Genomic DNA, 144,179 nt, shown 5'->3' with positions numbered 1-144,179 from the left:
TTTATTTAATTAATTAAATATAATAAGGATGCCCTCCTTTTCATTTCCATGATGACTAGGAACCCTTGATGTTTTCACCGGACGAAGAGACCGGGGCCTGGTTGGTTGGTTTAAATCTTGACTAACTTGACGACTCTTCCGGCCTCCAAGCTTATCTTGAAGCTTTGTTTTCATATTGTCTGTAGCTACTGTAGGCCTGTTCATGCCAAGCAGGTTTTCCCCAGAAGTATCTTGGTCGATGAGCAGCCAATACCACACTTGCATTAATATTGACAGGATTCGTCTCCAGGTGCAGAGGAATTGTTTTCTTGACATGCTTTCTCCATCGCAACACCACGTAGTTGAATAAACAGAAGACTGGCTGATTCTCTCCTGTCATAGGCAACATGTAATTTTTATTAGTAAATTCATTAAATATTTTATATTAAATTGAACCGAAACTTGATAAAAATTATAAGAAAGTATACTTAAATTCGCTAAAACTGACCAAATAACTCAAGTATGAGCTCAGCTTTACAGGTCCATGTTAGTGTCAAGAAGAAGCACACTTTTTTTACACCCTCGTCAGCTGATTCCACATAGATGTCTACAGAACCTGTTCTATTAAACACTTATACAAGTAGAGCCCCCTGACAGAGTGGAGAGGGTGTCAGCAGTAAGTTTGTGTTGATGTCACTGATTAATATGCTTCCTCTGATCCGTCAGAACAATAGCCCACAAAAAACAGATCCTGTCTGTGGAGCATATTTGCATGTCTACTGTGTTTTCTACCCACTCCTGCTTTTGGCTACCAAATCATAAGCCAATTCTGATGGGACCATACAGGCCTTACAGCTGCAACATGGACAGGATACGTTGTGTGTCTTATTTTTCCTTCCTTCTGTCGGATCAGAAGAAAGGTCAAATAAATGATGATGTCAGCCAGACTGAAAGGCAAAATAGTGGCCCATTCACAAAGTGGGGAGCGTGGGAACAGCATGAGAAGTCCACAGAGTGGCCCTATGACATAGTGGTGAGGTGGAGCAGCATGATGGGACCACAGATTGGCACAATGACAGAGTCTGGAGTTGTCAGCAGTATAAGGAGGCTAGTGAGTGGCACAATAGCAGAGTGTTGAGGTGGGGGGAGCAGCAGCATCAGGCGGAGATCACAGAGTGGCACAATGACAGAGTAATTTATGCTCTCACATGCCTCCATAGTGGTATACCGTTCACCTGATTTGGATGTAAATACCCTCAAATTAAAGCTGACAGTCTGCAGGTAAAGCACATCTTGCTTGTTTCATTTCAAATCCATTGTGGTGGTGTATAGAGCCAAATATGCTAGAATTGTGTTGATGTCCCAATATTTAAGGACCTGACTGTATTGTATTACATGTACTGGCAGATAGAGATCTTTAGACAGAATGGAACTTACCATTCCACCACCCCCCCCCCCCCACCCCTTTTTAGGCAGAACTGTGGTAGTCCTGTTTCCTACCAAGAGACGATAGTTGAGTCAAGAGTGAAATTGAGAGTTGGAAGGAGATGAGAAGCGCCCTGACATCTTACAGTTTAACATAGTAACATAGTATATAAGGCCGAAAAAAACATCTGTCCATCCAGTTCGGCCTGTTATCCTGCAAGTTGACACAGAGGAAGGCAAAAGCACCCTGTGAGGTACAAGTCAATTTTCCCCACTTAAGGAGAAAATAAATCCTTCCCGACTCCAATCAGGCAATCAGAATAACTCCCTGGGTCAACGACCCCTCTCTATTTATAGACAGAGTTAAGTTACTAGAACTGTCATAAAGTCCAGTAACCAGACTGAAGCCTAGCACAGCAGAGAAAGATAAAGCAACGTATCCAAGTTTGCCTGCTAGTTTACCCCTAAACCTGCTGGAGCCAAGAGAAAGACCAAATATTGTCTGGATGCAAGTTTATTCAAGTAAAGATTTTGAACTTTTACCAAGTCTGGACTTTTAATCCATCAACTTTCACTCTACCCTTTAATGATACAGAGCCTAACTCTAGGGAGCGACAGTATCAAGGTAGGAGTACCATGACACACACAAAATAAAGCTGCATCACCACTTGGCATTCTTAAAAACATGGGACACGATTGGCCCTGGGAGGTGGCACATTGCACAGACTGATGAGTGGTTGGTGACTCTGAGCCTCAAGCCCGGCCTGGTGGCAAAATCTTGCAGCATCTCTGGTCCTAGCCGGTTTGACGCACATCCCTTGCCTGGCGCATGTGCTGAATTTGATGGTGCAGAGGTTCCTGGCAAATTACCCTTAGAAGTCAGAACTGCTACAGAAAGTGTGGGCCGTCTATCCGCTCCTTTGGCTTTCTCACCCTACTGCTACTTGCCTGTCTGCACTGCAACGTAACTTCTGCCATCCAGCTTACGGCCTCATATGCGACGTACCCGCAAGGCAGAAGTCCATGCAGCATCCCACTAGCATACGTGGGCACTGCAAATGTATGTTGTATCATGTTGTTTTGCACTTTTGTATAAAGATCCCTGTTACAGGCTGTCAGGTGCACTACACACATTCCACCACTAGATGGGGATAGCACCACAATATATATATATATATATACTACAGTTCAGGCCTAGTTAGAGGAGTTGGAGTTAGAGTGTGGAAGCAGGAGGAGATGGAGTGAAGGGCAAGGGGGAAGGAGAGGTCCTCCCCCTCCGCCGTCTCTTGAGCTCCACAGCCCAGAGGAGCCAATTCATGGTCTCAGTGTCAAGCAAGGAAAATAGCCAGAGGTGAAGTCGTTATTCTACCGTCTACGTTTCTGGAGTGCCAAGTGTATTTTACTAGTTTTATTGAGGAAAGACAAAGGAAGGACAGTAGCCATTATTCTAGGCTCTAGGCACCTTTGTAATAAGGTGAAGGTTTATCAGCTTCCGGCAGTCTCACCATTACTTTAAGGACATACAGTCCATCTGTTGTAGCACTTGTGTGTAGAAGATAAGGACTTGAATCACCCTTACTGAGATTGGAGTAAGGCAAAGAGCTGAAAACCAGTGAGTACACAATCTCCTACTATAGCCTGAGACATAACCACATGTACAGCTTGTTACTGGGATTTTCCACATCCAACCTACATTTTCATAAGAGACTGTTTATAACTGGGTGTAAAATTGCTGTCAATATCCTGGTTACAGTAAAGTTCTTAGTTGGATTTAAACCCTGCTTTATTCTTCTATCTCCATACTACAACCACTGTCATCATTTTACACCACCAAGGTGCTGGCTTCACAACATTACCTAAGTCAGGGGCCAAGCCGCACAAGCACCCAGAAAATCCAATCACCATCAAGGGCACCTTGATCACCACCTGGCCTATGTCCCCTGTAATAGAGTGTGCCCTGAAGAATCCGGTGCTGTTCTTCCCTTGGGATCGGCACGTTGCAAATAAATTGGCATCACGAACAGGATACAAATCCTCTGTGCCTTATGTAAATGAGCCCCATTTGTTTTGTTGTTTTATTGGGCTAAAGAACTGTTCAAACTACTTTAAAAGTGCATAAATGTGCTATACCAATTGTCTACTTTGAAATCGCACTGTTAAAACTGGAAAATCGCTGATTTTTGTGTCACTAAAACTGCTTACTGTGACTTAAGTTTTGTCTTGCACCAAAAATGGCTGCCGAAGGCTTTGTTGTTTAATCTTTGGCGCCATCGCTCTGCAAAACGCCCTGTTTGCCGGGAAAAATGTATTGCCGCCCCTTGAAAAGTGCGGTAAAATAATTTCTGCTGCGCCATCATCACATTACCATGGATTACAATATGAGCATCTCCTATGCTGCAGAACCTAGGGGGCGTGCAAGAAGAAAGGTGGAGACTGTGGGATCACTGGAGCAGTCTGCTGGAGGAGCTGGTGTTTCCAGACATGCAGAGAGACGCTAGGCCTACAGATATGTCATAGCCTGAGCCAGAGTACGAGATGAGGGCACCACCTGCATACACTTCAGGTGAACGACTTTCAGCCTCAAAGATAGAGACATCAGTAAGCTCTGCAATGGCTAATGTAGTACAGGCGGCCGGAACTTTGACCTCGTTGTCCGGGAGAAGGAGCGGAATAATCTTTGACCTGGTAGATCCCCGGCCGACAATACACCCGCGTATGATCAGAGAGTTGCAGCCCATACGGATGCAACCAGACAGCTCGTTCCGTGGGGTTCAAAGACTCGATTCACTCCGCTGAGAATGCCAATCTCTAAAGCCCTGACTGAGGAGCTGGAATTGCGCTAAAGTTAGCGAGAGGGCCCAGTTAGCAGTGCCCAGGTACAATCGGGAAGTTTGGCCCTGCCTGCTCAGAGCTAGTTGGAGGATGACAGGCTAGTTTGGGAGACTTACCAGAAATACACGGCGCACCACTACTCTTATTGGCCCCGTACTACACCCCCAATTCCAGAGGAGCTTCTCGCAAGCCAGAATCGTGGCACAAAAGATCAAGTGGTACCTAGTTCAGTGGACCATCAGGAGGGGATCCAATGAACCCACCTTTGCAAAGGCCTGGTCCAGGACAAGCTCATATTCGTTTATGGGAGCGAACAGCCTTCCGGACCATGAGAAGAAAGAAGTCTCACCAAGTCTCTAAAAACCTGTAAGTAGGCCCTTCCTTACTGACTATGCTAACAAGGAGTCCATTGTTGCCAAGCTAATCATTTGGCACCACTAAGGTGCTGGCGTCTCAACATTACCTAAGTCAGGGGCCCAGCCGCACAAGCACCCATCAAGGGCACCTCGATCACTATCTGTCCGGTGCCCCCTGTAATAGAGTATGCCCCAGAGAATCCAGTGCTGTTCTCCCCTTCACTGCACTGCTGGCCCAGGGAGGCATCTGCTAACCGTGAGTACTCGATGAACTGTTGCACCCACCGGCCCACATTGAAGCTCACGCATTCTCCCCTGGGGACCGACACGTTGCATCCACCTAACACATGCTGGAGAGACTACGCAAGCAGCAGTAGGCGATAGTGGAGTTTCAGCTGCAGCACGCATGGGTGAGCTGCTTTGTGGAACAGCACTACTTCACCACCAATTACTGGGCCTCCATGCTGGACTTGTGTGCCGTGTTGCACTGTTTCGAGTACTCCACCAACATGGCCAGCGCGAATTACGCCATCATGAGCGTTATAATCCCACTTCTATGCCTCCTTGAAGCAGTGCTTCATGTAAAAATGGATGCGAAGGTGGCACAGGAGGAAGAGGCGGAGGAACAAGGATCATTCAAATGGTTATCAGGACAGTCGTCCACATGTGGCTTGGAGGGTGGGTTCCTGCACAAACAGTGGCCAGGTACACAACTGTCTAGCCAAGGCACAGTTTTGAGGATGATGATGAGGACAAGTAGAAACCATGTTCACAGCAAGGTGGCACCCAAAGCAGCTAATGGGCATCTCTGGAGCATGGCTGGGGGGATACATCTTAGTTATCCGATACAAGTGAAGCGGTTGATGATGATGATGATGATGATGATGTGTCCGTGGATGTCACGTGGGTGCCCGCTCGAAGAGAAGAAGAACAGGGGGAAAGTTCAGATGGGAAGACAGAGAGGAGGAGGAGACGAGTTGGAAGCAGGGGGAGGTCATCGCAAGGAGCTAGTGGCACAGTCAGACAGCATGTATCGGCACCCGGGGTCAGCCACACAGCACGCCAATCAACGCATGCTGTTGCCACCACCAGAATGCCCGTCATTGCAAAGCTCAGCAGTGTGGCATTTTTTTTTGTGTGTCTGCCTCTGATAACAGCGATTCCATTTGCAACCTGTGCCAAAAGAAACTGAGTCGTGGGAAATCCAACACCCACCTAGGTACAACTGCTTTGCGAAGGCACATGATCTCACATCACAAACGCCTATGGGATCAACACATGATGACGAGTACAAGCAGCACACAAACTTAAAGCCACCATCCTCCTCCAGGTCCAGCATCTTCAGCCACGTCAACCATTGCTGTCCTCCTTGCCCCCTCTCAACCACCCGCCACTCCGCCTCTCACCTTGAGAAGTTCCTGCTCATCTGCCCACAGTCAGGTGTCTGTCAAGGAAATGTTTGAGCATAAGAAGCCAATGTCACAGAGTCATCCCCTTGCCAGGCGCATGGAATGCATGGCTCTGCAGAGGAGCTGGTGACACCGCCACGACTTGCAGACAGGCCTGCTGCCACCTCCTCTACTCCTCCTACTCCATCCTCTTCACTAACCTCCTCGGCTGAGTCCTCTTCTGCTGCGTCTTGCTCCACATCAACTGCACCCCCCCAGCTCCCCAGGGGCTATTCCACATCCCGGATACAACAGTATCACGCCGTCTTGAGGTTGACTTGCCTGTGTCACGGCTGAGGAGGGGGAAAAACCTCAGCCGTGCGATGCCAGAAGATGTTAGTCGCCACTTGGCCAGGAGCACAGGATCAGGGAGCAAGTCACCTCCTATAACGTCCCTAATCTGACCCTGACTCCTAGTTATATGAGCCGACCCTGATGGTGGGAGGGCTCATACTCCGGAAGTCCCTACTAGCCCTCAGGGTGGCCCTTACTAGGAGCAGGGTAAGACGACCTGTTCCTCCTGGATACGGAGGAACGGGAGTCTCATTGGCCAAGCTGCAAGGAAGGGGAGACATATACAGACATATAGATATGGCAGGTGAACAACACTGGTTCCAAACTAACCTGCCACAGCCTTGCTGACTGGAACCCATGCACCAGGTATTGCTGTCCACACAAACACTAAAGGAGACAGAACACACAAAACACACAGGAAACCAGGACATCTATAGCTGTAATAAACATGAAAAGGAAGGCAACCTCAACTTAACATCACGTATAACATTTATGACCACAAGGGTGGCCCTCACTGGCAGATGGTATAAGGGACCAGGAGGGTGCCTCCAGCTTACAAACAAGGCTGGAGTACCCTCAGACTACTGATCTTAACTGAGGCTTTATAGCCCATGTAGCCAGACCCACACACAGAAACACCCAGTGTTCACACAAAGAAGGGAGTTAACCCTTCCTACACCTGACAAAGGAAAAACAGCAGCTTAAAGGGGAATACACACACAATAAACCCTGTGCACACCAGAACGGAAAGTGCACACACGTTGCAGGTGCAACCGCATGCACTTGACAGCAAGCTACCTAGCCACAGCTCAGGCTGCTATACTGCCAATACATAATGTTGCCAGCGGCAACCACAGGTGAGGCAACATACTTCAGCCCTCACCTGTGATTGACAACAAGAACAAGACCGCAGGCAACTGCATGCGGTTCAAGGAGTCACAACCATAACCATGGTCATGACAACCTGAAAGCAGAGAGTCACACCGGACCAGCACTCCTGTCCGCCCTGAACGCACAGGTGAATCAGTGGCTGACTTCGCACCAACTGGAGATCGGCAAAGTGGTGTGTGCCAACGGAAGCAATTTGTTGGCGGCATTGAATTTGGGCAAGTTGACACATGTGCCGTGCATGGAACATGTGTTGAATCTGATCGTATAACGCTTTGTGCATAAGTACCCAGGCTTACAGGACGTATTCAAGCAGGCCAGGAAGGTATGTGGCCATGGCGCACTTTTCAGATATTCAGCGGCGAAACAACATGCCAGTGAAGCGCTTGATTTGCGACAGCCCGACACATTGGAATTCAACACTCCTAATGTTCGACCGCCTGCTTCAACAAGAAAAAGCAGTCAACGAGTATTTGTATGAACGGGGTGCTAGGACAGCCTCAACAGAGCTGGGTATTTTTTTGCCGCGTTACTGGACACTCATGAGCAATGCCTGTAGGCTCATGAGTCCTTTTGAGGAGGTGACAAACCTAGTCAGCCGCACCGAAGGCACCATCAGCGACATCATCCCATTTGTTTTCTTCCTGGAGCGTGCCCTGCGAAGAGTGCTGGATCAGGCCGTAGATGAGCGTTAAGAGGAAAAGTTGTGGTCACCATCACCACCAGAAACAGCCTTATCATCATCGCTTGCTGGACCTGTGGCAACGCTGGAAGAGGAGTCTGAGGAAGAGGAGTCAGAGGAGGAATGTGGCTTTGAGGAGGAGGAAGACCAACCACAGCAGGCATCCCAGGGTGCTCGTTGTCACCTATCTGGTACCCGTGGTGTTGTACGTGGCTGGGGGGAATAACAGACCTTCAGTGAGATCAGTGAGGACGAGGAACTGGACATGAGTAGCTCGGCATCCAACCTTGTGCAAATGGGGTCTTTCATGCTTTCATGCCTGTTGAGGGACCCTCGTATAAAAAGGCTGAAGGAGAACGACCTGTACTGGGTGGCCACGCTACTAGACCCCCGGTATAAGCAGAAAGTTGCTGAAATGTTACCGAATTACCGGAAGTCGGAAAGGATGCAGCAGTTCCAAAATAAGTTAAAAAGTATGCTTTACACAGCGTATAAGGGTGATGTCACAGCACAACAGGAATCTAACAGGGGAAGAGGTGAAAGTAATCCTCTGCTTTACAGACGTGTTGTTGATGGAGGACATGCAGAGCTTTTTAAGTCCTATGCATCGCCACTGCCCTTCGGGGTCCACCCTCAGAGACCGACAGGTAGCAGACTAGCTCGCCTTAACTGCAGATATCGACACTCTGAGGAGCAATAAACCCCTTGACTACTGGGTGTGCAGGCTTGACCTGTGGCCTGAGCTATCCCAATTTGCCATAGAACTTCTGGCCTGCCCCGCTTCAAGTGTCCTGCCAGAAAGTACCTTCAGCGCAGCAGGAGGTATTGTCACTGAGAAGTCGCCTAGGTCAAAAAAATCTAGATTACCTCACCTTTATTAAGATGAATGAGGCATGGATCCCGAAGGGACTGACAGTGGGCGATACATTTGACTAAAAAAGGCCTGATGAGATGAGATGCCTTGTGCTAAAAATGGTACACACGCTGCTGTATTTTATCTCTGCATGCCTGATGACTTGCGTGACTTCTCTGCCACTAACTAGGGTTCAAGCTGCAATGTTTTAGTGCACTTTCTGCGGCTGCAGCAATACCAAGTTTTTTGGGCATGTGTACATGCCTAATTTTTCTGGCCTCTGGTGCTGCACTATGGCTGCAAAAACAAAACAAAAAAAAGGCACATACATGTGTCAATTCCCCTTCGTGATCGTTACCTTGTTGTGGTGAAGGGACTTGCGTATCACGATGAAGCAATCACCTCTATGAGTGTGGCAATGTTGTCACACCCCAGATGATAAGGTTGTTGCTTCATTTTGAACAGACCAAAAGCGATCGGCTGGATAATTTTGCATAGAAAAAACATAAATTTTCTTTGTGATCATCTAAGGTGATCATTAAAGCCTACTAGGCCAATAATGGGCCCACACTGCAGAATCATTGTTTTCTGGGTCACTTAACTGTCACCTGTAATGACCGACGTCACGCACAGGGAGGAAAACAGGGAAAGCCCTGCCCAAGGGAGAGGGAAAGGTGGTGACCCCTAACTCACCTTGCGGCTGGCACCTGACTGCCCTGACGTCCCTAGACGGGTTCCTCACCCATGCGGCGATCACGTGCCTAAACCCTGGCTTTCCCTGAAATGGGCCCTAGATAGTGAACGGGCCGGTGGGATCGCTAGTCCGCACCACTGCACTAAGAGGGAAACACCAGGGAGAGGACAGACAAATACAGACAAACACATACACCCAGGTGGGCGACCACAGCAGTCCACAAAGGTCCAACAGGGATCCGGAGGGTAGCGTTCTGAATCAACAATCAGAGAACGCAGCAACACAGCTCCAGTGGGTCAGAATAGATGTCCAGGCAGGAAGCTCTATCTCTGGCAACCAGAGAAGTGTGAGAGGAATATAAGGAGGTTTGGGAGTGCTGGACAAGGAACAGCTGAGGAGAAGGAGCTACGGATCCCTGAGTGAGCCAAAGGGTTTGCAAAGCAAACCCAGAAAGCTACCATAAGGAAAACAGCCCTATCTTAAATAGAGCGTGCAGCCAACCGCTGCGACTTCCTGACCCGGGTATAACGGAGTCAGGCGTGGTTCTCGATACCCTCGTGACAGTACCCCCCTCTATACGAGGGGCCTCCGGACACTCAGGACCAGGTCTCTCAGGATGAGAGGTGTGAAAAACCCGAACTAACCTGTCGGTGTTTACCTCAGACGCAGGAACCCACATTCTTTCCTCGGGACCGTAACCTCTCCAATGCACCAGATATTGAAGAGAGCGGTGGACCCGACGAGAATTTTACAATTTTGGATATCTGAAATTCTAGATTACCATCCACGACAACAGGAGGGGGTGGCAGCGGTGATGGTTCTAGAGGTGGAACATATTTTTTGAGTAACGACTTTGAGTGACTGAATTTTAAAAGTCTGAGGTAACTCCAGGCGAAAAGCCACGGGGTTGATGATGGCTACAATTTTGTAAGGGCCAATAAACCTAGGACCCAGTTTCCAAGAGGGAACCTTCAATTTAATATTCCTAGTAGACAACCACACATAGTCATTCACTCCTAGGTCCGGACCTGGCGACCGTCTCTTATCAGCCATGCATTTGTATTTACCTCCCATATTTTTCAAGTTAGCTTGCACCTTCTGCCATACCGATGAAAGAGATGACGAAAAACGTTCCTCTTCGGGAACCCCAGAAGACCCCCCCCTCTTTGAAAGTACAGAATTGGGGATGAAAACCGTATGTACCAAGAAATGGTGACTTGCCAGTGGATTCCTGACAACGATTATTTATGGCAAACTCAGCTAACGGTAAATATGATGACCAAAACTCTTGGTTTTCAGACACAAAACATCTTAGATATGTCTCAAGGTTTTGGTTGGTACGCTCAGTCTGTCCATTCGAAGGAGGATGGAAAGCTGAGGAAAAGAACAAGTGTACCCCCAAACGGGAACAAAAAGCTTTCCAAAATTTAGAAATAAACTGGGTACCCCGATCCGAAACAACATCGGAGGGGACCCCGTGAAGCTTCACGATTTCACTGACGAATACCTGAGCAAGAGTCTTAGCATTAGGTAGTGCGGGTAACGCAATGAAGTGTACCATTTTGCTAAACCTGTCCACTACTACCAAAATAACTGTTTTACCCGCAGACAAAGGTAAGTCAGTGATAAAATCCATTGACAGATGTGTCCACGGTCTATTGGGAATGACGAGTGGTAATAGAGACCCTGCAGGACGTGTATGTGAAACTTTTGCGCGCGCACAGGTAGAACAAGAAGACACAAAATCCAATACATCCTGATGCAACCTTGGCCACCAAAAACGACGAGACAATAGCTCCAAGGTTGCTTTACTACCCGGGTGCCCAGCAAGTGCCGAATTATGATGTTCCTTTAATAATTCGAAACGTAGGTTCAACGGTACAAACAATTTCTCTGAGGGGCAAGAGACCGGGGCGTCCCCCTGGGCCTCTAACACCTTCCCCTCCAAAACAGAGTGTACCGCAGAGACAACCACTCCTCTTTGTAGAATGGGCACCGGATCACTCACATTACCCCCTCCAGGGAAACAACGAGATAGTGCATCAGCCTTGGTGTTCTTTGCCCCAGGACAATAGGTAATCACAAAGTTAAACCTGGTCAAAAATAGCGACCACCTAGCCTGTCTAGGGGTGAGACGCTTAGCTGATTCGAGGTACAGGAGATTTTTGTGGTCCGTAATCACAGTGACGGGGTGGACTGCCCCCTCTAAGAAGTGACGCCACTCCTCAAATGCAAGTTTAATAGCTAATAGTTCCCTATTGCCAATATCGTAGTTCTTTTCTGCTGCAGATAGTTTTTTAGAAAAGAAAGCACAAGGACGCCATTTGCCAGGAGACGGACCCTGAGACAGCACAGCCCCCACTCCCACCTCTGACGCATCGACTTCAACAATAAAAGGCTGAGAGACATCAGGTTGGACTAGTACAGGTGCTGAGGTAAACCTCTCTTTTAGAGAGGAAAAAGCAACTTTAGCAGCGTCAGACCATTTAGAAAAATCAGTCCCCTTCCTAGTCATGTCAGTAAGCGGTTTTACAATAAGTGAATAATTTTTAATGAATTTCCTATAGAAATTCGCGAAGCCCAAGAACCGTTGTAGTGCTTTGAGGTTCTCAGGAAGATCCCAATCTAAAATTGCCTGGACCTTCCTAGGATCCATACGGAAACCTGAAGCAGATTAAAAATAACCCAGGAATTGTATCTCCTGAACGGCGAAAACACATTTTTCAATCATAGCATATAATTCATTCGTCCATAGGACCTGCAGTACTTGTCTGACATGCACCTCATGTGTTTTCAGATCAGACAAATAAATTAAAATATCATCTAGGTATATTACCACAAACCTGCCGATTAGATGACTAAAAATGTCATTAACGAAATGTTGAAAGACGGCAGGAGCATTGGTCAGACCGAAAGGCATAACTAGATTTTCATAATGCCCCTCAGGGGTGTTAAACGCTGTCTTCCACTCATCCCCCTCCTTAATACGAATCAGATTGTAGGCCCCCCAAAGATCAAGTTTGGAGAACCACCTAGCACCCGCAATCTGATTAAACAGGTCAGGAATGAGAGGAAGAGGGTAAGGGTCTCGGATGGTTATCCGATTTAATTCGCGAAAATCTAAGCAAGGACGCAGGCCCCCAACTTTCTTTTTAACGAAGAAAAACCCTGCAGCCACAGGTGAAGAAGAGGGTCTGATGTGTCCCTTAGCCAAGCTCTCGGAGATATAATCTTTCATGGCTTGTCTCTCTGGACCCGAAAGATTATATAACCTGGTCTTGGGTAATTTTGCGCTGGGAATAAGGTTAACCGGGCAATCATAAGGACGATGAGGTGGTAACTTCTGACAACCCTTTTCAGAAAAAACATCCTCAAAATCCGAAATAAATGTAGGTAGGGTAGTTATAGAGGTGACTAAGCAATTGCTATTTAAGCAATTTTCTCTGCACTGCTCACTCCACTCCAATATCTCTCTGGCCTGCCAATCCACTACTGGATTGTGCGCTACCAACCAGGGAAGACCCAGCACCACCGGAGTGGGAAGGCCCTCCAGAACATAACATGAAAGCATCTCGTTATGGTGGTCCCCTACCTGAAGGTGTAAATTATGAACAATGTGGGTGAGGTTTCTCTGAGACAGGGGAGCAGAATCAATAGCGAATATGGGAATGGGTCTCTGTAACGTACAGAGAGACAAACCCAAAGTGCGGGCAAAATGGGCATCTATCAAATTTACCCCTGCTCCACTGTCTAGAAAGAAAGAAATAGTCTCCGTCTTATCACCAAAAATAATAACCGCTGGCAACACAAATTGCGATGTACGTATGGAGGAGACGTATACCCCCAGCTGACATCCTCCACACAGCCTGGGGTTAGTAGTTTTTCCGACGGTCTTTTGTTTCTGAGAAAAGAAGGACAGACATTAATGAAATGACCCCTCTCCCCACAAAAAAAACAAACCCCACGCCTACGGCGAGCCTCAGGAGGACGGACCTGACGAGTAGTTCCTCCTAGCTGCATAGGCTCGTCTAAGTCCGTACAGACTAACTGCTGCTTGGGAGGGGTTACCAATTTCTCCGGTTCTTTCAACCTGTCCCTAAGGCGTCTCTCTATACGGATAGAAACGGACATAACCGCATCAAGGGAAAAGGGGGTCTCATATAATGCAAGCGCATCCTTAACCCTTTCGGATAACCCAGAGCAGAACTGACTCCTGAGAGCCGGGTCGTTCCATTGGGTATCCGTAGCCCACCTACGGAATTCAGAGCAATACTCCTCTACCAGCCGCTCTCCTTGTAAGAGTCTCCGTAATCTTGATTCAGCCAGTGCTACTCGGTCAGGGTCGTCATATATGAGACCCAAGGCCCCGAAAAACTCATCCACTGACCGAAGAGCCTGGGAATCAGTATGTAAAGAGAACGCCCAGGACTGCGGTTCCCCCTGCAGCAGGGAAATAACAACCCCCACCCGCTGATCTTCATTACCAGAGGAGTAAGGGCGCAGTTTAAAATATAACTTACAGGCCTCACGGAATGTCAAAACTTGTCCCTTCCCCCAGAAAATCTGTCAGGGAGAGGGACCTTGGGTTCCGCAACAACCTGGTTACCAGTAGCAACCGCTGGGCTTGCGGTCAGTTGTAATTGCTGCTGTTTCTGGAGGACCGACGCCTTCAATCCTGCCACCTCCAAAGACAGGCCATGAAATTGTTTGGACAGAGCAGCAATTTGATCCATACTGGATTCTAAGTAGGTAAAAAAAAAAATATATTTTTTTTTTTTACCTACACAAAGTAAGGGCCAGAGATAATGTAATGACCGACGTCACGCACAGGGAGGAAAACAGGGAAAGCCCTGCCCAAGGGAGAGGGAAAGGTGGTGACCCCTAACTCACCTTGCGGCTGGCACCTGACTGCCCTGACGTCCCTAGACGGGTTCCTCACCCGTGCGGTGATCACGTGCCTAAACCCTGGCTTTCCCTGAAATGAGCCCTAGATAGTGAATGGGCCGGTGGGATCGCTAGTCCGCACCACTGCACTAAGAGGGAAACACCAGGGAGAGGACAGACAAATACAGACTAACACATACACCCAGTTGGGCGACCACAGCAGTCCACAAAGGTCCAACAGGGATCCGGAGGGTAGCGTTCTGAATCAACAATCAGAGAACGCAGCAACACAGCTCCAGTGGGTCAGAATAGATGTCCAGGCAGGAAGCTCTATCTCTGGCAACCAGAGAAGTGTGGGAGAGGAATATAAGGAGGTTTGGGAGTGCTGGACAAGGAACAGCTGAGGAGAAGGAGCTACGGATCTCTGAGTGAGCCAAAAGGGTTTGCAAAGCAAACCCAGAAAGCTACCATAAGGTAAACAGCCCTATCTTAAATAGAGCGTGCAGCCAACCGCTGCGACTTCCTGACCCCGGGTATAACGGAGTCAGGCGTGGTTCTCGATACCCTCGTGACATCACCAAACTACCTCAGCACGACCATAGGCTTTGAAAAACCGCCATCGCCAGCAATCTCCCAAACGTGCGCATGAGCACAGTCATCACTACACCAAGATTGACGCATAGAGGAATAAAATTTATGTCATGAGTGTCTCAACTATTGACAACTCTTTGCGGTTGTCTAAAATCTATTCAATACACGTCCCCTGATAGGGGACGTATCAGGGATTAAACTGATAAGAATAGTACTACTTAACACACCACTCATATAGGGTGGCACAGTACATTGCACGGCGCACGCGCAGTGCCCCAAATTGGAAGTAAGAGGACCGACCAAGCATCTTTTCCATCTCCTGGTTCCTAAAATCTATTCCATACACCGGCCCCTGATAGGGGACGTAACAAGGATTAAACTGATAGGAATAGTACTACTTAACATACCACTCAGATCGGGTAGCACAGTACAATGCACGGCGCATGCACAGTGCCCCAAATTGGAAGTAAGAGGACCGACCAAGCATATTTTTCAATCTCCCGGTTCCTAAAATCTATTCCATACACTGGCCCCTGATAGGGGACGTAACAGGGATTAAACTGCTAGGAATAGTACTACTTAACATACCACTCAGATCGTGTAGCACAGTACATTGCACGGCACACGCGCAGTGCCCCAAATTGGAAGTAAGAGGACCGACCAAGTTCCTAAAATCTATTCCCTACACTGGCCCCTGATAGGGGACAAAACAGAGATTAAACTGGTAAGAACATATTTTTTTAATTTAAAAAAGAGGACAGCCTCTGCGGAGCTGGGTATTTTTTGGCCGCGTTACTGAACGCTCATGCACAATGGCTGTAGGCTCATGCGTCATTTTGCAGAGGTGACAAACCTGGTCAGTCAAACCCAAGGCAACATCATCGACCTCATCCCATATGCGTTTTTTATTGAGTGTGCCCTGCGAAGAGTGCTGGATCAGGCCGTAAATGAGCATGAAGAGGGAGTTGTGGTCACCATCACTACCAGAAGCAGTCTTGTCGTCGTAGATTGCTGGACCTGCGGCGACGCAGAGAGAGGAGTCTGAAGAAGAGGAGTCAGAGGAGGAAGGTGGCTTTGAGGAGGTGGAAGACCAACCACAGCAGGCCTCCCAGGGGGCTTGTTGTCACCTTTCGGGGACCCTTGGTGTTGTACGTGGCTGGGTGTCATGCCCGGCTCTGACTATGTGCGGAGGTCTGCCAGAATAGCAGCACGTCTTTAGTGTTTGTTTTGGAGTCGTGCTGGATCCACCTCCCATCAGGTGCACTGGGTGGGGTCATTAGTTTAAATGGCTCTCATTTCCAGTGCCCTGAGCGGGTTATAGAAATCAGTCTGGCCTAGGAAGCAAACAAGCAAGGAAGGTTTTCTGTCCAGCTCTGTTAAGATAAGTGTGGTTTCTGTTCTTGTTGTTTGCTGTTTTAGTTGTGTTGATATCTTCTCTCCCATCCAGGTTCTGTGCGAGCAGGCTGCTCCTATTTCCCCTTTTCACCATCTCAGGGAAGTTAGGGTGTATTAGCCTAGGCACGAGGACACAGCATTCCTACCACTAAGGTCTGCCTGTGGGCTGAGCAGTGCAGGGAGAGAGGTCAGGGATCAGCTAGGAGGTGCCCCCTCCCCTGCTTCTCGCTCAGAGCCTGGTTGTTGGTTTTTCTGTGTGTCTGAGTGCTTGTCCGCCGTGACACTGGGTGGAGTAAGAGACCTCAAATGACATCAGTGAGGACAAGGAACGGGACATGGCTAGCTTGGTATCCAACCTTGTGCAAATGGGGAGTTTGCAGTTGTGCAAATGGACTGTTTGCAGTTGTTTGCGGTGCGTTAAACGGGGAGTTTGGTCTGTCATTGTAAAGCAGGCGTAACCCTTACACTACCTGATCGATACAACATCATACCTGATGTTTTAAAGCACGTTATTCCAAACAATTTAGGAATGTTAAGTGATTTATGCCCTTTATGGATTAAAACCCGACTCTGTGTCAACTACGTAATTTTCCATGGGAGTTTTGTCATGGATCCCCCTCTGGCATGCCACAGTTCAGGTGTTAGTCCCCTTGAAACAAGTTTTCCATCACTATTGTGGCCAGAAAGAGTCCCCGTGAGTTTTAAAATTCACCTGCCTATTGAAGTCTATGGCGGTTCACCCAGTTCGCCCGTCCGCGATCATTCGTGGAAATTCGCGTTCGCCGTTTGCGAACGGAAAATGTTATGTTTGCGACATCTCTAACTATTACATGTCAAAAACTGATGAATGTCATATTGGGTCCCAGATTTTAGATGAATAAACTTGTCACCCTTAATCATAAATGGACAATTTAACCAGTTTAAACAATGGAAACATCCCTTTCTGCGTGCCCCAATATAAGTCTGCACCAAACCTTAGTAGGAATATCAGCCCGTACCAATTTATCTCGCAAATTGGCAGGGCGCCTATAAGATAAAAGAGGGGGTACAGAGAAAGCTTCAATCTGTGGCAAATTACTCTTCAGGATTGACCAATGTTTACGAATGATCTTAGTAACTGTTCCACTCTGTTCAGAATAAGGCGATATAAAAAGAATCCAAGCAACTTTATTGGATGTAACATCAGTTTTAGTCTGTTCTGGATACCTAACCTTGTCTAGATGTTTATGAATCACCGAGAGGGATATCCTCTCTGTCGAAATTTACGCACCATCTGAGCATAACGAGTAGGTAATTTATCAGGATCCTACACTATCCTTTTGACCCTAAGTAGCTGGCTACATGGAAATGAATCAATAGTGGATCTAGGGTGGCAACTATTGTAATGCAACAGAGTGTAACAATCCGTTGGTTTAGTAAAAATATCAGTAGATAGTTTGTTGCCCACAACTGAAACCATGGTATCCAAAAATTGTACTTGTGTATCAGAATGTGTCAGAGTAAATGAGATATCATGATCCATTTGGTTCAAAAAAGTATGGAATAATTCCAAAGATGTAGAATCACCCTGCCAAATCAGGAAGATATCGTCTATGTACCGCCACCACCCCAGTACATGACTGAAGTGGTGGGATACATAGACAAGGTCCTCCCCGAGGGCCACCATGAAGACATTTGCGTACATGGGCGCCACATTTGATCCCATGGTGGTCCCTCGTAACTGTAGAAAAAAAACTGTCCATAAACAAAAAATTATTGTTCCTCGGTACCAGATCCAAAAGTTGGATAATAAAATCCTGACACTCCACAAAGTATCGGCTATCCACCAAACTCCTCCAGACCGCCGACATTTCCCTGGAATGATCAATAGAAGAATAAAGACTCGTGACGTCAAAATAAGCCACAAGACAACAATCAGGTAATGTGATACCGGAGATCTTCTCAAGGAAATCCCCTGTATCCTTAATATTGGATCTGGCACTAATGGCATATGTACGAAGTCCTTTTTAGATCATTATCATCAATGTCTTCACAGCGGTTTGTACAGATGGTGTCCTCAGGATCTTTGGTCAATTTACATATGGAAATATTAAGAAGAGGGGGATTCATAGGGCACAATGATATTCATGTTTATCATTTATTTTTTGGGCCGCATGTATATGGATTTTAAGTGGGTGGTGGTTCTAGTTCACCTTTAAATTGGGTTTGGGGGTGACCTTGTGTTGGAGGGTATTTGGCATGGAGGTGCTTTATACCTCTACCCCATTATACGCCCGTGGTGATGATCATGTATAATGATACAACTACAGGGCCCCCTCTGCTTACCCAGAATATGCTTGGTGTTATAGCTATATATATTATAGGGGTTTATTCTGCCTTCTTTTGTTTTTTTTATAAACCATGGAACCATGACCACTCCTATATACATCCTGAGTACAACGACAATATTGATGTCTTTATTTACAAGTTTTAGATATGTAGTATTATCTATATATATTGGTCTTTTGACCATTTTTCTTGTGCCTTCTGTCTCCCCATCTCTCTATAGTTGTGACTGCTGTGTCTGGTTGTCCTATTGGTAAGTGCTTTGCCTGCGGTGGGCGGTCGTATGTTACCATGGCAATGACGCTAGTCTCACTAGTGATGGTGGCCTATGTGCGCTTGCTCCTCCCCGTCGGCTTGGCATGTCCAAGCGCTTCTCTCTGTGTAGTCTCGCGATGATTGTATGAGTCATGAGGTTGGTTATGTGATCGATCATGTGGCTTAGATTACGTCTCCTGACTCCGTTTGTTTGAGGTGTGGTTGCTAGGCTTCTGGACATGCGCAGTCATACTTAGAGTTTTCTCTTATCTATAACAGCTGTTGCTGACACTTAATGATGCGCAGGTGATTTATTGTGTTCAATTTACACATTTTATATTGTATGTATGAATCATTATGTCAATAATTTGCACATTTGCACATAATCAGGGATACTGTAATTTTGCCACACATGTTACTATATAACTAATTTTAACACTCTATTATTGTATTATCAATTATCAGATCTGATTTTTCACCATATTAACTGGAGTGCTGCCTCATGTTTTGCAAATATATATATATACAGGGAGTGCAGAATTATTAGGCAAGTTGTATTTTTGAGGATTAATTTTATTATTGAACAACAACCATGTTCTCAATGAACCCAAAAAACTCATTAATATCAAAGCTGAATATTTTTGGAAGTAGTTTTTACTTTGTTTTTAGTTTTAGCTATTTTAGGGGGATATCTGTGTGTGCAGGTGACTATTACTGTGCATAATTATTAGGCAACTTAACAGAAAACAAATATATACCCATTTCAATTATTTATTTTTACCAGTGAAACCAATATAACATCTCAACATTCACAAATATACATTTCTGACATTCAAAAACAAAACAAAAACAAATCAGTGACCAATATAGCCACCTTTCTTTGCAAGGACACTCAAAAGCCTGCCATCCATGGATTCTGTCAGTGTTTTGATCTGTTCACCATCAACATTGCATGCAGCAGCAACCACAGCCTCCCAGACACTGTTCAGAGAGGTGTACTGTTTTCCCTCCTTGTAAATCTCACATTTGATGATGGACCACAGGTTCTCAATGGGGTTCAGATCAGGTGAACAAGGAGGCCATGTCATTAGATTTTCTTCTTTTATACCCTTTCTTGCCAGCCACGCTGTGGAGTACTTGGACACGTGTGATGGAGCATTGTCCTGCATGAAAATCATGTTTTTCTTGAAGGATGCAGACTTCTTCCTGTACCACTGCTTGAAGAAGGTGTCTTCCAGAAACTGGCAGTAGGACTGGGAGTTGAGCTTGACTCCATCCTCAACCCGAAAAGGCCCCACAAGCTCATCTTTGATGATACCAGCCCAAACCAGTACTCCACCTCGACCTTGCTGGCGTCTGAGTCGGACTGGAGCTCTCTGCCCTTTACCAATCCAGCCACGGGCCCATCCATCTGGCCCATCAAGACTCACTCTCATTTCATCAGTCCATAAAACCTTAGAAAAATCAGTCTTGACATTTCAGCTTGTGTGTCTTGTTCAGTGGTGGTCGTCTTTCAGCCTTTCTTACCTTGGCCATGTCTCTGAGTATTGCACACCTTGTGCTTTTGGGCGCTCCAGTGATGTTGCAGCTCTGAAATATGGCCAAACTGGTGGCAAGTGGCATCTTGGCAGCTGCACGCTTGACTTTTCTCAGTTCATGGGCAGTTATTTTGCGCCTTGGTTTTTCCACACGCTTCTTGCGACCCTGTTGACTATTTTGAATGAAACGCTTGATTGTTCGATGATCCCGCTTCAGAAGCTTTGCAATTTTAAGAGTGCTGCATCCCTCTGCAAGATATCTCACTATTTTTGACTTTTCTGAGCCTGTCAAGTCCTTCTTTTGACCCATTTTGCCAAAGGAAAGGAAGTTGCCTAATAATTATGCACACCTGATATAGGGTGTTGATGTCATTAGACCACACCCCTTCTCATTACAGAGATGCACATCACCTAATATGCTTAATTGGTAGTAGGCTTTCGAGCCTATACAGCTTGGAGTAAGACAACATGCATAAAGAGGATGATGTGGTCAAAATACTAATTTGCCTAATAATTCTGCACTCCCTGTATATATATATATATATATATATATATATATTTATATATATATATATACACAGTGCTGCCCATAATTACTCATACCCCTGGCAAATTTTGACTTAAAATTACTTTTATTCAACCAGCAAGTAATTTTTTGACAGGAAATGATATAGGTGTCTCCCAAAAGATAATAAGACGATGTACAAGAGGCTTTATGGTGGGGGGGGGGGGGGGGAACATTTCTCAGCTTTTATTTACATTTGAGCAAAAAATACAAGATGTTCCGCACCACCAAGGCCATTCTGATGAATCTGGTCTCTGCTGGTGGCAATGTCTCAAGGCAGACAATCTAACGGACACTACACACTGCTGGGTTCCACTTCTCCACATAAGGCACACAAAAGCACGCTTGGCCTTTGCAAAAGCTCATCTGGACAAAGAAGAAGACTTCTGGTCTTCTGTGTTATGGTCAGAAGAAACAAAAATTGAATTGTTTGGTCACAATGATGTTTCCTTCATTTGGCATAAAAAGGAGAAGCCTTCAACCCAAAGTCAAACCATCCCCACTGTCAAACATGGTGGTGGGAACCTAATGCTTTGGGGGTGTTTTTCAGCCAATGAACCAGGGAACCTAATTACAGTAAACGGCACCATGAAAAAGAGCTATACATGAGGATTCTCAATCTCAACGACATCCTTGGGCACCAGTGGACATTTCAGCATGACAATGACCCAAAACACACAGCAAAAGTTGTGAAGAAATGGTTAGCAGACAACATTAACGTTTTGGAGTGGCCCAGCCTGAGTCCAGACTTGAATTCAAATGAGAATGGGTGGAGGGAGCTAAAGATCAGGGTGATGGCAAAAAGACCCTCCAACCTGAAAGATTTGGAGCTCATTGCTAAAGATGAATGGGCAAAAATACCACAAAAATGCGGTCTGCGATTATAGGAAGCGTTTGATTGCTGTAATAGCCAATATAGGCTTTTCTATTGATTATTGAGAAGGGTATGACTAATTATGGACTGGACACTTTTTGCTCAAATGTAAATAAAGCTGAGAAATGTTTTTTTCCCCCACAATAATGCCTCTTGTACTTCGTCTTATTATCTTTTGGGAGACACCTATGTCATTTCCCGTCAAAAAATTACTTGCTGGTTGAATAAAAGCAACTTTAAGTAAAAATTTGCCTGGGGTATGAATAATTATGGGTAGCACTGTATGTTTATACACACAGCAAGTTACAGATTTATGATGTAACCGCCTGATTCCGTGCATTTTACACACACAGAAATATATATGTGTGTATGTACATAAACTGCAATCATCATTCTGTATTCCAGTAATAGGCCATGTACATCATTACATTAGATACATCCCCCATTTAACTTCTTAACGCCCAATGTAAATGTACTGCATGGGTATATAGGTATATAAGACGGGTGCTGCCAGGGTGCAGTAAGCCCAAACAGGCGATTCACGCACCAACCTCCTGTCAGATGGGGTGGTGCTGGCTTGTGTCTATTCGGGCTTGGTGCGCACAGGTGGAGGCGGCACCTGCTGCTGCCACCGCCTCCTGCTGCCATTACCAGTGGAGCCCCTGCCTTGGGTGTTTGCCTTGGGTGCCTACCTTTCTCATCAGTGCTGCTGTCACCTGACAAGGGAGGTGGCATCCATTCTAAGTCACCCTCCTCTTCATCCCCTGTAATGTCAGACCCAAGGTCGACCAATGGTTGACTGAAGGGAACAGCAGATGTAAAGCCACTGACTTGGCTCTGCTGTCTCCTTGCTGACGCCTGGGTCTGACTAGGTGCGGGGGTTCTGTGGCTGAAACCACCCACACCAGTTGGAAGAGATGTCACTGGGGTACTGACGGGCGGTAACCCCCCTCCTCCTCCATCCCTTCCAAAAGGTCCTGACCATCCGGACCAAGCTGTAGCTCACTCTCCTGCATTACCACCCCCAAGATGTTCCTCTCACTGCCGCTGTCAAACAGCATCAGGGTCGATTCTTGGGGGCTGGGGGCTGGTCCTGCAGGATGTGGTGAGCTGCTGCTGCTAAGACCCGGGGCAGAGGACTCCGTGCCATTGACTTGGGTCACGAATGACACCACTGCCTCAGCGTCTTGAGATGAAATAGGGCGGCTGCCACGGCCAAATAAATCACGGATGAGGCAGACGACCCTGCCACCTGTGCCCGCCCCTCCGTGGGTAGAGGAGCAGCCCCATGCTGGCAGCGTTCCAGCACTGGAACCAACTCCCCTACCACGGCCACAGCTGCCGGCATGCCCACGTGCAGTCATGATGTGTTTTATATGCAAAAAAAATAAATCAGGAAATAATGAGTGAATCTGGGCAAACATTATTGGGTTGGGGATAATGGGACAAACATGGTAAAATAAAATATATGCAAAACCTCAAAAAAGATGCTGAAACAAATCACTAGTAACATAGTAACATAGTACATAAGGCCGAAAAAAGACATTCGTCCATCCAGTTCGGCCTGTTATCCTGCAAGTTGATCCAGAGGAAGGCAAAAAAAAAAACAACTGCGAGGTAAAGCCAATTTTCCCCACTTTAGGGGAATAAAAAATTCCTTCCCTACTCCAATAAGGCAATCAGAATAGCTCCCTGGATCAATGACCCCTCTCTAGTAGCTATAGCCTGTAATATTATTACACTCCAGAAATACATCCAGGCCCCTCTTGAATTCCTTTATTGTACTTACCATCACCACCTCCTCAGGCAGAGAGTTCCATAGTCTCACTGCTCTTACCGTAAAGAATCCTCTTCTATGTTTGTGTACAAACCTTCTTTCCTCCAGACGCAGAGGATGTCCCCTCATCACAGTCACAGTCCTGGGGATAAATAGCTGATGGGATAGATCTCTGTACTGACCCCTGATATATTTATACATATTAATTAGATCTCCTCTCAGTCATCTTTTTTCTAAAGTAAATAACCCTAATTTTGATAATCTTTCAGGGTACTGTAGTTGCCCCATTCCACATGAGCGGTGATTTTTACGCATCACTTGTGCGTTGAGTGAAAATCGCAGCATGCTCTATATTGTGCGATTTTCACGCGACGCAGGCCCCATAGAAGTAAATAGGGTGCGTGAAAATCGCATAGCATCCGCAAGCAAGTGCTGATGCAGTGCGATTTTCACGCACGGTTGCTAGTAGACGATCGTGATGGAGACCCGATCATTATTATTTTCCCTTATAACATGGTTATAAGGGAAAATAATAGCATTCTGAATACAGAATGTATAGTAAAATAGCGCTGGAGGGGTTAAAAAAATAAATAAAATTTAACTCACCTTAGTCCACTTGATCGCGAAGCCCGGCATCTCCTTCTGTCTCCTTTGTTGAATAGGACCTGTGGTGAGCAATAAATACAGGTAAAGGACCTTTGATGACGTCACTCCGGTCATCACATGGTACGTCACATGATCTTTTACCATGGTGATTCATGGTATCAGAATTCACAGGAATTCAGCACAGCAAAAAATAACACTCATCTCTCTCACAACTGCATGTAACAGCACAAAATGACTGTGGGGAGATTCTATCATATAGTAAGCCATCAAGCCCACAAGCTAGAAGCAGGGAGGGATCATGTGTACTGTGGAAAAAAAAAAAAGAATATTCGAATTTAAGAATATATGGCTGATATTCGCAATAAAAATTCGCTATTTTTATATTCGTGCTCAACACTAGAGACTATTTGGATGGTGGTATATGAGGCGGTCAGTGGAGTACAGGCCCCATACAAGATGCATTCACTGGACGGAAAAGAACAAGTGATTATCTGGCTGGAAAAATTAGTCATTCACCTGACAGAAAAGGCCTTTCATGACGCTGTATATACATAAGACAAGGACCATTCTTTGTTCTGTGTGGTGGCGGATATGTGTGGGCTGGCATGAGGAAATTCAATTACACGTGGTCATCACAGGTGTTGAATTCCTCCGAGATCCATGTCTCATTCATTTTTAGAAATGTGAGATAGTCCACACTGTTGTGAGCTACACGAGTGCGCTTATCGGTCACAATCCCTCCTGCTGCGCTGAACGTCCTTTCGGACAGGACACTCAACTAGGGGCAAGCCAAGAGTTACATGGCAAATTTTCTCCGCTCTGGCCACAGGTCAAGCCTGCATACCCAATAGTCCAGGGGTTCCTCGCTTCACAGAGCATCCACATCACCCATTAACCCGATTTAGTCAGATACCTGTTGGTCTAGGCGTTCCCTGAGGCTGGATCCGGAGTGCAGCTCTCGATAAGTTGGCTGCAACTGCAAGAATGATCTCATATGATCTCACATCTTAAAACTTCCCTCTTCTTGCAGGCACGGTAGGATTGGTACCCGCACCTGTTTCTCTGTGGGTGGAAATTCCTCTCCCAATGCCCGCAACAGCAGAATGCAGCATTTCTTGCAGCAAGGCCTGGAAATGCTGCATACTGCCAGCCCTCTGTGATGCTGGTAACATGTCCACCATTTTGTGTTTGTACCGGGGGTCTAAGTACGTTGCCACCCAGTATTGTTCCTTGCCCTTTATGCTTTTTATACGGGGGTCCCTCTTCAAACACTGGAGCATGAAGGTCCCCATTTGCACTAAATTGAAAGCAGTGGAGCATCCTTGCTCCTGCTCATCGCCCAGGAAAATGTCATCCTCAGTCTCCTCCCCCCGGCCACGGACAACACCAGGGATACCCGAAAAGTTTAAAGTCCCCTTCAAAGCCTGCTCTTCTTGCTCCTCCTCCTCCCAGCCACCATTCTCCTCTGACTCCTCGTCAGACTCCTGCTGACTTGTCTCAGATGGATCAGCCCCCCTGGGAATTCATTCAGCATTGTGACTTCCTCATCTTCCAGCTCCTGCTCCTCGATGGCTTGATTAATGACACAACACAATGCACTCTCCAGAAAGAAGGCGATGGTACCCTGGCTGCTACTGACCATTTTGTTGATCTCATCAAATGGCCGCAGAAGTCTGTATGCGTCGCGCATGAGCAGCCACTGGCGTAGTGAAAAGAAACCAAGCTCCATAGAGTCAGTTTTTTTTGCAGAGTTCGTACAGGTATACAAGGTGGAGTTCCAATGCATCAGGCTGTCACAAATCAGACCTCTGATGGGCAGGTGGTGTCGCCGCTAAACGTCAGCAAGGCGAGCCATGGCCGTGTAAGATCTTCTAAAATGGCCTGAGCTTTTCCTGGCCTGCCGCAAGATGTCCTGGACCCCGGGGTATTTTGAAACAAATTGCTGCACAACTAAGTTCAGGACGTGTGCCATGCATGGCACGTGTGTAATTTTGTCCTGTTTCAGTGTGCTCAGCAGATTGGTACCGTTGTCACACACCACTTTACTAAATGTCAAATTAAACGGGGTTAGCCACTGATCGGCCTGTGACTGCAGAGCTGAAAGCATTGCCGGACCAGTGTGGCTCTTGGCTTCCAGGCACAAAAGCCACAGCACAGCATGGCAACCTCTCACCTGGCACGTCAAATAGGTTCTGGGGGGGTGCTGCAGAAGAGGCGGTAGCAGTGGAAAAGGAGAAGCCAGCCGAGGAGATGGAGGATGGAGAAGGAGGAGGAGAAGAAGAAGAAGAGGCAGGCCTGCATGCAATCCATGGCGGTAACACCAATTACACATGTTTGCCATGGGTTAAATGCTTGACAGCCATCAGAAGGTTCAACCAGTGGGCAGTAAAAGTTATGTACCTTCCCTGCTCGTATTTGCTAGACCACGTGTGCCAGAGATATATCCAATGGCCGCTGAACAAGGCCATATAGCTCTGGAATGACCTTCTAGGAGAAATATTCCATTGCAGTGTGCCAATGGCCACAAATTTTCTAAAGACCTCTGAGTCCACTAGTTTATATAGCAATAGTTGGAAGGCTAGCAGTTTTGACAAGCCAGCGGTCAGCCATTGGGCAAGAGGGTTATCCGGCGTCATCAACTTTTTACGCTCTAACATTTGGGCCATGGGAGCCTGCATCCTGCCAGAAGAACGTGACTACGGCATAGTGGAAGGTGGAGTGGAGGACAAATGGGATGAGATAAGAGAAGGAGAAGAGCCAGGACGTGGAGTACCGGGAGTGTGGCTTTGTGGGTTCTGATGGCATTGCTCCCACTGGGCTCAGTGATGGGAGGCCAGTTTCCTTCTTAAGGCGGTCATCCCTAGGTGAGTGTTGCACTTTTCGCGACTTATGCGTTGACAGCACAGCTGCAGATGGCATCACTATTGTCATCAGCTGACATGTTAAAACTGCCCACACTGCGGATCTATGTGCTGGCGTCCTGGGAGCGCAAGATATGACCGTGTATAGTAGATGGCTCGCTCCAGATACATTTGCAGTCTTCTTTTTGCCTCCTGTGCACTGCCAGTTCTGCCTGCTTCTCCTCCTTCTCCTGCCTATCTGCTGCTCTGTCTCTCCCTCTGAGCTCCTCTCCTCTTCCTCTCTTGTGGTCACTAATGTGACGTCCGTCGACATGTCGTCATCGACACCTTCACCACCACTGACATTAGAGATCTCAGAGTAGGCAGCAACAGCGGGGACCACCCTCCTTAGGCTGATCTGGGTACTGTCGTCAGACCGCTGGGTGGCGGCCGTTGCAAACTCCTCTTCCTGATCCGTTACCAAGAATGGCTGCGCATCGGTACGGTCTGGGAATGGATGGGAAAATATTTCCTCTGACCCGAGTGGAGGGGCTATGGTGGTGGTGGTGTCTTTGGGGTGCACACAGCAGAGAATGAGGAGGCTGCAGATACAGGATGAGGAGGATGCAGAAGCGGAAGGCTGATTGAGCCACTCAACCAAATCTGGTGCGTCCTTTGACCTAATCACACGCACCTCCTGCAACTTCCCACTTAGGCTCCGGCCTGTTGCACCTGCCCGACCCCTACCACCCTTGAGGAATGGCCTGCCTCTTCCTCTGCCTGTCATTTTCAAAATGACCCTGTGCCAAAGTTTCTAGAGAAGAGCAGTATTTGTGGAAGCTGATATATCACACCCCTCAATCGGTATTTTGTGGAAGCAGGTATATAGAACCCCTTAATTAGTATTTTGTAGAAGCAGGAATATCACACCCCTCAATCTCTTTTTTGTGAAAACAGGTTTATAGAACACCTGAATCAATATTTGGTGGAAGCAGGTATATGGCACCCCTTACTCTATATTTTGTGGAAGCGGGTATATCAAACACCTTATTCAGTATTTTGTGGAAGCAGGTATATCGCACCCCTCAGTCAATATTTTGTGGAAGCAAGTATATAGAATCACTTAATCAGTAATTTGTAGAAGCAGGTATATTGCAACGCTCAATCGGTTTTTTGTGGAAGCTGGTGTATCACAGGCCTCAATCAATATTTGGTGGAAACAGGAATATTGCACCCCTCAATCAGTATTTTGTGGAAGCCGGTGAATCACAGGCCTCAATCAATATTTGGTGGTAGCAGGTATATCGCACCTCTCAATCGGTATTTTGTGAAAGCAGGTATATAGAACCCCTTAATCGTATTTTGTAGAAGCAGGTAAATCCCACCCCTCAATCAGCATTTTGTGGAACCAGGTATATAGAACACCTGAATCAATATTTGGTCAAAGCAGGTAAATTGCACCCCTCAATCAGTATTTTGTGGAAGCAGGTATATTGCACCTCTCAATCTGTATTTTGTGGAAGCAGGAATATCAAACCCCTCAATCAGTATTTTGTGGAACCAGGTATATAGAACATCTGAATCAATATTTGGTGGAAACAGGTACAATATATCAAACCCCTTAATCAGTATTTTGTGGAAGCAGGTATTTTGCACCCCTCAATCAGTATTTTATGGAAGCAGGTATATAGAACCCCTTAATCAGTATTTTGTAGAAGCAGATATATCACACCCCTCAATCAGTATTTTGTGGAAACAGGTATATAGAACCCCTGAATCAATATTTGGTGGAAGCAGGTATATCGCACCCCTTAATCAGTAGTTTGTGGACGCCAATGTATCACAGGCCTGAATCAATATTTGGTGGAAACAGGTATATTTCACCCCTCAATCAGTATTTTGTGGAATCCGGTGTATTGCAGGCCTCAATCAATATTTGGTGGACGCAGGTATATCGCACCCCATAATCATTATTTTGTGGAAGCAGGTGTATAGAACCCCTTAATCAATATTTTGTAGAAGCAGGTATATCGCACCCCATAATTAGTATTTTGTGGAAACAGGTATATAGAACCCCTGAATCAATATTTGGTGGAAGCAGGTATATCGCACCCTCAATCTTTATTTTGTGGAAGCCGGTGTATCGTAGTCCTCAATCAATATTTGGTGGAAGCAGGTATGTTGCACCCCATAATCAGTATTTTGTGGAAGTCAGTGTATCGCAGGCCTCAATCAATATTTGGTTGAAGCAGGTATATCACACCCCTCAATCAGTATTTTGTGGAAGCAGGTATATACGTGTATAACTCCCTAATCAGTATTTTGTAGAAGCAGGTATATCCCACCCCTCAATCAGTATTTTGTGGAAATAAGTATATAGAACACCTAAATCAATATTTGGTGGAAGTAGGCATATTGCACCCATCAATCAGTATTTTGTGGAAGCAGGTATATCAAACCCCTTAATCAGTATTTTTTGGAAGAAGGTATATCGCACCCCTCAATCTGTATTTTGTGGAAGCAGGTATATCAAACCCCTTAATCAGTATTTTGTGGAAGCAGATATATAGGACCTCTGAATCAGTTTTTTTTTGGGGGGGGGGGGCAACGGGTATATCACACCCGTTGCAAATAGTTGTTCTAAAATAAAGAAAAATCACAGAAAAAAAGGATGAACAAAGATAAAAACATTCGGCACGATGTGATAAATATGCGGATGTCACTGGCTACATTCATGAAAAGAAATCACAGATAAAAAGATAATAGTGCACTAACAAAATAAATGCAAGCATTATATATGGACTAAGCCCTCATTCTGATGTAATAAAATCTGAGATTTTTAGCCAATATATTTTGATCAAAACACATCTGTGCCCACCTACCCAGCGCTAAGGTGTTCTCAGGTCAGGCAGGTCCTACGCTAAACCCACCTATGCTATTGGGCATCTATGTTCAGGAGCACAAACTCCGCACATATGGTGTGGTGCTCCTAGTCACCTCTATGTGCATACAGCAGCCAAGGAGAGGAGGAGCAGACACACCTATATGTACCACCCAATCAAGGCAGCTTGTTTGATAGGAAGGGCAAAAGTGCACAAGAATGCTATTCCCAAGATAAAATAGGAGTGCGTTCACACTTGAAGGTGCCACTCCCTCAAGCATATAGCACATAATAAACAATAATCACAGAAAAATGCTAAATAAAGATAAAAACATCCTGCACAATGTGATAAAGAAATAACACAAAAAAACTCAGCAAATATGGTATGCTGCACCTAGTCACCTCTATGTGCATACAGCAGCCAATGAGAGGAGGAGCAGACACACCTATATGTACCACCCAATCAAGGTAGTTGCGTGCGGTTCTGCTGCCATACTGCAGATATATAGAGGAACAAACGCTATTGGAATAACTAATTGCAACTCGTGTGATATACCTGTTGTCCCCCAAAAAAATAATTGAGGGGTGTGATATACCTATACTATACTTTCTAACATAGAAAGTATATTATAGTGAATTTGTATTGTGCAGCAGTTGTGTGCGGTTCTGCTGCGATACCGCAGGTACAGTACAGACCAAAAGTTTGGACACACCTTCTCATTCAAAGAGTTTTCTTTATTTTCATGACTATGAAAATTGTAGATTCACACTGAAGGCATCAAAACTATGAATTAACACATGTGGAATTATATACATAACAAAAAAGTGTGAAACAACTGAAAATATGTCATATTCTTGGTTCTTCAAAGAAGCCACCTTTTGCTTTGATTACTGCTTTGCACACTCTTGGCATTTTCTTGATTAGCTTCAAGAGGTAGTCACCTGAAAAGGTCTTCCAACAGTCTTGAAGGAGTTCCCAGAGATGCTTAGCACTTGTTTGCCCTTTTGCCTTCACTCTGCGGTCCAGCTCACCCTAAACCATCTCGATTGGGTTCAGGTCCGGTGACTGTGGAGGCCAGGTCATCTTGCGCAGCACCCCATCACTCTCCTTCATGGTCAAATAGCCTTTACACAGCCTGGAGGTGTGTTTGGGGTCATTGTCCTGTTGAAAAATAAATGATGGTCCAACTAAACGCAAACCGGATGGAATGGCATGCCTCTCCAAGATGCTGTGGTAGCCATGCTGGTTCAGTATGCCTTCAATTTTGAATAAATCCCCAACAGTGTCACCAGCAAAGCACCCCCACACCATCACACCTCCTCCTCCATGCTTCACGGTGGGAACCAGGCATGTAGAGTCCATCCATTCACCTTTTCTGCGTTGCACAAAGACACGGTGGTTGGAACCAAAGATCTCAAATTTGGACTCATCAGACCAAAGCACAGATTTCCACTGGTCTAATGTCCATTCCTTGTGTTCTTTAGCCCAAACAAATCTCTTCTGCTTTTTGCCTGTCCTTAGCAGTGGTTTCCTAGCAGATATTCTACCATGAAGGCCTGATTCACACAGTCTCCTCTTAACATTGTTCTAGAGATGTGTCTGCTGCTAGAACTCTGTGTGGCATTGACCTGGTCTCTAATCTGAGCTGCTGTTAACCTGCAATTTCTGAGGCTGGTGACTCGGATGAACTTATCCTCCGCAGCAGAGGTGACTCTTGGTCTTCCTTTCCTGGGGTGGTCCGCAAGTGAGCCAGTTTCTTTGTAGCGCTTGATGGTTTTTGTGACTGCACTTGGGGACACTTTCAAAGTTTTCCCAATTTTTCGGACTGACTGACCTTCATTTCTTAAAGGGACACTGACAGGCCGAATAAGCATAATTAGCTGTATATATGCATGCACAGGTCTTCTATTGTGTATTAAAAACATATAAGTCTAACCCCTGTCCACCTAATTAATACTGTAAAATGATGTTTTATAACCTGCTAGAATTGCTCGTCTTTCTGCCCAAGGGGCGGCGTTTCAGCTTTACTTCTGCCCAGGCAGCCTCCCCCCAACCGCCGCTCTGAAGCGCCGCCCAGCTCATCAATATTTACTTCGCTGGGCGGCTTCTGCACTGCTGAGAAAATTGCCCAGCACAGGCACAGAACGCAGAGGCTGGAGCGGCCTCAAAGCAGAGGGGACGCAGACGCGATGTGATCCCGGCCAGTGAGGATGCCGGGCGCATGCGCCGGATCTCGGAACGTCGAGGACAGCAGAAGCCGCCCAGCGAAGTGAATATTGATGAGCTGGGCAGCGCTTCAGAACGGCGGTTGAGGGGAGGTTGCCTAGGCAGAAGTAAAGCTGAAACGCCGCCCCTTGGGCAGAAAGACGAGCAATTCTAGCAGGTTATAAAACATCATTTTACAGTATTAATACACATACACTTTATTGTAATGAACTTGCAGGTAGCTGTTTTTGAAGTTCGCTGCAGCAGCAGTTGTGCTATGAGGCAAACTCAGCCTCAGCTCCTCACTTCTCACTCCCTTGCTGTCAGCTTCCTTTCCTGTTCCTATTCTACACACACAATTCTTCTTCTTTGTAATTTTTAACTTTCACTTTACTGTCCCTGGCAATAGAATACAAGCTTGATTTTATTTTTGACTGTCCCTAAGATAGTTTTTCTGGCACACACCATAAGACCCATCCACCTTCATTAACTGCCCAGTGTTAGCCCAGCGGTCTGTGCCGGCGCTGGTGCCCTAACCATGGGCATCTAGCGCCAGGCTCCCTCTTTCCCTTCTGCTACCATGCGCCGTGCTGACAAGCGTGGGCAACAGGTAGCTTAATTCTTGTATCTGTGCTCCATGCCAGAGCTTACTTCCTGCTTGAGTCCTATACTGGTTTGTTAGGGCTCACATGGGTGTGTCTCTCCTCCCTTGTGAGGCATCACGTACACGCCCTCTGTCTCCCCAGCCTATGGCTGGATTGCAAGAAGTATTTAAAGAAGCTTCTTGGCCCAGAAAGATGCCTGAGCAACTCATGGTCACTAGCTTGTCTAGTTCCTAGTGTGCAGGTGTTTTTGGAGTTCTGCTTTTCTGTGTACCGGACACTGCTTTTGGATTTATCGGATTTTGTTTGTTTGCCACCTCCCTCTGACCTTGGACTTCATTTACAGACTTTGCTTGATCACTGCCTGCCCTGACTTCGGAACTTCACCGGTATCCTTGACCCCCTGGTCAGCTGCAACTGACTCGGGGAAAGCCATGGAGTGGCACCTGGCAACTACTCTAACGGCCCAAGCTTATCCTCACCATTAGAGGCTCTAGTGAAGACTAGGTAGTTGCTTAGTTATGCCCCTCCAGAGTATAGCCAGTCAGTGGTGCAGTGGGTCCACACCCGCTTGCATAACACCCAATACAGAATTATTTTCTTATAGTTCTGCTAGGGCACCTCCTTGCCTGTTGTTGCACTGAATGGCTCATCTAGACTGTCTGTCAGCCTGGGAGCCAGCAATATATGGCTTAAAGAGAAAAAGGCACTCATAGGGTTAATACGTTATTTAATGATCCTTATAGGAGGATGTAATATGCTAATTTTTTTGCGTTATGCTATCCTAGGCACAATGCCAGTGAAGGTAAAAGGAAAAGTTGCTGGTCGGTGCAGCTGAAACTATCGAGAATTCTTTGGGCAGGAGCCAAACCGCCAGTGGGGTCACATATGATATTGGAAGGTAGCTTGACTGGAATTGTTGAGCTGATTGGAGATAGTCAAGGGCGCAATGCACAACCAAATGAGAGTGTCAAATAAAAATCCATTTTTATTTTCTAGTTCAAGACAAACTCATTGTCTCGAATTAAAAGATAAAAATGGATTTTATTTGACACTCTCATTTGGTTGTGTATTGCGCCCCTGACTATCTCTGCTTCCAATATCATAGCCTGGGAGGCAATCAGGACAAGCCACCCCCCCCCCCCCCCACACACACACACACACACATACACAATTTCTCTCAGTGTCATATGAGAACACTTCTTTTTCATCCCTCCCTTTTATCGCCAAGTGTAGTAAAATGGCACTACGTGGCAATTTACTGAATTCGTCTGAAATGAACGTGAAGGGGGTTCTGGATGGTCTGCCAGCCAAAATATTGCAAAGCTTGTAACAAACTTGTTTGCTCATCTTTAATCAGGACTATTGGAAGTGTTATGAGTAAGGACATGGTATGCAACTGACAATACTGGCTAATCCCTCAGGCTGATGTTAAAAACTGAGACTTTAGCCAATGTATCCCAGTCAGGAACACAATGGAGCCCTATTGCAGCACCAAAAGGGCTCTGTTGTGTTCCTGACTGGAATACATTGGCTAAAGTCTCAGTTTTTAACATCAGTCTGAGGGATTAGCCAGTATTTTCAGTTGCATATCATTGTGGTGCACCTTTTTTTTTTTTTTTTTTTTTTTTTTTCTTCAAATTCAGAAAATATACAATGTAAGCATTACACTAATAATGGTGCATAAATACATACATAGTATACATACCACAACAACAATGGTATAACAGTCGGTATCAGACATACGGCCTCTGAAAAAGGCATGGTTAATGAGAATGAATATTGATATTTCAGTGGATACAAGTACTTGAACACAGGATGTAATAGTGTTAATAGAGTGACGCAGCAAGACTTACAGCTCTCATCATACTAATGGTTTCTCAAAAAAGGGAGATAGTCACGCAATCCAGGATGGGGAGCTAACTACAATCAGGAGTTACCTAGAATAAGTTCCCAATACGCCTTTTAGGGGGTATGATGGTTACAGGGTTATAGGTTTAGACAGTTTTACGACTCAATCCTTTAGGTCACACCTGGTGGGTTCCAAATCGTGTTGCCGTGGAGGCACAGAGAGGACAGATGAGAAGAGACTCAAACTCATTGGGCCTGCCGGGATTTAAGTCTTGTTGAACCTGTACTTTGACCAAGGGGCCCATCTTTTGATAAATGTCGGGTGATTTCGAGCTTCCCATGATGCCATTTCTTCGAATCGGTATAGTTGGTCAACTTTTAGTCTCCACTGTTCGACCGTAGGTATAGTAGATTGTAACCAATATTTAGGAATCAAAAGGCGGGCCGCCATTATTAGTTGTTTAAAGAGAGGTGGAGGGGAGGAAGTGGCGTTCCCACTATAATAAGATAGTAGAGCTCCATAAGGAGATGCACTTATAGCCGTAGAGCAAATAAGGTTAGATATCTGGAAGATATCGGACCACCATTTTTTTATTGGGGAACAGAGCCACCAAATGTGAAGGAACGAGCCTTCTTCCTCTTGGCACCGCCAACACAATGTAGAGGAAGATGTGGTGAAGCGTGAGGATTTGATCGGGGTGATGTACCACTGAGACAGAATTTTGTACCCATTCTCCTGAATTCGGGTGCATCTGGAAGATTTATGGGGCGTCTCCAAAAGTGCAGGTAAGTGTGAAAACGGGATATCAATCCCTGTGTCTTTTTCCCACATCCTGATAAATGATGGTTTACTGATCAAGGGGGGAGTTTTAAGTTTGTTATATATTAGTGAAATAAGCTTTCTAGGGGGTTTAGGAGTAGAGATTAAGGCCTCAAACCATGTTAACGGGCGTAATAGTTCACCATTCGTATTGTTTTTTTGGATAAAAGTTTTTATGAGATATATAAGGGTGAAGTCACATGATCTTGGGCTTAGAAGGGTTTTCAAGGCTTCCGTCGATGGAAGTAAACCTTGAGAACCGAGGAGATTTGAGATCTGTATTGTGGATAATCTGGATAGATTAGAGGTACTGTGGCGTAGTCCAGTGGAGGTTGGGCCTAGTAAATCGCTTATTGCGACGAGGGGAGATGGAAAAGGGACTGAGGAGTGAGATTGGTTCAGCCATTTCCAGGCTTCCAGTGTAGCTTTTATTACTGGGAAGTTATGAAGATTGATGTTGGGCGGGATACTGTAACCCAGGCATAGTGCTCTAGCTGGCATTCCTAAAATGCATTGTTCTAGCGCCACCCACGATTTGCTTTTTGAATCCCTGAGCCAGTCCGTAATTCTAGAAAGCAAGACGGACTTACCATATAGTTCTGGGTCTGGGAGACCTATGCCACCTACATGGTGGGATTTGGACAAGAAGGAGTAAGAGAGTCTAGCTTTTTTCCCATTCCATAGGAATGATCTGAATTTTTGTCTAAGAGACTCATAATAGGATTTGGCTATTGGGGGAGGACCTGCTGAAGGTATGTAAGGCGAGGGATAATGAGAGATGTAAGGAGATTTTTCCTACAGAACCATGACAGAGTTGGGACCGCTTTGTTGATTTTATCTATGGCGTTGAACATTGAAGCTCTTAAGGGGATGTAATTTAATGAGAAGAGATCTGAGATGTTGGGGCTAAGTTTTACTCCAAGATACGTTATAGTAGGGGATGACCAATTAAAAGGAGAGTTCACTTTTAGAGAGAGTTTAAGTTGGGGAGAAATACCTGAGCATAGAATGATGGATTTATTCTCGTTAATCTTAAAATTGGAAAGGGCACTATATGTCTTCAGGTGTTCCTGAATTTTAGGGAGGGAGGTTCTGGGGTTAGTAGTCATTATCATGACGTCATCGGCGAATGCCGCAATTTTATGGGTGTGACCCCCAATGTCCAGCCCTTTGATTCCAGCGTCTGAACGTATTATGGATAGAAGGGGTTCCAGAGCTAATATAAATAATAAGGGGGAAAGGGGGCAGCCTTGGCGTGTTCCATTATGGATTTGAAAGGGAGAGGAAAGGTCCCCATTCACCATGACTCGAGCTGTGGCCTGTTTATACATAGCAAATACTGCCTTGATATATGGATCAGGTAGGCCGAAGGCCTTTAAAACAAGGCTTAAGTAGTTCCAATCTATGCGATCGAACGCTTTTTCAGCGTCGGTGCTTAGAAGTAGCAGCGGGGAAGAAGCGTGTCTAGCATAACAGAGAGCATTTAAAACCCTTACTGTGTTATCTCTACCTTCTCTATTGCGGACGAAGCCTACCTGATCCATATGCACCAATATAGGGAGGAGCTTTGCTAAGCGATTTGCCAACAATTTAGCCAGAAGTTTGAGATCTAAATTTAGGAGGGATATGGGTCTGTAGTTTGCGCAAGATTTTGAAACTTTCCCCTCCTTAGGAATCACTGCTATATGGGCCATCGTCATGTCTCTAGATAGGGGAGAGCCCAGGAGGGTTTGATTACAAACGGAAAGAAGATGTGGGAGTAGTTGATCTCTAAAAGTTTTAAAATAGGATGCGGGTAATCCATCTGGACCTGGGCTCTTACCTAAGGGCATTTGGGAGAGGGCTAGAGAGAGTTCGTCCATGGTGAATGGAGCCTCCAAAGATTGTTTCTGTTCTAGTGACAGCGAAGGGCAAGAAGCAGAGGCTAAAAACTCCGCTATTAAGGGGAAGTGCACAGCTGGTGTTAAGGGGATGGGGAGATTATATAGATTTTCGTAAAAATCCCTAAATTGCTTAGCAATTTTGCACGAGGCATAGATCGGATCTCCTTTAGGGGAGGATAACTGGTGTATATAGTTGTCCGCTCTTCTATTTTTAATTCTGTTTGTGACGAATTTTGTGGCCTTATCATCATGGGCATAATATTTAAATTGTGAGTTGAGGTAATATTTGGCTGATTTAGCTTGCAGTAAGGCTTTCAGCTCCGCTCTAGTATTGGAAAGGTCTTGTAGTTGGGATGCAGATTGGGAGCGTTTGTGGCCTGACTCTAGTTTATTTATTTTTAGTAGGAGCTCATTTATGTTTTTCTCTCTAAGCTTTTTCAGGTGTGAACCAATACTTATAAATTCACCCCTAATATAGGGCTTATGGGCGTCCCATATTGTTTGAGGCGAAAGATCAGGGAGTGCATTCATTTTGAAGTATTCATCCAGAGATAGAGCTATTTTCTTTATAGAATCCGTGTATCCCAGGATAGATTTGTTTAACCTCCAATTAAAGCTTTTGGGTTTCTGTGTAGGGGAAGATACAGTCATGTGAAAAAATTAGGACACCCTTTGAAAGCATGTGGTTTTTTGTAACATTTTTAATAAAAGGTTATTTCATCTCCGTTTCAACAATACAGAGAGATTAAAGTAATCCGACTAAACAAAGAAAACTGAAGAAAAGTCTTTTCAAGATCTTCTGTAAATGTCATTCTACAAAAATGCCTATTCTAACTGAGGAAAAAGATAGGACACCCTTGCCCCTAATAGCGAGTGTTACCTCCTTTGGCTGAAATAACTGCAGTGAGACGGTTCTTGTAGCCATCTACCAGTCTTCGACATCGGTCTGAGGAAATTTTACCCCACTCCTCAATGCAGAACTTTTTCAGCTGTGAGATGTTTGAGGGGTTTCTTGCACGTACAGCCCTTTTCAAGTCACCCCACAGCATCTCAATGGGATTCAAATCTGGACTTTGACTTGGCCATTCCAGGACTCTCCATTTCTTCTTTTTCAGCCAATCTTTGGTTGATTTACTAGTATGTTTTGGGTCATTGTCATGTTGCATGGTCCAGTTCCGCTTCAGCTTTAATTTTCTAACTGATGGTCTCACATGTTCTTCAAGCACCTTCTGATACACAGTAGAATTCATCGTGGATTCTATGATGGTGAGCTGACCAGGTCCTGCTGCAGCAAAGCAGCCCCAAACCATGACACTTCCACCTCCATGCTTCACAGTTGGTATGAGGTTCTTTTCTTGGAATGCTGTGTTTGGTTTACGCCAAACATGTCCTCTGCTGTTGTGTCCAAATAATTCAATTTTGGACTCATCTGTCCAAAGAACATTATTCCAGAAGTCCTGGTCTTTGTCAACTTTATCTCTGGCAAATGTCAGTCTGGCCTCGATGTTTCTCTTGGAAAGCAAAGGTTTCCTCCTTGCACACCTCCCATGCAAGTTAAACTTGTACAGTCTCTTTCTGATTGTAGAGGCATGTACTTCTACATCAACAGTAGCCAGAGCCTGCTGTAGTTCTCGAGATGACACTTTAGGGTTTTTGGAGACCTCTTTTAGCATCTTGCGGTCTGCTCTTGGGGTGAACTTGCTGGGGCGACCAGTCCTGGGCATGTTGGCAGTTGTTTTGAAAGCCCTCCACTTGTAGACTATCTTCCGGACAGTGGAATGGCTGATTTCAAAATCTTTTGAGATCTTTTTAAATCCCTTCCCAGACTCATAGGCTGCTACAATCTTTTTTCTGAAGTCCTCTGACAGCTCTTTTGCTCTCACCATGGTGCTCACTCTCACTTCAACAGTCAGGAGCACACCAAACTAAATGTCTGAGGTTTAAATAGGGCAAGCCTCATTCAACATGCAGAGTAACGATCTACTAATTATGTGCACCTGGTGTGATATACCTGTGTGAGATCTGAGCCAATTTAAGAGGGAATACATGTGAGGGTGTCCTATCTTTTTCCTCAGTTAGAATAGGCATTTTTGTAGAATGACATTTACAGAAGATCTTGAAAAGACTTTTCTTCAGTTTTCTTTGTTTAGTTGGATTACTTTAATCTCTCTGTATTGTTGAAACGGAGATGAAATAACCTTTTATTAAAAATGTTACAAAAAACCACATGCTTTCAAAGGGTGTCCTAATTTTTTCACATGACTGTATCTTAAGATAGATTGGGGCATGATCTGATATGTGAATGGACCCTATTGCTGATTCGGAGCATAGCTGAAGGTGTTCTTTGGAAACGAAAAGGTAGTCTATGCAATGGTATGTGTTATGGACATGGGAGTAAAAAGTATAGTCCAAAGTATTAGGGCAAAGTGTTCGCCAGACATCTACTAAGTGCAAATCCCACAGAATGCTTCTGGCATGTTTTAAAGAACGGTTGGAGTGAGAAGTTTTATGTGAGGATGAGTCAACTTGAGGATTCAGGGCTACATTGAGATCTCCTCCCATAATAACTATACCCTCCTTAAAGGAGGAGATTGTCTGAGCAATGGATGATAGCCAAGGAACCTGTTTAGAGTTAGGCGCGTAGAGATTTATGATGGTGTATATTTGAGGACCAATATGTCCCTTCACCATAATATATCTCCCATCTGGGTCTTGTAGGTGCGTGACATACTTGAAAGGAACCTTTCTTTTAAAACCGATGCTCACACCCCCAGACGAAGCAGAGTTACCACCACAATGAAACCAGAGTGGGTAATGAGAGAATTCTAAGTTAGGATAGTGGTTAAACCTAAAATGTGTCTCCTGGAGGAGCAGCACGTCCGAACCCTCTTTACGTAATATAGTGAATATTTGGCTTCTTTTGGTGGGTGAGTTGAAGCCCTTTACATTATAGGACGCTACCTTAATATCTACCATGGCTAAAGGTTATGTAGAGCAGAAGGGTGTGATGCGCTGGTCCTCCAGGAGAGGGCACTTACAGTTTGAGATGAGTTGGTCACGTCTGGGGGGAGATCAAAGGTCTCTAGGTCCTGGAAACCTGTGTCAGCTATTACGGGCGTTCGTGTCTGGTACCTGAACAAAAACAAAGGGATAGGGAAGGAACTGGGAGTAAAACATATAACCAAAAAATAGTATTGTCAGTATCTCGGCACAATACCATGAGACATGGGGGAAATTTGGTCAATGGACCAGAGAATGAGCCATTCAGCTGTAACGGTCAGCAGAGGAAGAGACCGTAGAGCAGGACTCAAGTACAGTGCAGCAGACAAGGAGGCTGAAGTAGAAACCGGCTTTATTAAAAGAGAACTCTAACTGCCGGAGAAGCAGATTTACAATATGAACAGCTTGGGAATTCACAATAAAGATAATGGAAATTTGCATAAAGAACACAAATGAATCACAAACACAAGTACAGACAATAGCAGGCTACTCTCTTCTAGGTAGTCCTATCTGTCCCCGCTACCCGGGGTGCACCTCTACGGTGCACTAAACTAAATCCTATTCCACTATGTCCTAGCTCAGGTTAGCATCAGTGCACTCACAGTTCGGTGTCCGCACATGCAGGCAGGTACAGTCTGGGTCCCGATCTGGTTGCTTGCTTGCTTGCTTCAGCGTGGCTCAGCTCTGGCCTCTCTTTGTAGTCTCTGTAACTCTGGTTAGAGATAATCAGCAGCTCTGGACGTGTAATCAGGCAGGGCCTGGAATTCACTCACAGTTCCTCTGGTAAGTGCCTCACACTACAGCAGTCTCTCTTCTACACCAGGACACATCAGCTCAGTCAGAGAGCAAACACACTCTAATGTCCCAGATACTGTGTCAGCAGGCAGGGAGCAATCACTCTAATCTTCCCTGTGGATCTCCCTCTCAGTGCACAGTGTCCTTCCTCCTGTGTACTCAGACACCTTCAGCCCAGGCTCTCTGCTCTGCCCGGGAAAAACACTTAACTCCTTGTCCTCTGGAAACAACTCCTCTCACTGTCCTACTCAGCCACAGTGGCCTCTGGTGGCCGGAGGGAAACATGACAGTCTGCTATATATATATGTGTTGGAAATGTTGCTGGATGATCAGGGCTGCCTCTTACATGCCTCCCCACTTAAAGGTGGCCGTCCTCGGCCTTGTTATATAGTCCATATAAATAATGGTTAATGTAACTTTTTATACAGCAGTACAACATTGTCCACAATACATACAGGTGGACCAAATGAACTCATCAGCAGCGTACCTGTTTGGTGGAACCCCTGCAGTAAGCCTACTGGATCTCCGGAGGTCCTGGCTATCTGTTACGACCTGACTCTCTCCACTAGGAACTGCCAGTCTGGATTCACCCACCACAATAGGAGGTTCGGGTGTGTCCGAGGGCCCCTCTCCATTACGGGCTGGCAATGGTTCTGTGACAGTGCCTTCATCACCTGTAACCTGGGAGGCTTCTTCAGTGTTGGGAGCAGTCCACCAGTCTTCACCATAATCTCCATCAGAGATAACAAGTTCTGAGTATGGGGCAGGAGGAGGTGTCCTCTGAACAGGTGCGGGATCTTTGGACCGGCATGGCCGTAACATATTCCTATGTAGAGTCCGTGAAGCAAATTCCTCATTCTCAACCTGCACTTCGTAGACCGGACCATTAGGGTACACTCTCTTGATCACTTTATACGGCTGTACTTCCCAACGCTCACTCAACTTGCCTCTGGGACGTTTCTCTCGTACCAGTACCCGATCCCCAGGCTGCAATGGAACCTCCTGAACTGGAGGACGGTCTGTATGAGCTCTCTCCTGTAACCGCTGACCTGCCAACCGGCGAATGGTCTGGAGATGCCGACGGTATTCTTTCACCCATGAGGTGGTTGATCGCTCTATTAGGTCTTCTGGCTGTTCTAGGTTTAATTCCACGATCTCTCGACCAGCCCTACCGAACAGTAACATGTATGGGGTGTAACCGGTGGTGGTGTGGACACGATTATTGTAAGCCCAGACTAATTCTGGCAGGTAGTCAGGCCAGTGTGCCCTCTTGTCTTCCTCTAGTGTCCTCAGCATTTGCAGCAATGTGCGGTTAAAGCGCTCACAGGCTCCGTTTCCTTGGGGATGATAAGGAGTTGTCCTGGATTTTTCAATGCCGTACAGTCGATGTAGCTCTTCCATCACTTTTCCTTGAAAGCACGCCCCTTGATCTGAATGGATCCGCTTTGGACACCCATAGACCCGAATGAAGTCTTGACAAATGGCTCGTGCAGCGGACTCGGCCGTCTGGTCCCGAGTTGGGGTGACTACTGCAAACTTGGAGAAGTGGTCGATCATGACCAGGCAATACTGTGGACCTCTTGACGATTGTCCCACAAGAAGATAGTCTATCATCAACACTTCCAGCGGTTCTGTGGTCTGGATGGACTGTAGGGGTGCTCTCTGTTCTGTACTCTTCGTGAGTTCACACACTCGACACTGTCGGCAAACTTCTTCAACTGTGGCCTCCAGTCGCGGACAATACACATAACGCTGCAGCCACTGGTATGTCTTGACTGGCCCGAAGTGAGCTCCAAACTCATGAGCCTCTTTGGCTATCTCCCGTGCCATTCTTCTGGGTATCACTACCTGCCACCTCGCCTCTAGGTCGGCAGGCTGTTGCCACTTGCGGAACAAAACAGCTCCATGCACTTCCAGTCTGTCCCATTGATGTAGAACGGACTTCATCTCGGCATCCAGATCAGTCCTTTCTTCTTTGTTGGGTTTCCTGCACTGGGTTACCCAGCTTTTCATTTGCTGCAGTCCAATGTCTTCATCTTGCAATCTGCCCCATTCTTCATTAGTTCTCCCCAATGCTTTGGGTAGCTTACGGGCCTCCCCACTTGTCTGGGCCGCGACTGTTGGGGGAGCGAACTTGCGGAAGTCAGGAGTTTCATCTTCTTCCTTTTGTTCATCCATATCCCCTACTGGAGTTTCAAAAGTAACCCTCGAGAGACCATCAGCATTAGTGTTCTCTGTAGCGAGCGGTAGCGAATTGAGAAGTCATACTTTGCGAGGCGAGCCGCCCAGCGTTGCTCCAGGGCTCCCAACTTGGCCGTACCCAGATGGGCCAGGGGATTGTTATCCGTCCGTACGAAGATCTTAGCTCCTGTCAGATATCCTGCAAATTTCTCCGTCATAGCCCACACCAGGGCAAGGAGTTCCAGCCGGAAGGAACTGTAGTTATGGGGGTTTCGCTCCGTATCTCGCAAGGATCTACTGGCATAAGCGATCACTCTCTCATGTCCATCCTGCACCTGCGACAGGACTGCCCCAAGTCCGTAGAGGCTGCCATCAGTAGCTAAGATGAATGGTTTATCAAAATCGGCATAAGCCAAGATGGGGGCCGATGTCAGGGCTTCTTTAGGGCCTGGAAGGCCTCTTCCTGTTTCTGTCCCCAGGGGATACTTTGGCCCTTGGGTTGCCCAGCCGTTCCTCTCAACAACTCATTCAGAGGGCCCGCTATTTTTGCGTAGTCTTTGATGAACCGCCGGTAGTACCCAGTCAGTCCCAGGAAGGCCTTCAACTCACGCAGTGTTCTCGGCACTAGCCATTGTCGTATTGCAGCCACTTTGTCTTGGGACGGTAGCACTCCGTCTTGGGACACCCTATGGCCCAGGTACTCGATCTCCCTCTTGAAGAGATGACACTTCTTTGGCTTTACCTTCAGGCCATGGGATCGCAGTCGCTCGAGTACCTGCCCTAGCCGATTCAAGTGTTCTTGAAAAGTAGCAGAGTATACGATGATATCGTCTAGGTATATCAGAGTGGCTTCAAAATTCAGGTCTCCCAGGCATCTCTCCATCAGCCGCTGGAAGGTTCCAGGGGCATTAGTCAGTCCGAATGGCATCCTGTTGAATTCAAATAACCCCATGGGGAGTATGAATGCTGTCTTTGCCTTGTCCTGCTCAGCCACTGGTACTTGCCAGTACCCACTTGCTAGATCCAGGGTGGAGAAGTATTTGGCTCGTCCTAGAGCCGTCAGAGACTCCTCGATGCGTGGCAGAGGATATGAGTCTCGCGCAGTGCAAGCATTCAACCGCCGGTAATCCACACAAAATCGAATAGTGCCGTCCTTCTTCTTGACAAGCACCACTGGGGCTGCCCAAGGGCTCTGGCTTCCCCGCACCACTCCGGAATCTATCATCTGTTTCAATAGCGTCTTCACTTCCTGGTACAACTTGGGCGGAATCTGTCGATATCTCTCCCGAATTGGTGGAGTGTCCCCCGTCGGTATATCATGTGTGATAGCATTCGTGCAGCCAAAGTCATCGGCGTGGCGGGCAAACGCAGCCTGATTCTCCCACAACATGGTTTCAACTGCTCGCTGTTGGTCTAAACTGAGAGCCTTAACATCTATCTCCATTTGACCCAAGATGGTTCCCCCATTCCATTCTGGGGTCGGCGCCTCTTCTGCACTGGCAGTAACTGCCAGCGTCCAACCAGCATCCCCTACCAGAGCTAGAGTCACTTCTCTCTGACTCAGGATTTCTCCCTGATGTAGGTACACACGAGCCAGTTCCACCCCTGGCGTCAAGGGAACTTCTAGATATCCCACATTCACAGCTCTTATGGGTACTCGTCCATTCTGGACCACTCCCAGTGTCCGGGCCACCAGGACGTCCTGACCCAGCTCTCCTAGGCCTGTTGGTTCAACGAACACCTCCATGCCTTCAAGATTACGGAAAGTTCCCACGGGTAACGTCAGCACGGTCTCCCGACCAGGGGGAAGGGTGAAGGTAGCCTTTCCTGGCGCTCGGATCGTTCCCACCGCCTGGTGTGCTGGTACACTTTTCTGTGTTCCACAAAAACGGATTAGCCGTTGAAATGCTTTCTGGGTAGGTTTGTGCGGGGTGGCTTGTTTCCAGTAACCCGGCCCCCGTTTGGTGAACATGATCTGATCCAATTCTCGCAGGATATTCATGCCCATTATCACCGGCACATCTTCTTTGAACGTTTCGGGGACCAACAAGATACCTTTCCGCCCCACTTCCTGTCCACATAGCCGTACATTCATCCACACGACCCCTGTGACAGGAATCTGCTGTTGGTTAGCCGCTGTAACCCGGACCAGTGTCTCTCGTTCTGGCTTGGCCAGCGCTTGAAAGTAACGGTAGAAGAATGACTCGGGCATAGTTGTCACCTGAGACCCAGTATCCACTAAGCAGTCGACAGGAACACCTTCGAACTCAGCTCGTATAGTGGGGCACCCTGCGACCAGGTGTTCGGAGCTTTGCTGGGTAACTTGGCTCTCCACCTCCCCTGCAGTACGCCCCACTACTGCAGGGGTCGGTAGTTTAACGGCGGCTCTTGGCGTCCAGCTGGATTATTCCGACACTCTCTGGCGAAATGTCCTAGATCTCCACACCGCCAACACTGTGCCCCTTGACGGCCCACTTTTTGCCTGGGAGTGGGAGGTGCCCTCAGAGCTTGGCTGGATGGCCCCACTGAAGGGTAATGAGGGGCTTGATGGTATGGTAAACTAGCATAAGGGCATTCGGGTGTAGGAACCCACGGAGTTGCCTGATAGGTTTGTTGTCGGGCTGGATAGGCAGCCTCAGTAGTATGGCGCGACTCTATCCGTTTCTCCAGGTGTGTCAACTTTTCGTGCATGGCACTCAGGGAGCTCTGCAAGTCTTGTACCACTCTGACCAGGGCTTCCTCATTTCTCGTAACCCCGGGGGGTGTAACGGTCTGGGTCCGTATTACTCCAGAAGCATAGCCGTCTTCTTTGTTTCGCGTCATGGCCTCTGCCAAAATTTGTCGAAAGGTTAGGGTAGGGTCTACTCTGACTCGTTCCCGCAGAGCCTGTTTCAGGGGATTGCTGTAGAGCCCCAGAATAAATTGTTCCCGCAGTATCCGGTCTATGGGTCCCATGCCTGTAACCCCATCTGCCTCTTTTTTTTGTACCTTGGCCAACACTTCCTGTAGGGCTGTAGCCTACTGAGAGACACCTTCGTCTTCCCGTTGAATCCGGTAAAAAAACTTCGCCCGGAGGTGCCCTGCACTGGCTGTTTCCCCATATATTTCTTCCAGGAATCTCACCATCTCTTGCAATGTATTGCGCGTGGCTTCTGGTTGTAGGAGAACATTTCTTCTGGCCTCACCCTCGAGAGCGGCCAAAGCAATTTCTACTTGTAGTTCTGGGCTGACATTGTAAATCCTAACAGCACTCTGTAACCTTGTCACCCAGTCTGACAGTGTCATGTTCTGGCCATCAAATTTGGGTAGCAAGTTGAACAACGTGCCAATAGGAAGGGCCCTTGCAAGGGTTCCACCATTGCCTGAGGTACTCACATTAACATCATGCACATTGCCTTCAGCCGCCTCCATCTCTGTGACTGTACCCTGCTCGCAGCGCCACTTGTAACGGTCAGCAGAGGAAGAGACCGTAGAGCAGGACTCAAGTACAGTGCAGCAGACAAGGAGGCTGAAGTAGAAACCGGCTTTATTAAAAGAGAACTCTAACTGCCGGAGAAGCAGATTTACAATATGAACAGCTTGGGAATTCACAATAAAGATAATGGAAATTTGCATAAAGAACACAAATGAATCACAAACACAAGTACAGACAATAGCAGGCTACTCTCTTCTAGGTAGTCCTATCTGTCCCCGCTACCCGGGGTGCACCTCTACGGTGCACTAAACTAAATCCTATTCCACTATGTCCTAGCTCAGGTTAGCATCAGTGCACTCACAGTTCGGTGTCCGCACATGCAGGCAGGTACAGTCTGGGTCCCGATCTGGTTGCTTGCTTGCTTGCTTCAGCGTGGCTCAGCTCTGGCCTCTCTTTGTAGTCTCTGTAACTCTGGTTAGAGATAATCAGCAGCTCTGGACGTGAAATCAGGCAGGGCCTGGAATTCACTCACAGTTCCTCTGGTAAGTGCCTCACACTACAGCAGTCTCTCTTCTACACCAGGACACATCAGCTCAGTCAGAGAGCAAACACACTCTAATGTCCCAGATACTGTGTCAGCAGGCAGGGAGCAATCACTCTAATCTTCCCTGTGGATCTCCCTCTCAGTGCACAGCGTCCTTCCTCCTGTGTACTCAGACACCTTCAGCCCAGGCTCTCTGCTCTGCCCGGGAAAAACACTTAACTCCTTGTCCTCTGGAAACAACTCCTCTCACTGTCCTACTCAGCCACAGTGGCCTCTGGTGGCCGGAGGGAAACATGACAGTCTGCTATATATATATGTGTTGGAAATGTTGCTGGATGATCAGGGCTGCCTCTTACACAGCATTGTAGGTAATTACCCGGGAGGGCTAAATAGGACATATCGGGTATTTCTATCTATTTAGACAAATAGAGAGATATGTGAAAACTTAAATGAGAGCTTAATTGAGAGCCAGGGAGGACAGAATAGAAGGGAAAACATCTGAGACCCAGGAGGGGGAGGCAGAAAGACAGTAGGGAGCAAATCGTGTGAATAACGACAAAGACAGGAGGGTAGTGGATGAGGTAGAGATGAAGAACAGAGGGAAAATAAGAAAAGGGAATAGAAGAGGTTTAGTGTGAGCAGGAAATTGGGTTATTCCTAGACTTCAGAACTTATCTCCAGATTGACTATGCCACTTAAGACAAAAGCAGATGACAGGAAGAGTCTGTGAGACAGTCTATAACCCTGGGTGAGAAGCTAACACATGGAAGACCTGATCCTGAGGGATCTTCATTCTTGAGAGAGTCTCTTGGGTGTCAGGTGCCTGCTCCTCTTTCCCACTTTATGTGCTTTGGGGGTATGCAGCATGGTGAAGGCAGCACCGTTAGGAACTTCTGGCAGAGAGGCGAGGTCCTGGAATAAGTCCCAGTTGTCAATCTGCATAGGAGGGATCTGTAGGTGGTCATAAACAGCCTCCAAATCCGCATAAGTGGTAATGTTGAAACGGCGACCTCCTTGAGAGAATGAGAGGCCAAAGGGAAAGTTCCATTTATAAAGGATTTTGTTGGAGCGCAGCCACTCCGTTAAAGGCTTGAGCGATTTACGCTTTCTTAAGGTGGAGGGGGCTAGGTCCTGGTAAACGGTCACTTGTGCCCCTTCAAAAATGATATCAGATCTGTTCCTTGCAGCTTCTTGAACAGCCGACTTTACTTGGAAGTTCAGGAACTTGCAGATTATATCCCTGGGGGGATCCTCTGGCTTGGGCTTCGGATGCAGGGCTCTATGAGCTCTTTCAATAATAATTTCCAGAGGGAACTCAGGGCCTAGTAACGTGGAGCAGAGGGAGATAACTGCAGCCGGAATGTCACCTGGTGAGACAGTCTCTGGTATCCCTCTTAGGCGCAGATTGTTCCGGCGTCCCCTGTTCTCCTGGTCTTCAAAGGCTGTATGGAGTTCATTCAGGTAGGAGCTGCACTTCTGGAGTGAGGATGAGACGGCCCTCTGGTGATCAAGTATTTGTGTTTGATGTGTCTCCAGGGCCTCTACACGATCGCCCACCTGCCTCATGTCCTGTCGCAATGCAGCAAACTCACTTAGGAGAGGCTCCAGGGCTTTGCTTAATGTATTCTTCAGGTAATTCCTGGTGATCGGCAGCGCTCCCCTACCTTGTGTCTCTTCTGGTTCGCTGTCATCCTCCGATTTGTCTTGCGGAGCGGCCTTCTGTGAAGGGGCCGGCGCCATCTTGGAGTCTCGTGCAGCAACCGAGGAGGCAGCTTTTCTTATAAACTTGTCCATTTCTCCTCCTGGAACAAGGTTCTTAGCGGCGTTCAAGTGTTCCCCAGCTCTAGGGTTGCCGATTTTGACCATTTTAGGGTCTGTAGCTTCTGATTGCTCGTGCTGAGATCAGGCTTTCTCACAGAGCTCAGAACAAAGCGGCCATCTCAGACCGGCGCTGGCTCCGCCCCCGTGGTGCACCTTTTGCAGTGATTTATGTATTTGTATATTTTCATCCACACACTACTCCATCTTGTGTAGGGTGCCTTTGTGGTGCATGTGGTCCGCTGCCGAAATCCTCCATTGTATGCATTTTTTTAATGGGGATTGCTGCTAGCAATGGATCACATGCGGAGGAATTGCTCCCCCGGTTATAAACACGCTACAGTGTTTGGGGTTTTTGAGCATTTCCTCCCATTTAGGCCACTTTATTTTAGTGATTTTTTTCAAATTTTAAAAATGACATAGTGTGAAAATGATTAGTCTTAAAAAATTAAAAGCCAAATAGCAAATGGTTAACTCAAGTAATCTCAAAGGTTTGTTGTGAATGTTATTCTTGTGATTAACAAAGATGAGGTCAGCTAAACTGAACCAACCACATCCTGCCATTAAAATTACTCTAATTGTAGAAAGTTTGGGATTCAGGAAAAGTTCTTGTTTTAAAACAGGAGGAAAAAATACTTAGACCACGTCTCCATTCACTAATAGATTTTATGGGTTATTTTATATTTACGTGACAAGGTAGATACTAAATACAGAAAATGCTGTGCTTGTGATGTCCAATTGTTTTTTAACCACCGCCGATTATTGCTGGAGCCACATAGCTATGGGATCTAGAAGTTCATGACCAGACTTGATGAAGTGGAATTAAATCTGAATTTCAGATAGATGACGAGGTCAAATTTCCTCATGCTTCATGGTAACGAATCAGATTTTTTCTAAAATCACTGCTGCACGTGAGAAAAAGGAAGTAAGAATCCTGGGAACGAGGGATAACCCATAATGCCGTGCAGCCAGCCAATCAGCAGATAGCCATCCCCTGTAATGTCATAGCCCTATAAAGATTCTCCTTCTGCCCAGACTGCACCATTTTCCAGTGTACTTAGTGCAGGGGGAGACGTTACAGGCACCAGGGACAGTGATTAGGAAAGACTTTAGTCACAAAATATTACCTTTCAACAGTTCAGGGATAGCTTAGAGATAGTGTAGGGATATAATAGGGAGGCATTACCCACACTATAGGGACGAGACCTGGGGCCAATTGAACATTGTAAAGCCTGACTAATAGGGTCTATTCTATTACACCTTGCTGCACTAATTGGGCTTAAAAAGTGTTCTAATACTGCTGATTTTAGATTGTTTGCATTCTTTTATACATAAGTAATTCCATTAATCCTTGATTCTGTTATTAGGGTAAAACTGCAGCCTGATGATGCTACAGATTTTGGGGGGTTCACATTCTTTTATATATAATTCACTCCTTTAATCCTTAATTGTGTAATTGGGGTGAAATTGCGGCTGGACACTGCAGATTTTAGGCTGCTCACGTTCGATTATATGTAAGTACATCCTTTCATCCTTGTTTCTGGGATGAAATTATGGCCTGATACAACAACATTTAAGGTGCTCACATTGTTTTTCACAGTGTAATTGGGGTGACAATGCGGCCTGATACTACAGATTTTAGGGTGTTTGCGTTCTTTTATGCATAAGTAAATCCATTAACCCTTAATTGTGTAAGTGAGGTGAAATTGCGCCCTGATACCACACATTTTAGGGTTCTCATGTTCTTTTATATATAAGTACATCCATTCATCCAAGTTTCTGGGGTGAAATTACAGCCTGATACTACAGATTTTAGGGTCTTTACTAGAGATGAGCGAATCGAAGTTGACGAAGTGGAATTTGATCCGAATTTCAGGAAAAATTTGGTTTGTACTAAAGTCAAATTTCCTTGCTTTGCACTCTGGGAACGAGGGATCACCCACAATGCCATGCATGCAGCCAATCAGCAACCAGCCAGCCCCTGTGATGTCACAGCCCTATAAATAGCCTCAGCCATCTTGGTTTCTGCCATTTTCCAGTGTACTTAGTACTGGGAGAGATGTGACAGGTGCTAGGGACAGTGTTTAGGAAAAACTTTTTTAAGCCAAAAAATAATGATTGCGCAGTTCATGGAAAGATCATTAATAGTGTAGGGAAAGGATAGGGAAGCATTATCCACACTATAGGGAGATAGTAGGGACCATTAGGGGAGTGTAAAGCCTGGGTAATAGGAGCGATTACTATTATACCTTGCTGTACTAACTGGGGATCCAAATTGCTCTAATACTACTGCTTTTTGGTTGTTTGCACTATATGATACATAATCCTTGCTTGTTATTGGGGTGAATATGCTGTCTGATATCACCAGTTTTGGGGTGTATTTAGGTGAAAAATAACTATTTCCATTCACCCTTGCTTCTTTAAGGAAAGTGCGGTTTTGGGATGTATTAATAGCAAATGTAAGTATGTCTATTCACCACTCTATGGTGAAATTGCACTGTGATACAGCCGGTTTTATGGTGTATTATTAGCAAATCTAAATACGTCTATTTGTCATTCTGTGGTGAACTTACAGTGTACTTACAGTGTACTGTATATTGTGTTACAGCCAGTTTTGGGGTGTATTAATTGCAATTATAAGTACGGCCACTCGCCATTCTGCAGTGAAATTACATTGTAATACAGCCAGTGTTGGGGTGTATTAATTGCAAATATACCATATTTTTCGCACCATAAGACACTCTTTTTCCCCCTGTCTTATGGGGCGAATACTAATAAAGCACTTCCATTATGGAAGCGCTTCATTAGTACTGGAGGACCAGGAAGCGGCGAAGGCTCTGTACTCACCGCTTCCTGGTCCTCAGCTCGGCTATCGGCTGTGCAGGGCTGCACACAGCGTGAGAGTTCTGTGACCTCACACTGTGCGCCGCGATATAAAGCCGACAGCAGGATGAAGAGGATTGCGAGGGTGAGGAGCAGTCGCGTCCAGGAGCAGGAGAGGTAGGTGAGTGTTTTTTATTTTATTTGCACTAGGGGCTGATGGCGGACATATAGAGGGTTGATATATGGGGCTGATGGCTGACATATAGGGGTTGATGGCTGACATATGGGGGCTGCTGGCTGACATATGGGGGGCTGCTGGCTGACATATGGGGGCTGCTGTCTGACATATGGAGGCTGATGGCTGACATATAGGGGCTGATATATGGGGCTGATGGCTCAATATATGGGGATGATGGCTGACATATAGGGGCTAATAGATGACATATAGGGGCTGCTAGCTGACATATAGGGGCTGCTGGCTGACATATGGGGGCTGATAGCTGACATATGGGGATGATAGATGGCTGAAGGTTGGGGGTTGATCTGAGGCATTAGGCGTCTGATCTGAGGTCTGATTGACATTAGGGGGTCTGATCTGAGGTCTGATTGACATTGGGTGTCTGATTGGGGCTGTAAGCTGAGGTCTGGTTAACTTTGGGGGTCTGATCGCTGGTCTGACTTGACATGTAATGGAAAATATTTTTTTCTTATTGTTCTCCTCTAAAACCTAGGTGTGTCTTATGGGCCGTTGTGTCTTATAGGGCGAAAAATACGGTAAGTACGTCCACTCGCCATTCTGTGGTGAAATTACATTGTGATACAGCCAGTTTTAGGGTGTATTGATAGCAAAAATCTGTATGTTTATTCGCCATTCTGCGGTGAAATTACATTGTGTTACTTTCATGCTCTCTAAACTGACAGGTGTCAGAAGATCTAAGAGACTGGCTGCACACGATGTGATCTGACAGCTTTGTTGGTTTCACTGGTTTCAGTGTTGTTGCTGGTAATGACAACACCTCTTGTCTCAGGTATAGCTTAGTGGTCATTCCAACTGCTCTATTTAGTCTGGCTTCACCCATCATGCTATGAGGTTGATTGTTTTAGTTTGGTATTGGAAGTGCTGGTGTATGGTCCTCTTCTGAGTTCCTGCTCGTCCATTAACTTCAGAAGTTAAGTGTTACTTCCCTTTTATATTTTGTTGTTTCCCCTCTGTCTTTTGTTACTAGGCCTCATGGAGACGCTTGTTCTTTCATATTGGAAGGAACAGGTTGTCTCAAACCCAGACACTACTCCAGGGCAATTCAGGGTTTCCAGGGTCTCCGGTTCCATTGTATGAACATTCCTACCCTCAAGGTCAGTTAATACAGATAGGAGTCAGAGCTAGGATTAGGGTTTCCATAGGTGGTGTCAATTTCCCGTTCCATAGCTTTGAGGCCTAGTTCCTTTTTCCCTTCCCTCCTGTTGTCAGTGTGGTGATCCCTCCCACATCACTACGTGACAGTTACAGACAGTTTTGGGGTGATACAAGTACGTCCACTCGCCATTATGTGGTGAAATTGCATTATGATACAGCCAGTTTTGGGGTGTAATAATAGCAAATATCAGTACGTTTATTTGTCCTTCTGCAGTGAAATTACATCGTGTTACAGCCAGTTTTGGGGTGAGTTAATAACTAATATAAATACGTCCATTCGCCATTCTGTGGTGAAATTACATTATGATTGTAACAGATCCCCTTCCGTTAATGGACGCTTCCTAGCTTGCGCCGAGGACCACAAGCACCGCACTGGACACCACAACCACCGCAGACTCCACAACCGCCGTAGCTTAACTGGAGCCGTGCCGTCTTCCTTCCACCCTGAATGAACCTCCAGCATTCAGGACCGTGTGGGAAAGATCTGTCCTCCAGGAGAGGGTATCCGGGACACGAAGAAAGAGATTAAAGCTCCAGGGAATATGCAGAGCATAGCAATCCCCAGCGAGATACAGCAATTCCCTCCAATAACGAGACAAGGCAACGTTTTGAGGGATCAAGAAGAACTGACCTTTATTGAGGGCTACCCGCCCGTATTTATGCAGGTCCCCATCTGGTGGCCACGCCCCTAGGGGACCAGACGGGAGACTGTGACACAGGACAGACACGCAGCACCCAGGATACACAGACACAACACATCCCTACAATGCATCATGGTTTCCTCCTCTCTGTCCTGGAGACACCCGAAGCGCAATTCAATTATCTCTCAGGACAAAGGGAAATCACCAATACACATGTGGGAACAACAGGACAGGAATCACCACCCAAAAATCCTCCCTTCTGTCTGTGATATAATTATGGTTTAACATAATCATCACAGACAGTAAAAATACAGTTTTTAAACATACACTGTAACTTTAAAACCATACATTCCATCTCCATAAACTCAGCATACATCAAACATAAACACTTCCAAAAATCGCACAAATCCCTCCAGCGGATCAAAAGTTAAGTGGAAATCCTTTATGACCGACCGCAAGAACAATTTCCTGCCCAAAACAGTTCCATAGATTTGGGCTGTGCGGTCGGTCAATTTCATGCAGAAAAACGACTAAGTCCCATCTTCGAACGGGACTTAGTTCTCTGGAGCTGAAAGTTCAGTATGGAAGAAGGTAAGGGTCAGCGGTGTTCATGTATTTGCGCATCCGATTTTAGTTCCACGGAATCTTTAGTATACACCGCTGACCGCGTTTGGTCCTATTAACAGTCCAGACATGCGGCATAGTTCTGTTACACGGTTCTTGAAGGGTAATATGTTCCGGGTAGGGATGAGCGAACTCGAACTGTATAGTTCGGGTTCGTACCGAATTTTGGGGTGTCCGTGACACGGACCCGAACCCGGACATTTTCGTAAAAGTCCGGGTTCGGGTTCGGTGTTCGTCGCTTTCTTCGCGCTTTTGTGACGCTTTCTTGGCGCTTTTTGAAAGGCTGCAAAGCAGCCAATCAACAAGCGTCATACTACTTGCCCCAAGAGGCCATCACAGCCATGCCTACTATTGGCATGGCTGTGATTGGCCAGAGCACCATGTGACCCAGCCTCTATTTAAGCTGGAGTCACATAGCGCCGCCCGTCACTCTGCTCTGATTAGCGTAGGGAGAGGTTGCGGCTGCGACAGTAGGGCGAGATTAGGCAGATTAACTCCTCCAAAGGACTTGATTAACTGATCGATCTGCAGCTGTGGATCATTGAGCTGCTGATCCTCAATTGCTCACTGTTTTTAGGCTGCACAGACCGTTTGTCAGTCTCATTTTTCTGGGGTGATCGGCGGCCATTTTGTGTCTTGTGGTGCGCCAGCACAAGCTGCGACCAAGTGCATTTAACCCTCAATGGTGTGGTTGTTTTTTGGCTAAAGCCTACATCAGGGTGAAGCTGTCACACCAAGTGCATTTAACCAGCAATAGTCTGTTCATTTTTTGGCCATATACAAAATCAGGGGCAAGCTGCGCCTGTCACCAAGTGCATTTAACCCTCAATGGTGTGGTTGTTTTTTGGCTAAAGCCTACATCAGGGTGAAGCTGTCACACCAAGTGCATTTAACCAGCAATAGTCTGTTCATTTTTTGGCCATATACAAAATCAGGGGCAAGCTGCGCCTGTCACCAAGTGCATTTAACCCTCAATGGTGTGGTTGTTTTTTGGCTAAAGCCTACATCAGGGTGAAGCTGTCACACCAAGTGCATTTAACCAGCAATAGTCTGTTCATTTTTTGGCCATATCCCAGTCTAATTCTGTCACTAAATCCATACCGGTCACCCAGCGCCTAAATACTAGGCCTCAAATTTATATCCAGCTAAATCTGTCCCTAGTGCTGTAGCTGGGCGAGTTATTTAGTGTCCGTTCAAGCACATTTCTTGTTCTGGGTTGAAATACAATTCCCAATTTAGCAATTTCATAATTTAGTGGTTCCTGCTATATCAGAGCTATTTGAAATCTATCCCAAAAAGGGTATATAATATTGAAGGTGCACATTGGGTCATTCAGAATAACTTCACACACACCCGCTACTGTGTATTTCCAAGTCTAATTCTGTCACTAAACCCATACCTGTCACCCAGCGCCTAAATACTAGGCCTCAAATTTAAATCCCTCTAAATCTCTCGTTACCCACCGCTGTACTGTTGTTGCTGGGCAAGATATTTAGTGTCCGTCAAAGCACATTTTTTGTTCTGGGTTGAAGTACAATTCCCAATTTAGCAATTTCATAATTTAGTGGTTTCTGCTATATCAGAGCTATTTGAAATCTATCCCTAAAAGGGTATATAATATTGAAGGTGCACATAGGGTCATTCAGAATAACTTCACACACACGCTTCTGTGCATTTCCAAGTCTAATTCTGTCACTAAATCCATACCGGTGACCCAGCGCCTAAATACTAGGCCTCAAATTTAAATCCCTCTAAATCTCTCGTTACCCACCACTGTACTGTTGTTGCTGGGCAAGATATTTAGTGTCCGTCAAAGCACATTTTTTGTTCTGGGTTGAAGTACAATTCCCAATTTAGCAATTTCATAATTTAGTGGTTTCTGCTATATCAGAGCTATTTGAAATCTATCCCTAAAAGGGTATATAATATTGAAGGTGCACATAGGGTCATTCAGAATAACTTCACACACACGCTTCTGTGCATTTCCAAGTCTAATTCTGTCACTAAATCCATACCGGTGACCCAGCGCCTAAATACTAGGCCTCAAATTTAAATCCCTCTAAATCTCTCGTTACCCACCGCTGTACTGTTGTTGCTGGGCAAGATATTTAGTGTCCGTCAAAGCACATTTTTTGTTCTGGGTTGAAGTACAATTCCCAATTTAGCAATTTCATAATTTTGTGGTTCCTGCTATATCAGAGCTATTTGAAATCTATCCCAAAAAGGGTATATAATATTGAAGGTGCACATTGGGTCATTCAGAATAACTTCACACACACCCGCTACTGTGTATTTCCAAGTCTAATTCTGTCACTAAACCCATACCTGTCACCCAGCGCCTAAATACTAGGCCTCAAATTTAAATCCCTCTAAATCTCTCGTTACCCACCGCTGTACTGTTGTTGCTGGGCAAGATATTTAGTGTCCGTCAAAGCACATTTTTTGTTCTGGGTTGAAGTACAATTCCCAATTTAGCAATTTCATAATTTAGTGGTTTCTGCTATATCAGAGCTATTTGAAATCTATCCCTAAAAGGGTATATAATATTGAAGGTGCACATAGGGTCATTCAGAATAACTTCACACACACGCTTCTGTGCATTTCCAAGTCTAATTCTGTCACTAAATCCATACCGGTGACCCAGCGCCTAAATACTAGGCCTCAAATTTAAATCCCTCTAAATCTCTCGTTACCCACCGCTGTACTGTTGTTGCTGGGCAAGATATTTAGTGTCCGTCAAAGCACATTTTTTGTTCTGGGTTGAAGTACAATTCCCAATTTAGCAATTTCATAATTTAGTGGTTTCTGCTATATCAGAGCTATTTGAAATCTATCCCTAAAAGGGTATATAATATTGAAGGTGCACATAGGGTCATTCAGAATAACTTCACACACACGCTTCTGTGCATTTCCAAGTCTAATTCTGTCACTAAATCCATACCGGTGACCCAGCGCCTAAATACTAGGCCTCAAATTTAAATCCCTCTAAATCTCTCGTTACCCACCACTGTACTGTTGTTGCTGGGCAAGATATTTAGTGTCCGTCAAAGCACATTTTTTGTTCTGGGTTGAAGTACAATTCCCAATTTAGCAATTTCATAATTTAGTGGTTCCTGCTATATCAGAGCTATTTGAAATCTATCCCAAAAAGGGTATATAAAATTGAAGGTGCACATTGGGTCATTCAGAATAACTTCACACACACCCGCTACTGTGTATTTCCAAGTCTAATTCTGTCACTAAACCCATACCTGTCACCCAGCGCCTAAATACTAGGCCTCAAATTTAAATCCCTCTAAATCTCTCGTTACCCACCGCTGTACTGTTGTTGCTGGGCAAGATATTTAGTGTCCGTCAAAGCACATTTTTTGTTCTGGGTTGAAGTACAATTCCCAATTTAGCAATTTCATAATTTAGTGGTTTCTGCTATATCAGAGCTATTTGAAATCTATCCCTAAAAGGGTATATAATATTGAAGGTGCACATAGGGTCATTCAGAATAACTTCACACACACGCTTCTGTGCATTTCCAAGTCTAATTCTGTCACTAAATCCATACCGGTGACCCAGCGCCTAAATACTAGGCCTCAAATTTAAATCCCTCTAAATCTCTCGTTACCCACCGCTGTACTGTTGTTGCTGGGCAAGATATTTAGTGTCCGTCAAAGCACATTTTTTGTTCTGGGTTGAAGTACAATTCCCAATTTAGCAATTTCATAATTTAGTGGTTCCTGCTATATCAGAGCTATTTGAAATCTATCCCAAAAAGGGTATATAATATTGAAGGTGCACATTGGGTCATTCAGAATAACTTCACACACACCCGCTACTGTGTATTTCCAAGTCTAATTCTGTCACTAAACCCATACCTGTCACCCAGCGCCTAAATACTAGGCCTCAAATTTAAATCCCTCTAAATCTCTCGTTACCGCTGTACTGTTGTAGCTGGGAAAGTTATTTAGTGCCCGTCAAAGCACATTTTTTGTTCTGGGTTGAAGTACAATTCCCAATTTAGCAATTTCATAATTTAGTGGTTCCTGCTATATCAGAGCTATTTGAAATCTATCCCAAAAAGGGTATATAATATTCAAGGTGCACATTGGGTCATTCAGAATAACTTCACACACACGCTTCTGTGCATTTCCAAGTCTAATTCTGTCACTAAATCCATACCGGTCACCCAGCGCCTAAATACTAGGCCTCAAATTTATATCCCGCTGAATTTGAATACAATACATTGGGCCAAATAATATATTTGTTGTTGTGGTGAACCATAACAATGAGAAAAACATCTAGTAAGGGACGCGGACGTGGACATGGTCGTGGTGGTGTTAGTGGACCCTCTGGTGCTGGGAGAGGACGTGGCCGTTCTGCCACATCCACACGTCCTAGTGTACCAACTACCTCAGGTCCCAGTAGCCGCCAGAATTTACAGCGATATATGGTGGGGCCCAATGCCGTTCTAAGGATGGTAAGGCCTGAGCAGGTACAGGCATTAGTCAATTGGGTGGCCGACAGTGGATCCAGCACGTTCACATTATCTCCCACCCAGTCTTCTGCAGAAAGCGCACAGATGGCGCCTGAAAACCAACCCCATCAGTCTGTCACATCACCCCCATGCATACCAGGGAAACTGTCTCAGCCTCAAGTTATGCAGCAGTCTCTTATGCTGTTTGAAGACTCCGCTGGCAGGGTTTCCCAAGGGCATCCACCTAGCCCTTCCCCAGCGGTGAAAGACATAGAATGCACTGACGCACAACCACTTATGTTTCCTGATGATGAGGACATGGGAATACCACCTCAGCATGTCTCTGATGATGACGAAACACAGGTGCCAACTGCTGCGTCTTTCTGCAGTGTGCAGACTGAACAGGAGGTCAGGGATCAAGACTGGGTGGAAGACGATGCAGGGGACGATGAGGTCCTAGACCCCACATGGAATGAAGGTCGTGCCACTGACTTTCACAGTTCGGAGGAAGAGGCAGTCGTGAGACCGAGCCAACAGCGTAGCAAAAGAAGGAGCAGTGGGCAAAAGCAGAACACCCGCCGCCAAGAGACTCTGCCTGCTACTGACCGCTGCCATCTGGGACCGAGCACCCCAAAGGCAGCTTCAAGGAGTTCCCTGGCATGGCACTTCTTCAAACAATGTGCTGACGACAAGACCCGAGTGGTTTGCACGCTGTGCCATCAGAGCCTGAAGCGTGGCATTAACGTTCTGAACCTGAGCACAACCTGCATGACCAGGCACCTGCATGCAAAGCATGAACTGCAGTGGAGTAAACACCTTAAAACCAAGGAAGTCACTCAGGCTCCCCCTGCTACCTCTTCTGCTGCTGCCGCCTCGGCCTCTTCCTCCGCCTCTGGAGGAACGTTGGCACCTGCCGCCCAGCAAACAGGGGATGTACCACCAACACCACCACCACCTCCGTCACCAAGCGTCTCAACCATGTCACACGGCAGCGTTCAGCTCTTCATCTCACAAAAATTTGAGAGAAAGCGTAAATTCCCTCCTAGCCACCCTCGATCCCTGGCCCTGAATGCCAGCATTTCTAAACTACTGGCCTATGAAATGCTGTCATTTAGGCTGGTGGACACAGACAGCTTCAAACAGCTCATGTCGCTTGCTGTCCCACAGTATGTTGTTCCCAGCCGGCACTACTTCTCCAAGAGAGCCGTGCCTTCCCTGCACAACCAAGTATCCGATAAAATCAAGTGTGCACTGCGCAACGCCATCTGTAGCAAGGTCCACCTAACCACAGATACGTGGACCAGTAAGCACGGCCAGGGACGCTATATCTCCCTAACTGCACACTGGGTAAATGTAGTGGCAGCTGGGCCCCAGGCGGAGAGCTGTTTGGCGCACGTCCTGCCGCCGCCAAGGATCGCAGGGCAACATTCTTTGCCTCCTGTTGCCACCTCCTCCTTCTCGGCTTCCTCCTCCTCTTCTTCCACCTGCTCATCCAGTCAGCCACACACCTTCACCACCAACTTCAGCACAGCCCGGGGTAAACGTCAGCAGGCCATTCTGAAACTCATATGTTTGGGGGACAGGCCCCACACCGCACAGGAGTTGTGGCGGGGTATTGAACAACAGACCGACGAGTGGTTGCTGCCGGTGAGCCTCAAGCCCGGCCTGGTGGTGTGTGATAATGGGCGAAATCTCGTTGCAGCTCTGGGACTAGCCAATTTGATGCACATCCCTTGCTTGGCGCATGTGCTGAATTTGGTGGTGCAGAAGTTCATTCACAACTACCCCGACATGTCAGAGCTGCTGCATAAAGTGCGGGCCGTCTGTTCGCGCTTCCGGCGTTCACATCCTGCCGCTGCTCGCCTGTCTGCGCTACAGCGTAACTTCGGCCTTCCCGCTCACCGCCTCATATGCGACGTGCCCACCAGGTGGAACTCCACCTTGCACATGCTGGACAGACTGTGCGAGCAGCAGCAGGCCATAGTGGAGTTTCAGCTGCAGCACGCACGGGTCAGTCGCACTACAGAACAGCACCACTTCACCACCAATGACTGGGCCTCCATGCGAGACCTGTGTGCCCTGTTGCGCTGTTTCGAGTACTCCACCAACATGGCCAGTGGCGATGACACCGTTATCAGCGTTACAATACCACTTCTATGTCTCCTTGAGAAAACACTTAGGGCGATGATGGAACAGGAGGTGGCCCAGGAGGAGGAGGAGGAGGATGAGGAAGAGGGGTCATTTTTAGCACTTTCAGGCCAGTCTCTTCGAAGTGACTCAGAGGGAGGTTTTTTGCAACAGCAGAGGCCAGGTACAAATGTGGCCAGCCAGGGCCCACTACTGGAGGACGAGGAGGACGAGGATGAGGAGGAGGTGGAGGAGGATGAGGATGAAGCATGGTCACAGCGGGGTGGCACCCAACGCAGCTCGGGTCCATCACTGGTGCGTGGCTGGGGGGAAAGGCAGGACGATGACGATACGCCTCCCACAGAGGACAGCTTGTCCTTACCCCTGGGCAGCCTGGCACACATGAGCGACTACATGCTGCAGTGCCTGCGCAACGACAGCAGAGTTGCCCACATTTTAACCTGTGCGGACTACTGGGTTGCCACCCTGCTGGATCCACGCTACAAAGACAATGTGCCCACCTTACTTCCTGCACTGGAGCGTGATAGGAAGATGCGCGAGTACAAGCGCACGTTGGTAGACGCGCTACTGAGAGCATTCCCAAATGTCACAGGGGAACAAGTGGAAGCCCAAGGCCAAGGCAGAGGAGGAGCAAGAGGTCGCCAAGGCAGCTGTGTCACGGCCAGCTCCTCTGAGGGCAGGGTTAGCATGGCAGAGATGTGGAAAACTTTTGTCAACACGCCACAGCTAACTGCACCACCACCTGATACGCAACGTGTTAGCAGGAGGCAACATTTCACTAACATGGTGGAACAGTACGTGTGCACACCCCTCCACGTACTGACTGATGGTTCGGCCCCATTCAACTTCTGGGTCTCTAAATTGTCCACGTGGCCAGAGCTAGCCTTTTATGCCTTGGAGGTGCTGGCCTGCCCGGCAGCCAGCGTTTTGTCTGAACGTGTATTCAGCACGGCAGGGGGCGTCATTACAGACAAACGCAGCCGCCTGTCTACAGCCAATGTGGACAAGCTGACGTTCATAAAAATGAACCAGGCATGGATCCCACAGGACCTGTCCGTCCCTTGTCCAGATTAGACATTAACTACCTCCCCATAACCATATATTATTGGACTCCAGGGCACTTCCTCATTCAATCCTATTTTTATTTTCATTTTACCATTATATTGCGATGCTACCCAAAGTTGAATGAACCTCTCCTCTGCCTGTGTGCTAGGCCTAAATATATGCCAATGGACTGTTGCAGTGGTGGCTGACATGAAGCCTGATTCTCTGCTATGACATGCAGACTAATTCTCTGCTGACATGAAGCCAGATTGTCTGTTACGGGACCTCTCTCCTCTGCCTGGGTGCTGGGCCTAAATTTATGACAATGGACTGTTGCAGTGGTGGCTGACGTGAAGCCTGATTCTCTGCTATGACATGCAGACTGATTCTCTGCTGACATGAAGCCAGATCGTCTGTTACGGGACCTCTCTGCTCTGCCTGTGTGCTAGGCCTAAATATATGCCAATGGACTGTTGCAGTGGTGGGTGACGTGAAGCCTCATTCTCTGCTATGACATGCAGACTGATTCTCTGCTGACATGAAGCCAGATTGTCTGTTACGGGACCTCTCTGCTCTGCCTGTGTGCTAGGCCTAAATATATGCCAATGGACTGTTGCAGTGGTGGGTGACGTGAAGCCTCATTCTCTGCTATGACATGCAGACTGATTCTCTGCTGTCATGAAGCCAGATTGTCTGTTACGGGACCTCTCTGCTCTGCCTGTGTGCTAGGCCTAAATATATGCCAATGGACTGTTGCAGTGGTGGGTGACGTGAAGCCTCATTCTCTGCTATGACATGCAGACTAATTCTCTGCTGACATGAAGACAGATTCTCTGTTACGGGACCTCTCTCCTCTGCCTGGGTGCCGGGGCCTAAATATCTGAGAATGGACTGTTCCAGTGGTGGGTGACGGGAAGCCAGATTCTCTGCTATGGAACCTCTCTCCAATTGATTTTGGTTAATTTTTATTTATTTAATTTTTATTTTAATTAATTTCCCTATCCACATTTGTTTGCAGGGGATTTACCTACATGTTGCTGCCTTTTGCAGCCCTCTAGCCCTTTCCTGGGCTGTTTTACAGCCGTTTTAGTGCCGAAAAGTTCGGGTCCCCATTGACTTCAATGGGGTTCGGGTTCGGGACGAAGTTCGGATCGGGTTCGGATCCCGAACCCGAACATTTCCGGGATGTTCGGCCGAACTTCTCGAACCCGAACATCCAGGTGTTCGCTCAACTCTAGTTCCGGGGCCATAGTTGTAGGGCAGGAGGCTAGCCATAAGTTTTCTACAATGCCCAGTGGCAAATGGCAGTTTGTCACAATGATACAGCCAGTTTGGGGTGTATTAATAGCAAATATCAGTAAGTCTATTTGCCATTCTGCTGTGAAATTGTGTTATAGCCAGTTTTGGTGAGCATTAATAACTAGTGATGAGCGTCAGGGGCTATACTCGAATCTGTCCTGCTTCTCACCCTTTACGCAGCGTTCCGCGTGGTGACGAAGCCGGCGTCGGCACAGTGTATCACGTGATGTGGAAGTGACTCTCCTTGCCGGTCAGCTGATTTTTCTTGCCGGGGATCCTGGCTGGGCTTAGGCTATTTCATAGACAGCATCTGCTATCTATGAAATAGCCTAAGCCCAGCCAGGATCCCCGGCAAGAAAAATCAGCTGACCGAAAAATCAGCTGACCGGCAAGGAGAGTCACTTCCGCATCACGTGATACACTGTGCCGACGCCGGCTTCGTCACCACGCGGGACGCTGCGTAAAGGGTGAGAAGCAGGACAGAGGAGGACGCCGTGAAGCGGAGGCCGGTAAGAGACGCCGATCATCAGGAGGCGGGCGAGGGACATACCTGAGAGTCCGGTAAGAGAAATTTATATCCAACAGCGCACCTTACAGCCGGCTGGCTGACACATTCAGCGCAATCGAGAACGGACCCAGGCAAACCCCATGTTGATTTGAACAAAACTGAATTATCACACATTGGGCTGCATTGAATGTCTGCACCCTAAATGGCATTGTTATATTTTAAGGAACTCAGGACATTAACTATCATCCCTTGGAATATAGTGCTGTATCTGTACCCAAGGACATACATTTTGTACCCAAGGACATACATATCCCAAAGGAGTGATATATATATATATATATATATATATATATACAAACAGTGGATTAATTTGATACCTGTCATTCACAAGATAGGCACATGTTCAACTGCATTTTTATATTGTGTTACTGATCGATGTGGTTTTAATACTTTGTGTGCAGATATTTTATTATTTTAGTATTTTAGGGATTGCTATTGGTTCGCTGTTATTCTGCAGTGAATATATTAAATTTAATATAATATAACCAAATCACTTGGTCCTTGTGTGATCCCTTATGTAGAGAGTGCCCCTCTTTATTTTATACCCATTGCTCTCTCCACATATTCCTGGGGTGAGGCCTCTAGAGGTGAGCACCTCGTTCCAAAACCGATAGGTGGGTGTAGCCGCTGTTTTCTACGATATATACTGACTTTTGAATATAATTGCTGCACCAGAGCTTTTTATGGTCTTCCTAACAAAAGGGGTGAATACATACGCACAGGCCAATTATCTGTTTTCTATTTCTAAACAATAGTTTTATTTATATATTTTTCTTATTTCACTTCACCAACTTAGACAATTGTGTTCTGATCCATCACATAAAATTCAGATAAAAAAAAACAAAACATCGAACTTAAGGATGTAATGTAGCAAAATACGAAAAAGTCAAGGGGGAAGAATACTTTTGCAGGGCACTGTATATATAAGGCAACTAACGAACTAACTATCTAATGCAGTGTGAAAAGCACAGAGCACAGCAATGACACTGCTGTCTCTCTCAGAACTTTAAAAAAAAATGTAGATAATGGCTGTTGGGGAGGTTCTTATATAGTAAAGGGTAGGCAACTTTCCTATTGGTTGCTAGGGATGTTGCTAAGCTCAGACAAAGACATTGCAGCCTTCTCATTGGCCCACAAGCAAGAAGGAAGGTTACTGGTGAAAAAAAATAAAAAATCGAGAATATTTGAAATTACGAATATATATGATTATATTCTAAGTAATCGCTAATTCTCGAAGTGCAGATATTCACAATTAATATTTGTGATTTTAATATTCACGCCCAACACTATTAACCTCTTCAGGACACATGACGTACCGGTACGGCATGTTGTCCTGGTACTTAAGGACACATGACGTACCAGTACGTTATGTATAGTTCCGATCACCACCGCCCAGCTGGCGGTGATCGTAACCCGGTGCCTGCTCAAATCATTGAGCAGGCACCTTGGCTATATGCACGGGGGGGGTCCCGTGACCTCTCCGTGTCAGCGATCGCCGCAAACCGCAGGTCAATTCAGACCTGTGGTTTGCGGCTTTTACCTGCTGTTGCGGGGGCTGGCGGCGGTGCCATCAAGTCCCCATGCGGCTGTAGGGGGGACACAATGGCATGGAAGGCATTACGCTGCCTTCTGGTGACGAGCCTGTGATATCCAGCCCCCTGGATCTCACAGGCCGGAAGCTATATGAGTAATACTCACTGTATTACTCATACAGCCAATGCATTCCAATACAGAAGTATTGTAATGCATTGTAAAGGGATTAGACCCCCAAAAGTTCAAGTCCCAAAGTGGGACAAAACATGAAGTGAAAAATAAGGTTGAAAAAATTAAGTTTTCCCCCCAGAAATTAAAAGTTTCAAGTAAAAATAAATAAAAACGTCATTTTTCCCAAATAAAGTTAAAAGAATTTGGTAAAAAATAGGGGGGGGGGGGAATTATACATATTAAAGAGGACCTTTCACTACTGTATAAACTAAAAACTAACTAGATCAGTGGGCAGAGCGGCGCCCAGGGGTCCCCCTGCACTTACTAGTATGCCTGGGCGCCGCTCCGTTCGCCCGGTATAGGCTCCGGTGTCTGCGCTCCCTCTGACTGATTTTTTGTAGGAGGCGTGTCCCTTGCTGCAGTGCTGGCCAATCGCAGCGCACAGCTCATAGCCTGGCTATGAGCTGTGCGCTGCGATTGGCCAGCAGTGCAGCAAGGGACACGCCTCCTACAAGAAATCAGTCAGAGGGAGCGCAGACACCGGAGCCTATACCGGGCGAACGGAGCGGCGCCCAGACTTACTAGTAAGTGCAGGGGGACCCCTGGGCGCCGCTCTGCCCACTGATCTAGTTCGTTTTTAGTTTATACAGTAGTGAAAGGTCCTCTTTAAGTATCGTCGCATCCGTATCGACCGGCTCTATAAACATGACCTAACCCCTCAGATGAACACCGTAAAAAATAAAAACTGTGCTAAATAAACCAGTTTTTTATAAACCAGCTGTTATTGTGTAAAACAAAAACAAAAAAGTATACATATTAGGTATCGCCGCGTCCATATCGACCAGCTCTATAAAAATATCTCATGACCTAACCCGTCAGATGAACACCATCACATCACAAAAAGTGTAATAGCAAGCGATCAAAAAGTCACACGCACCCCAAAATAGTGCCAATCAAACCATCATCTCATCCCACAAAAGATGAGCCCCTACCAAAGATTATCGCCTAAAAACTGATAAAACTATGGCTCACTGAATATAGAGACACTAAAACATGATTTTCTTTTGTTTCATATTATTGTGTAAAACTTACCTAGAAAAAAAAAGTATACCTATTAGGTATCGCTGCATCCGTATCGACCGTTTCTATAAAAATATTATATGACCTAACCCCTCAGATGAACACCGTAAAAAATTAAAAATAAAAACTGTGCTAAATAAACCATTTTTTTTCACCTTACATCACAAAAAGTACAACAGCAAGCGATCAAAATGGCGTTTGCCCACCTCATCCTACAAAAAATTAGCCCCTACCTGAGACAATCGCCCAAAAAATTAAAAAACTATGGCTCAGAGACACTAAAACATTATTTTTTTTTGTTTTAAAAAAGCTGTTATTGTGTAAAACTTACATAAATAAAAAAAAGTATACATATTAGGTATCGCCGCGTCCATATTGACCCTTGCTTGGTTACTGGAAAAAATGGATTAAAATGGAATATTTGCCAAAAAATTGAAATTCTGAAATTTCATCTCCATTTGCCAATAACTCTTGTGGAACACCTAAAGGGTTAACAACATTTGTAAAATTATTTTTGAATACCTTGAGGGGGTAGTTTCTTAGATGGGGTCACTTTTATGGAGTTTCTACTCTAGGGGTGCATCAGGGGGGCTTCAAATGGGACATGGTGTCGAAAAAACCAGTCCAGCAAAATCTGCCTTCCAAAAACCGTATGGCATTCCTTTCCTTCTGCGCCCTGCCGTGTGCCCATACAGTAGTTTACAACCACATATGGGGTGTTTCTGTAAACTACAGAGTCAGTGCCATAAATATTGAGTTTTGTTTGGCTGATAACCTTTGCTTTGTAAAAGTAAAAAAAATATATATTAAAATGGAAATCTGCCAAAAAAGTGACATTTTGAAATTGTATCTCTATTTTCCATTAATTCTTGTGGAACACCTAAAGGGTTAACAAAGTTTGTAAAATCAGTTTTGAATACCTTGAGGGGTGTAGTTTCTTAGATGGGGGTCACTTTTATGGAGTTTATACTCTAGGGGTACATCAGGAGGGCTTCAATTGGGACATGGTGTCAAAAAAACCAGTCCAGCAAAACCTGCCTTCCAAAAACCATATGGCATTCCTTTCCTTCTGCGCCCTGCAGTGTGCCCGTACAGCGGTTTACGACCACATATGGAGTGTTTCTGTAAACTACAGAATCAGAGCCATAAATATTGAGTTTGTTTTGGCTGTTAAGCCTTGCTTTGTAACTGGAAAAAAATATTAAAATGGAAAATCTGCCAAAAAAGTGAAATTTTGAAATTGTATCTCTATCTTCCATTAATTCTTGTGGAACATCTAAAGCAGGGATGTCAAACTCGTGGCCCTCCAGCTGTTGCAAAACTACAACTCCCATCATGCCTGGGCATACTACAGCTATCAGGGAATGATGGGAGTTATAGTTTTGCAACATCTGGAGGGCCATGAGTTTGACATCCATGATCTAAAGGGTTAACAAAGTTTGTAAAATCAGTTTTGAATACCTTAAGGGGTGTAGTTTCTAGAATGGGTGGTTCCTATTATGTGAGCAGGAGTGGCAGCAACAGGCTTGAGCTCCCATTGTCAACTAGTGGTTGTGTCTCTGGCCTTGAATGGTGGACTCGGTCTTCTACAGGTACTTAGTCGCAAGTGACATCAGACAGCCCCAGCCAAGAGTCGGTGGGTTCCTTTGACACGACCCTTAGTTGGCTTGGCCCAGGAACAAGCTCTGTGCTCCTACCTGTCCTCAACCTTCCTCTGTAATTTTCTGTTCCCTCAGCTTGAGAAGTATTGTATGCCGTCGGCTCGGCTCCACTTCAGAAAGGATGAGATTCTATAAGACAGTCAGCATCTACTGCCCAAACAAGATCTGGAGGAGAGATCCACTGCTTCCCTTGGTAGGTGGGCAAGTAGTGATGATGAGAGCAGTGTGGGAGCTGGTGTTGTGAGCAGTCAGGCACGTGGCCCTGAGAATAGGTGAGGGTGACATCAGTGACGTGCAGACAGTAGTGGATTATAATGTGGCCGATCGCACATGGGAGTTGGGTGAAGAGGGGGCTTCATCATCAGGAGAAGAGGGTGGCAGCTTGTAAGTGAGCTGGCGGCCGAGCCAGCAGGGTGGTAGCATGGTCGTGAGTCAGCAGGGTGGCAGCAGTGGAAGGTTGGGAACCAAATGTGCCAGGGGTAGACCTCCCACTATGCAGGAGCCTACCTGTCTTTAAAGAAGTAGAGGTGCAGGGGTTAACGGAGGCAGCGGTAGCAAGCAGTCAGGACGGAGTAGTGGGAGGAAGATGCCATACTCGGTGATGTGGCAATTTTTCATAAAGCTGCCGGAGGATTTGAGCATGGCCATTTGCAGAATCTGTGGGTAGAAGGTAAAGCATGGCCAGGGTGCCAATATTGGTACCACAGCCCTGCGTCAACACATGCAGTGTCCCCATAAAGTGGCCTGTAAAAACCGTGGTTCTAATGTAGTGGTACATCCTGAAGCAGCAACCACTGCATCACCATTTGGCCCACACCCCTTTTCCGCAAGTCAAGGCTCCAATACCTCAGCAGAATCGAGCTCTGTTTGCTTCCCATCATCTACTGGTCCTAATGCTCCTGCTCCTTCTGTGGAGCTGTAACTATAGTCAAGGACAATACATATCCTTTATGGCCCACTGGGTAAATGTGGTTCCTGCCCAGCCACACCACCAACTTTGACAGTTGACGGCACAGCCACCTACACGGTCTCAAGCTGTGGGTCCTGTGCCATTGTCCTCCAATGTCTCTTCGTCCTCCACCTTGTCCTCAGCCTCCACTGCAGGCACAATTGAAAGTGTTTCTCCAGTATACCACATGTGCAAGGCACAGCAGTGTCACACTGTTGTGCACCATGTTTGCCTGGGAAAACAGAGTCACACTGGGGAGGAACTGCTCCGCGTCCTACATCAAGAAATCAAATCATGGTTGTCTCCTTGCCAACTTAAGATTGGAACCATGGTCACCGACAATGGGAAGAAAATTGTGTCAGCACCCCAAGAAACAATGGCAGTATGCAGTGGAGATGGAGGCAGGGAGTCCCCCAGAGTCTCTTGCGCAAATGGCCCGATGCATGCTCGGTTGCTTGTGTAGTGACAGCCAAATTGTCACTATTCGGCTGAGGGATGCTTGCTTTTTTTACACCCACTGAGAGGGAGTATAAACTGAACTACTATACAGACATCCTATGTAGTCAGTTGGCCGATGCCTATGCGTGCCATCAACCATCCTCACAAAGTTCTGACTGCAGGGGCCCTCTGCACTCACCTTCCATTGCCACGGCTGCTGGGGGGGGTGGGGGGACAGGAGCAGTACAAGCTCCATCAGCAGCAACTTAAGTCTGGAGTCTCTGATGAGCTGTTTTCTTTACCCGCCTGGTGAAGAAACCACCCATCTGCAGCAGCAGCAAGGCATGGAGCAGAGCCTGAACCACCAGGTGGTTGCATACTTGAACTGCACCCTGCCATCCTACAAGGAAGATCCCCTGGATTACTGGGCAGCAAACTTAATCTGTGGCCGCATTTGGCCGAGTTTGCCCTGGATAAGATTTCCTGTCCGACCAGTTTTGTGGCATCACAGCAGGTGTTTAGTGCGGCTGGGAGTATAGTTACCCCAAGGAGAACTTGCCTTTCCACCCAAAATGTGGGGAGACTGACCTTTGTGAAGATGAATCAGGTGTGGATCATCCAGGATTTCCACACGCCAGTTCCAGATGCATCAGACTAGATCATTCTGGAAGCCACACCCAAACTTTGTGAAAAGAGACCTGTTTCTTCTGGCTGTAATGCATCTGTATTGTAATGCATTGCCTTTTAGTGTATTACACAGAGTAATACATTAACAAGTTGCCTAGGAGACCCAGCCTGAGGCTGGATCTCCTAGGCATCTGTCGAAGGCAGGTCCCGATGCCATGCAAGGCATTGGGCAGCCTCTGCACATCATCGGGCTGCCTTCTCACCCATAGAAAGGGTTAATGCGCCGGCATTGGTGGTTTACCAATGCCAGCGCATACAGCAGGGGTCCAGCTAACAGGAACAGCCGGTCCCCTGCAGCTGATCGGGTGGGTGCAGCTCCTGCACCCACCTGATTAGCGGGCCGTAATAGTACGGCGCTTGGCGGCAAGTAGCGTCCCGCTGTACTGTTACGGCGCTGGTCGGGAAGGGGTTAAATCAAGTGGCCTGAAGTTGAAGTTTGATATAATACCGTCAGTTAAGACACACAGTACAGTATGTACTGGAAAAAGGAAACGTCATAAATGCTTTGCTGAATACCATGAAAACAAGCAAAGCTTATTTTGAATCCAGTGCCTTCCAGCATGTAAACTTAGTATACAGCAATTTAAATGACAAAGTTGTTTGTTCTACAGTTTATATTGCCTTACTTCAATTCTGTTTTCCTAATAGAGCAGGAAACCTGAGTTGTCTGCACTATATTGGATTGTGCAGTTATAACTGCTGCTTGTACTGTCAATTACCTATTTATCTGGTTTGCAAAGCTGAACACACCTAAAGGAAGGTCTAGCAAAAAGCTTCCATAAAAAAGCATTTTTATTCAAACACCAAGTGGTAATCTGTTATGAAGAGAACTTCACAACATGGCACCTTGGCATCAGCATCGCCACTCTAAATGTAACTTCCTTCTAGGTTGCATCCTGCCTTTTCAAATCCTTTAACAGTTTCATAGGGAACCTGAATTAAATATAAGGGGGAATGTTGTTCACTTGCATGTTGTCCTTTCTCTGCACTAAAACTTCAAGTGGTTGTCCAGGATTACAAAAAAACATGGCTGCTTTCTTCAAATCACAGTGCGACACCTGTCAACTAGTTATCAGTTGGGCTGAACTTCAAAACCAGACACAACCCCTTTTAGTGTCAGCCTTGGAATGGGACTCAAATGAAAGAAAGGTCAAGCTTTGACCAAAAAAGGCAGTTCATGTGCAAACGCTCCTTCAGTGTGGATAAAATAAAAGTCCATCACAGCAATATGAAAGCTGGATCTCCACTTACTGGGAGTTTAAGTTGTAGCCATTTGTGGCATAACCAGGTATGTTTCACATATGGACATGTTACTTATCCATCCAGGATCCAGCCTGGAATGTTTAAATCTCCTACCCTCCTCAGATACCAGTCTGGCTCTTTTGCACTATGGGGCCATATTGCCAATGCATCAAAAGTTGATGGCATGGTGGCAGATTTAAAACCTTCCTGGTTTTGCAGACTTCTCCCTGACTTGTCTATTGCTTTATTTCTGGATTGCAGAAACCTGTTGCTCCACGACTCTGATCCTGGCTTGCCCGAGACTTTCTTATTCCCTTTGCTCTTTGACATTCTGAAAATTGTTGTTCTATGTCTTTGACTTTGGTTTGCTCAAGACTTTGCTCATGACTAGGGATGAGCGAACTCGAACTGTATAGTTCGGGTTCGTACCGAATTTTGGGGTGTCCGTGACACGGACCCGAACCCGGACATTTTCGTAAAAGTCCGGGTTCGGGTTCGGTGTTCGTCGCTTTCTTCGCGCTTTTGTGACGCTTTCTTGGCGCTTTTTGAAAGGCTGCAAAGCAGCCAATCAACAAGCGTCATACTACTTGCCCCAAGAGGCCATCACAGCCATGCCTACTATTGGCATGGCTGTGATTGGCCAGAGCACCATGTGACCCAGCCTCTATTTAAGCTGGAGTCACATAGCGCCGCCCGTCACTCTGCTCTGATTAGCGTAGGGAGAGGTTGCGGCTGCGACAGTAGGGCGAGATTAGGCAGATTAACTCCTCCAAAGGACTTGATTAACTGATCGATCTGCAGCTGTGGATCATTGAGCTGCTGATCCTCAATTGCTCACTGTTTTTAGGCTGCACAGACCGTTTGTCAGTCACATTTTTCTGGGGTGATCGGCGGCCATTTTGTGTCTTGTGGTGCGCCAGCACAAGCTGCGACCAAGTGCATTTAACCCTCAATGGTGTGGTTGTTTTTTGGCTAAAGCCTACATCAGGGTGAAGCTGTCACACCAAGTGCATTTAACCAGCAATAGTCTGTTCATTTTTTGGCCATATACAAAATCAGGGGCAAGCTGCGCCTGTCACCAAGTGCATTTAACCCTCAATGGTGTGGTTGTTTTTTGGCTAAAGCCTACATCAGGGTGAAGCTGTCACACCAAGTGCATTTAACCAGCAATAGTCTGTTCATTTTTTGGCCATATACTAAATCAGGGGCAAGCTGCGCCTGTCACCAAGTGCATTTAACCCTCAATGGTGTGGTTGTTTTTTGGCTAAAGCCTACATCAGGGTGAAGCTGTCACACCAAGTGCATTTAACCAGCAATAGTCTGTTTATTTTTTGGCCATATCCCAGTCTAATTCTGTCACTAAATCCATACCGGTCACCCAGCGCCTAAATACTAGGCCTCAAATTTATATCCAGCTAAATCTGTCCCTAGTGCTGTAGCTGGGCGAGTTATTTAGTGTCCGTTCAAGCACATTTCTTGTTCTGGGTTGAAATACAATTCCCAATTTAGCAATTTCATAATTTAGTGGTTTCTGCTATATCAGAGCTATTTGAAATCTATCCCTAAAAGGGTATATAATATTCAAGGTGCACATTGGGTCATTCAGAATAACTTCACACACACCCGCTACTGTGTATTTCCAAGTCTAATTCTGTCACTAAACCCATACCTGTCACCCAGCGCCTAAATACTAGGCCTCAAATTTATATCCCGCTAAATCTGTCCTTAGTGCTGTAGCTGGGCGAGTTATTTAGTGTCCGTTCAAGCACATTTCTTGTTCTGGGTTGAAATACAATTCCCAATTTAGCAATTTCATAATTTAGTGGTTTCTGCTATATCAGAGCTATTTGAAATCTATCCCTAAAAGGGTATATAATATTCAAGGTGCACATTGGGTCATTCAGAATAACTTCACACACACCCGCTACTGTGTATTTCCAAGTCTAATTCTGGCACTAAACCCATACCTGTCACCCAGCGCCTAAATACTAGGCCTCAAATTTATATCCCGCTAAATCTGTCCTTAGTGCTGTAGCTGGGCGAGTTATTTAGTGTCCGTTCAAGCACATTTCTTGTTCTGGGTTGAAATACAATTCCCAATTTAGCAATTTCATAATTTAGTGGTTTCTGCTATATCAGAGCTATTTGAAATCTATCCCTAAAAGGGTATATAATATTCAAGGTGCACATTGGGTCATTCAGAATAACTTCACACACACCCGCTACTGTGTATTTCCAAGTCTAATTCTGGCACTAAACCCATACCTGTCACCCTGCGCCTAAATACTAGGCCTCAAATTTATATCCCGCTAAATCTGTCCTTAGTGCTGTAGCTGGGCGAGTTATTTAGTGTCCGTTCAAGCACATTTCTTGTTCTGGGTTGAAATACAATTCCCAATTTAGCAATTTCATAATTTAGTGGTTTCTGCTATATCAGAGCTATTTGAAATCTATCCCTAAAAGGGTATATAATATTCAAGGTGCACATTGGGTCATTCAGAATAACTTCACACACACCCGCTACTGTGTATTTCCAAGTCTAATTCTGGCACTAAACCCATACCTGTCACCCAGCGCCTAAATACTAGGCCTCAAATTTATATCCCGCTAAATCTGTCCTTAGTGCTGTAGCTGGGCGAGTTATTTAGTGTCCGTTCAAGCACATTTCTTGTTCTGGGTTGAAATACAATTCCCAATTTAGCAATTTCATAATTTAGTGGTTTCTGCTATATCAGAGCTATTTGAAATCTATCCCTAAAAGGGTATATAATATTCAAGGTGCACATTGGGTCATTCAGAATAACTTCACACACACCCGCTACTGTGTATTTCCAAGTCTAATTCTGGCACTAAACCCATACCTGTCACCCAGCGCCTAAATACTAGGCCTCAAATTTATATCCCGCTAAATCTGTCCTTAGTGCTGTAGCTGGGCGAGTTATTTAGTGTCCGTTCAAGCACATTTCTTGTTCTGGGTTGAAATACAATTCCCAATTTAGCAATTTCATAATTTAGTGGTTTCTGCTATATCAGAGCTATTTGAAATCTATCCCTAAAAGGGTATATAATATTCAAGGTGCACATTGGGTCATTCAGAATAACTTCACACACACCCGCTACTGTGTATTTCCAAGTCTAATTCTGGCACTAAACCCATACCTGTCACCCAGCGCCTAAATACTAGGCCTCAAATTTATATCCCGCTAAATCTGTCCTTAGTGCTGTAGCTGGGCGAGTTATTTAGTGTCCGTTCAAGCACATTTCTTGTTCTGGGTTGAAATACAATTCCCAATTTAGCAATTTCATAATTTAGTGGTTTCTGCTATATCAGAGCTATTTGAAATCTATCCCTAAAAGGGTATATAATATTCAAGGTGCACATAGGGTCATTCAGAATAACTTCACACACACGCTTCTGTGCATTTCCAAGTCTAATTCTGTCACTAAATCCATACCGGTCACCCAGCGCCTAAATACTAGGCCTCAAATTTATATCCAGCTAAATCTGTCCCTAGTGCTGTAGCTGGGCGAGTTATTTAGTGTCCGTTCAAGCACATTTCTTGTTCTGGGTTGAAATACAATTCCCAATTTAGCAATTTCATAATTTAGTGGTTTCTGCTATATCAGAGCTATTTGAAATCTATCCCTAAAAGGGTATATAATATTCAAGGTGCACATAGGGTCATTCAGAATAACTTCACACACACGCTTCTGTGCATTTCCAAGTCTAATTCTGTCACTAAATCCATACCGGTCACCCAGCGCCTAAATACTAGGCCTCAAATTTATATCCAGCTAAATCTGTCCCTAGTGCTGTAGCTGGGCGAGTTATTTAGTGTCCGTTCAAGCACATTTCTTGTTCTGGGTTGAAATACAATTCCCAATTTAGCAATTTCATAATTTAGTGGTTTCTGCTATATCAGAGCTATTTGAAATCTATCCCTAAAAGGGTATATAATATTCAAGGTGCACATAGGGTCATTCAGAATAACTTCACACACCCGCTACTGTGCATTTCCAAATCTAATTCTGTCACTAAACCCATACCTGTCACCCAGCGCCTAAATACTAGGCCTCAAATTTATATCCCGCTAAATCTCTCGTTACCGCTGTCCTGTTGTGGCTGGGAAAGTTATTTAGTGTCCGTCAAAGCACATTTTTTGTTCTGGGTTGAAATACAATTCCCAATTTAGCAATTTCATAATTTAGTCGTTTCTGCTATATCAGAGCTATTTGAAATCTATCCCTAAAAGGGTAGATCATATTGAAGGTGCACATAGGGTCATTCAGAATAACTTCACACACACGCTTCTGTGCATTTCCAAGTCTAATTCTGTCACTAAATCCATACCGGTCACCCAGCGCCTAAATACTAGGCCTCAAATTTATATCCCGCTGAATTTGAATACAATACATTGGGCCAAATAATATATTTGTTGTTGTGGTGAACCATAACAATGAGAAAAACATCTAGTAAGGGACGCGGACGTGGACATGGTCGTGGTGGTGTTAGTGGACCCTCTGGTGCTGGGAGAGGACGTGGCCGTTCTGCCACATCCACACGTCCTAGTGTACCAACTACCTCAGGTCCCAGTAGCCGCCAGAATTTACAGCGATATATGGTGGGGCCCAATGCCGTTCTAAGGATGGTAAGGCCTGAGCAGGTACAGGCATTAGTCAATTGGGTGGCCGACAGTGGATCCAGCACGTTCACATTATCTCCCACCCAGTCTTCTGCAGAAAGCGCACAGATGGCGCCTGAAAACCAACCCCATCAGTCTGTCACATCACCCCCATGCATACCAGGGAAACTGTCTCAGCCTCAAGTTATGCAGCAGTCTCTTATGCTGTTTGAAGACTCCGCTGGCAGGGTTTCCCAAGGGCATCCACCTAGCCCTTCCCCAGCGGTGAAAGACATAGAATGCACTGACGCACAACCACTTATGTTTCCTGATGATGAGGACATGGGAATACCACCTCAGCATGTCTCTGATGATGACGAAACACAGGTGCCAACTGCTGCGTCTTTCTGCAGTGTGCAGACTGAACAGGAGGTCAGGGATCAAGACTGGGTGGAAGACGATGCAGGGGACGATGAGGTCCTAGACCCCACATGGAATGAAGGTCGTGCCACTGACTTTCACAGTTCGGAGGAAGAGGCAGTGGTGAGACCGAGCCAACAGCGTAGCAAAAGAGGGAGCAGTGGGCAAAAGCAGAACACCCGCCGCCAAGAGACTCCGCCTGCTACTGACCGCCGCCATCTGGGACCGAGCACCCCAAAGGCAGCTTCAAGGAGTTCCCTGGCATGGCACTTCTTCAAACAATGTGCTGACGACAAGACCCGAGTGGTTTGCACGCTGTGCCATCAGAGCCTGAAGCGAGGCATTAACGTTCTGAACCTGAGCACAACCTGCATGACCAGGCACCTGCATGCAAAGCATGAACTGCAGTGGAGTAAACACCTTAAAACCAAGGAAGTCACTCAGGCTCCCCCTGCTACCTCTTCTGCTGCTGCCGCCTCGGCCTATTCTGCTGCTGCCGCCTCGGCCTCTTCCTCCGCCTCTGGAGGAACGTTGGCACCTGCCGCCCAGCAAACAGGGGATGTACCACCAACACCACCACCACCACCTCCGTCACCAAGCGTCTCAACCATGTCACACGCCAGCGTTCAGCTCTCCATCTCACAAACATTTGATAGAAAGCGTAAATTCCCACCTAGCCACCCTCGATCCCTGGCCCTGAATGCCAGCATTTCTAAACTACTGGCCTATGAAATGCTGTCATTTAGGCTGGTGGACACAGACAGCTTCAAACAGCTCATGTCGCTTGCTGTCCCACAGTATGTTGTTCCCAGCCGGCACTACTTCTCCAAGAGAGCCGTGCCTTCCCTGCACAACCAAGTATCCGATAAAATCAAGTGTGCACTGCGCAACGCCATCTGTGGCAAGGTCCACCTAACCACAGATACGTGGACCAGTAAGCACGGCCAGGGACGCTATATCTCCCTAACTGCACACTGGGTAAATGTAGTGGCAGCTGGGCCCCAGGCGGAGAGCTGTTTGGCGCACGTCCTTCCGCCGCCAAGGATCGCAGGGCAACATTCTTTGCCTCCTGTTGCCACCTCCTCCTTCTCGGCTTCCTCCTCCTCTTCTTCCACCTGCTCATCCAGTCAGCCACACACCTTCACCACCAACTTCAGCACAGCCCGGGGTAAACGTCAGCAGGCCATTCTGAAACTCATATGTTTGGGGGACAGGCCCCACACCGCACAGGAGTTGTGGCGGGGTATAGAACAACAGACCGACGAGTGGTTGCTGCCGGTGAGCCTCAAGCCCGGCCTGGTGGTGTGTGATAATGGGCGAAATCTCGTTGCAGCTCTGGGACTAGCCAATTTGACGCACATCCCTTGCTTGGCGCATGTGCTGAATTTGGTGGTGCAGAAGTTCATTCACAACTACCCCGACATGTCAGAGCTGCTGCATAAAGTGCGGGCCGTCTGTTCGCGCTTCCGGCGTTCACATCCTGCTGCTGCTCGCCTGTCTGCGCTACAGCGTAACTTCGGCCTTCCCGCTCACCGCCTCATATGCGACGTGCCCACCAGGTGGAACTCCACCTTGCACATGCTGGACAGACTGTGCGAGCAGCAGCAGGCCATAGTGGAGTTTCAGCTGCAGCACGCACGGGTCAGTCGCACTACAGAACAGCACCACTTCACCACCAATGACTGGGCCTCCATGCGAGACCTGTGTGCCCTGTTGCGCTGTTTCGAGTACTCCACCAACATGGCCAGTGGCGATGACACCGTTATCAGCGTTACAATACCACTTCTATGTCTCCTTGAGAAAACACTTAGGGCGATGATGGAAGAGGAGGTGGCCCAGGAGGAGGAGGAGGAGGAGGAGGAAGAGGGGTCATTTTTAGCACTTTCAGGCCAGTCTCTTCGAAGTGACTCAGAGGGAGGTTTTTGGCAACAGCAGAGGCCAGGTACAAATGTGGCCAGCCAGGGCCCACTACTGGAGGACGAGGAGGACGAGGATGAGGAGGAGGTGGAGGAGGATGAGGATGAAGCATGGTCACAGCGGGGTGGCACCCAACGCAGCTCGGGTCCATCACTGGTGCGTGGCTGGGGGGAAAGGCAGGACGATGACGATACGCCTCCCACAGAGGACAGCTTGTCCTTATCCCTGGGCAGCCTGGCACACATGAGCGACTACATGCTGCAGTGCCTGCGCAACGACAGCAGAGTTGCCCACATTTTAACCTGTGCGGACTACTGGGTTGCCACCCTGCTGGATCCACGCTACAAAGACAATGTGCCCACCTTACTTCCTGCACTGGAGCGTGATAGGAAGATGCGCGAGTACAAGCGCACGTTGGTAGACGCGCTACTGAGAGCATTCCCAAATGTCACAGGGGAACAAGTGGAAGCCCAAGGCCAAGGCAGAGGAGGAGCAAGAGGTCGCCAAGGCAGCTGTGTCACGGCCAGCTCCTCTGAGGGCAGGGTTAGCATGGCAGAGATGTGGAAAACTTTTGTCAACACGCCACAGCTAACTGCACCACCACCTGATACGCAACGTGTTAGCAGGAGGCAACATTTCACTAACATGGTGGAACAGTACGTGTGCACACCCCTCCACGTACTGACTGATGGTTCGGCCCCATTCAACTTCTGGGTCTCTAAATTGTCCACGTGGCCAGAGCTAGCCTTTTATGCCTTGGAGGTGCTGGCCTGCCCGGCAGCCAGCGTTTTGTCTGAACGTGTATTCAGCACGGCAGGGGGCGTCATTACAGACAAACGCAGCCGCCTGTCTACAGCCAATGTGGACAAGCTGACGTTCATAAAAATGAACCAGGCATGGATCCCACAGGACCTGTCCGTCCCTTGTCCAGATTAGACATTAACTACCTCCCCATAACCATATATTATTGGACTCCAGGGCACTTCCTCATTCAATCCTATTTTTATTTTCATTTTACCATTATATTGCGATGCTACCCAAAGTTGAATGAACCTCTCCTCTGCCTGTGTGCTAGGCCTAAATATATGCCAATGGACTGTTGCAGTGGTGGCTGACATGAAGCCTGATTCTCTGCTATGACATGCAGACTAATTCTCTGCTGACATGAAGCCAGATTGTCTGTTACGGGACCTCCCTCCTCTGCCTGGGTGCTGGGCCTAAATTTATGACAATGGACTGTTGCAGTGGTGGCTGACGTGAAGCCTCATTCTCTGCTATGACATGCAGACTGATTCTCTGCTGACATGAAGCCAGATCGTCTGTTACGGGACCTCTCTGCTCTGCCTGTGTGCTAGGCCTAAATATATGCCAATGGACTGTTGCAGTGGTGGGTGACGTGAAGCCTCATTCTCTGCTATGACATGCAGACTGATTCTCTGCTGTCATGAAGCCAGATTGTCTGTTACGGGACCTCTCTGCTCTGCCTGTGTGCTAGGCCTAAATATATGCCAATGGACTGTTGCAGTGGTGGGTGATGTGAAGCCTCATTCTCTGCTATGACATGCAGACTAATTCTCTGCTGACATGAAGACAGATTCTCTGTTACGGGACCTCCCTCCTCTGCCTGGGTGCTGGGCCTAAATATATGCCAATGGACTGTTGCAGTGGTGGGTGACGTGAAGCCTCATTCTCTGCTATGACATGCAGACTAATTCTCTGCTGACATGAAGCCAGATTGTCTGTTACGGGACCTCTCTCCTCTGCCTGTGTGTGTGCTGGGCCTAAATATATGCCAATGGACTGTTGCAGTGGTGGCTGACGTGAAGCCTCATTCTCTGCTATGACATGCAGACTAATTCTCTGCTGACATGAAGACAGATTCTCTGTTACGGGACCTCTCTCCTCTGCCTGTGTGTGTGCTGGGCCTAAATATATGCCAATGGACTGTTGCAGTGGTGGCTGACGTGAAGCCTCATTCTCTGCTATGACATGCAGACTAATTCTCTGCTGACATGAAGACAGATTCTCTGTTACGGGACCTCCCTCCTCTGCCTGGGTGCTGGGCCTAAATATATGCCAATGGACTGTTGCAGTGGTGGGTGACGTGAAGCCTGATTCTCTGCTATGACATGCAGACTAATTCTCTGCTGACATGAAGACAGATTCTCTGTTACGGGACCTCTCTCCTCTGCCTGTGTGTGTGCTGGGCCTAAATATATGCCAATGGACTGTTGCAGTGGTGGCTGACGTGAAGCCTCATTCTCTGCTATGACATGCAGACTAATTCTCTGCTGACATGAAGACAGATTCTCTGTTACGGGACCTCCCTCCTCTGCCTGGGTGCTGGGCCTAAATATATGCCAATGGACTGTTGCAGTGGTGGGTGACGTGAAGCCTCATTCTCTGCTATGACATGCAGACTAATTCTCTGCTGACATGAAGCCAGATTGTCTGTTACGGGACCTCTCTCCTCTGCCTGTGTGTGTGCTGGGCCTAAATATATGCCAATGGACTGTTGCAGTGGTGGCTGACGTGAAGCCTCATTCTCTGCTATGACATGCAGACTAATTCTCTGCTGACATGAAGACAGATTCTCTGTTACGGGACCTCTCTCCTCTGCCTGTGTGTGTGCTGGGCCTAAATATATGCCAATGGACTGTTGCAGTGGTGGCTGACGTGAAGCCTCATTCTCTGCTATGACATGCAGACTAATTCTCTGCTGACATGAAGACAGATTCTCTGTTACGGGACCTCCCTCCTCTGCCTGGGTGCTGGGCCTAAATATATGCCAATGGACTGTTGCAGTGGTGGGTGACGTGAAGCCTGATTCTCTGCTATGACATGCAGACTAATTCTCTGCTGACATGAAGATAGATTCTCTGTTACGGGACCTCTCTCCTCTGCCTGTGTGTGTGCTGGGCCTAAATATATGCCAATGGACTGTTGCAGTGGTGGCTGACGTGAAGCCTCATTCTCTGCTATGACATGCAGACTAATTCTCTGCTGACATGAAGACAGATTCTCTGTTACGGGACCTCCCTCCTCTGCCTGGGTGCTGGGCCTAAATATATGCCAATGGACTGTTGCAGTGGTGGCTGACGTGAAGCCTCATTCTCTGCTATGACATGCAGACTGATTCTCTGCTGACATGAAGCCAGATCGTCTGTTACGGGACCTCTCTGCTCTGCCTGTGTGCTAGGCCTAAATATATGCCAATGGACTGTTGCAGTGGTGGGTGACGTGAAGCCTCATTCTCTGCTATGACATGCAGACTGATTCTCTGCTGTCATGAAGCCAGATTGTCTGTTACGGGACCTCTCTGCTCTGCCTGTGTGCTAGGCCTAAATATATGCCAATGGACTGTTGCAGTGGTGGGTGACGTGAAGCCTCATTCTCTGCTATGACATGCAGACTAATTCTCTGCTGACATGAAGACAGATTCTCTGTTACGGGACCTCCCTCCTCTGCCTGGGTGCTGAGCCTAAATATATGCCAATGGACTGTTGCAGTGGTGGGTGACGTGAAGCCTCATTCTCTGCTATGACATGCAGACTAATTCTCTGCTGACATGAAGCCAGATTGTCTGTTACGGGACCTCTCTCCTCTGCCTGTGTGTGTGCTGGGCCTAAATATATGCCAATGGACTGTTGCAGTGGTGGCTGACGTGAAGCCTCATTCTCTGCTATGACATGCAGACTAATTCTCTGCTGACATGAAGACAGATTCTCTGTTACGGGACCTCTCTCCTCTGCCTGTGTGTGTGCTGGGCCTAAATATATGCCAATGGACTGTTGCAGTGGTGGCTGACGTGAAGCCTCATTCTCTGCTATGACATGCAGACTAATTCTCTGCTGACATGAAGACAGATTCTCTGTTACGGGACCTCCCTCCTCTGCCTGGGTGCTGGGCCTAAATATATGCCAATGGACTGTTGCAGTGGTGGGTGACGTGAAGCCTGATTCTCTGCTATGACATGCAGACTAATTCTCTGCTGACATGAAGACAGATTCTCTGTTACGGGACCTCTCTCCTCTGCCTGTGTGTGTGCTGGGCCTAAATATATGCCAATGGACTGTTGCAGTGGTGGCTGACGTGAAGCCTCATTCTCTGCTATGACATGCAGACTAATTCTCTGCTGACATGAAGACAGATTCTCTGTTACGGGACCTCCCTCCTCTGCCTGGGTGCTGGGCCTAAATATATGCCAATGGACTGTTGCAGTGGTGGCTGACGTGAAGCCTCATTCTCTGCTATGACATGCAGACTGATTCTCTGCTGACATGAAGCCAGATCGTCTGTTACGGGACCTCTCTGCTCTGCCTGTGTGCTAGGCCTAAATATATGCCAATGGACTGTTGCAGTGGTGGGTGACGTGAAGCCTCATTCTCTGCTATGACATGCAGACTGATTCTCTGCTGTCATGAAGCCAGATTGTCTGTTACGGGACCTCTCTGCTCTGCCTGTGTGCTAGGCCTAAATATATGCCAATGGACTGTTGCAGTGGTGGGTGACGTGAAGCCTCATTCTCTGCTATGACATGCAGACTGATTCTCTGCTGTCATGAAGCCAGATTGTCTGTTACGGGACCTCTCTGCTCTGCCTGTGTGCTAGGCCTAAATATATGCCAATGGACTGTTGCAGTGGTGGGTGACGTGAAGCCTCATTCTCTGCTATGACATGCAGACTGATTCTCTGCTGACATGAAGCCAGATTGTCTGTTACGGGACCTCTCTCCTCTGCCTGTGTGCTAGGCCTAAATATATGCCAATGGACTGTTGCAGTGGTGGCTGACGTGAAGCCTCATTCTCTGCTATGACATGCAGACTAATTCTCTGCTGACATGAAGCCAGATTGTCTGTTACGGGACCTCTCTCCTCTGCCTGGGTGCTGGGCCTAAATTTATGACAATGGACTGTTGCAGTGGTGGCTGACGTGAAGCCTGATTCTCTGCTATGACATGCAGACTGATTCTCTGCTGACATGAAGCCAGATCCTCTGTTACGGGACCTCTCTCCTCTGCCTGTGTGTGTGCTGGGCCTAAATATATGCCAATGGACTGTTGCAGTGGTGGCTGACGTGAAGCCTCATTCTCTGCTATGACATGCAGACTGATTCTCTGCTGACATGAAGCCAGATTCTCTGTTACGGGACCTCTCTCCTCTGCCTGTGTGTGTGCTGGGCCTAAATATATGCCAATGGACTGTTGCAGTGGTGGCTGACGTGAAGCCTCATTCTCTGCTATGACATGCAGACTAATTCTCTGCTGACATGAAGACAGATTCTCTGTTACGGGACCTCCCTCCTCTGCCTGGGTGCTGGGCCTAAATATATGCCAATGGACTGTTGCAGTGGTGGCTGACGTGAAGCCTCATTCTCTGCTATGACATGCAGACTAATTCTCTGCTGACATGAAGACAGATTCTCTGTTACGGGACCTCTCTCCTCTGCCTGGGTGCCGGGGCCTAAATATCTGAGAATGGACTGTTCCAGTGGTGGGTGACGGGAAGCCAGATTCTCTGCTATGGAACCTCTCTCCAATTGATTTTGGTTAATTTTTATTTATTTAATTTTTATTTTAATTCATTTCCCTATCCACATTTGTTTGCAGGGGATTTACCTACATGTTGCTGCCTTTTGCAGCCCTCTAGCTCTTTCCTGGGCTGTTTTACAGCCTTTTTAGTGCCGAAAAGTTCGGGTCCCCATTGACTTCAATGGGGTTCGGGTTCGGGACGAAGTTCGGATCGGGTTCGGATCCCGAACCCGAACATTTCCGGGATGTTCGGCCGAACTTCTCGAACCCGAACATCCAGGTGTTCGCTCAACTCTACTCATGACTATTGTCAATCTGATACTACTCCGGATAAGTGTATCCTGGGTATTCACTGCAATAAACACCACCCCTCCCCGTGGGGTTGCATATTCTAATGATTGCTTAATCTCTTTGACTCTGCACCCCAGTTAAGCGTGCACCAATCAAATTACAGCTCAGAGGATCCACACTTCCCCACAGTTGTAACAGACCAGTTGGAAGTAAATGTCTTTTGTCATTAAATAAAATTCATAATTCAAGAAACAGTATTCTATATTTACTTATATTGTCCTTTATTGTCTTTTATTTTACAATTATGCAAATATATAACAAAGATAGATTCTCTGTCTCTGTACAAAATAAAATGTATAAATAATAGTAACATCAACCCGCAAAATGAAAACACTAGTAAAATAGATGATATGGTAAGGTAGTTGCTCATATAATTAGTCACTGGCTAGTACTCACTATTTAGCTACTTTGAATGTGATGCTGATCGAGACATCTGAATCTAGTTAGGTATTCTGTAAAATGTGCTTATATCTGCATTCCTTTCTTTTCCATTCCTTCATTTCCTAAAACAAGAATATGTCTTTATTTTAGATAATTGTTTCATGTTTGTCCTTCTATAACCCTGAGAGGTCCATGCGTTGTCTTGAACACATTCTCGTAAATGAGACAAGTGTATTAGTATTATTTCATTTCTGACCTCGCATTTTTTTTTTTACCTAAGAACAAGTATAGCTAGAATAAAGGGTCTGCAATTGTAGATTGGCTATCAGCACATAAGCACAGACCTGTAACTTAAAGCTCCTAGACCCCTCCTAGAATCTGTAACAAGTCCACCCAACCTTCAGACATCATTTCTAGTAGTAATAATTAGTGATGATCGAGCATGCTCGGCCAAACACCAGTACACAACATGTGCTCGAGCGCCATGCTTGAGTCTCCACCCAGCACGTTTCTTGGCTGCTATGCAGCCAATAAATGTGCAGGTAAGTACTGCCCTCACTGTTATGCCGTAGCCATGTTGGCTGCTGGCATTACAGTGATTGGCTGGCCGAAATGTGTCATTCTGTGCTATATAGCACCCGATGGCGCATGTTCGGCTCATTCTCAGTAAGGGAGAGCTGTGCTGAGTAAGGGACAGACAGTGTAGGGAGTGATTTAAGAATATTTTTACCACCAAAACTTTTCAGAGACCCAAAAGTTCTTTTAAGGACTATTGTTGGTGGCAGCAATATCTATTTTTAGCGCATCCTGCACTGAATAGCGTACAATAGTTAGGCTGCTGCATCCAAAAAATATCTATGACATCCAGTGTACTTTTTCCGTAGACGATGTCCGCTGCAGATAGTGACATTAGCTGCACCACATCTCCAGTGTAACGTATGTGGTTCAAAAATGTATCTGTGACATACAGTGTACTTTGTCAATAGATGTTGTCCGCTTCTGACAGTGACATTGCCAGGGCCATATCTCCAGTGTAACGTGTTTGCGGTTAAAAAATTACAGGGCGGCGCAGGACACCACTCTTGAAGTCAGACCAAATGGTCGGTTGGATTTCAGCAGATAATGCTTCCAGTCAGTTAGGCACCACCCTGTCTTCCACCAAGTCTAGTCTCGGTAGCCAAGAGTCTGCTCAACCGAATACTCACCCTGATCCTCTTTCCTCCGACCATGGAAAGTCTGGGCAAACAAGTGATCCCACACTCAGATATTCTGAGGAGCTCTTTTCAGCGCCATTCCTTGATTTGGCCCTCTCGCCAAGCACACTTGAAGAGGGACAGATCTTGTGCCCTGATTCCCAAACTCTTGAGCATCCACAATCGCAAGAAGATGACAGTGGGAAACGACAACTGCTGTTTAATGAGGTGGATGATGATGAGACACAGTTGCCAATAACTCAACGGCAATTACTGTCTAAAGAGGTTGATGAAGAGGATGAGACACAGTTGTCAATCACTAAGGTAGCCAAGTCAGGAGGATGAGCAGAGTGAGGAAGTGGAAGAGGAGGTGGTGGATGATGAAGTTACTTACCAAACCTGGGAAGGTGGAAAGCCGAGCGAGGACAGCAGTACAGAGGGGGAGGGATCTTCTGCACCGCAACAGACTGGAAGAGGCAGTGGGGTGGCAAAAGGGAGAAGATGGGCCACAGCAAACAGGCCCACAACTGTTGACGGGAGCACCCCCTTGCAGAAATTTCCCTTGCCAAGAGGTAGGTGTTCCACAGTCTGGCACTTTTTTGAGGAAAGTGCTGACAACAAAAGAATAGTAGTTTACACCCTGTGACATACAAAAATGAGCAGGGGCGTGAACACTAGCAACCTCACCACCACCAGCATGATCCGACACATGGCATCAAAGCACCGTAATCGGTGGGACGAACGCCTGGGTCCACAATCTGTGTCTGCGGATCACACCACTTCTTTGTCTTCCCCTGTGTTACGTGCTGGCCAATCCCCTGTCAAAGGCACAGGCTCAAATGCCTCCTGCCCTGCACCTGGACCATTGCAAGCACCATCAGCTACCACATCCACTTCCGTGTCCCAGCGCAGCGTCCAAATGTCCTTACCCCAGGAATTTTAACTGGACTGGACTTCCGCCGTAGATATATGGTGGAGATCCTTAAAGGGTTAAGTTATACATGCAAAGCCTTGGGTACTCTGGCCTAAATACTGTGAGAATGTCAGCTTTTTAAATTCAAAGTCAATAAGGAAAATCTGATTTGTTTGTGGCTCCACCCACTTTTTAGAGACCCCAAAATGTGACAAAAATTGACCCAAGTTTGGTGAGTTTAACTTCAAAGCTGTACTAGTGGCAAAAGTTTAAAATTTTCCAGTGAAAGTCTATGGCAAAAAGTGGGGTCTTCGAGGGGCCACTTCATGGGCCTGGGGGGTGGGATTGGTTAGCAAAGCACAAGCAACCTATTTGGGTGTGTGCAGAACAAGTGTGCAAATTTTAGTAATTGTACTCCTAAAACTGTGGGAGGAGTAGCTTATAAAAATTAGCTGTTGCTAGCTCCGCCCACTTTTGGGTGTGTGTCCCCAAAAATACACTACTTTTTATTTGGGTTGACAACAACAATATGTGGTCCGAGTTTGGGGAGTGTGGCTTCAAAACTGTGCGAGTGGGAGCGATTTGAAAATTTTCCATGTCAAAGTCAATGGCAAAAAAGGGGTTTTCGGTGGACCCCCGAAGGGGCGCGGAGGGTAGGATCGCTTATTAAAGGTCGAAGAAGTGTGGAAAGCTTAGCGTTTGTATCTTTACATCGTGACTTGGGTTGAGCGAACCTGAATATATATCACTATATTCTTAATATTTGCGAATTTTCGAAGTATCTATATTCGCGATAAATATTCACAATTCGAATATTCATGATCAACACTAATGATCACCATGGTAGGCGCATAAAAGAACATCGAAAGTTTATGGAGAAGATAACCAATTGGATAGTGGACGTCACGGGGACATGCGATCAGGCAGAAGTTATCTAGAGTCAACAAAGTGGCAGCAGGGCCTCTCCTGTCTAACGTTTCTAAATCCAAAATACCCCAGTGACATTCCCTATAAATTTTCATTAATCATTACAATAACAGGGCATCTTAAGAGTCCTGTATTATTATTTATCGTCACTACTTTCCCGAGTCGGGAGTGGCTAATTGACGTGTGCCCCCTCCTTTACTTTGAAGCTTTGGCTTCAATAATTTCTTCCATATTTCCGCTCGATCACATTTCATCCTTTGACCTCCCTTGGATGTGGTATGCCTTTCTCAGGCTCCCTCTCCGGCATGGAACCCTGATTCCCTGTTACCCGTGATCACCATCGTAGGTGCATAAAAGAACATCGAAAGTCGATAGAGAAGATATCCAATTAGATCAAGGCCGTCACGGGGACGTGCGACATGGTTGAGCAGTATGTGTGCACACGACTACACGTAGCGAATGATTGGTCTGCCCCCTTTATGGGTCTCAAAATTGGGTAAATGGCCTGAGCTTGCCCTTTACGCCAGTGTATTGTCTGAACGTTTGTTTAGCACGGCAGCCGTCTGACCACAGCCAATTTGGACAAGCTCAAGTTCATTAAAATGAACCACGCAGGGATCCCAAAGGACTTTTCCGTACCTTGTGCAGAATAGACATGTATACCGGCCTCAGCCAGCCATTGTTGTACTTCAGCGCACTTTCTCTTTGTTTATTTTTTTATTTCCAGATGTTTTTGGGGCTACCCAAATTTGAACAAACATAAATAAATAATAAAATAAAAAACAAAACCAAAAACCAATGTTGGCTACCTCCTCCTCCACTGCCGCTTCCACCTACACCGTCACATCCACCGCCTTTTCAACTTCCTACTCCATATGGACCTCCTACTCCTAGATCAAGATCATTATTTCTTATTTTTAAAAATGTTATGTTATTTTAAGTCATTTCCCTATCCACATTTGTTTTCAGAGCACTTGCTATGCTCATAACGACATTTTGCTGGCTTTTGCAGCCCTCTAGCCCTTTCCATGACTTTTTAGGACCATTTTAGTGCGCCAAAGTTCGGGTCCCCATTGACTTCCATGGGGTTTGGGGTCAATTTTGTGTCAAGTTTGGGTCCCTTGAACTTTTTTGTGACGTTCGGCCGAACCCGTCAAACCCCAGCATCCAGGTGTCCACTCAACTCTAATCATGACCTATATTCCCCATATCTACAGTACAGACCAAAAGTTTGGACACACCTTCTCATTCAAAGAGTTTTCTTTATTTTCATGACTATGAAAATTGTAGATTCACACTGAAGGCATCAAAACTATGAATGAACACATGTTGAATTATATACATAACAAAAAAGAGTGAAACAACTGAAAATATGTCATATTCTAGGGTCTTCAAAGTAGCCACCTTTTGCTTTGATTACTGCTTTGCACACTCTTGGCATTCTCTTGATGAGCTTCAAGAGGTATTCACCTGAAATTGTCTTCCAACAGTCTTGAAGGAGTTCCCAGAGATGCTTAGCACTTGTTGGCCCTTTTGCCTTCACTCTGTGGTCCAGCTCACTCCAAACCATCTCGATTGGGTTCAGGTCCGGTAACTGTGGAGGCCAGGTCATCTGGTGCAGCACCCCATCACTCTCCTTCATGGTCAAATAGTCCTTACACAGCCTGGAGGTGTGTTTGGGGTCATTGTCCTGTTGAAAAATAAATGGTGGTCCAACTAAATGCAAACCGGATGGAATAGCATGCCGCTGCAAGATGCCGTGGTAGCCATGCTGGTTCAGTATGCCTTCAATTTTGAATAAATCCCCAACAGTGTCACCAGCAAAGCACCATCACACCTCCTCCTCCATGCTTCACGGTGGGAGCCAGGCATGTAGAGTTCATCCGTTCATCTTTTCTGCGTCGCACAAAGACACGGTGGTTGGAACCAAAGAACTGCATTTCTTGTAGTCCAATAAAACCAGTCAATAATGCTGTTACATTGTTGTTGAAAAAAAATCACACTTTTTGTGCTAGACAGGGCCGTCTTTAACAAGGGGCAAAAGGAGCAGCTGTCTTGGGCCCAGTTGCTCCTGGGGGGCCCAAGGCAGCTGCCTCTTGAGCCCTGCTGGCCACTGCCCCGGGTATCAGGCTGAAGGCTTTACAGGGGGGTGCCGGCACTCCAGGCAGCGTACTGTTAGAGCTGTGATTTTCTCGGACCTTAGATGACATCATCACCATGTGACCAGTAACCTAGCAATATTACTGGTCACATGGCTATGAGGTCATCAAAGGTCCTGTCTACCAGGAGTGTTGTTGCAGGAGAAGTTTCCCATAATTGTGGAGTTTTTTGTGTGAAGATTACATCAGGAAAAGGAGACAGGGGCTGTTCTACTAATATACTATAAGCTACTGTATACTGTGGGGTGCTGTATTTCTCTACTGTATACTATGGGGGTGCTGTATACTGTATATTGTGGGGTGCTTTATACTTTGGGGGGCTGTATATTTTGGGGTGCTGTATACTGTGGGGTACTGCATACTGTGAGGTGCGGTATTCTGTATAGTTTGGAGTGCTGTATACCTTGAGGTGCTGTATACTGTGGGTGCTGTATATTGTGGAGTGCTATACTGGTGTACTGTATAGTGTGGGGGGCTGTATAGGGTGGGGTGCTGTATAGTGTATAGTTTTGGGTACTGTATACTGTGAGGTGCTGTATATTGTGGGGTGTTATACTGCTCTACTGTATACTGTGAGGTGCTATGCTGCTCTACTATATACTGTGGGGTGCTGTATACTGTGGGGTACTGTATACTATGAGGTGCGGTATTCTGTATAGTTTGGGGTGCTGTATACCGTGAGGTGCTGTATACTGTGGGTGCTGTATATTGTGGAGTGCTATACTGCTGTACTGTATAGTGTGGGGGGCTAGATAGTGTGGGGTGCTGTATAGTGTATAGTTTGGAGTACTGTATACTGTAAGGTGCTGTAGATTGTGGGGTGCTATACTGCTCTACTGTATACTGTGAGGTGCTATACTGCTCTACTATGTACTGTGGGGTGCTGTATACTGTATAGTGTGGGGTGCTATACTGCATACTGTGGGGTGCTGTATACTATAGGGTGCTACACTGCATACTGTGGGTTGCTGTATACTATAGGGTGCTATACTGCATTCTCTGGGGTGCACTGTAACGCTAGGCTGAACCGAGCCCCGGTCTCCTTCCTGCAGAGCGGTGCTCACTTCCAGCCTGAGCCAGCTGCCCAGAGCACTGATCCTGAGCCGCTGGAGTCTTCAGAACTGGAAGTATTTACATCACTATACCAGGTGTGTTGATTTTGTGTGTGTGTGTGCGTTGTAGAGGAGGTAGTGATTGCCTGATAGGGTGTGGGAAGGCGGGATCCAGGGGGCCCAAGTAAATTTTTGCCCAGGTCCAATCAATATTAAAGACGGCCTTGGTGCTAGATAGTACATTTGGCGGTCTGCGCTGCATTTCTTGCAGTCCAATAAAACCAGTAAATACTGCTGTTACATTGTTGGTTGACAAAAATTTATTTTTTCTGCTAGATAGTACATTTGCGGCCTGCGCATAATTTCTGGCAGTCCAATAAAACCAGTAAATACTGCTGTTACATTGTTGGTTGAAAATAGCACACTTTTTGTGCTAGATAGTACATTTGCGGCCTGCAATGCCTTTCTGACAGTCCAATAAAACCAGTAAATACTGCTGTTACATTGTCGGTTGAAAATAGCACACTTTTTGTGCTAGATAGTACATTTGCGGCCTGCAATGCCTTTCTGACAGTCCAATAAAACCAGTAAATACTGCTGTTACATTGTCGGTTGACAAATTCCCATTTTTGTGCTAGAAAGTACATTTGGCGGCCTGTGCTGCATTGCAAATAAAACCAGTAAATACAGCTGTTAGATTGCGGGAGGGGGGTACACATTTCCACAGTCATCAAGCCAGTCATTCACAAATGGCTTGGGGGGTGTGTTCCAGCACTGCATACCTGACAGTGAAGTAATTTTATGTCTGTTACATTTTTGGGTGAAATAAACCCATTTCTTGCTGTGAAGTACCCCTGCACTGCATAACTGACAGGGATCTAAATTCATTAAAATTGGTGGTTACATTGTTGCCTGACATAAAGCCTTTTTTAGCTGTGAAGCCAAAGGTAGTCACTAACAACACTGTTTTTTGTTTTATTTATTTATTTGTAATAAATTGGGGTAGACCCCAAAACATTGGGAAATATAAAAAAAGAAAACAAAGAGTAAGAGAGTACAGTAAGTGCACTGGAGTATAACAATAGTTGGGTGTAGCCGGTATTTATATCTATTCTGCACAAGGTATGGACAAGTCCTGAGGGATCCATGCCTGGTTCTTTTTAATAAACGCGAGCTTGTTCACGTTGGCTGTGGACAGGCGGCTGCGCTTATCTGTGATAACGCCCCCTGCCGTGCTAAACACACGTTCAGACAATACACTGGCTGCAGGGCAGGCCAGCACCTCCAAGGAGTAAAGGGCAAGCTCAGGCCATGTGCCCAATTTGGAGACCCAGAAATTGAAGGGGGCAGCCGCAGACCCATGAGTCAGTACGTGTAGGCGTGTGCACACATACTGTTCCACCATGTTGCTGAAATGCTGCCTCCTGTTAAGACGTTCCATATCAGCTGGTGGTGCTGGTTGTTGTGGCGTGCTGACAAAGCTTTTCCACATTTCGGCCATGCTAACCCTGACTTCTGAGGTGCTGGCGGTGACCCAGCTGCGTTGGCGACTTCCTCCTCCTCTGCCTTCGCCTTGTGCTTCCACTGAGCCCCCGGTGTCAGGTGTGAATGCCATCAGCAGCGAGTCTACAAGCGTTTGCTTCTTCCAATCACGCTCCAGTGACAGAATTAAAGACAGTACGTTGTCCTTGTAGCGGGGATCCAGCAGGGTGGCCACCCACTAATCAGCACTGGTTAGAATGTGGGCAACTCAGCGGTCATTGCGCAGACACTGCAGCATGTAGTCGCTCATGTGTTGTCCATTAGGGACAGTTGGATGCTAATGTCTGCAAAGCACTGCGGAATATAGTAGCGCTATATAAGTGCAGAAAATAAATAAATAAAATAATACAAACGGATCTGATCTAAACTGATGCATGCGGTTGTATTATCGGTGCAGATGCCTCTGTGCACATCCGCACCAAACGCGAGTGTAAAAGTAGCCTAAGCTATGATAACAGACACAACTCATGGATACTGTAGGTCTGATGGTGTTTTTGAAAGAATGCAGCCATGTATTTCTAATCTTGGATAAACCCTTTAAAAGTATTGTCCCACATAAGAATGTATCACTTATCTAAAGGTTATAGGTCATAAGATTATATCATTAGATAATCACAGCCTGATGAACGTTTAAAATAAAAAAACAAAGCTTTATTTAAAGTCTGTTTAAAAAGAGGGTGGGGAAACCCATATGTCACAATCTGTGACCATCAGGCAACTAATCTTAGAAATGTATACAGAGAGGGGAGCAAATATCTCTGCACATTAAGAAGATTAGGGTAAGACCCGACTTGCTAGCTGGAATAGCTATGTATCTGCAGGTCGGGATAAATGGACACTAAAGTCAGTGTGAATGGATGCACTATGTGTGTATCATCGGTGATCCTGTAGGATGTATATACACAGATAAGGTTGTGCCACCTGGTATATGTAACCAGGAATGTTCAATACATTAGATCGCACTGCCTCTGTCATATAACAGTCTCAAAGGACTTGCAGCCACTAACTGTAGTGCAGATGACAGATCAGTCTTTAATGTGTATTGCTGATGGTAAATACCTAGGTCACAGCCTTATATCCGCAGCCAGTATTGGCTAAATACAACCACTCAGAGCCAATTGATTAAGCTCCATTCACACACATAAAAGCCAGTATATTTTGGCTCATCCATCACATGCATACTCCAAGGCTGACTAAAGGGTTAAATGCATCTAGTGCAGTCCTGCCTAAAGAGCTGTATCCTGATACAATGTATTAGCTCTACGCGTTTCCACGTGACCTGTTATTATCACGCATCTTCAGGAGCTTATTGTTTGCTAATGTCAAAACAGTAGAGCCGCACTGTGGTGTGCTATGGCTAATGGCGCTGTAATGGCCGCACGCGGCCGATAGAACGCCGAGTTCATATGGACGAGGCCCCGCCCACCAGGAGGCGTGTCCCGGTACCGTATCCAATCAGAAGTAGGGGCGGGCTCTCTAGCCCCGCCCCCTGACCGGCCGATGCCGAAATTGATTCCAACACTTCCTGACATGAATTGCGTTATACGCAGTGACAGGGGGAGTGAGATTCGCGGCCCATATACTGTCATTCCAGACCGGAGCAAATCCACACAAGGGGTGCCCTCATGATTCATAACCAGAAAAAAGACAGGTACCGCTCACACCCATGTCGTGTGACATCAAAGGGGAGGGGTAAATTACAACACTGATAGATTCAAAAGAAGCATCATTGTTGCACGCAGCTCAGGTTGGACATGCACATATACTATACATCCAGATTGTATAGATGCACATCGATATGTCCATATACAGACCCTATTATACCAAAAATGGAAAAAACAAGATGCAACTTACATCATGTTATGTTATATTTATTAAAGATTTTTTTCTTCCTTTTGTTATTATTAAATTTCAAAGGGCAGCATATACATGTGTGCAGATCAACTCCAAGGTTTAAATATAAAGGGCAGCATATAGGTATATGCAACTCCAAAATCAGACGTGCTCCAATATCAGACGTCCAGCTCTAATGTAGACCATCCCATGTATAATGGGGCTACTGCATTAGATGAAACTGGCGAAAGATATGGACTCGTTGAGCCCTAATGGTTGAACTGTCTGCAACTTGTATGTCCACATCGCTTCTTTTCGTAATAGGGGTATATCAATATCCCCTCCACGGATTGACATCTTTACTAATTCAATCCCTTGTACTTTTAACACATCAGGGTCACCGTCATGCATTTCACATACATGACGTGCCACTGATGTGTCCCGTTTGTTACGGATGTCCGACATGTGTTCGCCGAATCTGCGTCTCAACTCACGTCTTGTTTTGCCGACGTATTGTGACCCACATTGGCAACTGATTAAATACACAACACCCGCAGAAGTACACCTGATAAACGCCCGTATCTTGTACCTTTTATTTGTTATGTGGCTGGTAAAGAATTCTCCTCTCAGGATATTCCTGCAGATGATACACGAGCCACAGGGGAAGGTACCTTTGAGGGTATTTTTTAACCAGGTCTCAGGTTTGGGTTGTGTATATAAACTCTTCACCAAGTGGTCACGTAGATTTGAACTACGTCGGTACGTGATTGAGGGAAACTCTGGAATAAGCTTCCCAATATCTGGGTCAGATTGCAGAATAGACCAGTGATTTTGTAAAATGTCACGAACATTTTTGTGGGCCTTATCAAAAGTTGCGACAATTCTGGGCGTAGAGTCCGCAGTGTTTCTTGGTTTTGGAACCAGCAATTGGGTACGGTCTGTGCTCATGGAGTGATGGAACGCTTGTTTCAAAGCATATTGTGGGTATCCCCGATTGATAAATCGGCCTCTAAGGTCAGATACAGCAGCCCTAAAATCACCTAGGCCTGAACAGTTCCAGGAACTGTTCAGGCCTAGGTGATTTTAGGGCTGCTGTATCTGACCTTAGAGGCCGATTTATCAATCGGGGATACCCACAATATGCTTTGAAACAAGCGTTCCATCACTCCATGAGCACAGACCGTACCCAATTGCTGGTTCCAAAACCAAGAAACACTGCGGACTCTACGCCCAGAATTGTCGCAACTTTTGATAAGGCCCACAAAAATGTTCGTGACATTTTACAAAATCACTGGTCTATTCTGCAATCTGACCCAGATATTGGGAAGCTTATTCCAGAGTTTCCCTCAATCACGTACCGACGTAGTTCAAATCTACGTGACCACTTGGTGAAGAGTTTATATACACAACCCAAACCTGAGACCTGGTTAAAAAATACCCTCAAAGGTACCTTCCCCTGTGGCTCGTGTATCATCTGCAGGAATATCCTGAGAGGAGAATTCTTTACCAGCCACATAACAAATAAAAGGTACAAGATACGGGCGTTTATCAGGTGTACTTCTGCGGGTGTTGTGTATTTAATCAGTTGCCAATGTGGGTCACAATACGTCGGCAAAACAAGACGTGAGTTGAGACGCAGATTCGGCGAACACATGTCTGACATCCGTAACAAACGGGACACATCAGTGGCACGTCATGTATGTGAAATGCATGACGGTGACCCTGATGTGTTAAAAGTACAAGGGATTGAATTAGTAAAGATGTCAATCCGTGGAGGGGATATTGATATACCCCTATTACGAAAAGAAGCGATGTGGACATACAAGTTGCAGACAGTTCAACCATTAGGGCTCAACGAGTCCATATCTTTCGCCAGTTTCATCTAATGCAGTAGCCCCATTATACATGGGATGGTCTACATTAGAGCTGGACGTCTGATATTGGAGCACGTCTGATTTTGGAGTTGCATATACCTATATGCTGCCCTTTATATTTAAACCTTGGAGTTGATCTGCACACATGTATATGCTGCCCTTTGAAATTTAATAATAACAAAAGGAAGAAAAAAATCTTTAATAAATATAACATAACATGATGTAAGTTGCATCTTGTTTTTTCCATTTTTGGTATAATAGGGTCTGTATATGGACATATCGATGTGCATCTATACAATCTGGATGTATAGTATATGTGCATGTCCAACCTGAGCTGCGTGCAACAATGATGCTTCTTTTGAATCTATCAGTGTTGTAATTTACCCCTCCCCTTTGATGTCACACGACATGGGTGTGAGCGGTACCTGTCTTTTTTCTGGTTATGAATCATGAGGGCACCCCTTGTGTGGATTTGCTCCGGTCTGGAATGACAGTATATGGGCCGCGAATCTCACTCCCCCTGTCACTGCGTATAACGCAATTCATGTCAGGAAGTGTTGGAATCAATTTCGGCATCGGCCGGTCAGGGGGCGGGGCTAGAGAGCCCGCCCCTACTTCTGATTGGATACGGTACCGGGACACGCCTCCTGGTGGGCGGGGCCTCGTCCATATGAACTCGGCGTTCTATCGGCCGCGTGCGGCCATTACAGCGCCATTAGCCATAGCACACCACAGTGCGGCTCTACTGTTTTGACATTAGCAAACAATAAGCTCCTGAAGATGCGTGATAATAACAGGTCACGTGGAAACGCGTAGAGCTAATACATTGTATCAGGATACAGCTCTTTAGGCAGGACTGCACTAGATGCATTTAACCCTTTAGTCAGCCTTGTAGTATGCATGTGATGGATGAGCCAAAATATACTGGCTTTTATGTGTGTGAATGGAGCTTAATCAATTGGCTCTGAGTGGTTGTATTTAGCCAATACTGGCTGCGGATATAAGGCTGTGACCTAGGTATTTACCATCAGCAATACACATTAAAGACTGATCTGTCATCTGCACTACAGTTAGTGGCTGCAAGTCCTTTGAGACTGTTATATGACAGAGGCAGTGCGATCTAATGTATTGAACATTCCTGGTTACATATACCAGGTGGCACAACCTTATCTGTGTATATACATCCTACAGGATCACCGATGATACACACATAGTGCATCCATTCACACTGACTTTAGTGTCCATTTATCCCGACCTGCAGATACATAGCTATTCCAGCTAGCAAGTCGGGTCTTACCCTAATCTTCTTAATGTGCAGAGATATTTGCTCCCCTCTCTGTATACATTTCTAAGATTAGTTGCCTGATGGTCACAGATTGTGACATATGGGTTTCCCCACCCTCTTTTTAAACAGACTTTAAATAAAGCTTTGTTTTTTTATTTTAAACGTTCATCAGGCTGTGATTATCTAAGTATTATAGGAACGTCTACCAATCCAATTGTTTTTGTGTGTATTGTCATAAGATTATATCATTGCCATAGGTCAGACGATTATCTCATTGCCAGAGGGTTGTTACTCTCCATCCGGCCCCATTTATTATAATGGGGACCGAAGTAGATCCGGACGCAATCCAGCAAATATGCCAAGATTCGGCAGGAAGAATACTGCTGCATGCATGACTTGATCCAATTTTTGAGGCTAAAAAACCTGGCTTTTATGTCTCCTCTCCCTCTCCAATAAGCCTCCGATTGGAGCTAGGTCCTTGAAACTTTGAATATTTGCAGATCTTAGTGACACCTGCTACTTCCACTCCTGCTGCTTCCAGAATTTGCATAACCTCATGGCTTGTTCTTCCTGATGTTGCAAGTTCAGTGTTGAGAAGTATAGAAATTGAGAGGCAGAGAAAGGGTTGTGCATGGAGATGCTAAAGTCATCCATAATGAGAGCATGCCATCATGGTGGAAGAATCTGAGGGTGTGGACCTCAAGGGAAGAGAATGTGAGTGAGGATACTGGGGAGAATATAATGCGTTGTGGGGGAAAGAAGTACTCAAACCCATCTAGCCTGTTGTCAAGTCTGGGGGTATGAGAAAGGTGTAGAGCACTTCATTGATTCATCAGTTTTGAGTATTGCTACTTTTTCATGTATGCAAAGAGGTATCTCCCAAGAAACAGAACCATCTCAACAACATCACCTATTGGAAGTGGCTCCCTATGAGTCAAGATTGAACTTTCCAACAAAAATTGGGACTTGACAAGGGAATATAGTGTAGCCTTATATATTACCTTGTCAAATACCAAGGCTTGTTGGAAAGTCAGATTATGAATCACAGGTAGCCACTTCCAATAGGTAGTGGTGGTGAGGTGGTTCTCTTTCTTGGGTGATATCTCTTTGCATATTCTTTTCCCATGGAGCATTGCCAATAGGTCACCATACAGGACTGGTCTCTTTAAGAAGATTCAACAGCCTGCCCAAGTCATTTTGCTTGTGTAAGTGATTGTCCAGCACTGTGAAATATGTTGGCATTATATAAATTATATATTTTTTTATTATGGGGTACTTTAATGTCCCCACATAAAAAATAAATGGATTCAGGCTACTTTCACACTTGCGTTTTTGCCTGATACGGCAGGGCTCAGCAAAAATGCTTCTGTTATTGATAATACAACGTCCAATTGTATTATCTTTAACATAGCAATGAGGCTGTCATGAACACCATTGAAAGTCAATAGGAGACTAATCAGTTTTATATTGTATCCGAGAAAATGCATCCTATGATGGAAAGAAAACCGCAGCTTTCTCTCCGGTATGGGAACGCAACCAAAGGGAACGGAATGCATTTTGGAGCCCTCCGTTCTGTTCAGATCAGTTTAGTCCCCATTGACAATGAATGGGGACAAAATGGAAGTGGTTTTTCTCTTTCGGATCTCAATACAGGAAAATGTAAACATAAGTGTGAAAAAAGCCTCACACATGCATGTTTGAATGGCTTTTGGTACAGTTTATGATGCCTTTCATAGCCCAAGCTAGGAGTGGATACAAAAGACCTTGCTTTATTCTTTCTTCCTTCGCTTTGGATCTACTTCTGTATTTGGAACAAAAATTTGCTTCAAAAATGCATAAAAAACACACGTGATATCTAGCCTTAGACTAATAATCCATAATGTTCTTCTTGTTTCATCAGGTTTGTATCTGCACATATGGATGAAAGAGCTTCTGAGCTCTACTGAAGGATTTGCCAATGCACTGTACAGAGCGATTTCAGCAAATGGTGACAGCACATTAATCATCTGTGATAACGTTACAAGACCTATGATTTATGCTGGCTTTTGATCTTTCCCTGTGTGCTACTTACATAAAAAGCATGTCAAAGGATTTAAAGATACTTTGTATCAATCAGTGGAGCTATTTAGAGGACAGAGGTGGAGAAGGCCACTATTTGTGCTGCACATAATACTGTCATTTTCTCTCTTGCATGCCATTGTGCCCATTATTTGAAAGGCCATTTTATTCTTGTGATCCATGTGTGTCTATTAATACCAGTCACTGGAAAGTACAGTTAAAGCAGGCAATGGATAAAATAAAACTACTGGTGTCTGTCTGAAACTTTCCATGACTATTATGTTCATATATTTCACTTGATGTTCACCATTTGTACTTCATTTTATGCAGCTTTGAATCGTGTTCAGCATGACCGCTTATTCACATGTGGAGAACACGGACAGCACATCCATCCATTGATTATACTGTGTTTTTTCACTGACTGTACTACTTTGATATATGTTGAGGACCAAACACACCCATTGAAGTCTATGGGTCTGTGAGGGTGGCATGGGTGGCATCATGATCTATCATGTTCTAAAAATCCTCTTTTTAGCCTAGCGGTGCACATGGGCACACAAACCTTTTATAAACATCATCTACATGAATGAAACATTGACCATTTTTTCACTGACTTCAAACTGATCTTGTGAATATGACCTAATTTTCAGGTATTTCTGAGCTCGCTGCCACAACCTCTCTCAATGATGCCCTGTTAGATCACTAAGACATCAAAGGAGAATTTACTATTTGGGATTCTTCTCCATGAGCAAGAACACTTTGGTGGGCCAGTTAGCTGCCTCACTGTAGGTGAAATATATAGCCAGATGCAGCTTCCCCTGTGTGATGGTGATAACTGCTGATTGCGAGGGTTTAAAAATATCTGCTTTGTCTTAGAAGAAAGGATTGCCTAGGTCAGTGATGGCTAACCTTGGCACTCCAGCTGTGGTGAAACTACGACTCCCAACATGCTCAATTTATTTCTATACAGTTCTGAGAGCAGCCAAGCAAGGGGTGCATCTTGGGAGTTGTAGTTTTACCACAGCTGGAGTGCCAAGGTTAGCCATCACTGGCCTAGGTTTTATGAGATTCAAAAAACATTTGCTTTCTTCCAGAAACTTTGCTACTGTCATGTGTGGGCTGTGTCTAATACTCCATGTTAGCCTCTATTCCTCGAGAAGTAGTACCAGACACAGCCCATGGACAACAGTGGCACTGTTTCTGGAAGAAAGCATCCATATTGTTTCAATCTTTTTAACCCCATACTAGGCTTTTTTTGGACCTTATTCACCAGCAAAAATATTTTGCTTTCTGTTCCTCTGCACAGTTTTTATTATCTCATTGACATTATGGTATGTATGGTTTATGCAATTGTATTTTTGTCAGCGATATTTGTGGTTACCTATAAATTATGGTGTCATTTATCACATATCATTTTTTAACTGTGCAAATATATAAAATAAAGCAATTTTCTGCTTAGTTTTCATTCCAGTCATGTTTCACACTAAATCATCTGTGCAATCAATTCTTCAGGTTATTACAGTTGTGTGGATATCTACTAAATGTAATTTTTATATATCTATATATATATATATAATGTATGTACAAGAAAATATATGTTAAACTAGATAATCAGGGTCTTTTTGTATTTTTTTTCAGAAAAAAAAAAAAAAACACATAGGATTGTGTCACCAAAAATACTTTTTTACTGATTTATCATGCCTTCATTCCAGAATTAAGGCCTCAAAAAGAATGGAATTTTCTTCGACTCTCGGGACTTATGTCACTTGCTCCAGTTTTCCGCAGACCCGCAAAAAAAATAGAATGTGTCTTATTCTTGCCTGTTTTGTGGACAAGAATTATAGGGTGGGACATATCGTAGAATGTCGAATGCACACAGCTGATATCCTTGCTTTGCAGATCCGTAATTTGTGGACTTAAAAACACGGTACGGTTGTGTGCATGAGGCCATATGGAGGTGGGGGCTTATCACAGATTTTGCATTGGGGTCCAGGAACTTCACATTATACCTCAGTATTTTACTTTATACATTGGGGGGGGGGGGGGTAATTTATCATTTGAGATCGTTTTCATGTCACTTTTAAGTCTTCATGTATTTGGTGCAACGCACTGTGTTATATGACTTAAGAATGTATTCATAGTAATGCTCATTAGCGATGATCTGGCAGTGTAATACTGCTGCTGATTTCCTGATGAACAAGCAAACGCTTGTTCATTGGGCAATCCAAATCTTTCAACAGGTTTAAAAATCCTTGTTTGCAGGCGACAGATTGTGGTATCTAATCACGATCTACTACCAGGAAACAGTGATTCAGTATAGGGAAGAGCGATGGCAGAACAATTGCTCCTCCCTATACTAAGGAGGAGATAGGTGCATGAAATAGCAGTGGTCTCTTCTGCTATCAAGCAGATGATTGCCGGGAAGGAACACTTACCTCCCAAAAATCACCTGCCTGATCTGTCTGTCTAATACAGCCTTTAGTCTTTTTTAATGTGCCATAATCTAGGTCTTATCTCACTTTTAGGCCTTAAACATAGACCATATTAAAAAGTGTTGTGTTTTCAATATGTCACAAAAAAGTTGTCTCAATTGGCATGTCGAGCAACATTTTTAGACCACAAACATGGCATATCTGATTTGATAAATGCCCCCCTAGATCTGTTTGTTCTCCTTGTGAATAAAATGGTGGCTTTAATGTAAAGAAGCTTTTTTCTTGTTGGTTATTGAGCGCTCTTTTTGTGTAGAAGATCACACATAGTAATGTCTAGTGTCTAATTCTTACAGATTGACATGTTTATTCTCTGGATAAAGTTGCCTGCTTCCATAGAATAAAGAAACATCTGCATTAAATGTAAAAACGAAGGATTTGTCTTCCTGCAGGACAGAAACAATGGAGGTTCAGCTTCTCGTGAGGAAGTAGTCGTCATTGTCCTTCTATTGAATTTAAGCTTCCAGGTGCTCAAAAGTCAACAGGGTGGGGTGTTTTGACTTACTGTAAGAATAGTTAATTAATCTTCAGATAAAATGAAATATATGCTTATTTCTACAAGAAATAATACAAAAAGAATTATGTCTATTTATTATGTCTGTTATGTGATTCTAATAGAATCACATAACAGGTCTAGAAAACCTCAGTGCTAAGGATGAGTGAACTCACCAAAGGACCTGCGGCGTGCATGATGACGTCACCACATGAACAAAATGGTCGAGTGCAGTGACGCCATCATTGATTACGTCACTGCACACAGCCAGAATGATCACATGGTGATGTCTTTATGCTCGCCGCAGGTCCTTTGGCAGTTTTTCTTCAAGTAAGATGGGAGTGGATAGCCTCTCCATGATGGAGGGGATGAGGTGAGTATAATTTTTTTTATTTTCAGCCACTATTTTAGGAAAAATTGATTTGTCACCACAAAGCATGAGGAAATTCGGCTTCTCTCAAGACTAGTGGTGGTAATAGTGGAACCTCTAGCCACTGCATTGTTGGTGAGAGGCAGAGAAAGTGGAAGTCAGGGAAAATACAGAGCAAGGGAGGTGGACCCAGGAGCCCTTCATGATATCTTACAGTATGATAAAAGCAGCAGGGAGGGTGAGGACACCAGATAGGGGTGCTGCGGAGGCAAAATAAGTGGAGAAGGGCAGTGGCGGCAGCAATTAAGAACAGAGGCCATGTACCTCCTAAAAAAACAGCCAGGGCCACGTCTGCTTTTGGATCTGTTGATGTTGCGGATGCTGTGGGTAGGTTATCGCCAAATGTGTCAGATCTAAGCCCAGCTTGGCCGCTTGTAGCTCTGTGCGAGCAACTCCCGTTTGGCGCTTTTTCTCCACAAGGCAGGTACACAAAACCACAATGGTGTGAAAGATCTGCAGGACTAAAATAAGCTGTGACTGTTCAATCCCAATTTTAGGTACCAGAGGTCTATTGCAGCACATGAGATGGCATCAACGGATCCTTTGGGAAAATACAACTGGCCAGCATTCCCAATCAGAACAAGTCTGTCTTTTTTCTCCCGGTCTTCTACATGGCAACCAACCCACATCTTCTTCCTTGTCCTCGGCTCCATTGTGAGACATCTTTAACAGAACGTTTGGCCATGAAACAACTTTTCTCCACTAGTAATTAGCTTGTCTACAAGCTGAACCCCCAAGTTGCTGGCAGTGCAGTCGTTGTAGTACTATTGTAGTTGAGCCTTGTACTCTCACGTGGCAGAGAAAGCAGGCCACTCCTTACTATTCTTCCCTGTGCATAAAGCTGCATCCAAGGTGTTCAGCCATGTTAGGGCTGATCTGCCTGGGAGAGAGTAGTCACATCGGAGAGAAGTTGCTCAAGTACATCAAGCAGAAAACATCCCATTGGCTGTCATCCTGCCAACTTCTACTGGGCAAGGTGGTCAGCAACAATAGGCACAACATCCTGACCACCCTAAAACTGGGGAAAATAATACATGCTCCCTGTGTGGCCTTTTAAAAAAAATTGACTGGCTTGTGCAAGTTACTGGGAATGTAAAGGAGACTGTACCTCTTTTCAGCCATTCTCATGTGGTGAGGAATGCTCTCCTGGACTTGCAGCATCAGAATGATATGCTGCTGCACCAATAAATCTGTGAAGTTCCAACTCACTGGAATTTAGCTTGCTTGAGCGTCTCTACAAGCAGCAGAAAGCCGAGAACAATTTTATCATGCACCGTCAGCAGAGAGCATGTGTTGTTTCCAGTTCATGCTGCAGTTATCCCTCATCCTCGTCATATGTATTTTTGAAGTGACGCTGACGCTCATGAAACAGGTGACCCTATAACTGTTGGGTCCCCACAATAAAAGCTCCCATGGGGAAGGAAGAGGTGCTGCCACTTAAGGAAGAGGAAGAGGAGTTGGAGGAGAAAGAGAATAATGATGATGACGGTGACACCGGCCACAACACTAAATTGTGGGGGCAGAGCCAGAAAGAACTGGCTACTCAGACACGTTGGCCAGAATGGTGACCTGTATGCTCGCTTGCATCAATTATATTATGAATGGGGAAACTATAGTAAGATAGTCCTATGAGAGTCCTATGAAAGTACCATGCTGAAAGTCACTAAATACTTTGGTACATCTCTTTATAACTGCTGCTCTATACACGTGGTAAGATAGAGATTGACCATGCAAAACTGCTGACAGCGATAGGCATGGGCCAGGAAGAGCAGGAACCTTTTATTATCAGGAGTTGTGCAAATATAAACTTTTATTCTGTTAGGATCTGCTCCTTAGGTATCCAGGAGGTGGAGCTTCACTGTAAAGTACTCTCTACATTGAGCTGCTTCACAATCTCTCCCCTCTGGTCTGAGTGACACCTGTAGCATCCACCCAGTAGGCTGCTACTACAGCTGTCACAGAGTGAAGGGGCTGTGAATCTGCTCAATGCTTAAAGGTGTTCTGCACTTTCATTTAACTGATGATCTATCCTCTGATATTCTCAGCTTCTGATCAGCGGGGGTCCGACATCCGGGACCACCGCCGATCAGCTGTTTGAGAAGGCAGCGGCGCTCCATCAGCACCGCGGCCTTCTCACTGTTTACCACCGGCCCACTGACGACTAGTATCAACTAGCATGGGCGGGGCTAAGCTCCATTCAAGTGAACAGAGCTTAGCCCCGCACACGCTAGATGATACTAGTCGTGACGTCAGTGGGCCGGCGGTAAACAGTGAGAAGGCTGCGGCGCTGCTGGAGCGCCGCTGCCTTCTCAAACAGCTGATCGACAGGGGTCCCGGGTGTCGGACCCCCGCCGATCAGAAGCTGATGATCTATCCAGAGGATAGATCATTAGAAATGAAAGTGCAGAACCCCTTTAAAGAACTTCACAGTGAAACCCTGCCTCCTAAGCACTGCTCCTCATACTGCTCCTCGTTCCCCCTCTGTCAGCGCTCAGAGCTGCATGGAAATACATTGTCAGGACTGCTGTACATGCGCACAAGAGTCCTCTTCATTATGTTAGAACAGCAGAATAGTCCATACTATGTATTTTGGTGCATCTTTTAGCACTGACAGTGGGAAACCGGGGGCAGTAGGAAAACAAATAGTGATCTGGACTCTTTATCTGCAGTACTACGCATTTATTACTGTAGATAATAGTCCAAAATCAGGGTGACAGATTCACTTTAGGAAGCAAATCTGACATTAAAAGTTTATATTCTTACTAGATCTGATTAAAAACAACTCAACAAAAGGATATTTGCACTGCTCTCCCCTGCCCCAGCCTAATATTGACAGCAATGTAGCATGGTCAAAACTGCTGATAGATTCTAATTAAAGGGAATCTGTAACCAGGAAATTCACTAGCCTTGGGATAGCTCAGCTGGATTTAATGATACTTTCTCACTGTTACTTTGCTCTGGAGAAAAAGCACTTTTAATCAATATGCAAATGCGCAGTTAACTACACCAAGGGTTGTCCCAAGCCGCTCTGTGCACCCTTGCTGCTTCTGCTTTTTCTTCCAGCCCCTCCCTCTACTTTTTTTATTGACAGGGACAGGTTCCTGTATAGTCATCTTGTCTGACCTTGTCAATCTAGGAGGAAAGGGAGGGGCTGTCGGAGGAATCAAGAGTAACAAGGGTGCACAGAGTGGCTTGGACCAACCTTCAGTGCACTAAGTTGTTTATTTCAATATGAATTCAAATTAAATTTTCTTGATCTGAAAAAGGGACCATTCTGGGCCAGAAACAAATAATCTGTGGAAACTATGAATGAATAAATGAAAGTTATAAACTAACCTTCAAGCCTGGACCTTCCAGGTTGCGCCACTGCTGACCCAAATTTTATTCTACTTCTGTCAATTTGGTTATGCCTACAACATGGGCCACTTTTATTTTATTTTTTTCCAGGGCCACGTCTGCCAAGTTTTCAGGCCATCCCTGGCTGGGGCAGTATATTATTGTACTGCACTGTGGTATTTGGTTCTGTTGGGGCAGTATATTGTACTGCACTGTGGTATCTGGTTCTGCTGGGGTAGTATATTGTACTGCACTGTGGTGTTTAGTTCTGCTGGGGCAATATATTGTGCTGCACTTTGGTATTTGGTTCTGTTGCAGAACAAAATACCATAATGCAGCACGTTATACTGCCCCTCTATGGTATTGTTGGCCCTGCCTACTTTATTTAAACCCATCCACTTCTGTTGGCCTCACCTTCTCTCAATTTAGGCTGCCCACAACATGAGAACACTTTTTTTTCTTTCCAGAACCACTTTAAATGTCTTGTCCACCATTGCAGTCATGTACAGTACTGCACTTCCTAAGATAAGCACTTATTAAGCAATTTTTAACAGACAATTTATAAAAAATGTCCAGGATTTTAAAACTGATGACCTAGCATCTGGAAAGGTCATCAGTGTCTGATCGGTGGGGGTCCGACGCTCGGAATCCATGCCGATCAACTGTTTGAAAAGGCATCGGCGCTCCTGTGAGTGCCACAGCGTTCTCCGTGTTTACCAAGCACAGCGCAGTACATTGTAAAGCGACTGTGCTTGGTATCACACTCAGCCCTATTCACTTCTATGGGGCTGTGCTGCGCCTAGGCCACAAGAGCTATGAATATGTCGTCACTGGCCTAGGAAAAGCTGGGAGAAGGCTGTGGCACTACTGTGAGCGCCGTTGCTTTCTCAAACAGCTAATCGGCATGGGTCCCTGACTGATCAGATACTGATGAACTATTCTGAGGATAGCAATCAAACAACAGGTGACGGCAGCATCTCCGGTCTCCAAAGTTTGAGCAAGTTCATTTTGGGTTTTCTACTGGTGATTCTGAATCTACAGATGAATCGAGTAAATCCACTTTTTTAGGAGAACTGAAACAAAGGAAAGAAGGAAATGCAGAAGGGGAGGAAGGAAACACCACAGATCCTAGAAGAAAAGCACCTCTACCTGTATACTAGGGACACAGCAAGGACACCCAAGGGAGACCAGCAAGACGCAATTTAAAGAGATGAAACAGCTAGTTGTGAACATTTCATCTATTGAACTGACTATTGAACAGATAAAAGTATTGAGTGGTGGACTGACATTTTGTCCTTCTACCGTAAGTGATTAGTTTGACATTGAATTCGATTTACAGAGATTTTTTAAAGAAGAGAAGTAATTTCACTCCACCACAAAACAATCATGTGGTGGAATCATATATCAAAATAGTGATGAGGCAGATCAGAAGCCTAAGAGAACAGAGCAGTGAGAAATACAGATGTCCACACAGGAGAAGAGGTTATTACAGTCCCATGAACAGAATAAAAAGATCACTATAAAACCCGCTGACAAGGGGGAAGCAGTCGTTGTAATGGACACGGACTGGTACATTGGAGAGGTACATAGACAATTGGGTGATGTAGATGGGTATGAAATATTGAGAGGCGATCCAAAATGGGATATAATAAATACTCTGAATGTTATAATTAGTGTTGATCACGAATATTCGAATTTCAAATTTTTATCGTGAATATAGGTACTTCGAAAATTCCCTCCTACATCAGGGATACCAGTCATTTTCTGATAAGGTTGCAAGAGATTTTACTACCAGAACAATTTTATTTTGTGAGCTTTTATGTGGTCTCACTGTATACATCAATTGAACACAATCAAGGTTTAAGGGCTGTTGATGGTGCGCTCAACAGCGCAGGACTCTCTCCCAATGCCGCCGGGTTTGTCCTCCAACTCCTTGAGGTGGTCCTCAGCAGGAATTACTTCCTCTTTGGGGACACCTATTACCAACAGAAGCATCGTACAGCGATGGGGTCCAATGTGGCCCCAACTTATGCCAATATCTACATGGCTGAGGTGGAGGATGAACTAGTATATCTATCTGCATTTATGGAGAGGGTCCTGTGCTGGTGGTGCTACATCAACGATATTTTCATGAATTGGAGTGGAACCATTGAAGAACTTGAGGAGTTTTATCAACACCTCAATTCAGTGGTCCCTGGATTACAATTCACAAGAACAACATCCAACTATGAATCGCAGTTCCTTGATGTAAGGGTATATGTAGAAGGGGGAAGTGTTAAAACAGATTTGTATTAGAAGCCCACAGATAGGAATAACTTAGATAACTAAGATATGATAGTAACCATCCTCGGTGTATGATTGAATCACTCCCATGGAGTCAACTACTGAGAGTGAGGAGAGTGGTATCTGATGATTTATGTTTTCATAACAGAGTTGATGAGATGTGTGAGAAATTCTCCAAAAGATGTTATCCCCACAGATTGCTTCAGAGATCCAGTAATAGGGTGTTGACTATAAATAGGGAAACCACGCTGTGTACTGCCCCAACTAAAAGTGGAACAAGTAGAATTCCGTTTGCGACCACATTTGGGAGGCACAGTGGCAAAATAGCGGGACTTTTGAGGAAGGAGTGGCACATCTTACAGAAGGGCCTACCGATGATACAGGAATTTGATAGTCCCTCTCTTATGGCATATATGGAAAATACCAACTTATGTGATAGGTTAGTTAAAACTAACATAGGGAGCACACAAAAGGATAGACAGCAATATTTAGCACCATGAACAATTGGGAATTTTCCATGTTTAGGATGCTGCAATTGTGGAAACATGATAAAAGGGGACACATTTGTACACCTTTATACAGGACAGAAATATAACATCAGAGGTTTTTATACATGTAGATCCAGAGATGTAATATTTATGATTTAGTGTCCATGCAGTTTTATTTACATTGGTGAGACCACAATGGAAATTAGAAAAAGAATCAATAAGCACGAGAGTACCACCAGAAAAAAGATGCTTGATAAACCGATGGCCAAACACTTTGTGGAATGTGGCCACTCTATAAATCAATTGAGGTTTTGTGTTATCAAATCTGTGGGGTAATACTAAGGATAGGTGGTGATAGAGAGAGGATCCTAAGGAAAAATGAGTTGAGATGGATCTTCACTCTGAAATCATTGCCGCCTTATGGGCTTAATATTGTATTCAATGTAAGTGGTATTGAATAGTATGACTTTATGTCCCAATAATATTGAGCCATTGTTTGCTTTTAAATTCCTGTTTTTAATGTTATTAATTTTGTTTTCACAGATGATGGGTGGATGACGTTGGGGTGACATCAGGCACCAGGATTGAACTATGGTTTACAAATTAAGCCTTATTAATGACATTACTTGCAAGAAGACTTTAGTATATATACCCTATTTCAGGCATGGCCAACCTGCGGCTCTCCAGCTGTTGTAAAACTACAACTCCCACCTTGCCCTGCTATAGGCTGATAGCTGTAGGCAGTCTGGGCATGCTGGGAGTTGTAGTTTTGCAACAGCTGGAGAGCCTCAGGTTGGCCATCCCTGCCCTATTTTTTTGCCCGAAATTGACTACAATTAGTGTTGAGCGAGCACCAAAGTGCTCGTGTAGAACACTTCACGATGCTCGGGTTTTCTACCAAGCACCCAAGCACAATAGAAGTCAATGGGAGAACCCCAGGCACCCCTGCTCTGAAGAGGGGAAGTTGTCGGGACTCTAAATTGGCTTGGGAGTCCCTGATCTGACTCTATATATAGCTATATCACTATATCCATATATGGAGTCAGTGCTTGGGGACAACCTAGAGTATTTAAATCTAATTTCTGAAAATTTTCTGTTGGGATTCAAACTCCCAAATTTGTACATTAGAGGAAAGGACCTTATCCACTCAGCTATAAAGCTTTAAGAAATAGAGATTAAATATATATTTTATATTTTTTTTTAGTAATTATAAAAAATTTATGGCACAAAAGAAATGTGTTGTTACAAAAAAACTACTTCTGATATATATGAATGCATAACATGTGGGAAACTACTACAAATGTTTTTAGCCATAAAATATTTTCATATATTATAATATATTATATATTCTAAATATATAATAATATGGCTAGAAAGTTATATATATTTTTTTTTTTCTGAAAAGTTAGTGCCGGGATCTCAAGCTTGTACATTAGAGGCAAGGACCTTATCCACTCAGCCATAAAGCTAAAGGCTAAACTTTGTCAAAAAATCCTCATAGTAGTTTCTGATTTAGTGACTATTCCTATTCAGCAAAAGGCTTATTTTATATTTCTGTGCAGGTTAACATGTAGCTGTATAGTGTAGTGGTAACGTCCTTGCTAAATGGCCTTATTGTTTTGCATTCTGTCTTAAGAATGCTATTATTTTCCGATATAACCATGGTATATAGGAAAATAATAAAATCACCTGAACACTGAACCAGAACCCGGACTTCAGCGAAAAAGTGCGGTTGGGATCTAGATACCTGAACTTGCAAAGTTCTGTACGAACCCGAACTTTGCAGTTCGGAATCGCTCATCCCTGCTGCTGATATTAAAAACTATTTTTTTTTACCCTTTTTAGGCAAAGGATTTTCCCGTCCAGGTACTGTCTGATGAAGACTGGACAGCGCCTGGACTGAAACATACCCATTAAAGGGGTTGTCCAGGAAAAGATATGTATGACTTATCCTCAGGATAGAAAATATAGAGAAATCCACAGCACTCTTCAATTCAGGTAAAAAAAAAAAAATGTACTTTATTAGTAACAGCAGCATACAAATAGCAACTTTTCCACCAACTCTAGTCTTTCTCAAGCTTGAGAAAGACCAGAGATGGTTGAAACGTTGCTATCTGTATGCTGCTGTTACCAATAAAGTAACAGGTTTTTTTCACCTGAATTAAAGAATGCTGTGGATTTCTCTATATTTTGTTACTTGACGGGACCCCCAGCCAGGATCCCCATCCGCGTGCACCATCTCACCATATTTTATATCGACGTTTGTCCCCAAATTGGGACCTGGAGTGCTGCTTACCCCATTTTTTTTGTTTATCTTCAGGATAGGTCATCAGTATCCGATCACCTGGGACCCCCAACGATCAGCTTTTAGAAGAGGTCTTGTGTGGCACAGCCTATTCCAAGGCCAGGGACATCACTGTACCTAGGTTACACAGCCTAATTGCAATTCAACCCTATTCAAGTCAATGGGGCTGAGATGTAATACCAAGCACTGCCACTACACAATGTACGGCGCTGTGATTGGAAAGCTGCCATGAGTCTGCATCACTCGCCAGAGCTTTGGTGAGCACTGCGGCTCCCTGAAAGAGCTGATCGGAGCGGATGCCGGGACTTTAACCCCCGCTTATGTGATAATAAGGATAAGTCATCCTTATCTTTTGGGTTCTATTTAGGATAGCCAATTCAAAATGTCAATTCATGAGTAATTTTCTGCACACTCCATTGATACATTGTGAAAACAATCACAGCATGGGCCATTCTGCTTTGACTTTTCCATAAGGCTCAATCATTCAAGTGAACAAGGCCTCATTTACACGGCCGTTGCTCGGCCGTGCCTGTATTGTGGCCGGCAAACAGTGGGTCCGCAATATACGGGCACCGTTCATATGCACAGCGTATCACGGATGTGGACCCATTCACTTGAATGTGTCTGAAACCAAGGAGATACGGTGTGGTACAGAAAGGAGGCACGTATTGGAAGTCCTCGGAAGCACTACGGAGTGCACTAAATATTGAATGCAAACAGCGACCACACAGTCAGTGCCCGAGCAGTCCTCCTTTCATTTTCCAAAGGAGCTGTCCAAAATGAAAGTTTAAATCTAATTGGTTGCTACGGGCAACTAAGCCAGCTCTACTTTGTAACAGTTTGATAAATGACCCACAGTGTTCCCTCTGAATAAGCCCTTCCAGACTTTTTGCAATAAATTTCAACTTTTTTATTTTTCTATTTATGTGCGCTCGCTTACAGCACATATTACAACATGATTTTTCTTTCTAATTTTTTAGTTCGAAACACAGGACAATACAGGTACATCGGGCATGTACAGAGATAACTAGAGCAAATCAATATGAACTGTTCGACCTTTATAAAAATGTCACCCGGGAAACAAATGCGCTTTCAATAGAATCTTCAGTCCCTGGTTTTAAAAAATATTTAAATTTCTTTTCAGATGTTATTACGAAAGGTCAAGACTAAAAAAGCACAAGTGTTATCTAGTCATGCAAAAATGCCATATACAACTAAAATTACAAAAACAAACTGGGAAGCAGATTATAAACTTTAGTCAATTTTAACCCATTCCTGCCCTGCACTACCCTATTGTGGTTCAGCAGTAATGTTGTAAACACAAAACACTGTAATGGTACCTTACATTGCAGTGATGTCTGCACAGTAGCATCACTTGCAGGTACTCGCTGTATTATATAGCCAATACTCCAGTATAACAGCCGGTATGGGTGATAACATCAGTCCTAGCCATTTTACCCCTTGGATGTCACAATCAATAGTGAATGCAAAACCAAAGTGGTAGAGGTAGGGGGCTCCCTCGGTAGGCCCATTGGTTCTTCTTAACAATAACCCCTGGTCTGCAAGGGACATAGGCCTAACAGGTATAACACTGACTGGTATAATACTGTAGAGTACAGTACAAAAGTATTGTAGTATATTATTAGATCAGAAGATCACATGTTCAAGTTTAGAATTGGGACTGAAAAAGTTAAAGTAGTTTAAAAAAATATTTCAAATAAAAACTTTTTTCCCTTTACAAGGTTATATCTATATCTACATCTTTCTTTATTTCTATCTACCTATCTATACACACATATCATTATATTTCTGAATCTATATAATCGTATTCCTGCATCCGCAATCACCCATGATCGAATGAACATACTATTGATATATTGTGAGGTGAATGCTGTTTTCTAATCATCCCAATCCTAAAAGAAGTACAAAAGTTACCCAATAAGTTGTAAGTACCCCCAAAAATAGTACAAATAAAAACTACAACATGTCCCACAAAAATTAAGCCCTCATCTCTCTGTCGGCAGAAAGTTGTGCATCTTGTATTGTGCAACACAAAAACAAATTATTTATAAATAAAAAGGAAAAAGTAGTAAAACATAATAAGCTGTATGCATTTGATATTGCAAAAATCATGTAAATAGTGTTAACATATTATTTAGAGCTCATGCAGACAACCATTGCCTGTTTCGTGGTCTGCAATTTGCAGATCCGCAAAACAAGAATATCGGCCGTGTGCATTCTGCATTTTGGGTAACAGAACGTCCGGACCATAATAGAACAGTCCTATTCTTGTCCGTCTTGTCTGTGTATATGTGTGTGTTTATCTGTGCGTGTATGTATATATGTGTTTGTGTGTATATCTGCGTTTATGTATATGTGTGTACATGTGTTTGTGTGTGTGAGAATGTGTGTTAGGGCTCATTCACACAAACATATTTTGTTTCCGTGTCTGTTTATTTAAACGGGCCCGCAAAAAAAATGGAGTTATTCCATGTGCATTCCGTTTCCATATGTCCGTATTTCCGTTCCGCAATAGAACATGTCCTATTATTGTCCGCATTCTGAACAAGGATAGGACTGTTCAATTAGGGGCCAGCTGTTCTGTTCCGCCAAACACAGAATGCGCATGGACGTCATCTGTATTTTTAGCAAATCCGTTTTTACAGGCCGCAAATTACATACGGCCGTGTTCATGATGCCTTAGTATGTGAGTGTTTGTGTATCTTTGTCAACATCTGATTATTGTGTATATAGGAGATATCTGGATACGGGTAGTAGTGAGTATATTTATAAAGAATTAGAGCACTACTGCTCCTATTTAGATATTTAGGACACTGAAACAGGATAGGTCATCGATATCAGGGGGGGCTGTAGAAAATTTGCTGTGGGGCCCAGTAAGTTCTAGGTACGCCCCTGGCAATGTCTTTAAATGTTGATGTGCCTATTAGATAAAAACTAATTTATATAGCATAGTGTATTTTACTCCAGGGTCTTTTATCTTTTTCCCTGTAGAGTTTATGAATTGTAGACAGTTGTCATTTATGAAACCATATATGACCTATCTCTGAACCGTGGACTTGATGAGAACATTTGTATAATGACATTTTGGATCTGGAGATGTGGTAAAAAAAATGGTGACATACCAGCTGGATGAGGTGTTAACTTATTCTATCATTTAAGTAATTAGTGGTCCAGCAGCGGTTACACGCTGGTACGAGTAAATAGTGAACCATCATGCTATAAAACGTGTGCATCTACCCAAACATATACGGTCTCCATTTTCAGACTTTAATATATCTGCTGTCGCCAGGTAGGAGGTCAGGCTTGGTCAGGGAGAGGTTTATTGCATTGAGGAGGACATGTTTGCTCAGTTATGTAATGCTAATAAAGTGCAGATGTAAGTGCAACTATGCTTGATGCAGCATTCCTGTAATCAATTACATTAATACACAACCACTGGCTTGTGCGTTTTGGCCATGTGTATGCCAACCTGATATTCAGCTGTCTGTCGGACAAATGACGGCCTTTAAGCTGGTCATCTTGCGCCACTCATCTCAGGAAATCTCATGCCAAGTGGAACGGTAAGGAAGGACACATCTGTATATTAAAATTCTCATGAAGCAGCCCTTCATTATCCTCAGTAGCCTTGTTTAACAAACTGAAGCTAATTAACTGATGTAAAATATGTAGAAATAGATAATAGGTTTCACATCAATATTAGAGCTATGGATAAAGACATAGTGAATGCACAGATAATTATTCAGATCCACTCTGCATGGTATTTCCTAAAAACCTGCAGGATTTGCAGAGGAGGAAGTCTAGCAGTGTGGAGATGATGGATGATAATTACACATCTCCTGGCGTTTTATGAAGAGAAGAGAACAGCGCCAGTCTGACCCATGGGACCCTTAAGCAACAGACATAACTGCTTATAGATGACAGATGCAACCGTCTAGTGAAAATACATTAAATGTGACAAACAGAAACTATTCATTTACTGTGATTTATATGAACGAATAATCACTTTAAATTCAAGTTTGTGAAATTTGATTCAGGCCTCTTATCAAAGATGCATTGCAATACTGTAAGTATATTAGCTAGAGGACTGACCTTTATAAGAGCACTATGGGGATTGTATGAACTGGTCATTAAACTGTTTTAAGTCACTGATTTAGGTAATGTAGTATATATTATGCCCCCCGGGCTATAATGAGTAATATTTACAGTAGCCGACTGTCTAAGCGTCAACTGGGAGAGGAGGCCCAATTGCCTATAAATCAGCAAATGAGACACTGATAGTCCTCTATAACACAAAAATGCATCCATATATGATACCCCCTGCTTGTGACATTAAAAGGGCTTGTCCAGCCCATAAATGCATCCTTAACCTGAGGATCTAACCACATTTGCAGTGCAGGTATAAGCCAGGAAAATTTTCTGTCCCCTATGGACTATGGCTAATAGCTAAATTGAGGTCTATTGGTTTAGAAAATATAATTTGTAATTGGATTAAAAATTGGCTTCAAGATTGTATCCAAAGAGTTGAGGTCAAGGATTTCTACTCCGAATGGTCCCCGGTTATAAGTGGTGTACCCCAAGGTTCTGTGCTGGGTCCACTATTATTTAAAGGGTTTGTCCCATGAAAAATATTCTGCCGTTTTCAAGCCAGCACCTTGATTTGAATACTTTTGTAATTGCATGTAATTAAAAATTTTGTATAGCCACTGAGTTATTCAATCAAATGTATCTGTATAGTGCAACCTGCTTTTTGTTCTTTTCTCTTATTTCTTTGACTTGCTCACTGAGAAGGTCGCACATGCTCAGTTTTGACCTTCAACTGCCTCCTGAGTTGTGATAGGGAGAGCATGGACACGTCCTCTCAGCCGCAGTAGAAAAGACATTCCTCTTCAGCTGTCAGCTTGATTTAAACTTAGCAGAACAATAAATAGGGAGATCTCTGGATCAAAATTAAGTACAGGGCTGGTTTTACCTTTACTAGAAATGGATTGCCATTAGAGTTAGGCGAACCCGGACTGTAAAGTTCGGGTTCGTACCGAACTTTAGGTTTTTCGGCACCCGAACATTTACGTAAAAGTTCGGGTTTGGGTTCGGTGTTCAGTGATTTTTAGGGCGCTTTTTGAAAGGCTGCAAAGCAGCCAATCAACAAGTGTCATACTACTTGCCCCAAAAGGCTATCACAGCCATGCCTACTATTGGCATGGCTGTGATTGCCCAACTGCAGCATGTAACCCAGCCTCTATTTAAGCTGGAGTCACATAGCGCCACCCGTCACTCTGCTCGGATTAGTGTAGCAATAGGCTGCTGTGAAGGAGAGATCAGGGAGAAATCTTATGAAGAACTGCTTCTTTACTCAGCGATCTACAGCAAATGTGTTTTGTGGGTGCAGTGCACAATTGTTTTAAGCCTGCCTTGAGCCAACTACTACTGAAAATGAACTTTTTTTCCTTCAGTTAGTCAATGTCAATACATAATCGGCAACCCTTTTTTGCAACGATAGTGCACCAGCATAGGATATCTGCATGTCTACAAGTCCAGAAATACTGCTTTGAGACACTGGGGTTAAAAAAAACCTTTTTTTCATATAGTGCACATCTAGGATTATCGCTGCATAAGTGACTGTGAGATTTAGGTCAGAAATACGGCTTTCTCGTACTGAGGCATACTGGGGCGAAAAAAACCCCCATCAGTTTCATTTAGTGCACATCTAGGATTATAGATGCATAAGTGAGTGTCACATTTAGGCCAGAAATACAGCTTTTTGCTTACTGGGGTTAAAAAACCCTCTGATATACTGCACATCTGGGATTAGACACGCATAAGTGACTGTAAAACTTAGGCCACAAATACGGCTTTTTGCTTACTGGGGTTAAAAAAACATCTGATATACTGCACATCTGGATTAGACGTGCATAAATTACTGTAAAATTTAGGCCACAGATACGGCTTTCTCATACTAGGGCATACTGGGGTGAAAAAAAACCCATCTGTTTCATATAGTGCACATCTAGGATTATAGGTGCATACGTGAGTGTCACATTTAGGCCAGAAATACAGCTTTGGCATACTGGGGCATACTGGGTGAAACAAACCCCTCTGTTTCATATACTGCACATCTGGGATTAGGCGTGGCTAGGTGACTGTGAAATTTAGGCCACAAATACTGCTGTCATATAGAGTTAAAAAATAATAATTGAGTGCAATATCCTACATCAGCGTTTTTATTGGCGGTTAATTATTTTTAACAGACTTAACCACTTTTTACTTTGCTTGGTGAATGCTAACTATGAGGCAAACATCTAATAAGGGATGCGGTCATGGTCGTGATGGTGGTGTTGGTGGAGCCTCTGATGCAGGGAGAGGACGTGGCTACATGTCCTACTGAACGTACTACCTCAGGTCCCAGTAGCCGCCAGAATCTACAGCGATATTTGGTCGGGCCTAATGCCGTTCTAAGAATGGTAAGGCCTGAGCAAGTACAGGCGCTAGTCAATTGGGTGGCCGACAGTGGATCCAGCACGTTCACATTATCTCCCACCCAGTCTTCTGCAGAAAGCGCACAGGTGGCGCCTGAAATCCATGCCCATCAGTCTGTCACATCACTCCCGTGCATATCAGGGAACCTGTCTGAGCCTCAAGTCATGCAGAAGTTTCTTATGCTGTTTGAAAACTCTGCTGGCAGGGTTTCCCAAGGGCATCCACCCAGCCCTTCCCCAGGGGTGGAAGACAAAGAATGCACTGACGCACAACCACTTATGTTTACTGATGAGGACATAGGAATACCACCTCAGTACTTCTCTGATGATGACAAAACACAGGTGCCAACTGCTGCGTCTTTCTGCAGTGTGCAGACCGAAAAAGGAGGTCAGGGAGGAAGACTGGGTGGAAGACGATGCAGGGGACGATGAGGTCCTAGACCCCACATGGAATGAAGGTCGTGCCACTGACTTTCAGAGTTCGGAGGAAGAGGCAGTGGTGAGACTGAGCCAACAGCGTAGCAAAAGATGGAGCAGGGTGCAAAAGCAGAGCAGCAGTGGCCAAAACAGTTTGCCTGCTACTGGCCACCGTCACCAGGGACCATGCACACCAAAGGCAGCTTCAAGGAGTTCCCTGGCATGGCACTTCTTCACACAATGTGCTGACGACAAGACGCAAGTGGTTTGCATGCTGTTCCATCAGAGCCTGAAGTGAGGCATTAAGTGAGTCACGTTCTGAACCTTAGCACAACCTGCATGACCAGGCATCTACATGCGAGACACGGGCTGCAGTGGAGTAAGCACCTTCAAAACCAAGAAAGGGCTCAGGCCCCTCCTGCTCCCTCTTCTGCTGCTGACCCGGCCTCTTCCTCCGCCTCTGGAGGAACATTGGCACCTGCCTCCCAGCAACAACACCACCTCCGTCACCAAGCATCTCCACCATGTCACACGGAAGCGTTCAGCTCTCCATCTCACAAACCTTTGAGAGAAAGCGTAAATTCCCACCTAGCCACCCTCGATCCCTGTCCCTGAATGTCAGCATGTCTAAACTACTGGCCTTTGAAATGCTGTCATTCAGGCTGGTGGAGACAGACAGCTTCAAACAGCTCATGTCACTTGCTGTCCTATAGTACGTCGTTCCCAGCTGCCACTACTTCTCCAGGAGAGCCATGCCCTCCCTGCAAAACCAAGTATCACATAAAATCAAGTGTGCACTGCGCAATGCCATCTGTGGCAAGGTTCACCTAACCACAGATACGTGGACCAGTAAGCACGGCCAGTGACGCTATAGCTCCCACACTGGGTAAATGTAGTGGTGGCTGGGCCCCAGGTGGAGAGCTGTTTGGCGCACGTCCTTCCGCCATCAAGGATCCCAGGGCATCATTCTTTGCCTCCTGTTGCCTACTCTTCCTACTCGGCTTCCTCCTCCTCTTCTACCACCTCCTTATCCGGTCAGCGACAGACCTTCACCACCAACTTTGGCACAGCCAGAGGTAAACGTCAGCAGGCCGTTCTGAAACTGATGTATTTGGGGGACAGGCCCCACACCGCGCAGGAGTTGTGGCAGGGTATAGAACAACAGACCGACGAGTGGTTGCTGCCAGTGAGCCTCAAGCCCGGCCTGGTGGGGTGCGATAATGGGCGAAATCTTGTTGCAGCTCTGGGACTAGCCGGTTTGACGCACATCCCTTGCCTGGCGCATGTGCTGAATTTGGTGGTGCAGAAATTCATTTAGAACTACCCTGACATGTCCGAGCTGCTGGATAAAGTGCGGGCCGTCTGTGCGCACTTCCAGTGTTCTCATCCTGCCGCAGCTCGGCTGTCTGCTCTACAGCGTAACTTCGGCCTTCCAACTCACCGCCTCATATGTGACTTGCCCACCAGGTGGAACTCTACCTTGCACATGCTGGAGAGACTGTGCGAGCAGCAGCAGGCCATAGTGGAATTTCAGCTGCAGCACACACGGGTGAGTCGCACTGCGGAACAGCACCACTTCACCACCAATGACTGGGCCTCCATGCGAAACCTGTGTGCCATGTTGCGCTGTTTCGAGTACTCCATCAACATGGCCAGTGGCGATGACGCCGTTATCAGCATTACAATACCACTTCTATGTCTCATTGTGAAAAACTTAGGGCGATGATGGAAGAGGATGTGGCCCAGGAGGAGGAGGAGGAAGAGGGGTCATCTCTAACACTTTCAGGCCAGTCTTTTAGAAGTGGCTCAGATGGTGTTTTTTTGCAACAGCAGAGGCCAGGTAAAAATTTGGCCAGCCAGGGCCCACTACTGGAGGACGAGGAGGATGAGGAGGAGGATGGGGATGAAGCATGTTCACAGCGGAGTGGCATCCAACGTGGCTGGGGGGATACGGAGGACGCAGACGATACGCCTCCCACAGAGGACAGCTTGTCCTTACCTCTGGGCAGCCTGGCACACATGAGCGACTACATGCTGCAGTGCCTGCGCAATGACAGCAGAGTTGCCCACATTTTAATGTGTGCAGACTACTGGGTGGCCACCCTGCTGGATTCTTGTTACAAAGACAATGTGCCGTCCTTAATTCCCTCACTGGACCGTGATCGGAAGATGCGCGACTACAGGCGCACACTGGTAGACACGCTAATGAGAGCATTCCCGACTGATGCTGGGGGACAAGTGGAAGCACAAGGCGAAGGCAGGGGAGGAGATCGCCAACGCAGCTGTGTCAGCGCCAGCACCTCAGAAAGCAGGGTTAGCATGGCCCACATGTGGAAATGCTTTGTCACTTCGCCACAACAACCGGCCCCAACTGCTGATATGGAGCGTGTTAGCAGGAGGCAGCATTTGAACAATATGGTGGAACAGTACCTGTGCACACGCCTACATGTACTGACTGATGGTTCTGCTCCATTCAACTTCTGGGTCTCCAAATTGTCCACATGGCCAGAGCTTGCCCTGTATGCCTTGGAGGTGCTGGCCTGCCCTGCAGCCAGTATACTCTCTGAACGTGTATTTAGCACGGCAGGAGGCGTCATTACAGACAGACGCAGCCGCCTGTCCACAGCCAACGTGGACATGCTCACGTTCATTAAAATGAACCAGGCCTGGATCCCACAAGACTTCTCTGTACCTTGTGCAGAATAGACAGTTCTAACAGCCTCAACCATCCATCCTTGTACTCAAGTGCACTTATTCCTTATTTTATTTGTTTTATATGTCCCAATATTTTGGGAGATACCCCTATGTAAAAATGCTAAATAACACACATCTGTGTTGGCTACCTATTCCTCCTTTGCCGCCGCTTCCACCTAGACCGCCACGTGAGCCTACACGGCCACATCCACCCATTCACCGACTCCTCAACCTCTTCCTCATACATCATTACAATTATTTTTTTTAAGGTCTTTTATGTTTTTTTTAATTCATTTCTCTATCCACATTTTCCATGCTCTTAAGCACATTTTGCTGCCTTTTGCAGCCCTCTAGCTCTTTCCAGGGCTATTTTAGAGCCATTTTAGTGACCAAAAGTTCGGGTCCCCATTGACTTCACTTTTTTTTTCAAGTTCGACCGAACCTGCCGAACATCCAGGTGTCCGCTCAACTCTAATTGCCATGTACTATATGATGTCTGATTTTCATTACTTACATTAGTTGTGGGACAATTCCTTTAACTTATTCATTAATGACATAGAGGATGAGATTAATTGTGCTGTTTTTATTTTTTCAGATGACATCAAACTTTGCAATACGGTACAGTCTATGGAAGATTTTAATTAGCTACAAACTGACTTGGACAAACGTACTGGACCTCCACTTAGCAAAATGATAGATATAGATAAATGTAAAGTTATGCACTTGGGGGCATGCATGCAGCATATGTCCTAGGTTGAGTAAAACTGGGAGAGTCACTTGTTGAGAAGGATCTGGGTGTATTAGTAAATCATAAACTAAACAACAGCATGCAATGCCAGTCAGCTGCATCTAAGGTCACCAGGTTTTTGTCTTGTATTAAAAGAGGTATGGACTCGCCAGACAAGGATGTAATATTGCCAATATAGAACTCATTGCTAAGGCCTCACCTGGAATATGTGGTTCAGTTCTGGGCACCAGTTCATAACAAGGATGCCCTGGTGTTATAAAAAGTGTACAGAAGAGCAACTAAACTTATAAAGAGCCTGGAAGATCTTAGCTATGAGCAAATATTAAAATAACTGAATTTGTTTGGTCTTGAAAAAAGACATCTAAGGGTGTACATGATTAACCTGTACAAATATATAAATGGACCATACAAAAAATATCGAGAAAAGCTATTCTGTGGTAAACCCCCTCAAAAAACAAGGACCACTCCCTACGTCTGGAGAAAAAAATATTCAGTTGGCGACTCTTTACGGTAAGATCTGTGAATCTCTGGCATAGCCGCAATTTCTGGTGACACCAAATACAGCCAATGGCTTCAAAAAAGCTTCTAATGACTTTTTATTTCAAAATAACATTGAGGCTTATTCAAACGTATAGAAATCTTGTTCTACACACCCTTTCCCTTGGCTCAATCCCAACTTAAAAGGGAGATGGACGTTGATCCAGGGATTTGTTCTGATTGCCACATCTGGAGTCAGGAAGATTTTTTTTTTCCTTACATTTTATTTTTTTTTTCCTCTGGATCAATATATGAGGATTAATAAAGGTTGGACTTGCTAGACTTTCTTCTTTTTCCAAACTTAACTATGTATAAATTGGGGATGAAGTGGGATTACAAGCAGCCCTGGCATACAAACCCCACTAGCCCACATATGAGATTGCATAAAGATAGTGGTGTGCAATGCATTCTGCAACAAATTTACTTTACTTGATCATATGGAACATGGAAATGCCTAATCACATGGTCAGAGACTGACGTTACCTCCCCTATATCACCATATACTGTATAAAGCTCAATATACCTCCCGAGCAGCATCCGATACCACCATGCAGCACAAAATATCACCCCAACAGTGCCAAATAAATACCACAGTGCAGCACAAAATACGTCCCCTACAGCACAAAATACCACAACAAGGCACAAAATACCACCCAACAGCACCAAATATATACCACAGTGCAGCAAAAAATATGTCCCCTACAGCACCAAATACCACAACAAGGCACAAAATACCATCCCAACAGCACCAAATAAATATCATAGTACTGCATAAAATAACACCCCAACAGCGTAAAAAAATATACTAGTACAGCACAAAATATCTCTCCTACAACATCAAAAAAATACTGTACTACAACGCAGCACAATATACCACCCAGCAGCACCAAATATATACCACAGCACATCACAAAATATCTCTGCAACAGTATCAAATAAATGCAGCACAAATTAACACCCTAAAGCCACCAAAAAGTACCACAACACAGCACAATATACCAACCCAATAGCATGAAACACAAACAAAGAGCACAGCATAAAATACCTCCCCAACAGTGCCAAATAAATACCACAGCGCAGTACAAAATCGCTCCAACAGCACCAGATATATACACTTCAGTACAAAATATCTCCCTAAAAGTACCAAATAAAAACCACAGTGCATCATAAAATACCACCCCAATAGTGCCCAATATATATCATAGCACAGCAAAAAATACTTTAGCACCCCCACCCCCCCCATATCAGAGGGTCAGACTTGGTCACCATAGTCACTTATTCCACCAATATCCACCCTCCAAGATTCCATAAAAAAAAGACTGGACAAAAATGTCCTACATGTAGGACTTATTTGTCTGGTAAAAAAAAAACCGGCGTCTCAAAACGATTTTACCTAATACCAAATATACTGTTCAGTTCCGCTCATGTCAGTTACGTATTTAGAAATCCAGTACTTCGGCAATTTTGTTGCCCTACTCCTCTAACAGAGTAGAACAACAGAAATTACAAATGATGTTGTGAACCCAGTATTATTTTTTATTCCGTTCATGTTGCGGTGGAGTGCAGCTGCACATTATTAGTAGCATGTTTAATACTGTAGCTGCTCAGTACCAGCAATACGGTGTGGTCATTAACAATGCAAACTAACTGAACAGTACAGCCCTCACTAGCTTAATTAGAGAGCGCTGGGGCCTATATGGCCACATGGTGTTCAGCCACAGCGCAACTGCTACAGGCGCAAAGTGCTGAGGCTGGGACCTAAATGCTAGGGAGAGAGTGGCCAAGCTGAGACCCCTCGATGTCAGATCTGGCATCCGGGCAGCTGGAATCTGTTGGTGGATGCAACAGCCAGATTATGCGGGCGATTGTCGAAAAGGATGTGTTCTTTCCCGGCAATCATCTGCTCGTCAGAGTAGAAGACCGTGCTATTACATGCAGTGATCTAATTCTCAGTAATGAGAGGAGTGATCGCTAATAGCATTCCTTGTCCCCATACTGAATCATTGTTTGCTGGCAGCAGATCATGATTAGACACCACAATCTGCTGCAGGCAAACAATTTTTAAACCTGTCGAAAGATTGGGATTGCCCAATAAGGACAAGTGTTTGCTCATTCATCCGGTAATCGGCGGCAGTATTACCCTGCCAAATCAATGTTAACAAGCATTACTATGAACGCTTGTTAGCAATGATCTGACAGACAATCATCCTGTCTAATAAACTCTTAAGGGCTTGCACAGTAAAATATAAATTTTTGCAGATGACACTAAACTGTGTAAAGTAATTGACACATAAGAGGACAGTATATGGATGCAGGTGAATCTGGATAGATTGGAGGCTTGAGCAGAGAAGTGGCAGATCAGGTTTAACACTGTCAAATGTAAGGTTATGCAAAAGATTCCTGAGGCTTTTAAAAACTCCCAGCCTGGTTCATTACTCAAAACCGCAATCATGGGTAAGACTGCCGACCTGACTGCTGTCCAGAAGGCCATCATTGACAAACTCAAGCAAGAGGGTAAGACACAGAAAGAAATTTCTGAACGAATAGGCTGTTCCCAGAGTGCTGTATCAAGGCACCTCAGTGGGAAGTCTGTGGGAAGGAAAAAGTGTGGCAGAAAACGCTGCACAACGAGAAGAGGTGACCGGACCCTGAGGAAGATTGTGGAGAAGGACCGATTCCAGACCTTGGGGGACCTGCGGAAGCAGTGGACTGAGTCTGGAGTAGAAACATCCAGAGCCACCGTGTACAGGCGTGTGCAGGAAATGGGTTACAGGTGCCGCATTCCCCAGGTCAAGCCACTTTTGAACCAGAAACAGCGGCAGAAGCGCCTGACCTGGGCTACAGAGAAGCAGCACTGGACTGTTGCATGTCATTCGGAAATCAAGGTGCCAGAGTCTGGAGGAAGACTGGGGAGAGGGAAATGTCAAAATGCCTGAAGTCCAGTGTCAAGTACCCACAGTCAGTGATGGTCTGGGGTGCCATGTCAGCTGCTGGTGTTGGTCCACTGTGTTTTATCAAGGGCAGGGTCAATGCAGCTAGCTATCAGGAGATTTTGGAGCACTTCATGCTTCCATCTGCTGAAAAGCTTTATGGAGATGAAGATTTCATTTTTCAGCATGACCTGGCACCGGCTCACAGTGCCAAAACCACTGGTAAATGGTTTACTGACCATGGTATTACTGTGCTCAATTGGCCTGCCAACTCTCCTAACCAGAACCCCATAGAGAATCTGTGGGATATTGGGAAGAGAAAGTTGAGAGACGCAAGACCCAACACTCTGGGTGAGCTTAAGGCCGCTATCGAAGCATCCTGGGCCTCCATAACACCTCAGCAGTGCCACAGGCTGATTGCCTCCATGCCACGCCGCATTGAAGCAGTCATTTCTGCAAAAGGATTCCCGACCAAGTATTGAGTGCATAACTGAACATGATTATTTGAAGGTTGACTTTTTTTGTATTAAAAACACTTTTCTTTTATTGGTCGGATGAAATATGCTAATTTTTTAGATAGGAATTTTGGGTTTTCATGAGCTGTATGCCAAAATCATCAATATTAAAACAATAAAAGGCTTTAACTACTTCAGTTGGTGTGTAATGAATCTAAAATATATAAAAGTCTAATGTTTATCAGTACATTACAGAAAATAATGAACTTTATCACAATATGCTAATTTTTTTAGAAGGACCTGTATAGCACTATATTCTAAATATTTGCGAATAGAAGTGCCAATATTAGCCAAAAAAATAGCTATTTGAATATTCGCGCTCAACACTATTTAACAGTAAACTCAGCTGTAGAAACCAGTGTCAGGCAGCTGCTGCCAAGGCCAATAAGATAATGGGTTGCATCAAAAGGGGCATAGATCCCCATGATGAGAACATAGTCCTACCATAGTCCTCCTGCTTTTATTTACGATTCCACTCTTTGGAGGTTTGGATACTGTCTGATCTTTAGACAGCTCTCCATAATGCAGCAAAAAAAAAAAAACATTTTTGAAATCTGAGATTTGCAAATTAACTGTTTAACAAACTCAGGCTGGGAACATTGCAATGCCACTGCCAGAGAGGCCCCCTAGAAATAGAAGATGGGTTACTGCAGGTTCTGGTAGACTGCGAGTTGTGGATAGAAGACAAGTCCCACAGTCTGTGGCTCTGCATAATTCATTTGCAGCACTTTTAGAGAACAAGAGCAACATGGAGGATGGCTCAGGCACAGTGGGTGAGGAACAATCATCTTGCATGCCTAAAGTATGCAAGACTGCAGCCAAAGACAAAAAGGAGAAGGTGAGGACTGATAGTAAGCAGCTGTTGGTGGGCGATTCTATCATAACAGGTGTGAAGTTTGAGGAAAATGGTTTTGTAAGATGTCTCCCTCGTGCTACCGCTAGCAGGGATAGACGATGTATCCTAAATATTGTTAGGCAAGCAAAGAAGGAAAGGGAGGTGGATGTTATTGTCCATCTTGGGAAAAATGATCTGGCTTGCAATGAGGTTTCAAAGGTGAAGGAAGCTTTTCACACACTTGGAAATGATATATGGGAGGTTGAATCAACTATTTCATTCTCTGCAGTTTTGCCTATGCATAACCTTCAGCATGACAGGAGGATGCACATTAAGGAATTCACTGTATGGCTTGGTGAATGGTGTCTGAACCAAGGGTTTGGCTTTGTGTCTCATGTTAGCTCTCGTTGGAATGGAAAAGAACTGTACAAGTACTGTACAAGAAAGATGGAACAAATGTCCTTAGTGAACAGTAGTGATGAGCGGCAGGGGTCATATTCGAATTCGCAATATTTCGTGAATATTTTGTAGAATATTTGCAAATTCGAAAATTCTCGAAAAATCGGCAAGGTAATGATTGTGTAATATGCAAAATTTTCGAAATTCGAATTTTCAGATTCAAATTTTTTATTGTGAATTGTATAACTTACAACTATTAGACAAAGAAGATTATAGCACTATATTAGCTAAATTGCTCTATATTCGATTTTTTTACGAATATTCGCTATATTGCTATACCTTCGCTTTTTGAATATTCGTAACATTCTAAAACAAGAATATATAGCAATATAGCGAATATTCGAAAAAACTAATATAGAGCATTTTAGCTAATATAGTGCTATAATCTTCTTTGTCTAATAGTTGTAATTTTTTTCTCATCTGAAATACAGATTGGAAAAAAATTACTATAAAAAAAGATTATAGCACTATATTAGCTAAATTGCTCTATATTCGATTTTTTTCGAATATTCGCTATACTGCTATAACTTAGTTTTTTTGAATATTCGTAATATTCTAAAACAAGAATATATAGCAATATAGCGAATATTCAAAAAAAGAAATATAGAGCAAAATTCGCAAACACTACTACTCCTAAAGTCAAGTATATTGCAGCCTTCCTATTGGCCCACCAGCTAGAAGCAGGGAAGGATCATGTGTACTGATTAAAAAAAAAAAATCTAATAAAAAACAAAGGGAATTTTTTTTGCGAATATTTGAAATTACGAATATATATAACTATATTCGAAAAATTCACGAATCGTGATCAACACTAGTGAACAGTTCAAAGTATTTGCTAAGTAGCATTTAAACTAGGAAAGTGGGGCAAAAGGGTGATAATCCAGCAGTCCAACTTCCCCCCGGAACAATGCCAGAAGATCCCAGTAGCACAGAGGTTAAGAAATGACAAGCTCAGAGTCTTGTCTACAAATGCTCACAGTTTAGTAAATATGATCAATGAACTTCAGTCTATAATGGCATCTGAGAATATAGATTTAGTGGCTCTTACTGAGACATGGTTCAATGAAAGTAATGACTGGGATATAACAATACCAGGCTTCTCTCTATATAGGAGAGACAGAGAAGGCAAGAAAGGGGGAGGGTTGGCCCTGCATGTGAAAGATAGCATAACATTTAATTTAATACAAGTTAGTGAGACCAATTTAGAGTCAGTTTGGGTTACCTTGCAGCTTGATAATTATAAGGTTACTGGTGTAGGTGTGATATATAGACCACCTAGCCAAGTCAAATAATTAGATTACCTACTAGTTGAGGAAATAGTTAAAATGACATTGAAAGGGGAAGTTATCATTATGGGACACTTTAATTTTCCTGATGTAAACTGGAAAACCAAAGTAGCTAGTTCTGCCAGGAGCACAGATTTTCTAAATTTCCTACTGGGATTATCTCTACAGCAAGTAGTTGAGGAGCCAACCCGGAAGGAGGCCATTTTAGATTTAGTATTCACAAATGGGAATTTGGTATCTGATATTACTGTAGGGGAAAGCTTGGGATCTAGTGATCACCAGTCAGTGTGGTTTACTATAAGTACAGTGAATGAGTCACACCACACAAAAATTTAAGTTTTAGATTTTAGAAAAACTGACTTTTCTAAAATTAGATTGGTGGTATAGGAGTCCCTATCAGATTGGAACAGTTTCAATAGAGTCCAGGAGAAATGGGACTACTTAAAAGTGGCACTATTGAAGACAACAGATAATTGCATTAGGCTTGTCAGTAAAAGCAAAAAAAGGAAGACACCACTGTGGTACTCAGCAGAAGTGGCCAAAATCATTAAAAACAAAAAGATAGCATTTAGTAATTATAAAAAATAAATTAAAAAAAGAGGATGACAGGCAAATTTATAAGATTAGGCAGAGAGAGGCCAAACAAGTTATAAGAGCTTCTAAAGCACAGGCAGAAGCGAAATTAGCTCAGTCAGTGAAAAAAGGCGATAGGACATTCTTCAGACACATAAATGAAAAAAGGAAACTAAAACAAGAAATTACCAAATTAAAAACAAAATAAGGAAGGTATATGGAAAAAGGTAAAGAACTAGCTGACTGCCTCAATGAATACTTCTGTTCAGTTTTTACAAAGGAAAATGAAGGAAAAGGACCTCAGCTAGGAAGGAAGACTAATTAATCTTTTGATACATGTGTCTTTACAGAGGAAGAGTTTCTCAGTCAGCTGTCTAAAATTAATACAAATAAGTCACAGGGTCCTGATGGAAAACACCCAAAGCTATTAAAAGAGCTTAGCGGTGAACTAGCAAAACCATTAACAAATTTATTTAACCAATCACTGGTAACAGGACTCGTCCCAGAAGATTGGAAATTAGCAAACATTCTGCTTATTCACAAGAAAGGTAGTAGGGAGGAATCGGCCAACTATAGGCCAGTAAGCCTGACATCAATAGTGAGGAAATTAATGGAAACCATACTTAAGGAGAGGATTGTGGAACATCTAAAATTCCATGGATTGAAAGATAAAAAACAGCATGGGTTTACTTCAGGGAGATCATGTCAAACTAATCTTATTGATTTTTTTGATTAGGTGACTAAAATAATAGATGGCGGAGGTGCAGAAGACATTGCTTATCTAGACTTTAGAAAGGCTTTTGATACCGTCCCACATAGAAGGCTTATCAATAAATTGCCGTCTTTGGGTTTGGAATCCCATATTGTTAAATGGATTAGGCAGTGGCTGAGGGACAGACAACAGAGGATTGTAGTCAATGGAGTATATTCAGACCATGGTCTTGCTACCAGTGGGGTACCTCAGGGATCTGTTCTGGGACCCATATTGTTTAATATCTTTATCAGCAAAATTGCAGAAGGCATCAATGGTAAGGTGTGTATTTTTGCTGAGGACACAAAGATTTTTAACAGGGTTGATGTTTCTGGAGGGATACACCAAATGGAAAAGGATTTAGGAAAACTAGAGGAATGGTCAAAAATCTGGCAACTAAAATTTTATGTTGATAAGTGCAAGATAATGCACCTGGGGTGTAAAAACCCAAGATCAGAATATGAAATCAGTGATACAGTCCTAAACTCAGTATCTGAGGAAAAGGATTTAGGGATCATTATTTCAGAAGACTTAAAGGTAGGCAGACAATGTCATAGAGCAGCAGGAAATGCTAGCAGAATGCTTGGGTGTATAGAGAGAGGCATTACCAGTAGAAAGAGAGAGGTGCTCATGCCGCTCTACAGAGCATTAGTGAGACCTCATTTGGAGTATTGAGCGCAGTACTGGAGACCATATCTCCAGAAGGATATTGATACTTTGGAGAGAGTTCAGAGACGAGCTACTAAACTAGTACATGGATTGCAGGATAAAACTTACCAGGAAAGATTAAAGGACCTTAACATGTATAGCTTGGAAGAAAGACGGGGATATAATAGAAACTTTTAAATACATAAAGGAAATCAACAAGGTAAAAGAGGAGAGAATATTTAAAATAAGAAAAACTGCTACAAGAGGACATAGTTTGAAATTAGAGGGGCAAAGGTTTAAAAGTAATATCAGGAAGTATTACTTTACTGAGAGAGTAGTGGATGCATGGAATAGCCTTCCTGCAGAAGTGGTAGCTGCAAATACAGTGAAGTAGTTCAAGCATGCATGGGATAGGCATAAGGCCATCCTTCAAATAAGATAGGGACAAGGGCTATTCATAGTATTCAGTATATTGGGCAGACTAGATGGGGCAAATGGTTCTTATCTGCGGACACATTCTATGTTTCTATGTTTACCACAAATCACTAGTCAGACCACACATGGAGTTCTGTGTACAGTTCTTGGCTACTGTGAACAAGGCAGACATAGCAGAGCTGGAGAGGTTTCAGAGGAGGGCAACTAAAGCAATAACTGGAATGGGTGGACTACAGTAACCTGAAAGATTATCAACATTAGGGTTATTCTCTTTAGAAAAAAGACGACTGAGGGGAGATCTAATTACTATGTATAAATATATTAGGGGTCAGAACAGCGATCCCTCCCATCATCTATTTATCCCCAGGACTGTGACTGTGACAAGAGGACATCCTCTGCATCTGGAGGAAAGAAGGTTTGTGCACAAATATAGAAGAGGATTCTTTACGGTAAGAGCCTGGGGCGTAGCTAGAAATGACTGGGCCCCATAGAAAAAAAAATGTATGGGCCCCCCCATCACCGGTCTCCCACATACCTCTCGGACCTCGCCGCCACATCCGCAGCTCCTCATGCACTTGCGAAGGTTACGCGTAGGACTGAGCACAGACAGTTGGTCACTGGCAACGCATTTGTGCCAGTGTAGGAAATGTATGAATCTAAGTGTGGGTTCACACCTGAGCGTACTCTGTATGCGCTTTTTTCTGGCGTTTTTATCGTGCGTTTACATACGCGCGAGGAAACAAGCAAACGCCCATTGTTGCGCGTTCCCGCTAAGTCTATGTGCGGGAACGTGCGACAATACGCCCCAAAGAAGCTCCTGTACTTCTTGGGGCGTAGGGCGTTTTACAGCGCGTTCATACGTGCTGTAAAACACTCAGGTGAGAACCATGCCCATAGGGAATCATTGGTTTTTGCCAGATGAGCGTTTTACAGCGCGTAGGGACGCGCTGTAAAACGCTCAGGTGTGAACCCAGCCTAAATGTCTGTGTATTAAAGAAGATTGTTAAATTGTACAGTGGTCTGTAACACAAGAATGTGAAAGTACATATCGTGGGGTGTGTATGTGTATTAGACAGAAGGAAGGGATATGTATCTTGTGTAGTTTGGGTATTAGGGAGAATAAGGGGTATATATCTAGTGATGATACACGTGTAGGTAAAGAGCGGCTCTGTATCAGCACTAGATATATACCTCTTACTCTCCCTAATACCCAAACTACACAAGATACATATCCCTACCTTCTGTCTAATACACATACACACTCCACAATATGTACTTTCACCTTCTTGTGTTACAGACCCCTCAGATAGGATTAGGTGGCTGTGTCTTCGCCAAAATGCCACTAACCATTACCACACCACATTATTAAATAATGCAGCTGCGCCTGCCAGGCTTGAGCAGGTATATGTGTGAATATGGATTAGGGAAGATGCTGAGATCCGGCTGTACCTTACTGTGAGGTACAGCTGGATCTCAGCATCTTCCATATTCACACATATACCTGCTCAAGCCTGGCAGGCGCAGCTGCATTTGTTTTAATGGTTAGTGGGATTTTGGCAAAGACACAGCCACCTAATCCTATCTGAGGGGTCTGTAATACTTGTCAACTCTAGTCTCCAGTTACAGTACTCCACGTCTGACTCCACTCACTGACTGACGCTGCCACCTGCCGCTTCGGTCAGACACACATCGCAACAGGGACAGACTCAGTCCCACTCCCCAGCCAGCCCTCATCTCAGCCACTTGAACCGACCGACACTGTGAAGCCGTACCGTACTGCACGCGCCGCCAAGCCAGCCAGCCACCCACACTCCAGCTGCTCGCCTCGCAGCTTCCTTGTACATGCCGCTTCCACCTCCTCCACTTCCGGCGAACCACAGCCCAGACTGCCTCTCTGCCTCCAAGTCCGACCGCCCCCCTATCACAGCGCCACAACGTAGGGCCCCATAGCCATTGCTATGGCTGCTATGGCGATCCCTACGCCACTGGTAAGAGCAGTGAGACTATGGAACTCTCTGACTGAGGAGGTGGTGATGGTAAGTTCACTAAAAGAGTTCAAGAGGGGCTTGGATGTATTTCTGGAGTGTAATAATATTACAGGCTATAGCTACTAGAGAGGGGTCATTGATCCAATGAGTTATTCTAATTGCCTGATTGGAGTCTGGAAGGAATTGTTCCTCTAAAGTGAGGAAAATTGGCTTCTACCTCACAGTTTTTTTTCTGCCTTCCTCTGGATCAACTTGCAGGCCGAACTAGATGGACAGATGTCTTTTTTCAGCCTTATAAACTATGTTACTATGTAAGATTAGCTAGCAGCTCTACCTTCCCTGAACAGAAGAGAGGACATGGTTTTCATCAGGTTTTATCTCATCTGATGGCATGACATGTGGCCTGGCCTGGGTGGCAGCGGTGACTATCTGTGAGTATATACATTACAGAAGAAAGAGCTGCACCATAGTATGAGTGACTGGCACAGGGTGAGTGACTGGCACAAGGTGAGTGACTGGCACAGTTGGAGGCTGCAGACATCAGCCCTGCAGCCAAAGCACAGATAACTAATTAAAGGGGCCACCAGGATTGGTAGCTCACTGAAGTGTTAGAAGGTGCAGCCCATCAAACATTTGCCCAGTAAGGAAGACGCTGAGTCCGGGCCTGATATAAGCCAAATGTAAAGCCTCAAGGAATGGAACTAAACAACATACACCTGGATATGTCTTCTATAATTTCCCAAAGTACAAAAAATATGTTGTGTGGGTTGCCCACAGGGCTGCCATGAAAAATTTCAGGGCCCCATACAGCCAATGAGTTTAGACCCTTGCTTTCTTGTATAGAAAGTGGCAGGAGTGGTGTCAGGGGTAAGACGGAAATTGGCAGGGGCTGTGTGGAAGAGTAAGGCGTAGACAAGTAGGTTGGCAGAAGGTTTTAAGAAGGAAAGGCGGGAGGCAAACTGGGTGGCAAACCTGTGTTGGGAGAAGGAGAAGGCACAGGAACAAAAAGTAGCAGAGGCAGTAGGAAGGACAGAGAGGAGATGTAACCTGAAAAAGATTCTGTGTAGAAGCAGGGCGAGCACAGTTTGTATGCATGGGCTTTGTGAGGGTGTCAGAGGGCAACATAAAACAAATCATTGTAACAAGAGAGAGGTAGTGGCACTCAGCAGGCTTGATCCGTGAAGAAGTAGAAGAAGAAAAGGGAACCTCTATATCGGCGCTGTCAGCAGGAGTCAGATAACAGGTGAGTATAAAGTGGTAAAAGCAGATAGTAATTCCCTTCTCTTCTTCTCCTTCTTCACGGATCATTTCATCCCGACGACTGCATCCATGGCACGGGTAGGAACCAAGGCAGCAGCGCAGGAACTCTGAATGCTGATCTGGCAATATCAGCCAAGTTCAACACAGCCAAGTTGGTAAGCGCAACTTATTACCTATTATTTCTGTAAACGAAACAGCACCACACAAGAGGCGCTGCCTCCTGTTTCCTTCTTTTCTTCGCTCATCAGGCTTGAATACACACTGGAAGCACGGAATGTGCTGGGAACCATGCGCAGAAATCCATAAATCCACAAATCTCTATGCTCAGCACATGGCGGTACTCGGCCGAGTACCACATGTGCTCAAGTGCCATGCTCGAGTCTCCTCCCTGCACGGGTAGGTACAGCCCTCACTATAATGCCAGTAGCCATTTTGGCTACTAGAATTACAGTGATTGGCTGGCTGGAACGCGTCATCGTGTGCTATATAGCACCCGATGACGCATGTTCGGCTCATTTGTAGTCAGGGAGAGCTGAGCATAGGACAGAGAGTGTAGGGAGTGTAATTAAATATATTTTTTGGGTACCAAAACGTTTCAGAGACCCAAAAGTCCTTGTAAGGACTATTGTGTGTGACAGCAGCAATATATGTTTGTAGTGCAACCTGCGCTAAATTGTTCAGTGTTAGGGAGAGCTGTGCATAGGAAGAGACAGACAGTGTAGGGAGTGTTATAGGAAGATTTTTATACAAAAAACTTTTCAGAGACCCAAGAGTACTTTTAAGGACTATTGTGTGTGACAGCAGCAATATATATGTTTAGCGCATCCTGCACTAAATACCGTGTAATAGTCCGCTGCGGACAGTTAAATTATCCGCGCCACATCTCCTGTTTAAAGTGTGCGCATCCCTAAAATATCAGTGACATCCAGTGCACTTTTTCAGTAGACGGTGTCCGCTGTGGACAGGTAAATTATCCGCGCCACATCTCCTATTTAAAGTGTATGAATCCCAAAAATATCTGTGACATCCAGTGAACTTTTTACGTAGACGGTGTCAGTGACATTAACTGCACCACATCTGCAGTGTAACGTGTGCGCTGAAAAAATGTATCAGTAACATACAGTGTACTTTTTCAAAAGATGGTGTCCGTGTCACGGCGGACATGCACTCAGACTCACAGATAAACCACCAACCAGGCTCTAGGCGAGAGGCAGGGGAAGGGTCACCTCTTAGCTAATCCCTGACCTCTCTCCCTGCACTGCTCAGCCCACATGCAAACCTTGGTGGTAGGTATGATGTGTCCCCATGCCTGGGCTGAAACACCCTAAATCTCCTGAGATGGTGAAGAGGGGAAATAGGAGCAGCCTGCTCAAACAGAACCTGGATGGGAGAGATGACACAAAACAACCAAGACAGTAAACAACAAAACTTGAAACCACACTTATCTTTCTGAGCTGGAACAGACAACCTTCCTTCCTAGCTTCCAAGACCAAAGTGATTCCTATAATCCGCTCAGACTCCATCCCAGTGCTATTTAAACTAATGACCCCACCCAGTGCACCTGATGAGAGACGGATCCAGCACGGCTCCAAAACAAAACACTAAACTCGTGCTGCTATTCTGGCCGACCTCCGCCCATAGTCAGAGCGGGGCATGACAGTCCGCTGCCGACAGGGACATTACCAGGGTCACATCTATACTGAAACGTGTGCATTTAAAAAATGTATCAGTGACATACAGAGTACTTTTTTAATAGACGGTGTCCACTTCTGACCGTGACATTACCAGTGCCACATCTCAAGTGTAACGTGTGTGCTGAATAAATGTATCTGTGACATACAGTGTACTTCTTGAATAGACGGTGTCCGCTTCTGACTGTGATATTACTAGTGCGACATCTCCAGTGTAACATGTGCCTGCCTTACACCAACAACTGTCCTGTAACATCACACATGCCCTGACCAACGCAGTTAAAGGATTTAATAGGGTACTCATTCTAATAACAGGGCCTCTTAAGAGTTCTGTATTGTTATTTATCGTCACTACCTCTCCGAGTCTGGAGTGGGTAATTGGCGTGCCTGCTGCCCTCCTTGGATGTGGTAGTCGTTTCTCAGGCTCCCTCTCCGGAATCAAACCCTGAATCCCTGTTACCCGTGGTCACCATGGTAGGCGCAGAAAGTAACATCGAGAGTTGATAGGGCAGACATCCAAATGGATTGTCGACGTCAAAGGGACGTGCGATCAGCCAGAAGTTATATAGAGTCAACAAAGCGGCAGCAAGCCCTCGCCCATAATGTTTTCGATGGTCAGCTCACCTGCATGTTCACGCATATAATGTTTTACAGGGTCAGCTCACCAGCAGGTCTTCACCTACAATCTTTTACAGGGTCAGCTCACCTGCAGGCTCTCGAATATAATGTTTTACATGGTCAGCTCACCTGCAGGCCCTTGCATATAATATTTTAGAGGGTCAACTCACCAGCAGGCTCTCACCTACAATCTTTTACGGGGTCAGCTCACCTGCAGGCCCTTGCATATAATGTTTTATAGGGTCAGCTCAACAGCAGGCCCTCACCTACAATGGTTTACAGGGTCAGCTCACCAGCAGGCACTCACCTATAATCTTTTACAGGGTCAGCTCAAATGCAGGCCCTCAAATTTAATGTTTTACAGGGTCAGCTAACCTGCAGTCCCTTGCATATAATGTTTTAGAGGGTTAGCTTACCAGAAGGCCCTCACCTACAATCTTTTACAGGGTCAGCTCATCTGCAGGCCCTCACCTACAAGTCCGGTCTCACTATCCAACAGTTTGGTCAACACAATCCTCACCAGCGGGGGTCACGTAACTAGTTAGCATAGAGGAGTCTTGTTCATTATCGGAATTAACCAGACAGATCGCTCCACCAACTAAAAACGGCCATGCACCACCACCCACAGAATCGAGAAAGAGCTATCAATCTGTCAATCCTTTCATTGTCCAGGCCAGGTGAGGTTTCCTGTGTTGAGTCAAATTAAGCCGCAGGCTTCACTCCTGGTGGTGCCCGTTATTAAATTCCTTTAAGTTTCAGCTTTGCAACCATACTCCCCACGGAACCCAAAGACTTTGGTTTCCCGGAGGCTGCTCGGCCGGTCATGACAATAACGCCGCCAGATCGCTGGTCGGCTGGAACTATGACGGCATCTGATCGTTTTTGAACCTCCGACTTTCATTCTTGATTAATGAAAACATTCTTGGCAAATGCTTTCGCTGTGGTTCGCCTTGCGTCGGTCCAAGAATTTCACCTCTAGCGGCGCAAAACCGATGCCCCCCAGTTCCGAAAACCAACAACATTTTTGGCAGCACTTGCACTTTATATACAAGCAAATATACAGGAAGAGTTTCCTAACAATTTTTCCTCTAAAATCGATTTTATCTTCGGTTTTGTGCATATTATTGTCAGTCTGTAAAAGTGGCATACTACTCGGACAACATTGTTCCCATCAGCGACCTGGGAGTCCAAGAAGCACCCAGACATCCTCCCCATGCTGTTCCTGAACCATTTTGGTGGTGTTTACATCTTTTTTTTTTACTTTTCCTTTGAACCAGGCTCCCTCCCCTCTTCAGAGCAGGGGGGTGCCTGATTTATTGCTCGGATTTTCCCATTGACTTAATAGAGCACCCGAGCATCCCAATGTGTTCGGACCGAGCCCCTGATCACTATGGTGCTCGATCAACACTAATTATTCTATATTGTCTTGTATTATTATATACTGAAGTGGCACAAGGGCATTAATACTTATTAAGGATGCACAGCAGGCATTATTCTAGGTTAGTGGTGGCTAACCTATAGCACGGGTGCCACAGGGGGCACTCAGATCCCTCTTTGTGGCACCCACACTCTGGAAATAGTCTATGGTGTACTAATATGCCTTAGACTTCTCCTGCAATTCATCAGAGCAGGGCACTATATGAACAGCACAGGCAAAGCTTTGAATGCAGACATGATATTATTGCTAAATGATAAAGTAGATGGAAGATATACTCTATTGGACTGTAGTATTCAGGTTAAATTGCTGTGTTGGCAATTTGCTATAAATAAGTGGGTTCTGGGTTACAGTTTGAGCACTCGGCCTCTAAACGGTTCACCACGACTGCTCTAGGGTAACTCGTTTTATTTTTAGGGGCCACTCATGGAGCATAATACATTTTTTAGAGCCATTTAGGGGACAGATGGCACATAGAGCACAGCAGTGAGCATTATTACTAAGTGAAAGCGCAAAGTGGGTAAGGGGGTACTATTATTATTGTTGACACTGAGAAGAGTGCTAGCACTCTGTAACTTAAAACAGACGGCACTATTATTTCTTAGGGTACAGAAGATGGCACTAGAGATATCGCGAACATAAAATTTTCCGTTCGCGAACGGCGAACGCGAGTTTCCGCAAATGTTCGCGAACGGGCGAACTGCCATAGACTCCCATAGGCAGGTGAATTTTAAAACCCACAGGGACTCTTTCTGGCCACAATAGTGATGGAAAAGTTGTTTCAAGGGGACTAACACCTGGACTGTGGCATGCCGGAGGGGGATCCATGGCAAAACTCCTATGGAAAATTACGTAGTTGACGCAGAGTGTGGTAAGTTGAATTTGCAATGCGATTAATATAACCTGCATTAATCGCATTGCGAATTCAACTTAGAGCTAAGTTCCTAATGGTTGTATTGCTAGAATTGACGAATATAATGAATATAGCACTATATTCTCAATCTTCGTTATATTCTAGCAATACAACCATTAGGAACCCAGCTCTAAGTTGAATTTTCAATGCGATTAATATAACCTGTATTAATCGCATTGCGATTACAACTTAGATCTGAGTTCATAATGGTTGTATTTCTAGAATTGTCGAATAGAACGAATATAGCACTATATTCTCAATCTTCATTATATTCTAGCAATACAACCATTCAGTGGCGTTGTGAGGGGAGTGCAGTGGGTGCGGGCTGCACCGGGTGACACCAGTCTGATGGGGTGTCACCCGTGGCCCACCGGCGCAGGAGTTCTCACTCAAGTCACAAGTTCAACTTCTAAACTTCGCAAGCAAGCAAGTCGCACCGTCACGTGGTAAAGGGGGTGTGACTCACTGCAGAGTGGTGGGGCGCCGCAGAAGCTGCCCTGCAGGAGTCTCTGGTGCCGGGAGGAGGAGGTAGGTAGAGTGACTCTGACTTTATAGACCAAATTATTTTAATAATACCCCAATAATAATAAGTTAATAACCTAACCCCATTCATAAATTACTGGTCGATTATTATAGAGACGGCCCCAGGCCAGGAGACATAAGGGGTTGGGTTGAACTGTGGGCTGGGGCCACCCGGCCACATTTACTAATTTTGCTCAGGGAGGCCCTTATAAATATAGACCCACATGGTATGGACTGGTCATTTTTACTAAGAAATATAGTTTAAACGTTTATGTGCAAAAGAGAAAATAAGAAGTCAGCTCCAATCAGATATCTGCACATAGACCAAGACTCTTTTTTTCTCTTTATCTCTTTATTATGGTTTGGGGGGGGCAGGGGTGACACAATTTTTTACCGCAATGGGTGACACCAGCCATAGCAACGCCACTGCAACGCCCAGCTCTAAGTTGAATTCGCAATGCGCTTAATATAACCTGTATTAATCGCATTGCGAATTTGAGATTACAACTGTCAAATTTGCAGTGTCAAATTTGTGACACTGCAGCTTCAGAATGAATCTAAGATGGATTCTGTCCTTGCTTTTTGATAGGAGGTGGGAGGGTCTGGGAGGGAGGCTATGCTGATTGGCCGGAATGTGTCTGCTGACTGTGAGGTACAGGGTCAAAGTTTGCTCAATGATGATGTATAGGGGGCGGACCGAACATGGCATATGTTCGCCCGCCGCGGCGAACGCGAACAAGCTATGTTCGCCGGGAACTGTTCGCCGGCGAATAGTTCGGGACATCTGTAGATGGCACTTGTACTCTTTGTGGTCCACTACAACACTTGTACTGTTTATGTGCCACTATTTATTTTTTTGGGTGGGAGTAATTGTTTTATTTCTGAAATACAGAATATCGGGAACCATGGCATATAGCAGGTATAGTTATAGGGACAGATGATGCAGTAACAGGCACAGAATTGGGAATATAAGCAGGTTAGAGATTTTGAGTATATTGGGGAAAGATGAGGCAGATGCTAACAAAGCTAAAAATCTGTTGCAAACTCTACAGATACAAGCCATAGCTGGAAGAAGCCATCATGGTGGTCTGTCATCCTTGCAAAAAAAAAAAAAAAACACAGAAAAATTAACAACTCCAATTGGGGGACACACATGTCTGTTGTAAGTCATTGGATTTTACTGCACTGCAGGGTATCTCTGTAGAAATAATCTAACACTATATAGTCACAGTCAATGTATGGTAAAAAATATTGGTATATATTAGAGTTGAGCGAATCGAAGTTGACGAAGTGAAATTCGATCTAAATTTCAGGAAAAATTTGATTTGCACCAAATCGGAATTTTCTCACGCTTGGTAGTAACAAATCACATTTTTATCTAAAATGGCTGCTGCAAGTGTTAGGACATGGAGCAAGGAACTCTGAGAATGAGGGATCACCCACAATGTCATGCATGCAGCCAATCAGCAGCCAGCCCTGTGATGTCACAGCCCTATAAATCGCCTTAGCCATCTTGGATTCAGACATTTTCCAGTGTACTTAATGCAGAGAGAGACATCAGCAGGTGCTAGGGACAGTGCTAGAAAATACTTTAAACTTTTATTTTGCTGTATAGAAGTTCAGGGAAAGTATAGAGAGGAATCGTTCCACAGTATTGAAGCAGAGCAGGGTTCAGTAGGGGAGTCCACAGCCTGGGTAATAGGAACAATCCTATTGCACCTTGCTGCACTGACAGCCGATCCAAATTGCCATCATAAAGCTCTGTAATTCCAGCAAACCATTTTTGTTATTGGGGTACAAGCGCTATTTGATACAGCCATTAACATGGTTTATTACAAGGAAATATTCTGTCTTATTTGCCTGTGTGCGGTGCAGTTATATGTTCTAAAGCATTTTTTGGCTTGTATTAGTGAGGAAAAAAGGGCTTATTAGCCGTTGTGTGGTGAAGTGAGAAATATTTACAACCGTTTTTGGCGTGTATTAGTGCCAAAAAAATATATACTTGGTGTTCAGCGCTGCAGTTATATGTTCTAAAGCCCTTTTTGGCGTGTATTATTAGGAAAAAAATATATATGTGCCGTTCAGCAGTGCAGTTATATGTTCTAAAGCCATGTTTGCATTAGTGGGAAAAAAAGGATTATTAACAATTCTGTAATGAAGTGAGAATATTACAGACTTTTTTGGGGTGTTTTAATTTCCTTTTTATTTATTTATTTGATCTAACAGAATGTCAGACAGAGAAGTGCCAGGCCCTGCACAGGAAGTGGCAGAGACCTAAATGCTTCTGGCACAGGCACAGGTTGCAGCAGAGTAAGGGGACGTGGCAGCAGGAGTCACAGCGAGAGGCTCTTGTGTCATCTATCGGTCGTGTCTTGACCAGCAACCTAGTGGTTCTTGAATGGTTGACTCGGTCATCCACTTCATTCTAAGTGACATCAGAAAACCCCAGCAAAGAGTCAGTGGGTTTGTCAGGCTCAACTCTTAGTTGGCATGGCCTGGGAGCAGGCCCTGTGCTCTCACCTGTCCTCAACCTGCCTCTGTCCTTTTCTGTTCCCTCAGCCAGAGAAGTATTATATGCTCTGGGCTCAGCTCGACTATACAGCGAGGAAGAGCTACTAGAGGATAGTCAGCAGCTATAGGATAGACATCCGCCGCTTCCTCCGGTAGGCGGGCAAGTAGTGATGAGGAGAGTGGCGTTGTAGCTGGTGTTGCAAGAGATTAGGCTCCTGACCCAGAGACCGTTGCGGAAGGACATCAGTGAAATGCAGACAGTACTCGATAATGATGATGTAGCTGATCGCACTTGGGAGCCGGGTGAATTAGGGGATTCATCATCATCGGAAGAAGAGGGTGGCAGCTTGCGTGGCAGAGTGGCAACAGTGGGAGGTCAGGAGCCAAATGTGCCCGGGGTAGACCACCCGCTTCGCAGGAGCCTAACTGCCCAGAAAGGAGTGGTGCAGTGGTTCACGGAAGCAGCGGCGGTAGCAGTCAGTCAGCGTCACCATAAAGTGGCCTGGGAGAACCGTGGCTCTGAATTGGTGGTCCAGCCTGCCGCAGCAACTGCTTCATCACCCAGTGGCACGCACCTGGTTTCAGGCAGTCAAGGCTCCACCAACTCAGCTGAAGGGAGCTGTCTGTCCTTCCCATCATCTGCTGGTCCTGATGCTTCTGCTCCTCCTCCTTTTCAGTTATTCCATCAGCAATTAATCACGGAAGCAATTGCCAAGAGACAAAAGTATGCGTGCTCTCATCCGATGGTGCAGAAGCTGAATATGCTCTTGGCCAAGTTGCTGGTGCTGCAGCCACTCTCTTTCCAAGTGGTTGACTCTGCACCTTTCAGAGAACTGATGGCTTGTGCCGAGCCGAGGTGGAGAGTCTCAAGCTGTCATTTGTTTGCCAAAAAGTATCAGCCCTGAACACACATTTAGAACAGAAGGTGGGCCAGTCCTTGAGCCTGTTGGTGTCTGCCAAAGTGCAGACGGGAAGAGCCAAAGTGCAGACGGGAAGAACATGGTGTCAGCACTGCGTCAAGCAGGGTTGAGCCATGTGCCCTGCATGGCACACGGTACAATCTGGTTGTCAAGTGTTCCTGAAGTCTTCCACACACCTGCAAGACATCCTAAAAATGGCCAGGAAAAATTGCATGCACTTCAGCCACTTGTACACCGCAAAGCACACCCTCCTGGAGCTGCAGCGGCAGAATGGCATCCCCCAACATAGGCTGATATGCGACGTTTGCTGATATGCGACATAGGCTGATATGCGGCTATACGAACAGAGAAAGGTCAATAACGATTTCTTGATGATCCTAGCGGACATAAGTACTCCCCTGTGTAGTAGGAGGAGGACATAGAAGAACAAGCAATATGTAGCAAAATGGGTGGCTTTTATGCACAGGTGACAGGAAATGAGCAGCAGGAGCAGCCAGAGGAGTTACAAGGCGATGAGGAAGACGAGGCAGAGGACCCAGACACACCGTGGCAGTACGCAGTGGAGATGGAGGGAGGGAGTCCCTCCAAGTCACTTGCATAAATGACCTGATGCATGCTCACTTCCGTGCTCAGTGACAGCCGAATCGTCACCATGGAGTGATGACTTCTGGCTCTCCGCCTTGTTGGACTCTCGCTACCGGTCAAAAATGGGGGCCTTTTTTACACCCGCTAAGAGGGAGGACAAAGTGAACTATTATAGAGACATCCTATGTAGCCAAATGCCCGCTGTGTATCTGCGCCATTGTCCATCCTCTCAGAAGTATGACCGGGGGGCCCCTCTGCGCTCACGTTCCTCTGCCATGGCTGCTGTGGCAGGGTGGGGGGGTATGAGCAGTTCCAGCTCCATCAGCAGAAACATGAGTCTAGAGTAGCTGATGAGCAGCTGATGAGCAGCTTTCTTTACCTGCCTAGTGAAGAAATTACTCAACAGCAGCAGATAGACCTGGAGCAGGACCTGAACCAGCAGGTGGTGGCATACTTGGACAGCAACCTGCCACCGCAAATTGAAGATCCGCTGGACTACTGGGCAGCTAAACTGGATTTGTGGCCGCAACTGGCAGAGTTTTCCCTGGAAAAGCTGTCCTGCCCCGCCAGAATTGTGGCATCAGAGCAGGTGTTTATTGCGGCGGGGGCCATAGTTAACCAAAGAAGAACTTGCCTGTCCACCCCA

This window comes from Bufo gargarizans, chromosome 6, assembly GCF_014858855.1.
Source record: "Bufo gargarizans isolate SCDJY-AF-19 chromosome 6, ASM1485885v1, whole genome shotgun sequence".
In the NCBI taxonomy this organism is placed as follows: domain Eukaryota; kingdom Metazoa; phylum Chordata; class Amphibia; order Anura; family Bufonidae; genus Bufo; species Bufo gargarizans.
The sequence above is the reverse complement of the archived record's forward strand: the minus strand, read 5'-3'. Positions refer to the sequence as shown.